The sequence below is a fragment of the Sminthopsis crassicaudata genome, chromosome 2, assembly GCF_048593235.1.
Source record: "Sminthopsis crassicaudata isolate SCR6 chromosome 2, ASM4859323v1, whole genome shotgun sequence".
NCBI classification, from domain to species: Eukaryota; Metazoa; Chordata; class Mammalia; order Dasyuromorphia; family Dasyuridae; genus Sminthopsis; species Sminthopsis crassicaudata.
The window spans coordinates 239735293-239879471 of NC_133618.1; positions in this window are offsets into that span (position 1 = coordinate 239735293).

Here is a 144179-nt window from a genome sequence, read left to right on the forward strand (position 1 = left end):
CATTAGGAAATAAATCTTTTGACATATCAAGAAACATTTTTTTTTTTACTCCTTGAACTATGTTTGCCTCTCTTTGCATTTCCAAATGTAATGGAAGCCAATCAATAAATATTTATTAAGTATTTAATATGTTTAAAGCACAGTGCTTATTGACTGACTATATGACCATTGAAATATATAATTTTCTTATACATAGACAAACTCATTCAAAGTGTAGATTGCTACAGATTTTGCCACCATTTTGCCTAATAGCAAGACTTGAAAGTTTCAAATGCCATGATCCTATAATCACATAAAACATTAATAATAGTGTTGTGGGTGGGAAATAGAACAAAGCAACCACATACAATTCCTAAAATATAATGGGAGATATAATAGATAAGGGATGTATTGTAGAATGGTGATTTGATAATATCAAACAATATGGGTTTTTCATTCTTTCCATGATTATGTTAATACCAATTCACTTTCTACGTTTGGCTTGCTCACTTCAAATGACTTTCACACTATAGAGGCCAGGATTCTAGAGATAAATTGCCACCATACAATTACATTCAAACTCTCTCAAATTATTAAAGATAATGTTATTGAAGGTATGTTGCCATAATCAACACTCAAGAAAGAGTCTTAGTAGTAGTAAAATTAATTTTCCAATAAGGAAAGGAGACAAAAAGGATAGAAGGATATTCCAGAATGAGAATAGTATAGATATTTGGGGAAATTAAGTTTGCAAAGACAGATGAGACATGATACTGAAATTTGAAGTGTCAGAAACAGATTGGCCCTTGCTAGTAGATGATGGGGAGAGGTACAGTGAGAAGGTGAGGATTTCACCTATATTTTGGACCTGGATTATTGGGAAGAAGATTATGCTAAATGGAACAAGAAAGTCATGAAAGGGGCAGAATTTTAGGGAAAACCAAATGATCCAATTTTGGGTATTAAATGGACAAATGAAAATGTCCTGGAAGTCAAGTGGAAATAGAGTTGAATATATAAATCTAAGAATCATTTGTATAGAGATGATAATTTAATTCCTGGGAGTTGATACTAGCACCAAATAAAACTATATAGAGGAATACATAAATGAGGACCTCGAATAGAGCCTTGGGAAGCATCCAGAGGCATATTAGAGTCATACCTAATCAGTTTGTGAGATCCCATTTAAAAATTTTCTTGTGGGAATTTATACCTCTAAAATCTGCAACTGTTATAAATCTACTTATCCTTGGATGATTGTCTAGATATAATAAATTGTTTAATAGGCTGATTAAATTTAAAAGGGTGTGTGCATAAACTTATTTCCCTCCCCTTCCTTTCTAAAAAAATATGGTTCTTAAATATTTATCAGTTAGATGGCGGCGTGGAGGCAGACAGTTGCTTGAGCTCCTCGTTTTCTCTCAGACTTACTTCATGACAAGCCTCAGAGTTAATGCTTGACCCAGAAAGAAATCCACAAATAATCACCAAGAGAAGACATCCTTGAAAGTCGCCAGAAAAGGTCTGTGTTTGCTCGGGGGAGGGTCAATCAGACTGGGTGCAGACTGAGAACAGGCAAGCCAGAGTGAGACAGGCAGCTTACATAGCTCAGACTGGAGGGGGAGGGGTACGGTCTCTGCCATTTCTGCAAAAAGACTTTTTCCCCAGTGTGGATACTCCATCTTGGCAGCAAGCCAGGAGCAGCAGAGAGGGTGTAAACACCAGAGATGAAGATTAAAACCCCAGAAAGCCAGCATCTCTAAGAACCCAACCACCCCCAACCCCCACCTGGACTGACTCAGCTCGTTCTCAGAGCCTCAGAGCACAGACTCAGTACAGTCATTGCTGTTCTGTTAGTGGCTCTCTGCTGCCCTACCCACAGTCTGTAGAGGAAGCCCATTAATACCATCCAGCCCCAGCCCCCGCAAAACAGACCAATTGTTTCTCCTGTCAATTTGTTTTCTTCCATTCCTACTCTGACAAAATGAACAAAAAATTCAAAAGGGCTCTAACCATTGACAGCTTTTGTATGGAGAGAGAGCAGACTTCAAACACTGAGGAGACTAAAAACAGACTTTCCCCAGATGAATCCTCTAAGAGGGATATGAGCTGCTACTCAATACAAAAGAATCTCATAGAGGAAATCAAAAAGGCTCCCACAAGAAAGCTGGAAGAGAAATGGGAAAAGGAAAGAGAAGCTTGGCGAGAGAGCCTGGAGAAGTTATCCCATGCATTTAAAGACAGAGTGGATAAAGAAATCAAATCATTGAGAAACAAGATTAGTGAGCTGGAAAAGGTAAACAACTCCAAGGAAAACAGGATTAGTGAGCTGGATAAAGAAATCAGCTCTCTAAAAAATAAAATGGATAAAATGGAAAAAAAAATCCATAGAAGATAAAAACTCAATTGGACAATTAAAAAGAGATATAAAAAAAGTGAGTGAAGAAAATACATCATTGAAAATTAGACTGGAACAAGTAGAAATGAATGACTCAAGGAGAAACCAAGAGGTAGTCAAGCAAAAGCAGAGAAATGAAACAATTGAAAGAAGGTCAAGTACCTTATTAGAAAGACAACAGACCTGGAAAACAGATCCAGGAGAGACAATTTGAGAATAATCGGACTCCCTGAAAAATGTGAGGAAAAAAAGAGCTTGGACACTATTTTTGAGGAAATTATCAAAGAGAACTGCCCAGACGTTCTGGAAACAGAGGGTAAAATAGCCATTGAAAAAATTCATCGATCACCTACTGAAAGGGATCCTAAAATCAAATGCCAAGAAATATAGTGGCCAAGTTCAAGAACCATCAGACAAAGGAAAAGATATTGGAAGCTGCTAGAAAAAAACAATTCAGATATGGAGGATCCACAATAAGGATAACCCAGGATCTAGCAGCATCCACATTAAAAGAACGAAGGGCCTGGAACATGATATTCCAAAAGGCCAAGGAGCTTGGTATGCAGCCAAGAATAACTTACCCAGCAAGAATGAGCATCGTTTTCCAGTGAAGAAGATGGACATTTAACTAAATAAATGAATTCCATCTATTTTTGATGAAAAAACCAGACCTAAATAAAAGGTTTGATCTTCAAATACAGAACTCAAGAGATTTCTAAAAAGGTAAAAAGAAATCTTGAGAACTATACTTCTGCCATAAAAATATGTAAAGAACATATGTATAATTTGTCCTGGAAACTAGAGGTGGAAAGGAAATTATATCATAAAAAAGTATAAAGTGGTGGTACTATATCTCATGAAGAGGCAAAGGTAACCTATTATAACTGAGAGAAAGAAAGGAGGGAGATGAACATAGTATGTATCAATAGACATATTCGATTTATGGTGAAACTCCTTCCACTTCATTGAAAAGTGAGAGAGAAGGAGTAAGCTAAGGGGAAGGGAATACAGAAATTGTGAGGAAAAGGGGTAAAATAAGGGGAGGAACTTTAAGGTGGGGGAGGGATACTGAAAAGGGAGGGCTGTGAAAAGCAAGTGGTGTTCACAAGTTTAATACTGAGTAAGGGGGTAAGAGGGAAGGAAAAAGGAAAAGCATAAGCAGGGGTTAATAGGATGGCAAGCAATATAGAATTAGTCCTTCTAACCATGAATGTGAATGGGGCAAAATGCCTCATAAAGCGGAAGAGGTTAGCAGACTGGATTAAAAGTCAGAATCCTACTATATGTCATTTACAGGAAACACACCTGAAACATGGTGAGACATTCAAAATAAAAGTAAAAGGGTGGAGCAGAATCTATTATGCTTCAGGCAAAACCAAAAAAGCAGGAGTAGCAATCCTCTTCTCAGATCAAGCATAAACAAAACTTGATCTAATTAAAAGAGATAAGGAAGGGCATTATATCCGGCTAAAGGGTAGCATCAATAATGAAGCAGTCTCAATATTAAACATATATGAACCAAGTGGTGCAGCATCTAAATTCTTAAAAGAGAAATTAAGAGAGCTGCAAGAAGAAATAGACAGCAAAAATATAATAGTGGGAGATCTCAACCTTGCAATCTCAGAATTAGATAAATCAAACCACAAAATAAATAAGGAAGAAGTCAAAGAGGTAAATAGAATGCTAGAAAAGTTTGATATGATAGACCTTTTGGTGAAAGCTAAATGGAGACAGAAAGGAGTATACTTTCTTCTCAGCAGTTCATGGAACCTATACAAAAAATGATCATATACTAGGGCATAAAAACCTCAAAATCAAATGCAGTAAGGCAGAAATAGTAAATGCATCCTTTTCAGACCACAATGCAATCAAAATTACATTTAGTAAAAAGCCAGGGGAAAATAGACCAAAAAATAATTGGAAACTAAATAATCTTATACTAAAGAATGATTGGATAAAACAGCAAATCACAAACATAATTAATAACTTCACCCAAGAAAATGACAATAATGAGACATCATACCAAAATGTGTGGGATACAGCCAAAGCAGTAATAAGGGGAAATTTTATATCTCTACAGGCCTATTTGCATAAAATAGAGAACGAGAGGGCCAACGAATTGGGCTTACAACTCAAATTGCTAGAAAAGGAACAAATTAAAAACCCCCAGACAAACACAAAACTTAAAATTCAAAAAATAAAAGGAGAGATTAGTAAAATTGAAAGTAAAAAAAAAAAAAACTATTGAATTAATTAACAAAACTAAGATTTGGTTCTATGAAAAAAACTACAAAATAGACAAACCCTTAGTAAACCTGATTAAAAAAAGGAAAGAGAAAAAGCAAATTGTTAGTCTTGAAAATGAAAAGGGTGGACTCACCACTAATGAAGAGGAAATTAGAACAATAGTTAGGAGCTACTTTGCTCAACTCTATGCCAATAAATTAGAAAACTTACATGAAATGGAAGAACACCTTCAAAATTATAGCTTGCCCAGATTAACAGAGGAAGAAGTATGTAGTCTAAATAGTCCCATCTCAGAAAAAGAAATAGAGCAAGCTATTAACCAACTTCCTAAGAAAAAGTCCCCAGGACCAGATGGATTTACATGTGAGTTCTACCAAACATTTAAAGAACAACTAACTCCAATGTTATGTAAACTATTTGAAAAAAATAAGGATTGAAGGAGTCATACCAAATTCCTTCTATGACACAGACTGATACCTAAACCAGATAGATTGAAAACTGAGAAAGAAAACTATAGACCAATTTCCTTAATAAATATTGATGCTAAAATCTTAAATAAGATATTAGCAAATAGACTTCAGAAAATCATCCCCAGGATAATACACTATGACCAAGTGGGATTTATACCAGGAATGCAGGGCTGGTTTAATATTAGGAAAACTATTAGTATAATTGACCATATTAATAATCAAATTAATAAAAACCATATGATCATCTCAATAGATGCAGAAAAAGCATTTGATAAAATCCAACATCCATTCCTACTAAAAAAGCTTGAAAGTATAGGAATAAATGGAATATTCCTTAAAATAATAAGAATCATATATTTAAAACCTTCAGTAAACATCATATGTAATGGCGATAAACTAGAACCTTTCCCTGTCAGATCAGGAGTGAAACAAGGTTGCCCATTAACTATCACCATTACTATTCACTATAGTACTAGAAACTCTATATTTGGCAATAAGAGCTGAGAAAGAGATTCAAGGAATTAGAGTAGGAAATGAGGAAATCAAATTATCACTTTTTGCAGATGACATGATGTTATACATAGAGAACCCCAAAGACTCTGCTAAAAAGCTGTTATAAATAATTCAGAATTTTAGTAAAGTTGCAGGATACAAAATGAATCCACATAAATCCTCAGCATTTTTATACATCACCAACAAAATGCAACAGCAAGAGATACAAAGAGAAATTCCATTCAAAATAACGGTCGATAGTATAAGATATTTGGGAATATATCTACCAAAGGAGAGTCAGGAATTATATAAGCAAAATTACAAAACACTTGCCACAAAAAATAAAGTCAAATTTAAATAAATGGAAAGACATTCAGTGCTCTTGGATAGGCCGAGCGAATATAATTAAAATGACAATACTCCCTAATCTATTGATTTAGTGCTATACCAATCAGACTCCTAAGAAACTATTTTTATGACCTAGAAAAAATAACAACAGAATTCATATGGAAGAACAAAAGGTCGAGAATTTCAAGGGAAGTAATGAAAAAAAAAAATTAAGTGAAGGTGGTCTAGCTGTACCTGATCTAGAATTGTATTACAAAGCAACAGTCACCAAAACCATTTGGTATTGGCTAAGAAATAGACTAGTTGATCAGTGGCATAGGTTAGGTTCACAGGGCAAGATAGTGAATAAAAATAGCAATCTAGTGTTTGACAAACCCAAAGATCCCAAATTTTGGGATAAGAATTTATTATTTGACAAAAACTGCTGGGAAAACTGGAAATTAGTATGGCAGAAACTAGGCATAGACCCACATTTAACACCACATACTAAGATAAGATCAAAATGGGTCCAAGATTTAGGCATAAAGAACAAAATCATAAATAAATTGGAGGAACATGGGATGGTTTACGTCTCGGACTTGTGGAGGAGGTAGGAGTTTGTGTCCAAGGGAGAACTAGAGACCATTATTGATCACAAAATAGAAAATTTTGATTACGCCAAATTAAAAAGTTTCTGCACAAACAAAACTAATGCAAACAAGATTAGAAGGGAAGTAACAAATTGGGAAAACATTTTTACAGTTAAAGGTTCTGATAAAGGCCTCATCTCCAAAATATACAGAGAATTGACTTTAATTTATAAGAAATCAAGCCATTCTCCAATTGATAAATGGTCAAAGGATATGAACAGACAATTTTCAGATGGTGAAATTAAAACTATTTCCACTCATATGAAAGAGTGTTCCAATTCACTATTGATCAGAGGAATGCAAATTAAGACAACTCTGAGATATCATTACACACCTGTCAGATTGACTAAGATGACAGGAACAAGTAATGATGAATGTTGGAGGGGCTGTGGGAAAACTGGGACACTGATGCATTGTTGGTGGAGTTGTGAAAGAATCCAAGCAGTCTGGAGAGCAATCTGGAATTATGCCGAAAAAGTTATCAAACTGTGCATACCCTTTGACCCAGCCATACTGGGCTTATATCCCAAGGAAATACTAAAGAAGGGAATGGGACCTGTTTGTGCCAAAATGTTTGTGGCAGCCCTTTTCATAGTGGCTAGAAGCTGGAAGATGAATGGATGTCCATCAATTGGACAATGGTTGGATAAATTATGGTATATGAATGTTATGGAATATTATTTTTCTGTAAGAAATGACCAACAGGAGAAATACAGAGAGGCTTGGATAGACTTACATCAACTGATGCTAAGTGAAATGAGCAGAATCAGGGGATCATTATACACTTCAACAGTGATACTGTCATAGGATGTATTCTGATTGAAGTGGATATCTTCAATACAGAGAAGAGCTAATCCAATTCCAATTGATTAATGATGGACAGAATCAGCTACACCCAGAAAAGGAACACTGGGAAATGAGTGTAAACTGAGAGAATTGCTTTTTTTGTTTGTTTGTTTGTTTTTGTTTTTGTTTTGTTTTGTTTCTCTTCCCAGATTATTTTTACCTTGCGAATACAATCCTTCCTTTTCAACAACAACAACAACAAAATTCGGCTCTGCACATATATATTGTACCTAGGTTATACTATAAGATATTAAATATGTCTGGGAATGCCTGCCATTTAGGGGAGGGGGTGGAGGGAAGGAGGGGAAAAATTCAGAACAGAAGGGAGTACAAGGGCTAATGGTGTAAAAAAAATAATACCTATGCATATGTACTGTCAAAGAAAATGTTATAATTATAAAAATTAATTTAAAAAGTTAAAAATAAAAAAAAAATCTGGAGAGAATTAGAAGAAAAATGGGGAAAAGAAAGAGAAGCTATGCTAGAGAATAACAATGTTCTGAAATGTGAATTAGAAAAGGTAATCAACTTCCTGAAATGTCAATTGGAAAAGGCAAAGAATTCACAGGAAGTGCAGGGAAACAGAACTAAGGAGTTGGAAATCATAAAGAAATCACAGGAAAGTAGGATCTGTGAATTGGAAAAGATAAAGAACTCCCAAAAAAGTAGGATTTGTGAAGTGGAAAAAGAAAATAACTCACTAAAAAACAAATTTAGTGAAATGAAAAAAAAAATTCCTTTGAACAAAACAACTCATTTAAACATTCAATTGGACACCTGCAAAAAGAAATTAAAACAACTAATGAAGAAAATTACTCATTAAAAATCAGAAGTGAAGAAATAGAAATGAATGATTCACTGAGACACCAAAAATCAGTCAAGCAAAGCCAAAACAAATGAAAATCTGCAGAAAAATGTCAGCTATCTACTTGTCAAAATGATAGACCTGGAAAATAGATCTAGGAGAGACAATCTGAGGATTATTGGACTTCCTGAAAATTATGATGAGAAAAAGAGCCTAGATATTATTTTACAGGAAATCATCAAAGAGAACTGCCCAGAAATAATAGAACCAGAAGGTAAGAAGTCATTGAACACCTTCTGAAAAAGACCCTAAAAAATAAACAAACAAACAAACAAAAAAAAGCAACTCCAGGGAACACTGTTGCCAAATTTCAGAAGTATCAGACTAAGGAAAAAAATATTACAAGCAGCCAGGAAAAAAACAATTCAAATACCAAGGTGCCACAATAAGGATCACTCAATATCTGGCTGCCTCTAAATTAAAGTATTGAAGGGCCTGGAATCTGATATTCCAAAAGGCAAAAGAACTTGGAATGCAGCCAAGAATAAACTACCCAGCTAAATTTAGCATTTTCTTCCATGGAAGAAGATGGACATTTAATGAAACAGATGAATTCCTATGTTTCTAAGTAAAAAACCAGATCTAAAGAAAAAATTTGATCTCCACTTGTAAGACTCAAGAGAAGCAGAAAAAGGTAAAAGGGACTCTTGAGAACTGTATTTCTGTTGTGGATATAATTAAAGACTACATGTATAATGTGATTTTAAGGATATAACAAAAAAAAAGGGAAGTAGAAATGGAAAGGGGGTAGTGTAAGGAAAAAGGGGAAAGGGGAGATAAAAAGAGGGAAACCACATCCCACAAAGAGGCAAAGAAAACCTATCATATCTGAGGGAAGTTAGAGAGGAAGAGAAACATTGTGTGAACTTACTCTCCTCAGAATTGGCTCAAAGAGAAAATAATTAACATATTAGTTTTATAGAAAATTCTTTCTCACCTCATTAAAAAGAGGGAAAGGAAAAGGGAAAAGGAAAAGAGCACTAAGGAAAGGGAATAAGAAAGAGAAAGGGATTTAAAGGGAGGAGAGAGGGATATTAAAGAGGGAGGGCTGTGTGACACAAGTGGGGCTCATAAGTTTAATACTGGGGAAAGGCTTTGGTGGGGGTAAGGGAAAAAAGCATAATCAGGGGATATTATGATGGCAGGAAATACAGAATTAGTAATTTTAACTGTAAATGTGAATGGGATGAACTCTCCCATTAAGTAGAGTTGGAGAACAGACTGGATCAAAAGTCAGAACCCTACAATATGTTGTTTATATGAAACACATTTAAAGCAGGGAGATACATACAGAGTAAAGGTAAAAGGCTGGAGCAGAATCTATTATGCTTCAAGTGAAGTAAAAAAAGCAGGGGTAGCCATCCTTATCTCAGATCAAGCAAAAGCAAAAATATTTTTTTTTAATTTTTTTTTATTATATATATATATATATATATATTTTATAATATTATCCCTTGTATTCATTTTTCCAAATTACCCCCCCTCCCTTATTCCCTCCCCCCGACGACAGGCAATACCATACATTTTACATGTGTTACAATATAGTCTAAGTATAATACATGTGTGTGAATATCATTTTCTTGTTGCACAATAAACATTAGAATCCGAAGGTACATGCAACCTGGGCAGACAGATATTAGTGCTAACAATTTACATTCCCCTCCCAGTGTTTCTTCTCTGGGTGTATCTACCTCTGTCCATCATTGATCAACTGGAAGTGAGTTGGATCTTCTTTATGTTGAAGATTTCCACTTCCATCAGAATACATCCTCATACAGTATCGTTGTTGAAGTATACAGTGATCTTCTGGTTCTGCTCATTTCACTCAGCATCAGTTGATTTAAGTCTCTCCAACCCTCTCTGTATTCCTCCTGCTGGTCATTTCTTACTGAGCAATAATATTCCATAACTTTCATATACCACAATTTACCCAACCATTCTCCAACTGATGGACATCCATTCATCTTCCAGTTTCTAGCTACAACAAAAAGAGCTGCCACAAACATTTTGGCACATATATGTCTCTTTCCGCTCTTTAGTATTTCTTTGGGATATAATCCCAGTAGTAGCGCTGCTGGGTCAAAGGGTAGGCACAGTTTGATAACTTTTTGGGCATAATTCCAGATTGCTCTCCAGAATGGCTGGATTCTTTCACAACTCCACCAGCAATGTATTAGTGTCCCAATTTCCCCACATCCCCTCCAACATTTGTCATTATTTGTTCCTGTCATCTTAGCCAATCTGACAGGTGTGTAGTGGTATCTCAGAGTGGTCTTAATTTGCATTTCTCTGATCAGTAGTGATTTGGAACACTCTTTCATGTGAGTGGATATAGTTTCAATTTCTTCCTCTGAGAATTGTCTGTTCATATCCTTTGACCATTTATCAATTGGAGAATGGTTTGGTTTCTTATAAATTATGGTCAGTTCTCTATATATTTTGGAAATGAGACCTTTGTCAGAACCTTTGTTTTTAAAAATATTTTCCCAATTTGTTACTTCCCTTCTAATCTTGTTTGCATTAGTATTATTTGTACAGAAACTTTTTAGTTTGATGTAATCAAAATCTTCTATTTTGTGATCAATAATGATCTCTAGTTCTCCTCTGGTCATAAATTCCTTCCTCCTCCACAAGTCTGAGAGGTAGATTATCCTCTGTTCCTCTAATCTATTTATTATCTCCCTCTTTATGCCTAAATCATGGACCCATTTTGATCTTATCTTGGTATATGGTGTTAAGTGTGGATCCATATCTAATTTCTGCCATACTAATTTCCAGTTTTCCCAACAGTTTTTTCCGAATAATGAATTTTTATCCCTAATGTTGGAATCTTTGGGTTTGTCAAAGATTAGATTGCTATAGATGTACCCTTTTTTGTCCTTTGTATCTAATCTGTTCCACTGATCTACCAGTCTATTTCTTAGCCAATACCAAATGGTTTTGGTGACTGCTGCTATATAATATAGCTTTAGATCAGGTACACTTAGACCACCTTCCTCTGAGTTTTTTTTCATTAGTTCCCTTGCAATTCTTGACCTTTTATTCTTCCATATGAATTTTGTTGTTATTTTTTCTAGGTCATTAAAATAGTTTCTTGGGAGTCTGATTGGTATAGCACTAAATAAATAGATTAGTTTGGGGAGTATTGTCATCTTTATTATATTCGCTCGGCCTATCCAAGAGCACTGAATGTCTTTCCAATTATTTAAATCTGATTTTATTTTTGTGGCAAGTGTTTTGTAATTTTTCTCATATAATTCCTGACTTTTCTTTGGTAGATGGATTCCCAAATATTTTATACTATCAACATTTGTTTGGAATGGAATTTCTCTTTGTATCTCTTGCTGTTGCATTTTGTTAGTGATATATAAAAATGCCGAGGATTTATGTGGATTTATTTTGTATCCTGCCACTTTGCTGAAATTTTGAATTATTTCTAGTAGCTTTTTAGCAGAGTCTTTGGGGTTCTCTAAGTATACCATCATGTCATCTGCAAAAAGTGATAGTTTAATTTCCTCATTTCCTACTCTAATTCCTTGAATCTCTTTCTCGGCTCTTATTGCCGAGGCTAGCGTTTCTAGTACTATATTGAATAGTAATGGTGATAGTGGGCAACCTTGTTTCACTCCTGATCTTACTGGGAAAGGTTGCAGTTTATTTCTATTGCATATTATGCTTACTGACGGTCTTAAATATATACTCCTGATTATTCTAAGGAATAATCCATTTATTCCTATACTCTCAAGAGTTTTTAGTAGGAATGGATGTTGGATTTTGTCAAATGCTGCAAAAGCAAAAATTGATCTAATCAAAAGAGATAAGGAAGGAACATATATCTTGCTAAAGGGTAGCATAGAGAATGAAGCCATATCAATACTAAACATATATGCACCAACTGATATAGCATCTAACTTTCTAAAGGACAAGTTAAGAGAGTTGCAAGAAGAAAAAGGCAGCAAAACTATAATAGTGGGAGATCTCAACCTTGCACTCTCAGAATTAGATAAATCAAACCACAAAACAAATAAGAAAGGAATTAAAGAGGTAAATCAAATATTAGGAAAATTAGGTATGATAGATCTTTGGAGAAAACTGAATGGTAACAGAAAGAAGTATACTTTCTTCTCAGCAGTTCATGGAGCCTATACAAAAATTGACCATATATTAGGACATAAAGATCTCAAAATGAAATGCAGGAAGACAGAAATAGTAAAGGCTTTCTTTTCAGATCACGATTCAATAAAAACTATATTCACCAAAAAGTTAGGGGTAAATAGATCAAAAAGTAATTGGAAACTAAATAATCTCATCTTAAAGAATGATTGGGTGAAATTATAGACACAATTATTAATTTCACTCAAGATAATGACAATGATGAGACATCATACCAAAATTTGTGGGATGCAGCTAAAGATGTAATAAGGGGAAATTTTATATCTTTGGAGGCTTACTTGAAGAAAATAGAGAAAGAGAAGATCAATGAATTGGGGTGCAACTTAAAAAGGTAGAAAAAGACCAAAGTAAACTCCCCCCAATCAAATACTAAACTTGAAATTCTAAAATTAAAAGGAGAAATTAATAATATTGAAAGTAAAATACTATTGAACTAATAAATGAAACTAAGAGTTGGTTTTATGAAAAAGCCAATAAAATAGATAAACATTCGGTAAATCTGATTAGAAAAAGGAGAGAGGAAAATCAAATTGTTAGTCTTAAAAAATGAAAAGGGTGAACTGTCCACCAATGAGGAGGAAATTAGAGAAATAATAAGGAGTTAATTTTCCCAACTTTATGCCAATAAATTTGATAACCTAAGTGAAATGTATGACTACCTCCAAAAGAATAGGCTTTCTATATTAACATAGGAGGAAGTAAATTGCTTAAATAGTCCCATTTCAGAAAAAATAGAGCAAGCTATTAATCAGCTCCCTAAGAAAAAATCTCCAGGGCCATATGGATTCACAGGTGAATTCTACCAAACATTCAAAGAACAATTAACTCCAATGTTACATAAACTATTTGAAAAAATGGAGAATGAAGGAGTCCTACCAAATTCATTTTATGATATAGACATGGTACTGATACCCAAACCAGGTAGATTGAAAATGGATAAAGAAATCTATAGACCAATCTCCTTAATGAATATTGATGCTAAAATATTAAATAAGATATTAGCAAAACGACTCCAAAAAATCATCCCCAGGATAATACATCATGATCAAGTAGGATTTATACCAGGAATGCAGGGCTGGTTCAATATTAGGAAAACTATCAGTATAATTGGCCATATTAATAATCAAATTAACAAAAATCATATGATCATCTTGATAGATGCAGAAAAAACATTTGACAAAATCCAACATCCATTCCTATTAAAACACTTGAGAGTATAGGAATAAATGGACTTTTCCTTAAGATAATCAGTAGCATCTATTTAAAACCATCAATAAGCATCATATGTAATGGAGAAAGATTGCCACCATTCTCATTAAGATCAGGGGTGAAAGAAGGTTGTCCACTATCACCATTACTATCCAATATAGTATTAGAAACGTTAGCTTTGGCAATAAGAGTGGAGAAAGAGATTAAAGGAATTAGAGTAGTTAGTGAGGAAACCAAATTATCACTCTTTGCAGATGATATGATGGTATATATAGAGAACCCCAAAGATTAAACTAAAAAGCTATTAGAAATAATCCACATCTTTAGCAAAGTTGCAGGATACAAAATAAATCCACATAAATCATCAGAATTCTTATATATCACCAACAAAATCCAACAGTTAGAGCTACAGAGAGAAATTCCATTTAAAGTAACTACTGATAGTATAAAATATTTAGGAATCTATCTGCCAAGGGAAAATCAGAATCTTTATGAGCAAAACTACAAAACATTTTCTACACAAATTAAATCCGATCTAACCAATTGGAAAAATATTAAATGCTCTTGGATAAGGTGAGCAAATATAATAAAGATGACAATAATACCTAAACTAATCTATTTATTTAGTGCTATACCAATCAGACTCCCAAAAAACTATTTTAATGACCTAGAAAAAATAACAACAAAGTTCATATGGAAAAACAAAAGATCAAGAATTTCAAGAGAATTAATGAAAAAAAAAAATCAAATGAAGGTGGCCTAGCTGTACCAGATCTAAAATTATATTATAAAGTAGCGGTTACCATAACCATTTGGTATTGGCTAAGAAATAGACTAGTTGATCAGTGGAATAGGTTAGGTCCAAAGGATATTAATAACTCTAACAACCTAGTGTTTGACAAACCCAAGGATCCCAGCTTTTGGGATAAGAACTCAATGTTTGACAAAAATTGTTGTGAAAATTGGAAATTAATATGGCAGAAATTAGGCACTGATCCACACTTAACACTGTACACCAAGGTCAGGTCAAAATGGGTTCATGACCTAGGAATAAAGAATGAGATTATAAATAAATTAGAGGAACATAGGATAGTTTACCTCTCAGATCTGTGGAAGAGGAATGAATTCATGACCTAGGAAGAACTAGAGATCATTACTGATCACAAAATAGAAACCTTTGATTATATCAAATTGAAAAGTTTTTGTACAAACAAAATCAAACAGATAACATTAGAAGCGAAACAATAAACTGGGAAAGCATTTTTTACAGTTTCAGATAAAGGCCTCATTTCCAAAATATATAGAGAATTGACTCTAATATATAAGAAATAAAGCCAATCTCCAATTGATAAATGGTCAACGGATATGAACAGACAATTCTCAGATAAAGAAATTGAAACTATTTCTAGTCATATGAAAAGATGCTCCAAATCATTAATAATCAGACAAATGCAAATTAAGACAACTCTGAGACACCACTACACACCTGTCAGATTGGCTAGAATTACAAGAAAAGATAATGCAAAATGTTGGAGGGGATGTGGGAAAGCAGGGACACTGATACATTGTTGGTGGAACTGTGAATACATCCAGCCATTCTGGAGAACAATTTGGAACTATGCTCAAAAAGTTATCAAACTGTGCATACCCTTTGATCCAGCAGCATTGCTACTGGGTTTGAATCCCAAAGACATCTTAAAGAAGGGAAAGGGACTTGTGTGCAAGAATATTTGTGGCATCCCTCTTTGTGGTGGCCAGAAACTGGAAACTATGTGGATTCCCATCAATTGGAGATTGGCTGAATAAATTGTGGTATATGAATATTATGGAATATTATTGTTCTGTAAGAAATGACCAACAGGATGATTTCAGAAAGGCCTGGAGAGACTTACATGAACTGATGCTGAGTGAAATGAGCAGGACCAGGAGATCATTATATACTTCAACAACAATCCTGTGTGATAATCAATTCTGATGGACGTGGCCCTCTCCAACAATGAGATGAACCAAATTAGTTCCAATAGAGCAGTAATGAACTGAACCAGCTATACCCAGTGAAAGAACTCTGGGAGATGACTATGAACCACTATAGAATTTCCAATCCCTCTAATTTTGTCTGCCTACATTTTCGATTTCCTTCACAGGCTAAATATACACTATTTCAAAGTCCTAATCTTTTTGTTCAGCAAAACAACTGTTTGGTCATGTATACATATATTGTATTTAATTTATACTCTAATATATTTAACATGTATTGGTCAACCTGACATCTGGGGGGGGGGAATGAGGGGAAAAATTGGAACAAATGGTTTGGCAATTGTCAGTGTTGTAAAATTACCCATGCAAATATCTGGTAAATAAAAACTATTATTAAAAAAAAAAAAAAAAAAAGATGAAGTCTTTTCATTCGTCATTTTCATTGATAATGATTTATTTCAGACCACATATAGAATTAGGCTGTGCCTCTCCCTATTGCATTTATCCTGTTATTTTTTTTAATTGTACTTATCTATATTTTAACATTTTCCTCCTTCCCTGACTGCATTATCTGTAAAAGCAGCAATTATATCAAATTAGTATACTTCCTCAAAGTGGTTAGCACAAATCTCTCCACTCAGTAGGTGCTTAATAAAATTAGTTTGACTAAATGTTGAAGAGAATTCAATGTGCTGGAGAGCAACTACGTGGTTTAGTAGATAGATTGTTAGATCTAGCATTAGGAAGACTCATCTTGTGTTCAGATATGGTTTCAGACACTTCCTAGTTGTGTGAATCTGGACAAAATGTTTAACCCAGTTTGCGTCAGTTTCCTCATCTGTAAAATGATCTGGATATACATATATGTATATATATGTGCCACACACACACATAGACACACACACAGCTATCATTGTATGCCAATCTCTGATGTTTTTGGAACCTTAGCATGATCCTGTGATGGGTAACATTTTTCTCAGTTATGCAGATAAAGATATAGATAGAATGTTCATCAGATTTTCAGATAACATCAGGTTTGGAGAGATAGCACTGGATGATGCAGAGTACAAAAAGAACTCAACAGATGAATAGGGTGCAGCAGGGTACCATGGGAAAACACACTGGCTCTGGAGACAGCATGGACTCAAAACCTGCCTCTGATTTTTGGGAAGTTTCCATGGTTGCTAGTGTCTGTTTACTCATCAACAAAAGGTGTAAATTCAATTGATAATATCTGAGTACCTTTCAGATATAAATGTAGATAAATAATGGAAATGTACAAAATAATTGTACATGTTTAACATTTATTGCATTACTTGCTGTCTGGGGAGGGGATGGGAGGAAGAAAGAGAGAAAAAAATTGGAACACAAGGTTTTGCAAGGGTGAATGTTGAAACTTATGCATATGTTTTGAAAATAAAAAAAAAGATATAAATGCTACTGGGTCCAATCCATTCAAAATGCATTTAATAAGAATACAAAGTCTTACATTTGGATTTAATTTTTAATCAATTAATTTAAATATTTTTTTCGGTTATAATTTTGAGTTTCAAATTCTTTCCCACTCTCCCATCCCTCCCTCATTCATCAAGATAAATAATATGATATCAATTATACATGTGAAATCATGCAAAATATATTTTTATATTAGCCATATATCCAAAAAAGCAAGAAAAATAAAAAGAGTGAAAAATATACTTTATTTTAAAGAGTTCATCCAGAGAGAGAGAACATTTTCACATCATGAGTCCTTTGGAACTACCTTGGATCATTGTATTGATCAAAATAGCCAAGCCTTTCACTGATGATCATTTACAATATTGTTGTCACTATAGAAAATGATTTCCCAATTGTTCTCACTTCACTTTGCATCAATTCATATAAGTATTGCCATTTTATGAAGCGATACCCATTATCTTTTTTAATATCACAATCACAATTATATGACATTCTCCAGTCTATGACCATTCCTTCAATTTACAATTCTTTGCCACCACAAAAATAGCTGCTACAAATATTTTTTGAACATATAGGTCATTTTCCTGCTATTTTGATCTCTTTGGGGCACAGCCCTCATAATACAGACCGTTTTATAGTCCTTTAGCAATAGTTTCAAATTGTTCAACAAAATGTTTTGGACTGAGTCGGTACTCCCACTAATAATTCATTAATGTATTTATTTTCTTTTATTCCTTTTATCATTTGTCATTACAGATAGGTGAGACGTGATATCTAAAAGTAGTTTCAATTTATCTTTTTCTATAGTGATTTGGTTTTGATTTTTTTTTCTTCAGAAAATTTTTTCATATACTTTCACTATTTATAAATTGTTATTTTTAAAATTCTTTTTAGTCATGAGTGACTCTTTGTGACAACACTTGGTATTTTCTTGATAGAGAAACTGGAGTGATTTGCCATTTTCTATTCCAGTTCATTTCACTAATGAGGAAGCTGAGGCAAATAGGATTAAATGACTTGACCAGAGTCACACAGCTAATAAGTGTGTAAGGCCAAATTTGCACTTAGGAAAATGTGTCTTCTTGGGTCCAGATCCTGCAATCTATCCACTGCTCTATTGAGCTGCTTATCAATTGAAAAATGGCTCTTATCTTTTATAAATTTTACTGTATTAGCTGTATATTTGAGAAATGAGACCTTTATCAGCTAAACTAGTTATAACATTTTTATGTTACTTCACTGTCTATGATATCTTTTAGCAAAATATAGTTTCTTAATTATTTTTTCAATTAGATCTATTTTTGCTTTTGCTTTGTCTGAAATGATGATTGATATTCCTGCCCACTTCACTTTAGCTGAAGTGTAATAGGCTCTGTTCCAGCCCTTCCTTTCAACTCTGTGTATGTCTTTTTGTCCCAAGTGTGCCTGCTATACATGAGACATTATTAGATTCTGATTTCCAGTCCATTCTACTATATGTTTCCATTCTATGTGTCAGCTCATTCCCATTCACTTGCACAGCTTTGATCACTAACTGTTCATTTCCCCTTTATTCAATTTTCTTCTGTTTAGCCTTCTCTCTTCTCTTTTGTGCTGTCCCTCCTTAAAAGTTTTTTTTCCTTGCTTCTGAAGAGTTGTCCTTAGTCTGCTTCTACCTTTGTCTTCACTTGAATATTTCTTATGTACTTCCTCTCCTATCTCTCTATTGTGTAAAATAGATTTCTATATCCACTTTAGTAAGTACATATATTCTTCTCTCTTTGAACCAATTCTGACGAGTGTAAGGTTCAAATATTATTGTAGCTCCTCTTCCTTTGCCCCTTACTATGAAAGTTTTCCCTTGTGAACTTCTATGGTAGAAAATGTATGCTATTTTATCTTTCTCATTACAGTTCTCTTTTTCATCCCTACATTCTTTTCTTGTAAATCATTCCAACACAATGACTTATGCTCTTTCTCTCTTTAACTACCCTAATAACAATAAAGTTCTTAGGAGTCACATGAATCATCTTCCCATAGGAAAGAATGTAAACAATTTAATTCCACTGAGTTCCTTACATTCCAGACATCAGGCCAATATTCCTTGATCATTTCTTGAAATTTTATATCTATGTTCATTTTTTCATCATGGTTTTCAGATTGTCCAATAATTCTTACATTCTCTCTCCTTGATCTCTTTTCTATGTCAGTTATTATTCTGAAGAATAATTAATTTTTCCTTCTATTTTTTTCATCATTTGATTTTTTTGTTTTGTTTTGTTTCTTAAGTCAATCATGAATCATTTGCTTCCATTTCCCCAGTTATAATTTTTAAGGAATTATTTCCCTTAGAGACATTTTTAATATATCTTTTCCCAATTTAGCCACTTAAAAAAAAAAAAGAAATTTGTTTCTTCAATGAATTTTTGTACTTTCTTTTCCATTTGGTCTATTTTGTTTTTGAAGGAGTTATTTTCTTCACTGAATTGTTGTGCTTCTTTTACCATTAGATCAATTATGTTTTTTAAAATTATAATTTCTTCATTATTTTTGTGCCTCTTTTACCAATTCATTAATTCCATTAATTCTTCTTCCTCTCTCTCTCTCTCTCTCTCTCTCTCTCTCTCTCTCTCTCTCTCTCTGGCAGTTTGGGTTAAGTAAATTGCCCAAGGTCACACAGCCAGGAAGTGTTAAGTGTCTGAGGTCAAATTTGAATTTATGTTCTCCTGACTTCAAAGCTGGTGCTCTATCCACTGCGCCACCTAGCTGCCCCACAGCAATTTTCTTTTCATAATTTTCTTGCATTACTTTAAATTCTTTTCCCAATTGTTCCTCCACTACTCATTTCTTTCTTTCACTTTTCCAGTAATTTTTGCTGTCAATAGGTCTAATTAGCATTTTTCTTTGAGCTTTTGTTTATAGCTGTTTTTTTTTTTCCTACCTTTATGTCTGACTTCCCTACCAATGTAATAGATTTTTATGACCAAATTCCTCTTTTCTTGTTTGCTCATTTTTCAAGCAATTTTTTTTTAACTTTAGGCTAAAGTATTGGACTCTGCTTACCTGGTAGTGGGAAGGCATTGTGCAAAAATTCTGGATTTTTCTTGTGGCTATTTTCAGAAATATTTCTTTAGGGCTGCAAGTTTTCAGTGCTTCCAAGATGGTATGATACTGGGAGTGATGTGATCATTGTTCTTTGATCTGGTCTCTACCAAGGAAAGCTCTTGCTGTCTTTTAGCCACAAATCTACAAACACAGCTACAAATCTACATCCAAACATGCTAGCACTTATCTTGGCCATGAAATTGTTACCAGGAACTTTTTTTTTCCATTCTGAAAATATTCTCCCTGCTCTGGAACTCCAATCCAGATTTGCCTATGGTTAAAGGAGCTTCCAAACAGCACCAGCTGCATCCAGTGCTAACAGAAGGTTCTCTGTAATCTCTTTTTGACCAGTTGTCTGATTCTTTTACTATTTCTGAGCTAAGAGCTCCCAAAACTGCTCCTGTTGCTGCTGCTGCTGTCCTAGCTATCTCCAAGCCCTAATGTTGGTGCTGCTATATTCCAGGCTTCCTAGCACCTATGTGTTAGACCTCTCTTGAGGACCACTTAATTTGTCTTAAGATGGAAAAATGTCCCCTTCTGTCTTTTGTTGGATTTCCCATTTAAAAGTTTGACTTGAGAAATTATTTAAAGTTATTTGGAGAGGAATGTTAGGAGATTTCAACTGGATCCCATACTCTGCTATCTTGGCTTTATACCCCATTTTTTTAAATTAAACTCATAAATGTAAAAAAGTAGAAAGAAAAAAATGGCTAGATAGTAGTTTAACTGAAAAAATAGGATATTTCAGTGTATTTCAGGGTCAATATGAATCAATAGAATGATATGCAAACAAAAAAAATTAAAGTTAATAACATTTTAGGTTACATATAGATTAGTCTGAAAGAGAGGAAAGTCTTACCATATTTTGCCTTCAGGAAGCCACATCAATCCATAAGTCAGAAAGTATTTATTAAAGCCTTAGTGCCATTTATTATGATATATTCTGGACATAAAGAGACAAACAAGGAAATATATAAAAAAATAAAAAGCCTATGCCCCTGATGTCCATACATTCTTTTGTAGATGACAACAAGCAAATTTAGGAAACTATACAGAATATGTAACAACAACAAAATACTAGATAGTTTTAGAAGAGGATGTTAAGAACTAGAGAGTTATTTCGAAAGATTAACCAAAAAAAATTGACATGAGCTGAATTTTGAAGGATAAAGTACTGGGCTAAGATTTAGAAAGACTTTAATTCAAATTTAGCCTCAGTCATATAGCATCTATGTGACCTCAGGATATCTAATATCTATTAATCTTAGTTCTCTCATTTATAAAATGGCGATAATAATAGTATATTATTTCCAAGAGTTTTTCTTAGGATTGGATGAAATAATAATTGTAACGCATTTAGCTAACACATAGTAAGCACTGTATAAATGCTAGTTATTATTATCACCATTTTCATTATCAATATTAAAGGAAACAAGGAATTCTAAGAAGCTGAAAAGAAAAGAAGATACATTTCCGATGTCTCAAGGGAACATCTGGGTTAGAGGAAGGGGAATTCTTCTTTAAAAGGTGGCACTTGAATTCAGTCTTAAGGGAAACTAGAGATTCTTTAAAACTATTATTTAGGAATGGGATATGAATTTTCTCCTGTTGGTGAAGGAACATTTCAACTTAGGTGTGCAAGGAATGGCTGGCTCTTTGAGTGAATCAAAGGTCAATTATTATATTACATTTTCAAGACCCCTTTCTTAAAACAATGTTTTTAGAACATTCCCCTAGATTGGAGAAGGGAGACTTGGGAGATAGAGTGTTTTGAATCAAAGTAAGAGCTCTGAAGTAGAATGCTTTACTTTTAACAAATATTCTGCTCTGAAATCTAAAGTTCTGCTAATAAAAGCTTTGTAAAAATTCATCTTAATTGGTCTTGTTGCCTTTAAGGAGATTTCATCTAGTTGTTGGCAGTTGTGGTACATAATAGAACTATTATTATTACCATCACATAGAAGGAGAGATAGCCTCAAAAAATTGTCTTTATTAAGAGTGGGGGTGGGATGGGGAGAGAAGGTTGGGGATAAAGAGGGAGAGAGGGAAAAAGAGTATTTGAATTCTTTAAAGTATACTCAGGGAACATGACTTCAATATTTGGCAAAATTATAACACATATTATTAAAAAGATCATTTGAGAAGATTTAAAAAGAGAAGTAGCAAACATTAGCATGGATTCTTTAATCCCAGGTTACACCAGTCAAACTTAATTTCCTTTTTTGATAGACTTCCAAAGTTAATGGTTCAGAGTAATTATAAATTAGTAACAAAATAAGTAATCATCACCATCATCATAGTAAGAGCTAGATGGGACACTGGATGGAGAGCCAAGCTTGTAGTCAGGAAAATATGAGTCCAAATCCAGACTTAGACAATTACTAGCTGTATGACTCTGGGCAAGTCACTTCATACTACTTCCCTCAGTTTTCTCATCTGTAAAATCAGCTGGAGAAGAAATTGGCAAATTATTCTGGTATTTGCAAAAACAAAACAAAACAAACACAAACAAAAAATGGATTCATGGAGAGTCAGACATGATGGAACAAAAACAACAACAAAAATAACAAATACCTTAGAGTGATAAAAATCAGCCTGAAGCTGGGAAAAAGAGCCTGAAATACTTATTAACTGTGGGACCCAGAGCAAATTACTTAACCTTTGTTTACCTAATTTTCCTCATTTGTAAAATGGAATAATAGTAACACTTACCTTTTAGGGTTGTGCTGAGGACCAAATAGGATATCTGTAAAGTGATTAGCAGAGTACCTAGCACATAGTAGGTGCTTTATAAATGCTTATTTCCTTTCCTTATTCTCTAACATTCCTTACATGAAAAAATGAAAATAGATTTGGATTCACGAAATATCAGTTTGAATGGAGGTTCTGAGTGTTTTAAGCTGTATGACCCTTTCTTTCCTTAAGTCTGCCTTGCTTCTGAATGCTGTCTCCCCCTCTTTGACTCTCTTTTTATCAAATTCACCTAAGTTTGTATATATATTCTTCCCTCTTTGAACCAATCCTGATGAGAAGTTCAAATAACTCCCAATGAGTAGAGTCCCTCTAACAATCATCTTGTATCTGCAATTTTTAGTCCTAGAGAGCTGATTAGAGAAAATCTCTTACTTTCTTGTCTCTTATTTTCCACCCTGTTTAAAAAAGGAATAAATTCAATTTTTAGTTACTGTATAATTCTGAGTCTCTAGGTAAATCATTTATCTCTCCCTCTCAAGGCTGTTATGAGATTAAAGAAATAATCTTTGCAATGCACTTTACAACCCTTACTTTTGTTCAGAAATTTCAGTTATGTCTAAATCTTTAATGACCTCATTTGGAGTTTTCTTGGCAGATATACTGGAGTAGTTTAGCATTTCCTTCTCCAGCTCATTCTACAAATGAGGAAACTGAGGCAACATCATTAAGTGGCTTGTCCAGGGTCACACAGTGTCTGAATTACTATATGAACTTAAATTTTCCTGACCACAGGCTCAGTTTTCTAGGCAGAAATGAGGAAACTGAGGCAACAGCATTAAGTGACTTGCCCAGGGTCACATAGTTACTATATGAACTTAATTTTTCCTGACCCCAAGTCCAGTCTTCTGTGTAATCATTAGTTGTTTCAGCATCATTTAGGTATTTGTTAAATTCAGCAAATACTCAATCTCAGTGTTGTACTAGGCACTGGGGATAAAAATTAAGTAAATAAATAAATAATAAATAGAAAATATTTATTAAATTTGTGCCTACAATGTTCCTAAAACTTATATTTTATTTTTATAATATAAAAATATCATAATAGAATGTTATATTCTCTTATAACTGAGAATATAAAGACAAAAAGAAAAAAAGAAAAAAATCCTCTCAAGGACTATATGATTATTTTTGCTAGATATTCTGTTAGGGAATATCAATACATACATGTATGTTATATACAGAATAAATAGAAAATAAACATAAGATAGTAAGGAAGAGGGGGCGGAGCCAAGATGGCGGAGAAGAAACACACTACTCAGTGAACGTCCTCACTCCCTCACAACCAATTAGATAAATTAAGTCTCAAAATTAGCTCAGGACTGATAGATACCACAAGGACTGGAAGCACGACTTACCAGCTGAAGAGAATCTGGAGTTTCAACAGGAAAGGTCAGTTCTCAGGGGAGGAATAAGAAAGACCAGCACAGACGGTGGGGTAGGGGCACACTGCGCCCATTGCGCTGGGAGGGGCTCTGGGATCAGAGAAGCCACTGAGGTAAAGGAATCTGGCACAGGCTGTTAGCTCTTCTCTGCTAATTATTTAGCAGTTCAGAAGAGAAAGCCAAAATATTTTAAAACTCAGATTAGATTCCCCCCCCCCCACCTTGGGGGTGACTCGGCAGATTCGGCACCAGGGGGTGTGGCCTCAGCTACCTCCTGAGAATAGTTAAGAGACTGACAAGTGGGTGGATACGGCCCAAGGCAACACACACGGCCTAGCTTAGCTGGAGGGAGTGGAACTCAGCTCCAGGAAGTCCCAGAGAAGCGGAACCTTTGAACTAGGGACCGCGGTTTCTGGCAGACACTTCCAGTTTGAGCGCAGGGGCTTCTCACGTCACCTGCTGCAGACGTCCACTCCCCACCCAGACACATAGGCTGAGCTTCTTGCTGTCTTCACTATTCTACGCCCTCAAAGCACAGCAGTGCTAATCACCTCTGGGGCACTTCCAGGGAGGGGGTGGGGAACTCTCTCCCAGAGCTCTCTCTTAGCGCGGGCGCAGGGGCCGCTGCATCCATCCGGTCTGGGAGGAAGCTGGTAAAGAAGTAAATAATTTCCTACCCCAGGGACAGACCCCAAAACATTTTTTAAGTATGAGCAAAAAAGCTAGAAAAACTATAGATTCCTTCTATACAGAGAAAGAGCGGGTACCCAACCCCGAGGAAGTTAACAGCAAAGATTCAGAAGATAACAACCTAAAGGGGAACGATTCCTGCCCCCCATCACATAACTCTCTCCTAGAAGAAGCTCTTAAGAAATTGAGGGAGATCGAAGAAAAATGGGGCAAGGAAAGGGAAGTTATGATAGAGAACAACAATGTCCTGAAATTGGAGTTGGAAAAAATAAAGAATTCACAGGAGATGCAGGGAAACAAAATTAGTGAATTAGAAAAGGTTAAAAAAACACAGGAAAGTAGGATTTCTGAATTGGAAAAGATAAAAAAGTCTCAAGAAAATAGAATTTCTGAATTGGAAAAAGAAAATAATTCTCAAAAAAAAAAAATTAGGGAAATGGAAAAAAATTCAATAGAGCAAAATAATTCATTTAAAAACGAAATTGGGCATTTACAAAAAGAACTAAAAACTGTGAAAGAAGAAAATAACTCCTTAAAAGTCAGGATGGAACAAATAGAAATGAATGATTCACAGAGAACCCAAGAATCAGTCAAACAAAACAAAAAAAATGAGAAGCTGGAGAACAACGTCAAATACTTACTGGGAAAATCTATAGACCTGGAAAATAGATCTAGGAGAGATAATCTGCGGATTATTGGTCTTCCAGAAAACTATGACCAAAAAAAGAGCCTAGATTCTATTTTACAGGAAATTATCAAAGAGAACTGTCCAGAGATAATAGAAACAGAAGGGAAAGTAGATGTGGAAAGAATTCATCGAACTCCTTCTGAAATAGACCCTAAAAAAAGAACACCACGGAATATTGTGGCTAAGCTGCAGAATTACCACACAAAGGAGAAAATCCTGCAAGCAGCTAGAAAAAAACAATTTAAATACCAAGGTGCCACAATAAGGGTCACCCAAGATCTGGCTGCCTCCACATTAAAAGATAGAAGGGCCTGGAACCTGATATTCCGTAAGGCAAAAGATCAAGGACTGCAACCAAGAATGAACTACCCAGCTAAGTTTAGCATCTTTTTCCACGGAAGAAGATGGTCATTCAATGAAACAGAGGAATTCTATATGTTTCTAAGAAAAAAACCAGACTTAAACAAAAAATTTGATCTACATCCACAAGACTGAAGAGAAACAGAAAAAGGTACACAGAACCCTTGAGAACTGTAACTCTGTTGTGGGTATATAAAAAATACTCAAGGATAACTTGATTTTACTGATATAAAAGAAAAAAAGGGGGGTGTAGTAAAGGGAAGGAGGTCGGTTCAGAAAAAGGGGAAGGAGTGATAAAAAGAGGGAAACTACATCCCAGGAAGAGACATAGAAAATACACCATATCTGAGGGAACTTAGTGAGGGGGAGAATCATTGTGTGAATCTTACTCTCATCAGAAGAGGCTCAAAGAGTAAATAATTAACATATTTGTTTTTCAGAGAATTTTCTCTCACCTCATTAAAAGGGGGGAGAGGAAAAGGGAAAAGGAAAAGGGGAATAAGTGAAGGGACTTGGAGGGAGGGGGGAGGGATCCTAAAAAAAAAAAAAAAAAAAGAGGGAGGGTAGCGCGTCACAAGGGGGGTCTGTAAATTAAATATCGGGGAGGGGGGTCAGGGGGGTCAAGGGAAAAAAGCATAATCTGGGGATAATACGATGGCAGGAAATACAGAATTAGTAATTTTAACTGTAAATGTAAATGGGATGAACGATCCCATCAAACGGAGACGGATAGTAGATTGGATCAAAAAGCAGAACCCTACAATATGTTGCCTACAGGAAACACACTTAAAGCAGGGAGATACATACAGAGTAAAGGTAAAAGGTTGGAACAGAGCCTATTATGCTTCAGGTAAAGCCAAAAAAGCAGGGGTAGCTATCCTTATCTCAGATCAAGCAAAAGCAGAAGTAGATCTCGTTAAAAAAGATAAGGAAGGAAACTATATCCTGCTGAAAGGTAGCATAAATAATGAAGCCATATCAATACTAAACATATATGCACCAAGTGGTATAGCATCTAACTTTCTAAAGGAAAAGTTAAGAGAACTGCAAGAAGAAATAGACAGTAAAACTATAATAGTGGGAGATCTCAACCTTGCACTCTCAGATTTAGACAAATCAAACCACAAAACAAACAAGAAAGAAATTAAAAAAGTAAATAGAACATTAGAAAAACTAGGTATGATAGACCTTTGGAGAAAACTGAATGGCAATAGGAAGGAATATACTTTCTTCTCAGCAGTTCATGGATCCTATACAAAAATTGACCATATACTAGGACATAAAGATCTCAAAATTAAATGTAGGAAGGCAGAAATAATAAATGCCTTCTTCTCAGATCACAATGCAATAAAAGCTACATTCAGTAAAAAGTTAGGGGTAAATAGACCAAAAAGTAATTGGAAACTGAATAATCTCATCTTAAAGAATGACTGGGTGAAAGAGCAAATTATAGAAACAATTAACAATTTCACCCAAGATAATGATAATGATGAGACATCATATCAAAATCTTTGGGATGCAGCTAAAGCGGTAATAAGGGGAAATTTTATATCTTTAGAGGCTTATTTGAAGAAAATTGAGAAAGAGAAGATTAACGAATTGGGCTTACAACTTAAAAGGCTAGAAAAAGACCAAATTATAAACCCCCAACTAAAAATTAAACTCGAAATACAAAAATTAAAAGGAGAAATCAATAAAATTGAAAGTAAAAAAACTATTGAATTAATAAATAAAACCAAGAGTTGGTTTTATGAAAAAGCCAATAAAATAGATAAACCTTTGGTAAATTTGATCAAAAAAAAGAAAGAGGAAAATCAAATTGATAGTCTTACAAATGAAAAGGGGGATCTTTCCACCAATGAAGAGGAAATTAGAGAAATAATAAGGAGTTACTTTGCCCAACTTTATGCCAATAAATTTGATAACTTAAGTGAAATGGATGACTTCCTCCAAAAATATAGACTCCCTAGATTAACAGAGGAGGAGATAAATTGCTTAAATAGTCCCATTTCAGAAAAAGAAATAGAACAAGCTATTAATCAACTCCCCAGGAAAAAATCCCCAGGGCCAGATGGATTCACATGTGAATTCTACCAAACATTTAAAGAACAATTAGCCCCAATGTTATATAAATTATTTGAAAAAATAGGGGATGAAGGAGTCCTACCAAATTCCTTTTATGACACAGACATGGTACTGATACCTAAACCTGGTAGATCGAAAACTGAGAAAGAAAATTATAGACCAATCTCCTTAATGAATATTGATGCTAAAATCTTAAATAAGATATTAGCAAAAAGACTTCAGAAAATCATCTCCAAGATAATACACTATGATCAAGTAGGATTTATTCCAGGAATGCAGGGCTGGTTTAATATTAGGAAAACTATTAATATAATTGACCATATTAATAATCAAATTAATAAGAACCATATGATCATCTCAATAGATGCAGAAAAAGCATTTGACAAAATCCAACATCCATTCCTACTAAAAACTCTTGAGAGTATAGGAATAAATGGATTATTCCTTAGAATAATCAGGAGTATATATTTAAGACCGTCAGTAAGCATAATATGCAATAGAAATAAACTGCAACCTTTCCCAGTAAGATCAGGAGTGAAACAAGGTTGCCCACTATCACCATTACTATTCAATATAGTACTAGAAACGCTAGCCTCGGCAATAAGAGCCGAGAAAGAGATTCAAGGAATTAGAGTAGGAAATGAGGAAATTAAACTATCACTTTTTGCAGATGACATGATGGTATACTTAGAGAACCCCAAAGACTCTGCTAAAAAGCTACTAGAAATAATTCAAAATTTCAGCAAAGTGGCAGGATACAAAATAAATCCACATAAATCCTCGGCATTTTTATATATCACTAACAAAATGCAACAGCAAGAGATACAAAGAGAAATTCCATTCCAAACAAATGTTGATAGTATAAAATATTTGGGAATCCATCTACCAAAGAAAAGTCAGGAATTATATGAGAAAAATTACAAAACACTTGCCACAAAAATAAAATCAGATTTAAATAATTGGAAAGACATTCAGTGCTCTTGGATAGGCCGAGCGAATATAATAAAGATGACAATACTCCCCAAACTAATCTATTTATTTAGTGCTATACCAATCAGACTCCCAAGAAACTATTTTAATGACCTAGAAAAAATAACAACAAAATTCATATGGAAGAATAAAAGGTCAAGAATTGCAAGGGAACTAATGAAAAAAAACTCAGAGGAAGGTGGTCTAAGTGTACCTGATCTAAAGCTATATTATATAGCAGCAGTCACCAAAACCATTTGGTATTGGCTAAGAAATAGACCGGTAGATCAGTGGAACAGATTAGATACAAAGGACAAAAAAGGGTACATCTATAGCAATCTAATCTTTGACAAACCCAAAGATTCCAACATTAGGGATAAAAATTCATTATTCGGAAAAAACTGTTGGGAAAACTGGAAATTAGTATGGCAGAAATTAGATATGGATCCACACTTAACACCATATACCAAGATAAGATCAAAATGGGTCCATGATTTAGGCATAAAGAGGGAGATAATAAATAGATTAGAGGAACAGAGGATAATCTACCTCTCAGACTTGTGGAGGAGGAAGGAATTTATGACCAGAGGAGAACTAGAGATCATTATTGATCACAAAATAGAAGATTTTGATTACATCAAACTAAAAAGTTTCTGTACAAATAATACTAATGCAAACAAGATTAGAAGGGAAGTAACAAATTGGGAAAATATTTTTAAAAACAAAGGTTCTGACAAAGGTCTCATTTCCAAAATATATAGAGAACTGACCATAATTTATAAGAAACCAAACCATTCTCCAATTGATAAATGGTCAAAGGATATGAACAGACAATTCTCAGAGGAAGAAATTGAAACTATATCCACTCACATGAAAGAGTGTTCCAAATCACTACTGATCAGAGAAATGCAAATTAAGACCACTCTGAGATACCACTACACACCTGTCAGATTGGCTAAGATGACAGGAACAAATAATGACAAATGTTGGAGGGGATGTGGGGAAATTGGGACACTAATACATTGCTGGTGGAGTTGTGAAAGAATCCAGCCATTCTGGAGAGCAATCTGGAATTATGCCCAAAAAGTTATCAAACTGTGCATACCCTTTGACCCAGCAGCGCTACTACTGGGATTATATCCCAAAGAAATACTAAAGAGCGGAAAGAGACATATATGTGCCAAAATGTTTGTGGCAGCTCTTTTTGTTGTAGCTAGAAACTGGAAGATGAATGGATGTCCATCAGTTGGAGAATGGTTGGGTAAATTGTGGTATATGAAAGTTATGGAATATTATTGCTCAGTAAGAAATGACCAGCAGGAGGAATATAGAGAGGGTTGGAGAGACTTAAATCAACTGATGCTGAGTGAAATGAGCAGAACCAGAAGATCACTGTATACTTCAACAACGATACTGTATGAGGATGTATTCTGATGGAAGTGGAAATCTTCAACATAAAGAAGATCCAACTCACTTCCAGTTGATCAATGATGGACAGAGGTAGATACACCCAGAGAAGAAACACTGGGAGGGGAATGTAAATTGTTAGCACTAATATCTGTCTGCCCAGGTTGCATGTACCTTCGGATTCTAATGTTTATTGTGCAACAAGAAAATGATATTCACACACATGTATTGTACTTAGACTATATTGTAACACATGTAAAATGTATGGTATTGCCTGTCGTCGGGGGGAGGGAATAAGGGAGGGGGGGTAATTTGGAAAAATGAATACAAGGGATAATATTATAAAATATATATATATATATATAATAAAAAAAATTAAAAAAAAAAAAAAAAAAAAGAAAAAAAAAAAAAGATAGTAAGGAAGAGTGAGCATGAATAATTAGTGAAAGGAAGGAGGATTTTTATTCAATGCCATAATCATTTATTAAGCCCATACTGTGTGCTACATCTAAGATAAGGTTACAAATAAGAAAAGGAAGACAATTCCAACCCTCAAGAGTTTACAACAGTAATGGGGAAAAAAATACAGCTATACCTCAGAGATAGTGGTTGAGTAAAATGAATATTGCAACAAAGTGAGTCATATAAATTTTTCTGTTTCCCAGTACATATAAAAGTTAAATTTACACTATACTGTAGTTTATGTCTAAAAAATAACAATTTATATAACTTGATTAAATAAAATATTTCATTCTTTAAAAAATGCTAACCATCCACTGAATTTAGTAAGTCATAATCTTTTTGATGGTAGAGATTTGATGGCTGCTGATTGATCAGAGAAGTTAGTGGTTGCTGAAGATTGGATTGGCTGTGGCAATTTCTAAAAATAAGACTGCAATGAAATTTGCTGTATCAGTTGACTCTTCCCTTTGTGAAATATTTTTCTGTAGCATTCCATGCTGTTATCTAGCATTTTATCCTCAGTAAAACTTCTTTCTAAATTTGAGTCAATCCTCTCATATCCTGCCACTGCTTTATCAACTAAGTTTATTAATATGCCTCAATATTGTTGTGTCTTAGGGAATAGGGAGGGCCAAACAGAAGGAGAAAGATGGGAGAACAACAAGTCATTGGAGTAATAATACAAGATTTATTGATTAAGTTAACCAGTTTACAATGGTGCTGTTTGTGGTGCCCCAAAACAAATATAATGGTAATATCAATAACCACTAATCACAGATCACCATAATAGATATAATAATGAAAAAGTTTGAAATATTGTTAAAATTATCAAAATGTGACAAAAGCTGTTGGAAAAATGGTTATGAAAACTTGCTCATTGCAGAGTTAGTTGCTGCAATTTTCAACTTTGGAGGAAAAATCATAATCTGAAATGTGCAATAAAGTGAAGTACAGAAAAGTGAGGTATGCCTCTATACAAAAGGAGGGGGGAATAGGGGTTACCCAGCATGGGGGTATTTTTTAAGTAGAGTTGAAACTGGGCATAACAGAAGATACAAAGGATGGTGACTTATAAATCCAAGTTCTGCCCTCTATAAAGGAAGAATTTCTGGGGACTTTAGTGCTCTACCTTCTATTCCTCTAATTGAAGTTCCACAACAATAACAATAGCAACAGAGATCAGAAAATGTTTTGAGGTCTCTGACCTCAAATATTAACATTCAAATGTGCAAAAAAAAAAAAAAAGAGAGATTAAACTATTATGACTTTTAGTTGTGTAGGATTATCTGATTATCTGAGTTTAAAAGAACTATAGAGATGATCTAGTGTTGTCCAGAGCCCTCATTTTCATGGCCTTCTTACTGACTTTGGGGTTATTGCTGAGTCCTTCCTCTCTACTAAAGCTTAATTTGTTGCCAGTGATCTCAGATGGAGTCATATAACCAAATATGAAAGTTGCAAAAAATTTGACAACAGTAAAAGGATTCTGAAATGCACACAAATTAATTCAGAATGAAACATGTTATAAATCTGAGGTATTCTGGCAGTGCTTGCCTATGTTGCATCATGTGATAGGCTTGGTTCTGAACATAGTTCTGAATATACATGTACACTTTGCCTTGTACATGTGTGAATGCTGCTAGAAACACCTCAACTCAGATTTGAGACAGGATAACAAAAAATTCTCAAGCAAAATGATTCTGTGAGTGGAAAAGTTTAAGAAGCCCTGTTCTGTATCACCTTTTGCATTTCATCAATTAACAGATTTTATGCATTCTACCTCTAGGTAGATATTCTTTCCTTCCTTTACTTTTTTATGGTCACAATTCAGGTCTTTATTAAGCTAATAATAGTCAGTCAGGTATTTAAGTCAGGTATTTAAGCAATGCCAGGTCCTATGCTAAAAAATAGGGATACAAAAGATGACATTTGTTTTCATAGAGTTCATAGTCTAATGGAAAAGACAATATGCAAACAGTTGTGTTCATATATAATACACACTAATCACCTGGATCATTATGATTAGCTCTGTATAGGTCTCCTTGCCCTATTCTTCCTCCCAATTCATCCTCTATGTTGCTGATATCTTAATCCTTGTGTTCATATCCATTCATGTCACTTCTCTACTTGAAAATCTCAGTGCCTCCCAATTTCCTCCTAAGCAAATGTCAGTTTGTTTGTCTGATATTAAAAATCCTCTACAAGTTAGTTCTATCATACTTCTTGAACATTATGGAATGTACTATTTTTAAGTTTTGTAAACTAAATGGACAATGCTTACCTTTGAAAACATGTTGTCCGGTCATGGAAAAAAAAAACAAAAACATGCAAATAACTGGACACATATAAAATATATACAAAGTAAATGGAAGGTCATATCAGAATGAAGGTTCCAGCAGTTTGTATGATCAGGAAAGATTTTTTGTTTAATGTGAGATGTGAGTTAAGTCTTGAAAGAAGCCAGGAAACCTATGACTCAAAGAGATGAGAAAGGAGAAACTTTCAGGTGTGATAGTCAGTTCCCCATAAAATATATATATGTAGTTGGGAGATAAAGAATTGTGAATAAATAAGAGTAAGAAAATCAGTGTAATTAAGCAGTGAAAGTAAATTGAAGATTTTGTGGAGAAAGTTAGATTATAAGACTGGAAAATTGAGAGAGGGACAATTTTGAAGGGCTTTGAATGCCAAACAAAGGATTTTCTATTTAATGTTGGAAGTAGTAGAGTGTAAATGGCTACAACTGAGCAGATGCAAGGTAACCTAGCACTTGAGGCTAATTACCAATTGGACAATTCTCTATTAACATGTTTGGAGGATGAACCTATTTAACTATGCTGTGCTGGCTTGATCAATGGGTGTGGACAAAGAAGGGGAAGTGAGATCAGTGGGTGGAGTAGGAGGAGGAGATTCATTCTTTGGAGGTAGAGAGAGAGGAAGAAAGTGGAGAGATTCCTATATCTAATCCCCTGACAGTGACCCCAAAAGAACAAGAATAAAGACTTTTGCTTGTCTTGACTCCAGCTGATTCTGAGATATCCAGGGTCACAACAGTAGAGGAGTTCAATAATTTTTTGAGTTGGGATGGTGGATGGAGCAGAGTAATATGATCAAACCTTTGCTTGAGTAACAGCTGAGTGAAAGATACCTTGGAGGGAGCTGGGTAAAGGATCAAATGGTTGCTTAGTAAAAGACTTATGCTTTCCTTTCCTCCTTAAAATAATAAATATTTTCTGTAAAAATTATGTATTTATCAGAACTCATTCTTTTTAGTCTATTAGGGGTATTCTGTATAGATTTCTCCAGGATTTTTTGAGTGAAAACTATGAACTAAGATAGTGACAAAATCCCCTAAAGTATACTCATGCCCTTCATGTCAAGTGAATGTCTGACATAAATATTACACATATTTCTTAGTATAGTAGAAAGAACACTGGCTCTGGAGATAGAAGACTTGGGCTGAAATCCTACCTCAGATGCATATTATCTATCTGATTTGGGGCTTTTGATTCTTGATCTATAAAATGAGCAGTCTGATTACTTGTCTCTGAGGTTTCTTCCAACTCTGCATTTATGGTTAATACTATCCTTTATTGGCAGATTGAAAGTCAGAAGACATGGGTTACAGTTTGGGCATTGTCAAAGAATAGATAAATGTCTCTGCTTCTTCTGATCCCAAACTCTCCCAGCCCTTACCTTATATTGACCTTATCTAAGAACCAAGTGTGAATAGATTGTACAGGGATTTTTGGAATCACATTTGAGAATCTAATCTCTAATTTGCACTTCCCCATCAGGCCTGGTCAAGATCAAAACAAGGCATTGTGGTGCTCTGAAAATGAACTCAGATAGATTTTTCCCTGCTGATAGCCTTTCTCTTCCCAGTGTCTCCCATAATGATCACCTGAGGGCAGTAAGGAATAACATTTGTAGAATTTTAAGGAAAATATTTCCAATATGTTCTTGCTTTTGTTCTACTCATTATCATAGTTAAATCCCCTTATATTCTATCAGATATTTCTAAAACCATTTTCTTTAGCTTTAGAGGACGATCAGAGCAGGACAGTATTAGGGACTGTTAAGAAATATGATTATAAATCAGTGAAATAAATGTGGTAAAGAGAAAAGAGAATTGGAGAGAGAATCTAAAGATATTGAGCTATATTTAAAAACAAAAACATCACTTTAAGGTGGAAGGAGATAATAATTCCTCTGTTCTCTGTCCTGATAGCCAGAAAATAATTAGATATTATATTCAGTTCTGATGGTCCTAGTTTAATAGGGACAGTGATGAACTGAAAAGGCTTCATAGGAGACACAGTTAGGAGAGTGAAAGGTTTAAACCATGTCACATAAAATCTAATGAATGTACCTGAGTATTTTAGCATGGAAAGGGAGAGACTGGAGGAGGGGTGTAGAGAGTGGGAGAGGGGAAATGATAACTATCTGTTTTTTCATCTTCAACTAGTGGCTTTTATTTTTTTCCTTTAATTTATTTTTTTAATATTTTTCCTCAGGTACATTCAAAACACTTTTTTTACAGTTGTTTTTAAAATTTTTGAGTTCTAGATTCTCTCCCTTACCCTTAACAACAATTAAAAAAAAATTGAAATTATGCAGAACATTTCCATTAAAAGTCAAGTTGTGAAATAAAATATAGATCTTCTATCTGAATGAAAATAAAAATCCTCAAGAAAAATTAAGTTAAAAAGAAAGAGAGAGAGAGAAATAGACAATGCTTCAATCTGTATTCATCCCAAATCAGTTCCTTCCCTGGATATAGATAGGATTTTTCATCAGACTAGTTGTGGATGATTGTACTACTGAGAAGAATAAAGTCATTTACAGTTAGTCATCCCAGATCATTGCTATTACTTTGTATAGGTTATATTAATAAAAACTATCTTCAATGAATATTTTTATGAAGAGACCTTTCAGGTATGAGTTGAATTACGTGACCATCAAAATTCCTTCTAACTCTAATGGCTCTATGTGTGTGTATGCATGTTAGGATTACTAGGTGAGAACTCAGGTTGTCTGGACAGTGACAAGGTGAGAATTCAGGTTGTCTGGACAATTACAAGGTGAGAACTCAGGTTGACTTGATAGAAGGAGCAAGCTCATTGGCTGAAGTGGTTCTTCCCAGAAGCCCTTGCATTATCCCACGCCCATTCTCTGGGAGGATAAAGAGGACAGCACTCCAGGAAGAGAAGAAGACTCTGCATTACATCTTGCTTGACGCAGCTCTCTGCAGGAAGGGAAGTCGGCTCTCTGCAGGAAGGGAAGTCACTTCTCTGGACAAGAGTTAACAGCAACTACCTGGAGACAACGGTTCATTACAGGAAGAAGAATCTGTCTGAAAGATTTGAGTAGACACAGCAGATCTCTTCCCAGAGAGCAATCCAGCAGCTTCTGGAGACGACAGCTCGCTACATATACATCTATGTACAAGGTATATACATAAATATATACACATAGGAATATATATATACACACAACATATAGAGATAGTTAGCTAGGTGGCACAATAAATAAAATTCTGTCTTAGAAGTTTGTATAGCCTGAGTTCAAATCCAGTCAGAGACATTTATTATTTGACTCTGGATTAGTCCCTTAACTCTACAGCTCGGTTTTCTCATCTGTAAAATAGGGATTAATAATAACACCCACTTCTAGGTTTATCATTAGTATAAAATGAGCTAATATTTATAAAGTATTTTGTAAAATCTAATGCATTTTGTAAATAGTTGTTAGTATGTGTGCTTTACATATATAGACATACATTTATTCACAGATGTGTATTTATATATGTTTTATTAATATGTGGTAAATATATTCAGATGATTTACAGTTACTTTTGCTGGCTTAAAATCAGGAGCATTAATTCCTGACTACACTTATACTTTACAGTACATGAAGTCAAATTTGATTAATCAAAATATGCAAACAATATCCTCCAAGGAAAAACCAGCACCCTGATGTTTTAGAGGTTCAAGAGACTTCTTCCTTAATTAATTCAACAAGGATTAGTCCTGCCAGCCAGAGGGAGACTGGGATATTTAATCATCTGGTAATTCTCCAAAATCTCTATTAATCAATCAAGACTACCCTAGAGCTAACATGGCTTCAAGCATAAGAAGGTAGGAATCAGTCCTAGTTATACTCTAGTAATGCTGATGTCTGAAGTCTCAGGTGGATTCAGCTATGGGTATTCCTAAATGGTTTACCACACAATTTAATTGGTAGTTTACATCAAAATGACTGATAAAGTTGTTTATAATTCCCCTCCCCTACTGACATTCTGTATTATCAGAGTCCACATTTGTTGATCAGTTGTTTAAAAAGATCAGTCTCTCTCTCTCTCTCTCTCTCTCTCTCTCTCTCTCTCTCTCTCTCTCTCATACATGCACACACACACATATATATAATTTACTACATCAAACCAAATATGTTCCTTATGTTATGTGTGTATATATATATATATATATATATATATATATATATATATATATATATATATAAACTTGACTCAAGTTGTGATGACTCAAAACAGTTCATCACAAAATGGAGGCTTAAAACAAAATAAAATCACTTTTATTTTTCAATTTTAAATGTAATACGACATATTATCACTAAATTATTGATTATGTTAAATTAACAATTATATTCCTACTATATTATAGAAGTATTAAAACACTCTCACTATATAATATCTTATACCACATTAATATGGTACACCCTCCCACATATATTCACATATGTAAATACATAAATTCATGATGTGATTTGGTATTTCTCTGATTCTGTGTTGGATCTCTGTTTCCTACACAAACCTATTATTTTGTTATTCTACATTTAAATTTAGCATAGTTAAAGGCTTTACCAAATGTGTAGTTATTCATAGTATTATAAAACCCAACAGAATTCTCAAACAATGAAAACAACTTCTGATATTAACTCTAAGGAAAGTAGGCAACAGGACTTTTTAGGAGAATGGGGAAGATGAGGCTGTAACTCATCCAAAAAATAAGTAAGGCATTAGGATGCCTAGCATTAAAAGCAATAGTATTTTATGTTTATCTAGTGTTTTATAGTTAACATATAAGTATGCCACTTATTCCTTGAGGAAAGTGTCCATGTCATTTTTTTTTTTTCATCTCTGTATTCCTATTGTTTGTCCAGCATGGACAGAGAGAGACCTATCTTGATGTCTGATTATTTCAGGGAATTTCTAAAATGTCTGGATCATAGATATATTGGTTATTGGAGTAATTCTGATATGGAGATCAGTACTTAGTACTTAATAAGCACTTTAGATTCAAATGAAATACAATTAAAGTTTATTATCTCATTTGATCCTCACAATAATCCTTAGGAGTAGAAATGAAAGCATTAATGTTTACATTTTACTCGTAAAATAAAGTCCAGAAAGTTTAAATAACTTGTGCAAAGTTATACAATGAGAAAACACTAGAGATGGAACTTGAATCCAAGGTCTTTGACTTCAAATACAAAGACAGCTCCCTCTTTTATGAATATTCCTATAAATTTCATTGTTACTCAGAATCCAAACATTTTAGCTTCTAAAAAGATATTCAGTCTTTGGAGAGCTTTAAAAGGTTATGTCTACAATATTGGTTTAAAATAAAAACACAGTAACAACTACAAAAAAGAAGAAACGAAAAACCTGAACATATAAAGACATATCCAACATGTCTAATTCCTTCTCCATTCAAAGGCTAGACAACAGTAGATTTGAAAGCTAGAATCCTCAGAGTAGTTTTTAAAATAAGCAGGATGAAGGGAATGGAAGAAGTATTTGTCTGCAATATGATTACTCAGAGTCTGAAGGATGACTGTAAAAAGGAATGTAATTTGAAATGCAATTAAAGGGATCCATGAATGAAATGAGAAGAGAAATGGAAATGATGCCTTCTGTAGAACACTAGGTGTGCATAACAATGTCATGGGTAAATGGCCATCTGATAAAGAGGTTTTAATTAAACTAAATAATTTATTATCCATTATACTTCAATGAATTAAAATGGGATATCATCTAAGTTGCTTTATTTCTGTGAAACAGGATTGCATACCATAAATTCAGTGCATCATGCATCCTCAAGAGGGAAAACGTCCAGGTTAATAAAATGTAGGCAAGATAATAATTAATTGTGATAATATTTTAACCCTCAGAATATCCAACCAAATTTTATCCCCTCTACATAGTAAAATATTTTTTCAGTTGTGGCAGGCTCAAATAAAGAAGAGTTTTGCATAGAAACAATGATTTTAATTAAATCTAAACCACTGATCTAATGAAGTTACACAGAATATATATGTATATGTATATACATACACACACACACATATATATATATATGTATATACATACATATATATAGATATAATTAATGTATGTGAATATTTATATATATACACATAAACACATATACACATACATATTCATATATGTGTATATGCACTGCAAACATATATGTATATAAAATATATAGCTATCTTCTGTCCCAGTTGTAATAATCTGGGATTACACATATATACACACACACACACACACACACACTGTTGCCTCTTTCAATGTGTACAAATCACCTAGCCTCTCACTCTCAGAATACTTTAGAAAATTAGAAAAAAATTTTCAATACATATATATATGTATATATATATATATATATATATATATATATATTATATATATATATATATATACACACATACATACACACATGTTTGAATACCTATGGAACTGTGTGATGCTTTTACAAAATAGCATAAAGTATATACATATTATCCCTTCATATATGATGATATATTGTATATATACATAATTAACTGGGCACAAGATGAGCATATATATGCAAGGATGTTTATTGCACTCACAAATTCATGTGGATTCTTATAAGTATACTTCTACTTAAATTTATTTAGAATAGGCATGTCTAATGCACACTTGATAGAGACATGCTACAAATTCTTTCCTAAATGAGAATTCTGCATTCAATACTAACCAGTTTATTATCCTTAGCAAGTCACTTGAACTGTCAAAGCATCAGTTTCATCATATACAAAACTATGGATAATATTACTTTCAGTACCTATTACAAAAGATTGTCATAAATAAAGCAGTTCATGCGCCATAAAACACTTAATAAATGTGAGTTATTATTATACCTTATTAACTAGGTCCATAAAAATACAATATTCAGTAAAACAATATTAAAGAGATAGTTCTTTTTCCCTAAGAACAATATTATTCATAATATAAATGACTTATCAACCAATCTATGTCCTAATGGGGTTTTGAGACTTAATTTTCATATGTTAATAATATTTCAAGATTTGACAGAGTGATCTTTTAGAGCATGCCTATAGATTTATGAAATAGAAAGGAGGAAATTGATTACTTGCTTTTTCTCCATTAAAATCCTCCCCCAAAGCCTGTTCTTCTTGTGGAGATACCCTCAGGAATTAAAGTTATATCAGTAGAGTGAAAGGTTTAGCAGATCTTACTAAGTTGGAAAATCTTTGTAAAGAGGAATAACAACAGATTATCAGCTGAACCCCAGCACAGAGTTAGAAAGTGAAGTTTTTAGATATAACAAGTCATGGTGCAAAGAAGAATACTCTCTCCCTTCTGTTTTGTTTTTTTTTTTTTTTTTTTTTTTGTGACATCATTCTCTCTTGTTTCTTCTATCTGTCCTACATTCCTTCCTAATCTCATTCACTAGCTATTGTTTATCCATATTATGTTCAATAACTGTAGGGTTCCTTAAAACTGCCTTTGTCCCTCTTTTATTTCTGTATTGCTTCATTTGATAATTTCATCTGGTCCCATAAGTTCAACGATCATCTCTAAGCTGATAATATCCAAATCTATATATCTAGCTCTCTTCTAAATTCTAATTTTACATTCCCCACTATCTTTTAGACTTTTCAAATCTAATATCTTAGAGGCAGGGATATGCTGGACCCAGTTCTGATTATTAAATTTCAGTGATTAAATGCTGTAAATTAGGACTTGTTAGAAATTGATTAGTTTTTGTTACAAGACTGGTATTATGATTGATAGTAATAAGGAAGTTTGACAAAAGTATGGATTTGAGAGAAAAAATAATAATTTCTGTTTTGGACACATTAAATTTTAAATACCTACAGCTATGCTCTAACCATTCTGGACAACAATTTGGAATTCCATTCAAAAGGCTATAAAGCTCTGCATAACTTTTTGACCCAAAATACAACTTACTAGATCTGTATCCCAAAGAGATCAAAGTAAAAGGCATATGACCTGTTTGTACAAAAAAAATTTACAGCAACTTTTTGGAATTGGAAATTGAGGAAATATCTATAAATTTGGGGAATGGCTAAATAAATTGAATTATTTTGAAGGAATACTATTGTGGTATAAGAAATGATGAGCATAATGGTTTCAGAAAAACTTGGAAAGTCCTATATGAAGTGACAAAAAGCTAACCGACTAGAACCAGAACAATGAACTTACACCAATGTTGTTAAGATGATCAACTGTGAAAGACAAGGATTTAAGACTTTTTCAAAGGACTCAAAATAAAAAATCTTATCAACCTCCAGAACTGATGAACTCTGAGTGCAGATTATTTTACTTTCTTTATTTTTTCTTGTTTTGCATGTTTTCTTTTTCAACATGTCAAATATAGATATGGTTTGCATGATTTTACATGTATAGTCAGTATAAAATTTCTTGCATTCTCAAGGGACAAGGAGGAAAATAGAGAATTTGGAACTCAATTAAAAAAAATTAATATTAAAATTTAAAAAAATTGTAGTTGGAAAATATTTAACAAAATAAATAAATATATACTCATACACATACTTGCAGTAACACAAATACATGAGATGTAATATAGCTTCTAGGGGAGATAACAATGATCCCCTGTCCTTAGAGGGCTTCTATTACAACAATTAGTCAGTGATTCTAAATTCTCAGACTTTGGAGTTTAGCCCTGCCCAATCTAAGAATACTATTTTTCTAACAATTTGTCTGATTCTCAAGTCTGGGCTCAGAAAATCCCCACAGAACAAATTCCTAAGACAATGGTGAATAGACCATTGCTCAGTTTATTGCTGACTGTCAGACAGATAATCTATTGGTCAATGGTAACCAAATTCCAGAGACCAATCCTTGGTTCTCTAGGCCATGGAATTAGCATATCAATGATACAAAACTAGTTAAAGGCATCTTCTCACTCTTAGTGCTTTGCTCATCCCTTCTGGAACTTAGCTCACTGTTGTCAGTGCTATAAATATTTTGCCTCTTAACTGGATTTGCAAATTCTTTCCTCATACCTTGGACACTGACCTGGGACCTTCAAATGTTGTTGGAGTGATTTATTCCTCAACATATGCACATAGATATATACATATACAAATTTTACACATGCACACAAACTGTACATAATAAAGGCCTGTAATTTCATGTTTGTTTTCCATTCTACCATTTATATTACCTTGTTTATTTTATTAATATTGTTAAGCTTAGAATATTTTTTGTTAGAAACAAAAAGAGAGAAATCTGTGCCCCCAAAGAAATGAGCCCAAAAGCAAATCATGAGACAAAAAAAAAAAAAAAAAAAAAAAAAAACAAAAAAAAAAACCAGATATTGGTATATATTGTTAGTTTCTGTGGCCTCAGTTAAACAGTGTCTAGCTAGCTACTGTGTGTTCAAGATTTCTATTTCCAATACTTTGCATAGTATGTGTGGCAGAAAAAGCAATTAATAAAAGATTGTTAACTGAATGGTTAATTTATGTCATTGGAGAGAGCATTTAAAAGGTTTTTTGTTTGTTTGTTTGTTTGTTTGTTTTTAATTTCAGGCTTTAACAGAGAATCTACTACAGAGTTCCTTGATTGAATCAGTGATTGGATGAATAGATGACAAATAAATGAAACTAGAAATGAAAGTCAACCCTTTTTGCATTTCATTTCTAGTTTGATATTTTTTGAAATATTAGATTTATTTTCACTGTGATGAGTAGAAACGTTCTTGAAAGTTAAAGTCTCTGCCAATAAAGAACTAATTCTAGAATAACTCATCAAGTTTGAAGAGACTTGGATACTTTACTTTAGGATTGAGGTTAAATGAATTACTCCATATGGAATAAGGAAACATAAAATAGATTGTTAGAATGTAAATGCTTTAAGAATTGAGATCCCTTATAAATTAAACCAACTCTTTTTTTATTATTAATTTTTATAATTATAACATTTTCTTTGACAGTACATATGCATAGATAATTTTTTTTTAACAACATTATCCCTTGTACGCCCTTCTGTTCCTAGTTTTTCCCCTCCTTCCCTCCACCCCCTCCCCTAAATGGCAGGCATTCCCATACATATTAAATATCTTATAGTATATCCTAGGTACAATATATATGTGCAGAACCGAATTTTATTGTTGTTGTTATTGCAAGGGAAGGATTGTATTTGCAAGGTAAAAATAATCTGGGAAGAGAAACAAAACAAAAAAAAACCAACCAACCAACCAACCAAACAAACAAACAAAAAAAAAACAAAAAACAAAAAAAAAAACAAAAAAAAAAAAACAATGCTCACAGTTTACACTCACTTCCCAGTGTTCCTTTTCTGGATGTAGCTGATTCTGTCCATCATTGATCAAGTGGAATTGGATTAGCTCTTCTCTGTGTTGAAGATATCCACTTCAATCAGAATACATCCTATGACAGTATCACTGTTGAAGTGTATAATGATCCCCTGGTTCTGCTCATTTCACTTAGCATCAGTTGATGTAAGTCTATCCAAGCCTCTCTGTATTTCTCCTGTTGGTCATTTCTTACAGAACAATAATATTCCATAACATTCATATACCATAATTTATCCAATCATTGTCCAATTGATGGACATCCATTCATCTTCCAGGTTCTAGCCACTATGAAAAGGACTGCCACAAACATTTTGGCACATACAGGTCCCATTCCCTTCTTTACTATTTCCTTGGGATATAAGCCCAGTAGTAGCATGGCTGGGTCAAAGGGTATGCACAGTTTGATAACTTTTTGGGCATAATTCTGGATTGCTCTCCAGAATGCTTGGATTCTTTCACAACTCCACCAACAATGCATCAGTGTCCCAGTTTTCCCACAACCCTTCCAATATTCATCATTATTTGTTCCTGTCATCTTAGCCAATCTGACAGGTGTGTAATGATATCTCAGAGCTGTCTTAATTTGAATTTCTCTTATCAATAGTGATTTGGAACACTTTCATATGAGTGGAAACAGTTTTAATTTCATCATCTGAAAATTGTCTGTTCATATCCTTTGACCATTTATCAATTGGAGAATGGCTTGATTTCTTATAAATTAAAGTCAATTCTCTGTATATTTTGGAGATGAAACCTTTATCAGAACCTTTAACTGTAAAAATGTTTTCCCAATTTGTTACTTCCCTTCTAATCTTGTTTGCATTAGTTTTGTTTGTGTAGAAACTTTTTAATTTGGCATAATCAAAATTTTCTATTTTGTGATCAATAATGATCTCCAGTTCTCCCTTGGACACAAACTCCTTCCTCCTCCACAAGTCTGAGAGGTAAACCAATCCATGTTCCTCCAATTTATTTATGATTTCGTTCTTTATGCCTAAATCTTGGACCCATTTTGATCTTATCTTAGTATGTAGTATTAAATGTGGGTCCATGCCTAGTTTCTGCCATACTAATTTCCAGTTTTCCCAGCAGTTTTTTTGTCAAATAATGAATTCTTATCCCAAAATTTGGGATCTTTGGGTTTGTCAAACACTAGATTGCTATTTTTATTCACTGTAACGAGCTATCGTCTCCAGAAGCTGCTGGATCGCTCTCTGGGAAGAGATCTGCTGTGTCTACTCAAATCTCTCAGACAGATTCTTCTTCCTGTAACGAACCGTTGTCTCCAGGCAGTTGCTGTTAACTCTTGTCCAAAGAAGTGACTTCCCTTCCTGCAGAGAGCCCCATCAGGCCTGATGTAATGCAGAGAGTCTTCTTCTTTCTCTGAGAGTCCTCTCTTTTATTCTCCCAGAGAATGGGCGTGGGATAATGCAAGGGCTTCTGGGAAGAACCACCCCAGCCAATGAGCTTGCCCCCTCTATCAAGTCAACCTGAGTTCTCACCTTGTAATTGTCCAGAAAACCTGAATTCTCACCTTGTCACTGTCCAGACAACCCGAGTTCTCACTTAGTAATCCTAACATCTCCCCCTTTCTTTTGATTTAGAACATAGGACAGTCATGACCTTGAAACATAAATCCATCAATATGGGAAGTATTACAGATAATTACATAAATGACCTTGAAACATAAATCCATCAATATGGGAAGTATTACAGATAATTACATAAATTACATAAGCACATAGTAACATAGTAACGTAACACATGCTAGAAGTATATAACATAATCAAATAATCATAAATTGAAAATTTATAAATGTCCATAAGTCCATTGTCCATTATTCTCATCTTGTGTGAGGAAGTCCAATGATTCCTGCTGGTTTTTAAAGTTCTTTAACAGTCTTCTTATTATCCATGCTCTTTCAGTGTCAGATGTTTCTTAGATCTCCTTTATTTTGAGGTTTTTCTCTTTTTCTGTCTCTCTCTGATGGACAAGGCGAATATGACTCGTTGGCACCCATCTGATTCCTTCTCCTGCTGAAGAAATACAAACAAACCCTCTCTCCCAGGCAGTTAACCTATCTAATTTCCTTCTATTTACCACTTTCTAAATCTCTTCTCATCATCTGACAATTACATTGGAGTTGTTTGCACTGGGCACAGCCCTGTTGGTTTAAAAGGCCTGTATTCTCCCCAAGTGTAATCCATTTTTGCAATCTGATTGCCTTTTGACTCACTTATCAGGTAATCCCTTTCTGCCATGTGATTGCTTTTCTGCTGGTTGATTAAATCAGAGTCCTGGCCTTCTAAAGGCTCTTTGGGTGTAACATCAGCTGCCATCATGCCCCAAGTCTTTTTTGCCTGGGGCCCTGGACCTGGGCCCCTCATCCCATTTCCCTGAATTATTCTACACTCTGATGCCCAATGGAGTCCTCTGTTGCATTTTGGACATGGGGTTTTAGGTCTTCTCTCACCCTGTCTTCTCACTGTATCTCCATACCTACACTGAGCTCTTAGATGTCCAATTTTTCCACATTGAAAACATCGCCGAGTTTCTCTAGAAGGCCCTTGCCAGGAGGGACCCTGTCTTTCCACATTCATCATTGTCCGGGTATAAAAAGCATTTGTTCCCACTGTAGCACAGCGTCTTATGATCTCCTCTAAAGGAGCATCTTTGTCTAATCCCCATATAATTCTTTTGCAAATCTCGTTGGCATTTTCCTTAGCCAGATGTCTGGTCATTATTTCTGTAGCTGAATTTTCTCCAATAGTTCTTTTGACAGCAGTTTGCAAACGTCCCACAAAATCTGCAAAAGGTTCATTGGGACCTTGCTGTATTTTAGTGAAAGCCTCTCCACGATCTTTCTGTCCAGGAAGGACACCTCAAGCTTTTATTGCAGCCTTAGCAATTTGCTCATATATTGTCATGGTATAATTAATCTGTTCCGAATTCTCTCCATACTGACCTTCACCAGCTAAGTGCTCAAAAGTGAATTGTGTGTTAACTCCTATTTCCAAATTGCATCTGACTTGAATTTTACATAATTCATGAAATTCCGCAAGCCATAATAAATTTTCTCCAGGTTCCAGACATGTCCTTGCTATGGATTTCCAATCATTCGGGGTTAGGACTTCATAAGACAAACCATCTAGTAACATTTTGACATAAGCTGATGTAGCCCCATAAAGGGTACAACCTTTTTTCAAATCCTTAATTGTATTCAAATCTAAAGGTGCATATCTTCTCCTTTTTTTACCTACAGAGTCAGTATTTTCAATCACAGGATATGCATGTATAAAATCACTTATATCCTGTCCTTCTCTCTTAGCTTTAACCAATGCTTTTTCTAATCTTGTCATAGGCTTAGGCTTCTTCACAGGCAATTCTGTTTGTGTTTCTGCCTCTTCTTCTCCTCCTTCTTGCTCCACCCCTGAAGGGTTAATTGAGGGAGGAGATGGGAGGTGCTCCTGTTGCTGTTGCTCAGAATTGTACTTAACTTCATTGTTATCTGATTCATCCTTTTCACCTAGTTTAGTTGACACCTCCCCATTTTGCTCCTTCATCTCTTCCTTTAGAATAACATTTTTTAAAGCCATTTGGATTAAATTGTAGGTATGAATTGTATCTTTGGAAACTGAGTTTGGTCTGGAACCAAAGGGTAAAATGTCACAAAGACAATTGTAGTGTTCACCTAATTGCTCTCCTACTAATTTCCACTCATCTGGATCCAATTCTTCTTCCAGAGAAAAAGAAGGACATATGACCTTCACAGTTCTTAAAAGTTCAGTAATCTCCTCTAAAATTATAATCAAGCCTTGGCTTTTCATAACCTTGATGATGCTCTCTAAACATTTTCCTTGAACAGAAGGTGTTTGCCCCATTTCACTATAAGAGATTGCTGGTTTAGCCCTTAACAAGTTAAGTTCCTTATTTATCTATTAGCACACTCACTTAATCTTTAACAAAGTTTCCTCGTTACTCACGGTTCTGGGTCAGAGAGACTGAGATCTAGATCAGAAGCTTTTCCACTGGAATCAGGACTGTGTCTGTCCCTGTTTGGGCGCCAAATTGCGAAGGTCTGGTCTAGCTCTTCTTGTCAGGATAAGCAAAAGTCCTTGCCCCACGTTGGGCGCCAAATGTAACGAGCTATCGTCTCCAGAAGCTGCTGGATCGCTCTCTGGGAAGAGATCTGCTGTGTCTACTCAAATCTCTCAGACAGATTCTTCTTCTGGGAAGAACCACCCCAGCCAATGAGCTTGCCCCCTCTATCAAGTCAACCTGAGTTCTCACCTTGTAATTGTCCAGAAAACCTGAATTCTCACCTTGTCACTGTCCAGACAACCCGAGTTCTCACTTAGTAATCCTAACAATTCACTATCTTGCCCTGTGAACCTAACCCATGCCACTGATCAACTAGTCTATTTCTTAGCCAATACCAAATGGTTTTGGTGACTGTTGCTTTATAATACAGTTCTAGATCAGGTACAGCTAGACCACCTTCACTTAATTTTTTTTCATCAATTCCCATGAAATTCTCAACTTTTGTTGTTCCATATGAATTCTGTTGTTATTTTTTCTAGGTCATTAAAATAGTTTCTTGGGAGTCTGATTGGTATAGCACTAAATAAATAGATTAGTTTAGGGAGTATTGTCATCTTAATTATATTCGCTCGGTCTATACAAGAGCACTGAATGTCTTTCCAATTATTTAAATCTGACTTTATTTTTGTGGCAAGTGTTTCATAATTTTGCTCATATAATTCCTGACTCTCTTTGGTAGATATATTCCCAAATATTTAATACTATCGACCGTTATTTTGAATGGAATTTCTCTTTGTGTCACTTGCTGTTGGGTTGTGTTGGTAATGTATAAAAATGCTGAGGATTTATGTGGATTTATTTGTATCCTGCAATTTTGCTAAAATTCTGAATTATTTCTAATAGCTTTTTAGCAGAGTCTTTAGGGTTCTTTAAGTATACCATCATGTCATCTGCAAAGACTGATAATTTGATTTCCTCATTTCCTACTCTAATTCCTTGAATCTCTTTCTTGGCTCTTATTGCCGAGGTTAGAGTTTCTAGTACTATATTGAATAGTAATGATGATAGTGGGCAACCTTGTTTCACTCCTGATCTTATAGGGAATGGTTCTAGTTTATTGCCATTACATATGATGTTTACTGAAGGTTTTAAATATATGCTCCTTATTATTTTAAGGAATAGTCCATTTATTCCTATACTCTCAAGCGTTTTTAGTAGGAATGGATGTTGGATTTCATCAAATGCTTTTTCTGCATCTATTGAGATGATCATATGGTTTTTATTAATTTGATTATTAATATGGTCAATTATACTAATAGCTTTCCTAATATTAAACCAGCCCTGCATTCCTGGTATAAATCCCACTTGGTCATAGTGGGATATGATTTTCTGAAGTCTTTTTGCTAATATCTTGTTTAAGATTTTAGCATCAATATTCATTAAGGAAATTGGTCTATAGTTTTCTTTCTCAGTTTTTGATCTACCTGGTTTAGGTATCAGTACCATGTCTGTGTCATAAAAGGAATTTGGTAGGACTCCTTCAATCCCTACTTTTTCAAATAGTTTATATAGCATTGGAGTTAGTTGTTCTTTAAATGTTTGATAGAATTCACATGTAAATCCATCTGGTCCTGGGGATTTTTTCTTAGGAAGTTGGTTAATAGCTTGTTCTATTTCTTTTTCTGAGATGGGACTATTTAGGCTACTTACTTCTTCCTCTGTTAATCTGGGCAAGGGATATTTTGAAGGTATTCTTCCATTTCATTTAAGTCATGGAATTGATTGGCATAAAGTTGAGCAAAGTAGCTCCTAACTGTTGTTCTAATTTCCTCTTCATTAGTGATGAGTTCTCCCTTTTCATTTTCAAGACTAACAATTTGCTTTTTCTTTTTCATTTTTTTTAATCAGGTTTACTAAGAGTTTTTCTATTTTGTTGGTTTTTTCATAGAACCAACTCTTAGTTTTATTAATTAATTCAACAGTTTTTTACTTTCAATTTTATTAATATCACCTTTTATTTTTTTAAATTTTAAGTTTTGTGTTTGTCTGGGGGTTTTTAATTTGTTCCTTTTCTAGCAATTTGAGTTGTAAGCCCAATTTGGTGGCCCTGTCTTTCTCTATTTTATGCAAGTAGGCTTGTAGAGATATAAACTTCCCCTTATTACTGCTTTAACTGTATCCCACACATTTTGGTATGATGTCTCATTATTGTCATTTTCTTGGGTGAAGTTATGAATTATGTCTATGATTTGCTGTTTTACCCAATCATTCTTTACTATAAGATTATTTAGTTTCCAATTAATTTTTGGTCTATTTTTCCCTGTCTTTTTATTAAATGTGATTTTGATTGCATTGTAGTCTGAAAAGGATGCATTTACTAATTTTGCTTTACTGCATTTGGTTTTGAGGTTTTTATGCCTTAGTATATGATCAATTTTTTAATAGGATCCATGAACTGCTGAAAAGAAAGTATACTCCTTTCTGTCTCCATTTAGCTTTCTCCTAAGATCTATAATATCAAACTTTTCTAGTATTCTATTTACCTCTTTGACTTCTTTCTTATTAATTTTGTGGTTTGATTTATCTAATTCTAAGAGTGCAAGGTTGAGATCTCCCACTATTAGAGAATTTAGATGGTGTTTTTATATATCACCAACAAAATGCAACAGCAAGAGATACAAAGAGAAATTCCAGTCCAAACAAATGTTGAGAGTATAAAGTATTTGGGAATCCATCTACCAAAGAATAGTCAGGAATTATATGAGAAAAATTACAAAACACTTGCCACAAAAATAAAGTCAGATTTAAATAATTGGAAAGACATTCAGTGCTCTTGGATAGGCCGAGCGAATATAATAAAGATCACAATACTCCCCAAACTAATCTATTTATTTCGTGCTATACCAATCAGACTCCCAAGAAACTATTTCAATGACCTAGAAAAAATAACAACTAAATTCATATGGAAGAATAAAAGGTCGAGAATTGCAAGGGAACTAATGAAAAAAAACTCAGAGGAAGGTTGTCTAAGTGTACCTGATCTAAAGCTATATTATATAGCAGCAGTCACCAAAACCATTTGGTACTGGCTAAGAAATAGAACTGTAGATCAGTGGAACAGATTAGATACAAAGGACAAAAAAGGGTACATCTATAGCAATCTAATCTTTGACAAACCCAAAGATACCAACATTAGGGAAAAAAATTCATTATTTGAAAAAAACTGTTGGGAAAACTGGAAATTAGTATGGCAGAAATTAGATATGGATCCACACTTAACACCATATACCAAGATAAGATCAAAATGGGTCCATGATTTAGGCATAAAGAATGAGATAATAAATAGATTAGAGGAACAGAGAATTGTCTACCTCTCAGACCTGTGGAGGAGGAAGGAATTTATGACCAGAGGAGAACTAGAGATCATTACTGATCACAAAATAGAAGATTTTGATTACATCAAACTAAAAAGTTTCTGTACAAACAATACTAATGCAAACAAGATTAGAAGGGAAGTAACAAATTGGGAAAACATTTTTAAAAGTAAAGGTTCTGACAAAGGTCTCATTTCCAAAATATATAGAGAACTGACCCTGATTTATAGGAAAGCAAACCATTCTCCAATTGATAAATGGTCAAGGGATATGAACAGACAATTCTCAGATGATGAAATTGAAACTATTTCCACTCATATGAAAGAGTGTTCCAAATCACTACTGATTAGAGAAATGCAAATTAAGACAACTCTGAGATACCACTACACACCTGTCAGATGGGGTAAGATGACAGGAACAAATAATGATGAATGTTGGAGGGGATGTGGGAAAACTGGGACACTGATACATTGTTGGTGGAGTTGTGAAAGCATCCAGCCATTCTGGAGAGCAATTTGGAACTATGCCCAAAAAGTTATCAAACTGTGCATACCCTTTGACCCAGCATTGCTGTTATTGGGATTATATCCCAAAAAAATACTAAAGAGCAGATGGGGACCTGTATGTGCTAAAATGTTTGTGGCAGCTCTTTTTGTTGTAGCTAGAAACTGGAAGTTGAATGGATGTCCATCAATTGGAGAATGGGTAGGTAAATTATGGTATATGAAGGTTATGGATTATTATTGCTCTGTAAGAAATGACCAGCAGGAGGAATACAGAGAGGCTTGGAGAGACTTACATCAACTGATGCTGAGTGAAAAGAACAGAACCAGAAGATGGCTGTACACTTCAATGCTGTATGAAGAGGTATTCTGATGGAAGTGGATATCTTCAACATAGAGAAGATCCAACTCACTTCCAGTTGATCAAAGATGGACAGAAATAACTACACCCAGAGAAGGAACAGTGGGAAGTGAATGTAAATTGTTAGCCCTACTGTCTATCTACCCAGGTTACTTATACCTTCAGAAGCTAATACTTAATGTGCAACAAGAAAATGGTATTTACACACATATATTGTATCTAGGTTATATTGTAACACATGTAAAATATATGGGATTACCTGTCATTGGGGGGAGGGAGTGGAGGGAGGGAGGGGATAATTTGGAAAAATGAATAAAAAAAAAAATTAAGATGCTGCACCACTTGGTGCATATATGTTTAATATTGAGACTGCTTCATTATTGATGCTACCCTTTAGCAGGATATAATGCCCTTCCTTATCTCTTTTAATTAGATCAAGTTTTGTTTTTGCTTGATCTGAGATGAGTATGGCCACCCCTGCTTTTTTGGCTTTGCCTGAAGCATAGTAGATTCTGCTCCACCCTTTTACTTTTAGTTGGAATGTATCAGCCTGTTTCAGGTGTGTTTCCTGTAAATGACATATAGTAGGATTCTTACTTTTAATCCAATCTGCTAACTGCTTCCTCTTTATGAGGCAGTTTTCCCAATTCACATTTATGGTTAGAAGGACTAATTCTATATTACTTGCCATCCTATTAACCCCTGCTTATGCTTTTCCTTTTTCCTTCCCTCTTACCCCCTTACCCAGTATTAAACTTGTGAACACCACCTGCTTTTCAGAGCCCTCCCTTTTTAGTATCCCTCCCCCACCTTAAAGTTCCTCTCCTTATTTTACTCCTTTTCCTCACAATTTCTGTATTCCCTTCCCCTTAGCTTACTCCTTCTCTCTCACTTTTCAATGAAGTGGAAGGAGTTTCACCATAAATCGAATATATCTATTGATACACACTATGTTCATCTCCCTCCTTTCTTTCTCTCAGATATAACAGGTTACCTTTGCCTCTTCATGAGATGTAGTACCACCACTTTACACTTTTTGATGATATTATTTCCTTTCCACCTCTAGTTTCTAGGACAAATTATACATATGTTCTTTACATATTTTTATGGCAGAAGTATAGTTCTCAAGATTTCTTTTTACCTTTTTAGAAATCTCTTGAGTTCTGTATTTGAAGATCAAATCTTTTGTGTAAATCTGTTTTTTTTCATCAAGAATAGGTGGAATTCATTTATTTCGTTAAATGTCCATCTTCTTCCCTGGAAAGTGATGCTCATCTTTGCTGGGTAAGTTATTCTTGGCTGCATACTAATTTCCTTAGCCTTTCAGAATATCATGTTCCAGGCCCTTCGTTCTTTTCATGTAAGTTATCCTTATTGTGGATACTCTATACCTGAAGTGCTTTTTTCTAGCAGCTTCCGATATTTTTTTCCTTTGTCTGATGGTTCTTGAACTTGGCCATTATATTTCTTGGTATTTTGATTTTAGGGTCCCTTTCAGTAGATGATCAATGAATTTTTTCAATGTCTATTTTGCCCTCTGTTTCCAAAACGTCTGGGCAGTTCTCTTTGATAATTTCCTGGAAAGTAGTGTCCAAGTTCTTTTTTTCCTCACATTTTTCAGGGAGTCTGATTATTCTCAAATTGTCTCTCCTGGATCTGTTTTCCATGTCTGTTATCTTTCTAATAAGGTACTTGACCTTCTTTTCAATTGTTTCATTTCTCTGGTTTTGCTTGACTACCTCTTGGTTTCTCTTTGAGTCATTCATTTCTACTTGTTCGAGTCTAATTTTCAATGATGTATTTTCTTCACTCACTCTTTTAATATCTTTTGTAATTGTCCAATTGTGTTTTTATCTTCTATTGAATTTTTTTCCATTTTATCCATTTTATTTTTTAGAGAGTTGATTTCTTTATCCATGCAGAAACAGCAGAGATTGTACCCCTCCCCCTCCAGTCTGAGCTGTGTGAGCTGCCTGTCTCGCTCTGGCTTGCCTGTCCTCAGTCTGCACCCAGTCTGATTGACCCTCCCCCGAGCAAACACAGACCTTCTCTGGCGAATTTCAAGGATGTTGTCTTTTGGTGATTATTTGTGGGTTTCTTTTTCGGTCAAGCATTAACTCTGAGGCTTGTCATGAAGTAAGTCCTGAGAGAAAACACAGAGCTCAAGCAGCTGTCTGCCTCCACGCCGCCATCTTGGCCAGAGGTCTAAACCAACTCTTGAGAATAGGAATGGTTTTAATTATTTTTATTGGTAGCTCCCAACACAGAGCTTGGCATATAGTAGGTGCTTAATAACTGATTGAACAATAATAAATGTTATTTATTGAATAATAGCTGAGGACTTGTCTTTGTGGATGTAGGACTTTCCAGTCTCAGTTCTTGGTTTTAGTTTTAGTTTAATTTTCCTCTTCACTCTCTGATGAGTTTCATCAGGATTCCTAGATTACTAACCTTTTGAATGAAAGTTTCTAGTTACAATCAGGAATCCCTAAAGCTATTTCATTTAATGTGCTGACTTAAGAGGTAAAAATACGTGGTAACTAATTAAAAAAAAATAATAATAACAGCATATGTTTTTCTACTTTAACTCTAATTTCTCTTTTTTGCTTGGATGAGCATATACATATCTGAGAACAGAATCTTCAAAGTCTTGATTTTTATTTCTTCATTCTTTCTGGATGCTTCATGTTTCTTGTATTCATTTTTTTTTCAAATGCATACATATCATTATAATGAAACCAATTTAAAATGTATACAACAACACATTTTCTTAAAAATATTTGTGAATAAGGGTCTTTTAGAAATTAGTTCCTGCAAAACAAATTTATTTCAGAAAGCTTATGAAAGTTGCAGGTTGCTACTCCTCCCTAGAGTAAGTTGTTGGTGAGTCTGTTAATTAATTAAGCATTGTATGCCAATTAACTGGAACAAGTCTCACTCCACTGGATAACTGATGAAGGGGCTCTTTTTCCAGTCTTCATGAAAGAAATTGCTTTGTTGCTGGGTCTTTTTCACCTGGGATACATGAATCCCTAAAATGTTAGGGCATCAGTGAACTTGGATGGAAAAAGAAAACATTTATTTTCATGAAGCATTTTGTTTCTTTTGTAACCTTATGTTTTTATTTTTTGCACTTACAAATATTATTCTGAGAATTGTTATTAAGTTTCACTAAACTGACAAAGGAGTTTATGATTTATGATTAAAAAAAAAGTTAACAACCTCTGTTTTATGGAGAGAAACTTGGAGTTTGAGATTCTCAAAATGGAGACTTAAAATAAACAGTCCTACTCATTTTTTCAACTTCTTAAAGAAGAGATTAAGAACAAAAGGAACAAACACAATGCATAAAACTTATGCACTGTGGGGTTATGTGGTGTAAGTATTATACAATGAGAGTAAATAAGTGAAAAATATCCCCTAATTATTTAATAATACTACCATTTATATGTTGTTTTAAGGTTTGCAAAACATTCTACATATGGTATTTTATTTGATCTTTTTTTTATTTTAATAGTTTTTATTTACCAGATATATGTATGGGTAATTTTACAACACTGATAATTGCTAAATCTTTTGTTCTAATTTTTCCCCTCCCTTCCACCCAGGTTGGCAGGTTGACCAATACATGTTAAATATGTTAAAGTAAAAATCAAATCAAATATATGTATACATGTCTATTCAGTTCTTTTTTGCTGCACAAGAAGAATTGGACTTTGAAATAGTGTACAATTAGCCTGTGAAGGAAATCCAAAATGCAGGTGGACAAAAATAGAGGGATTGGGAATTCAATGTAGTGATTCATAGTCATCTCCCAGAGTTCTTTCACTGGGTATAGCTGGTTCAGTTCATTACTTCTCTATTTGAACTGATTTGGTTCATCTCATTGTTGAAAATGGCCACATCCATCAGAATTGATCGTATAGTATTGTTGTTGAAGTATACAATGATCTTCTGGTCCTGCTCATTTCACTCAGCATCAGTTCATGTAAGTCTCTCCAGGCCTTTCTGAAATCATCCTGTTAGTCATTTCTTACAGAACAATAATATTCCATAATATTTATATACCACAATTTATTCAGCCATTCTCCAATTGATGGGCATCCACGTAGTTTCCAGTTTCTGGCCACCACAAAGAAGGCTACCACAAACATTATTGCACACACAGGTCCCTTTCCCTTCTTTAAGATCTCTTTGGGATATTAAATCCAGTAGTAACACTGCTGGGCCAAAGAGTATGTACAGTTTTGACAACTTTTTTGAGCATAGTTCCAAATTGCTCTCCAGAATGGCTGGATATTTTCGCAGTTCCACCAGCAATGTATTAGTGTCCCTGTTTTCCCATATTCCCTCCAACATTCTGCATTATCTTTCCCTGTCATTCTAGCCAATCTGACAGGTGTGTAGTGGTATCTCAGAATTGTCTTAATTTGCATTTCTCTGATTAATAATGACTTGGAACATCTTTTCATATTGCTAGAAATAGTTTCAATTTCTTCATTTGAGAAGTGTCTGTTCATATCCTTTGACCATTTATCAATTGGAGATTGGCTTGATTTCTCATAGAGTCAATTCTCCTTATTTGATCTTTATATAATTGTGTGAAGTAGGTATTTTTATTCCTATTTTACAAAGGAGGAAACTGAGGAAGGCAGTTAAATGTCTTGCTCAGGTTCATGTAGCTACTATTTGAGACAAGATTTAAGGTCACATCTTCCTAACTTTAAATCCAACACTTTTTCTGCACTGTATCATTTTGCTGTTTATCCTTTGTTGTTGAAGGGGACTATGACATATCATCAGGGACATGATGCCATGATATACAAGTGAATTAGATTTAAGAGAGGGAGGGCTGTGCAAAGTCACCTGCCTCACTTTCTCCCTCTGGAGATATCTGAGTTCAGTGACTAGACATAGATCAGGATGACTGTAGATGATGCTGGATACAGTGGGAGACCTCGGTCTTTCGAAGCTAAGGTCTTTAACAGGTTTCAGTTTGACTGAAGCTGCACTCATTCAGTGATTAAAACTAGGTAGCAATTTAAACAAAGATTGGCCTGTTTTACCAAGTCAAAAAATATCCAAATAAATTGATCAGTCTGGGAGAAGACCCTCAGTGTTTCTGGACAAAACAGAAATGAATGCTGTTTATATTCACTCTGCTTCAATACCCAAACAATGACCAACTAGGGCTTGGCCTGGGACCTATTGCTGGTCAATTAATGAGAGTCAGAGTGGTTAGGATTGGCAAGAACTGAACAAAGCTTTATGGACATAAATATAAAATTAAGACAGTTCCTGATTTCTAGGAACCTAGATTCTAATTGAGGAGGCAACACCTATGGGGGATAATGTTCAGAAAAAGGAAGTATGATCTGAGAAGATTTGAAGACATTGAATTGAATAACAGAACAGTTCATTAAAAAAAATCTTTTCTAGAAGCCAATGGAAATTGTGATTTGATTATAGTTCTGGGGAATTAAGTCCAGGAGTTAGCAAAGAGATTTCAAAGTGAGTAGAATTTTATAAAATAGAAAGCTAAGGCTCAGATAAAAAAAAATTCAAGATCATGAAGACTCTAATAATGGCTCTTGACTACAAATGTATCATTTTCTCCCTGCTCCACTCCATACATAACCAAGTTAAGCACATCAAAATACATGGGGAATTATAGAAGGAAATATTCTCTTCGGTGTTATATATAAATTAAGTTTAGAAGAAATAAATAAGGGAAAGTTAATAAAGTTATCTTTAAATTTTGTTTATTTATAATCTTTTTTTAAAAGAATAATCTTTGATTATTGAAGTATAATATTTATTTATTTATTGTCTAGATTTCATTGTTTTTAAAATGAATTATATTTTGGGAAGAATCACCTGTGATAAATTTGTGGGAGTGAACACACAAAAGTTATACAAGATGGGCAAGCTTGGATAGATTAAATTTCCATCATGGAGAAAATTCCATTGTTAATGTGATCAGAATTTGAGTATATGTTCTTCCCCCAAAAAATCTATTCTTATGCAAAAGTACCATAGCATAATAGAAAGAACACTGGGCAGAAGAACCTGGTTTTGAATCCTTCCTCTATCATTGACCAGTTCTATAACATGAACATGGCCAAAGAAAACCTAGAGCTGATATTAAAAAAATACTTTAGACATCTTAAACACTTTAGAAATGGAAATCATTACTATTCTAATCATTATTGCCTATTTTGAAGAATTTGCTTGATCTTGCAGAGATGTTTCATGCAATATTCCCTGCATTGGCTGAATAAAGAATAGGGTCTAGAGGATGAGAATACCTAGATTAATGAGCTGCTTTCTTAGCTGAAATAACTTTTTTCTTTTGTGTCTACATTTTTCAGCTTCCATTTGCTCATGAGATAACTTTCTGATCTCCTTACAAGGCCTATTGTGCAGTGCGACTCATTAAATTAGTGTTCCAGAACAACCTAATATTATATGTGTTTGGTATAGGTAAGTCACTTTTTTCTATTTTTTTCAATTATCAAATATATTTCTTTACCAAATGAAAAAGACAGATAAAATTAATACAAGAAACATGTATAATCAAGAAAAGTAAGTTTCTGTGTTAGCAATATCCAATATAAGTGTTTGTCTCTGTGTATGTGTATGCCTACATAAATACCCACATATCCCTCTTTATGAGTTTTGAATCCTTCCCTCTCTATCAGGAAGTGGGTGACATGTCTCCCCATCAGTACTCTGGAATTAAAATTCCTTAGTGTTCCAAAGTTTATTTGTTTGTTTTTTTTTAAATATTTTACACATGGCTACCATTATATAACTTGTTCTTGTTCTGCTCATTTAATTCTGTATCACTCCATTTATGTCTTCCTCATTTTCTCTGAAACCACCCCCACTATATTTCTTATATCACAATAGTATCCCATCACATTTATATATTTTAACTTGGCCAGCTATTTTCTAATTGTTAGATATCCTCTCAATTTTTTGGCAAAAAAAAAGCTATCAATATTTTTTAAAACCTTATTTGTAAATTTTTAATAATATTTTTTTTATTTTTTGAAATATGTACAAAGATAAAACATTCATCCTTGCAAAACTTTATATTCATATGTTTCTTTATCCTTCCTCCTTCTCCCTTTTCCTAGACAAAAAAAGTAATCCAAGATTGGTCAAACATGCAATTCTTTTAAACAAATTTCTACGTGTATCATGGTATACAAGAAAAATCAGATAAGAAATGAGAGAGAGCAAAACAAGCAAGTAAACAACAACAAACAAAAGGGTGAAAATACTATGGCAAAACATTATTTAGATGTAAGCTTTTCTGTGTTTTTTGCCTTTTTTTAAACATTAATTTTTAAAACTTTGAGTTCCAGATTCTCTTCCTTCTTCTCTACTCTCTCTCATTGAAAATACAACCAATTCAATATGCATGTGGAGGCATGCAAAACATGGACAAAAAATCCTCAAGAAAAAGAAAGGAACTATTATGCTTCAATCTGCAATCAGATACCATCAGTTCATTCTCTGGATATGGATAGCATTTTTCATCATAATTCCTTTAGTTGTTTTGTATCATTGTATTGCTGTGAATAGCTATGTCATTCACAGCTAATCATCTTATAATATAGCTGTTCCTTTGTACACAGGATGTTTCACTTTGCACTAATTCATGGACATCTTTCCAGATTTTTCTGAGAGCATCCTACTCATAATTTCTTATAGCACAATAATGTTCTATCACAATCACATATCAAATTTTATTCAGCCATTCTCTAATTGGTAGGCATTCCCTCAATTTCCAAATACTGTAAATTGTTTTGTACTAAACAATAATAATTCAAACAAGATTAGAAGGTAAGTAACAAATTGGGAAAATATTTTTATAGTTAAAGGTTCTGACAAAGGTCTCATTTTCAAAATATATAGAAAATTGATCCTAATTTGTAAGAAATCAAACCATTCTCCAATTGATAAATGGTCAAAGGATATGAACAGACAATTCTCAGATAATGAAATTGAAACTATTTCCACTCATATGAAAGAGGGTTCCAAATCACTACTGGTCAGACAAATGCAAATTAAGACAACTCTGAGATATCATTACACACCTGTCAGATGGGGTAAGATGACAGGAACAAATAATGATGAATGTTGGAGGGGATGTGGGAAAACTGGGACACTAATACATTGTTGGTGGAGTTGTGAAAGAATCCGGCCATTTTGGAGAGCAATGTGGAACTATGCCCAAAAAGTTATCAAACTGTGCATACCCTTTGATCCAGCAGTGCTACTACTGGGCTTATATCCCAAAGAAATACTAAAGAGGGGAAAGGGACCTGTGTGTGCCAAAATGTTTGTAGCAGCTCTTTTCGTAGTGGCTAGAAACTGAATGTCCATCAACTGGAGAATGCTTGGGTAAATTATGGTCTATGAAGGCTATGGAATATTATTGCTCTGTAAGAAATGACCAGCAGGATGAATTCAGAAAGGCTTGGAGAGACTTGCATGAACTGATGCTGAGTGAAATGAGCAGAACCAGAAGATCACTATACACTTCAACAACAATACTGCATGAAGATGTATTCTGATGGAAGTGGATATCTTCAACATAAAGAAGATCCATCTCAATTCCAGCTGATCAATGATAGACAGAAACAACTATACCCAGAGAAGGAACACTGGGAATTGAATGTAAAATATTAGCACTGCTGTCTATCTACCCAGGTTACTTATACCTTTGGAATCCAATACTTACCGTTCAACAAGAAAATTGGATTTACACACATATATTATATCTAGGTTATACTGTAACACATGTAAAATGTATGAGATTGCCTGTCATCTAGGGGAAGGAGTAGAGGGAGGAGGAGAAAATCTGGAAAAATGAATACAAGGGATAATGTTATAAAAATTATTCATGCACATATATTGTCAAAATGTATAATTATTAAATTAATAAAAATAGTTTTATACATGTAGGCCCTTTTCCTTTTTGTTTATTATCTCTTTTGGCAAACAGTCATAATAGTAGTTAAATGGTTTTATAGCCCTTTGAGCATAGTTCCAAATTGCTCTACAGAATGCTTGAATCAGTTCACAACTCCACCAACAACATACTAATATCTCATTTTTTCCATATCCCCTCCAACATCAGTGATTTTCCTTTTCTGTCCCATTAGCCAATCTAATGTGGTAGTACTTCTAAGTTGTTTCAATGTGTATTTCTTTAAGCATTTTTTCATATGGCTATAGATAGTTAAGATCACTTCATCTGAAAATTTTTCATATCTTTTGAGCATTTGTCAATTGGAGATTATTTCTTTTCTAATTTTCCCTCTGCTGTTTATATATTTATATAAATATATGAACAAATACCTATTCCTTCATCTTTCCCCAGAATTTTAATTGAGGGCATTCATGGCTATGTTTTCTTTTGAGGTTTTGCTAATAGATGTTTTGTTGTTATCCTTTTCTTTTCATGTTATCTTGTGTCTTCATTTGTGTGTCTGTCACTCTAATAGCTTTTTATGCTGAGATTGTTATTTTGTTTTGCTCATTCTTCAAATGTGTCCTTGCTGACTTTGAGTGTTAGGGCTGTGCACTTCTGAAAGAATGTCTGGGCTGGACCTGTTGCTACTTTCTTTAGGTCCTGTGTTATTTCAGATCGCAGTGATTGCTAAAGCTGTGGAGCTGTAAGGTGACCGTTTTTTTTTTTTAATTCATTTTTCCAAATTATCCCCTCCCTCCCTCCACTCCCTCCCCCCAATGACAGGTAATCCCATATATTTTACATGTGTTACAATATAACCTAGATACAATATATGTGTGTAAATACCATTTTCTTGTTGCACATTAAGTATTAGCTTCTGAAGGTATAAGTAACCTGGGTAGATAGACAGTAGGGCTAACAATTTACATTCACTTCCCACTGTTCCTTCTCTGGGTGTAGTTATTTCTGTCCATCATTGATCAACTGGAAGTGAGTTGGATCTTCTTTATGTTGAAGATTTCCACTTCCATCAGAATACATCCTCATACAGTATTGTTGTTGAAGTGTATAGTGATCTTCTGGTTCTGCTCATTTCACTCAGCAACAGTTGATGTAAGTCTCTCCAAGCCTCTCTGTATTCCTCCTGCTGGTCATTTCTTACAGAGCAATAATATTCCATAACCTTCATATACCACAATTTACCCAACCATTCTCCAATTGATGGACATCCATTCAACTTCCAGTTTCTAGCTACAACAAAAAGAGCTGCCACAAACATTTTAGCACATACAGGTCCCCATCCGCTCTTTAGTATTTCTTTGGGATATAATCCCAATAACAGCAATGCTGGGTCAAAGGGTATGCACAGTTTGATAATTTTTTGGGCATAGTTCCAGATTGCTCTCCAGAATGGCTGGATTCTTTCACAACTCCACCAACAATGTATCAGTGTCCCAGTTTTCCCACATCCCCTCCAACATTCATCATTATTTGTTCCTGTCATCTTAGCCAATCTGACAGGTGTGTAGTGGTATCTCAGAGTTGTCTTAATTTGCATTTCTCTAATCAGTAGTGATTTGGAACACTCTTTCATATGAGTGGAAATAGTTTCAATTTCATCATCTGAGAATTGTCTGTTCATATCCCTTGACCATTTATCAATTGGAGAATGGTTTGCTTTCCTATAAATCAGGGTCAGTTCTCTATATAATTTGGAAATGAGACCTTTGTCAGAACCTTTACTTTTAAAAATATTTTCCCAATTTGTTACTTCCCTTCTAATCTTGTTTGCATTAGTATTGTTTGTACAGAAACTTTTTAGCTTGATGTAATCAAAATCTTCTATTTTGTGATCAGTAATGATCTCTAGTTCTCCTCTGGTCATAAATTCCTTCCTCCTCCACAGGTCTGAGAGGTAGACTATTCTCTGTTCCTCTAATCTATTTATTATCTCATTCTTTATGCCTAAATCATGGACCCATTTTGATCTTATCTTGGTATATGGTGTTAAGTGTGGATCCATATCTAATTTCTGCCATACTAATTTCCAGTTTTCCCAACAGTTTTTTTCAAATAATGAATTTTTTTCCCTAATGTTGGTATCTTTGGGTTTGTCAAAGATTAGATTGCTATAGATGTATCCCTTTTTGTCCTTTGTATCTAATCTGTTCCACTGTTCTACCGTTCTATTTCTTAGCCAGTACCAAATGGTTTTGGTGACTGCTGCTATATAATATAGCTTTAGATCAGGTACACTTAGACCACCTTCCTCTGACTTTTAGGTGTTAGTATTCTTAAAATGGTCTGAACCTAATTACTACCCTTGTTCTGTTCTGCATGCTTCTGATATAGGTGTAAGCCTGAGCAACAGGTCTGTGCATTTGCCCATTTGAAGTTCCAATAGACTACTACTGGTTTCAATTACTATTAACTAACGAGAAACTTCAGCTGGATCAGAATGACAAAATCACATGCTCCCTTTTAGTCTGGGATTTCTGCCATCATTTTTTCTGCTATATGTGTCAGAAATGCTAGAGACAGAATAACAGTCCTTTGCTCCAGGAGTCAGAACCATGGAGCTGCTATCTGCTACTAAACTTCTCTTGGCATACATTTTAGGACCCACAATTATTCCTCACCATGTAATGTCATCATTTGGCACATATTTCCTTAATCTTCATAGATCTATGACCTAAAGCTAGTTAGTGAATGACAAACCTATCTCTTTTTATTTGGAGTATGCATGTTTAAGCTTTTCCAAGTAACAGAGTAGAGACCTGGAGTCAGGAAGACTCTTTTTCCTCAGTTCAAATGCATCCTTAGATACTTAATAGCTGTGTGACCACCCAAGCAAATCACTTAAACCCGTTTGCCTGGAAAAAAAAAAAAAAAGTAATTAATCAATAGAATGAGTTGTAGAAGGAAATGCAAATCCTTCCAATGTCATTGCCAAGAAAACCCCAAATAGAGTCATGAAGAGCCATTCACAACTGAAAAACAACTGAACAACAGTATTGGACTTGCTCTTGCCCTGGTACAAAACCTCTCCCTGTCCTTCAGGGTTACAGGTGGCACTCTCCTGGATCAACCCCATCCCAGTTTATGTATGCTTCTCTGTCTCCTCATACTAATTTGGACTTGAAAAAATAGCTCAGTGATTTTTTCTTGATTTTTTTTAAACCAGGATTTGGTTCAATAAACTTTCTACATATTTTTTTTTGGTTGGAGAACTTATTGTATTTCTACCTTTTACTCTGTTATCTTGTTTCTGCCTTCTAATTGTTCGTATTTTGCCAAGAATCTTATGCCTTTAGAATTGAATGAAATTGGATATGAACTGTAATGCATCTAAAATCTGAGATTTCAATGTGGGAACTCACCCTAATCACATTCATCCTAAATCCATCTATTATTTATAATTTTAAAGAATAAATTGAAAGTCAAAGATTAGGTGATAGAGGTACGATACAAACATCATTTTTTCCAACACAAGTCTATTAAGCTCTGTATGCCATGGTGCCTCTTGGACTTCAAATCTTACATAAAGAATATTAATTGTAACAATAACACCTCATGTTTATGTAAAGCCATATTGTTATACTTGAAGGTTACATGCTTAAATAAAAAGATCAAACTAAGTAGGAAACATGAGTCCTTTCTTATTCAATATATTTCCTTTATAACTACAGTATGAATCATACATTTTATCTTCTTGTTCTGTGATCTTTCTAATCTATTTTAGGAACATTTTCACAAGAATAAAATATATCAATTCCCTATTTCTTTGCTCTATAATTTACAGTTTTGAAAAGGAAAAAAATCATTTTAGTTGTTTTCTTTTTTAAAAAGTATTATTTTGCTAGCAATGTTCTCAACATTCTTGATAGATAAATCATGAACATATAAGGTACAAAAACTAAGAAAGTATAGAGGAAAATCTCAGGGCAAAACTCAGCTCAACTATTTAACTGTTTCCTATTCTACAATGAGAGAAAATGAAAATTTACATGTGACTCAGCATAAAATAATAGAGAAACATGGAACTCAGAAGCAATATATGTTAGCTTTCCTCCTTTACTTCTGAATCTCAGATTTCACCACCATTATTTAGCTGCCTTTTTTACAATGAAATTTTCCTCAATACCTGTGACTTTCACAGCATATAACAACTCTATGACATATTGGCTTTTTTCTTCCATTGGTATGTTCTTTCTAGGACCTCCATTTGTGGACAGACTTAAGCAAGATGTGCTTCATTTCCCTCTTGGTTATTTTTTACTGATTATATGAACTGTAACATCACATACCTCAATAGTACCTTCCGGGGACTTCTGGCCAAGATGGCGGCGTGGAGGCAGACAGCTGCTTGAGCTCCACACTTTCTCTCAGGACTTACTTCATGACAAGCCTCAGAGTTAATGCTTGACCAGAAAAGAAACCCACAAATAATCACCAACAGACGACATTCTTGAAATTAACCAGAAAAGGTCTGTGTTTGCTCGGGGGAGGGTTGAACAGACTGGGTGCAGACTGAGGGCAGGCAGCCAGAGCGAGACAGACAGCTCACAGAGCTCAGACCGGAGGGGGGAGAGGTACGATCTCCGCAATTTCTGCAAAAAGACTCTTACCCCAGTGTGGATATTTCATCTTGGAAGCAAGCCAGGAGCAGGGAGAGGGTGTAAACACCAGAGGTGAAGATTAAAACCCCGGAAAGCTAGCTTCTCTCAGAACCGGCCACCCCCAACCCCCACCTGGAGTGACTCAGCCCGTTCTCAGAGCCTCAGAGCACAGACACAGCACAACCATCATTGTCCTGTTAGTGCCTCGCTGCTGCCCTCCCCCGAGTTTGTAGAGGAAGCCCATTAATACCTTCCAGCCCCAACACCCCCAAAACAGACCAATTGTTTCTCTTGTCAATTTGTTTTCTTCCATTCTGCTCTTGACAAAATGAACAAAAAATTCAAAAGGGCTCTAACCATTGACAGCTTCTGTATGGACAGAGAGCTGACTTCAAATACTGAGGAGACTAAAAACAGACTGTCACCAGAGAAATTCCCTAAGGAGGATGTGATCTGCTCCTCAATACAAAAGAACCTCATAGAGGAAATCAAAAAGGCTCTCACAAGAGAGCTAGAAGAGAAATGGGAAAAGGAAAGGGAAGCTTGGCAAGAGAGCCTGGAGAAGTCATCCAGAGTGGATAAAGAGATCAAATCATTGAGAAACAAAATTAGTGAATTAGAAAAGGCAAACAACTCCAAGGAAAACAGGATTAGTGAGCTGGATAAAGAAATCAGCTCTCTAAAAAATAAAATGGATAAAATGGAAAAAAATTCAATAGAAGATAAAAACACAATTGGACAATTACAAAAGATATTAAAAGAATGAGTGAAGAAAATACATCATTGAAAATTAGACTCGAACAAGTAGAAATGAATGACTCAAGGAGAAACCAAGAGGTAGTCAAGCAAAACCAGAGAAATGAAACAATTGAAAAGAATGTCAAGTATCTTATTAGAAAGATAACAGACCTGGAAAACAGATCCGGGAGAGATAATTTGAGAATAATCAGACTCCCTGAAAAATGTGAGGAAAAAAAGAGCTTGGACACTACTTTCCAGGAAATTATCAAAGAGAACTGCCCAGACAATTTGGAAACAGACCGTAAAATAGACATTGAAAAAATTCATCGATCATCTACTGAAAGGGACCCTAAAATCAAAACACCAAGAAATATAGTGGCCAAGTTCAAGAACCATCAGACAAAGGAAAAGATATTGCAAGCTGCTAGAAAAAAAAAGCACTTCGGATATGGAGGATCCACAATAAGGATAACCCAGGATCTAACAGCATCCACATTAAAAGAACGAAGAGCCTAGAACATGATATTCTGAAAGGCTAAGGAACTTGCTATGCAGCCAAGAATAACTTACCCAGCAAAGATGAGCATCGCTTTCCAGGGAAGAAGATGGACATTTAACGAAATAAATGAATTCCATCTATTCTTGATTAAAAAATCAGATTTACACAAAAGATTTGATCTTCAAATACAGAACTCAAGAGTTTTCTAAAAAAGTAAAAAGAAATCTTGAGAACTATACTTCTGCCATAAAAATATGTAAAGAACATATGTATATTTTGTCCTAGAAACTAGAGGTGGAAAGGAAATTATATCATCAAAAAGTATAAAGTGGTGGTACTACATATCATGAAGAGACAAAAGTAACCTATTATATCTGAGAGAAAGAAAGGAGGGAGATGAACATAGTGTGTATCAATAGACATATTCGATTTATGGTAAAACTCCTTCCACTTCATTGAAAAGTGAGAGAGAAGAAGTAAGCTAAGGGGAAGGGAATACAGAAATTGTGAGGAAAAGGGGTAAAATAAGGAGAGGAACTTTAAGGTGGGGGAGGGATACTAAAAAGGGAGGGCTGTGAAAAGCAGGTGGTGTTCACAAGTTTAATACTGAGTAAGGGGGTAAGAGGGAAGGAAAAAGGAAAAGCATAAGCAGGGGTTAATAGGATGGCAAGCAATATAGAATTAGTCATTCTAATCATAAATGTGAATGGGGCAAACTGCCTCATAAAGAGGAAGCAGTTAGCAGACTGGATTAAAAGTAAGAATCCTACTATATGTCATTACAGGAAACACACCTGAAACAGGCTGATACATTCCAACTAAAAGTAAAAGGGTGGAGGAGAATCTACTATGCTTCAGGCAAAGGTAAAAAAAGCAGGGGTAGCCATCCTCATCTCAGATCAAGCAAAAACAAAATTTGATCTAATTAAAAGAGATAAGGAAGGGCATTATATCCTGCTAAAGGGTGGCATCAATAATGAAGCAGTATCAATATTAAACATATATGCATCAAGTGGTGCAGCATCTAAATTCTTAAAAGAGAAATTAAGAGAGCTGCAAGAAGAAAGAGACAGCAAAACTATAATAGTGGGAGATCTCAACCTTGCACTCTTAGAATTAGATAAATCAAACCACAAAATTAATAAGAAAGAAGTCAAAGAGGTAAATAGAATACTAGAAAAGTTTAATATGATAGATCTTTGGAGAAAGCTAAATGGAGACAGAAAGGAGTATACTTTCTTCTCAGCAGTTCATGTAACCTATACAAAAACTGATCATATACTACAACATAAAAACCTCAAAACCAAATGCAGTAAAGCAGAAATAGTAAATGCATCCTTTTCAGACCACAATGCAATCAAAATCACATTTAACAAAAAGCCAGGGGAAAATAGACCAAAAAAAAATTGGAAACTAATTAATCTTATACTAAAGAATGATTGGGTAAAACAGCAAATCATAGACATAATTCATAACTTCACCCAAGAAAATGACAATAATGAGACATCATACCAAAATGTGTGGGATACAGTTAAAGCAGTAATAAGGGGAAGTTTTATATCTTTACAGGCCTACTTGCATAAAATAGAGAAAGACAGGGCCACCAAATTGGGCTTACAACTCAAATTGCTAGAAAAGGAACAAATTAAAAGCCCCCAGAAAAACACAAAACTTGAAATTCAACAAATAAAAGGTGAGATTAATAAAATTGAAACTAAAAAACTATTGAATTAATTAATAAAACTCAGAGTTGGTTCTATGAAAAAACCAACAAAATAGAAAAACTCTTAGTAAACCTGATTTAAAAAAATGAAAGAGAAAAAGCAAATTGTTAGTCTTGAAAATGAAAAGGGAGAACTCACCACTAATGAAGAGGAAATTAGAACAATAGTTAGGAGCTACTTTGCTCAACTTTATGCCAATCAATTCGATAACTTAAATGAAATGGAAGAATACCTTCAAAAATATCGCTTGCCCAGATTAACAGAGGAAGAAGTAAGTAGCCTAAATAGTCCCATCTCAGAAAAAGAAATAGAACAAGCTATTAACCAACTTCCTAAGAAAAAATCCCCAGGACCAGATGGATTTACATGTGAATTCTATCAAACATTTAAAGAACAACTAACTCCAATGCTATATGAACTATTTGAAAAATTAGGGATTGAAGGAGTCCTACCAAATTCCTTTTATGACACAGACATGGTACTGATACCTAAACCAGGTAGATTGAAAACTGAGAAAGAAAACTATAGACCAATTTCCTTAATGAACATTGATGATAAAATCTTAATTAAGATATTAGCAAAAAGACTTCAGAAAATCATCCCCAGGATAATACACTATGACCAAGTGGGATTTATACCAGGAATGCAGGGCTGGTTTAATATTAGGAAAACTATTAGTATAATCAAATTAATTATCAAATTAATAAAAACCATATGATCATCTCAATAGATGCAGAAGAAGCATTTGATAAAATCCAACATCCATTCCTACTAAAAAGGCTTGAAAGTATAGGAATAAATGGACTATTCCTTAAAATAATAATGAGCATATATTTAAAACCTTCAGTAAACATCATATGTAATGGCGATAAACTAGAACCTTTCCCTGTAAGATCAGGAGTGAAACAAGATTGCCCACTATCACCATTACTATTCAATATAGTACTAGAAATTCTAGCCTTGGCAATAAGAGCCGAGAAAGAGATTCAAGGAATTAGAGTAAGAAATGAGGAAATCAAATTATCACCCTTTGCAGATGACATGATGGTATACTTAGAGAACCCCAAAGACTCTGCTAAAAAGCTATTAGAAATAATTCAGAGTTTTAGCAAAGTTGCAGGATACAAAATAAATCCACATAAATCCTCAGCATTTTTATACATTACCAACACAATCCAACAGCAAGAGATACAAAGAGAAATTCCATTCAAAATAACGGTCGATAGTATAAAATATTTGGGAATATATCTACCAAAGGAGAGTCAGAAATTATTTGAGCAAAATTACAAAACACTTGCCACAAAAATAAAGTCAGATTTAAATAATTGGAAAGACATTCAGTGCTCTTGGATAGGCCGAGCGAATATAATAAGATGATAATACTCCCCAAATTAATCTATTTATTTAGTCCTATACCAATCAGACTCCCAAGAAACTCTTTTTATGACCTAGAAAAATAACAACAGAATTCATATGAAAGAACAAATGGTCGAGAATTTCAAGGGAAGTAATGAAAAGAAAATTAAGTGAAGGTGGCCTAGCTGTACCTGATCTAGAGCTGTATTATAAAGCAATCATCACCAAAACCATTGGGTATTGGCTAAGAAATAGACTAGTTGATCAGTGGCATAGGTTATGTTCACAGGGCAAGATAGTGAATAAAAATAGCAATCTAGTGTTTGATAAACCCAAACATCCCAAATCTTGGGATAACAATTCATTATTTGACAAAAACTGCTGGGAAAACTGGAAATTAGTATGGCAGAAACTTGGCATGGATCCACATTTAATACCACATACTAAGATAAGATCAAGATGCGTCCAAGATTTAGGCATAAAGAACAAAATCAAAAATAAATTGGAGGAACATGGGATCGTTTACGTCTCAGACTTGTGGAGGAGGAAGGAATTTGTTTCCAAGGGAGAACTAGAGACCATTATTGATCACAAAATAGAAAAATTCGATTATGCCAAATTAAAAAGTTTCTGCACAAACAAAACTAATGCAAACAAGATTAGAAGGGAAGTAACAAATTGGGAAAACATTTTTACAGTTAAAGGTTCTGATAAAGGCCTCATCTCCAAAATATACAGAGAATTGACTTTAATTTATAAGAAATCAAGCCATTTGATAAATGGTCAAAGGATATGAACAGACAATTTTCAGATGATGAAATTAAAACTGTTTCCACTCATATAAAAGAGTGTTGCAAATCACTATTGATCAGAGAAATGCAAATTAAGACAACTCTGAGATATCATTACGCACACCTGTCAGATTGGCTAAGATGACAGGAACTAATAACGATGAATGTTGGAGGGGCTGTGGGAAAACTGGGACAATGATGCATTGTTGGTGGAGTTGTGAAAGAATTCAACCATTCTGGAGAGCAATCTGGAATTATGCCCAAAAAGTTATCAAACTGTGCATACCCTTTGACCCAGCCATACTACTACTGGGCTTATATCCCAAGGAAATACTAAAGAAGGGATAGGGACCTGTATGTGCCAAAATGTTTGTGGCAGCCATTTTTGCAGTGGCTAGAAACTGGAAAATGAATGGATGTCCATCAATTGGGCAATGGTTTTGTAAATTATGGTATATGATTGTTATGGAATATTATTGTTCTGTAAGAAATTACGAACTGGAGGAATACAGAGAGGCTTGGAGAGACTTATATCAACTGATGCTGAGTGAAATGAGTAGAACTAGGGGATCATTATACACTTCAACAATGATACTGTATGAGGATGTATTCTGATGGAAGTGGATATCTTCAACATAGAGAAGAGCTAATCCAATTCCAATTGACCAATGATGGACAGAATCAGCTACACCCAGAAAAGGGACACTGGGAAATGAGTGTAAATTGAGAGCATTTTTTTTTGTTTCATTTTGTTTCTCTTCCCAGGTTATTTTTACCTTGTGAATACAATCCTTCCTTTGCAACAACAGCAATAAAATTTGGTTCTGCACATATATATTGTACCTAAGATATACTATAAGATATTTAATATGTATGGGAATGCCTGTCATCTAGGGGAGGGGGTGGAGGGAAGGAGGGGAAAAACTAGGAACAATAACGAGAACAAGGGATAATGATGTAAAAAAAAAAAAAAAAAACTACCTATACATATGTACTGTCAAAGGAAATGTTATAATTAGAAAAATTAATAAAAAAAAAGAAAGAAAAAGGAAATACTCTTTGGAATTACTTCATAGGATCACTTAATCTACACCAGAAAGGGACTTCAAGGGATTTTGGTCAACATCTTCATTTTACAAATAAGGAAACTTAGGCCCAGAAAGTTTGTTTTTTTTTTTTTTTTTTTTTTTTTTTTTTTTTTAGTGGACATGCACAAAGTCACAGAAGCATTAAACATCTGTCATGATTTGAATCTAAAAAATAAATAAAAAATTTGAATCTAAAAAATAAATAAAAAATAGTACCTCCCCCTCCCACCAATGCTTTCTCTCCTCCCTCTTCCCCTCCTTTAGCTTCTGCTTTTTTAGTTCCCTTTTATATATCATCCTTCATCACTAAAAAGTAAACTCCTAAAGGGTAAGGACTGCTTCTTTTTCTTTGTATTTTTTATGCTCTGTGCTTAATACCATACCTGACACATAATTAGTGCTTAATAAATACTTGTTGTCTACCTCCCTGCTCATATTGACTTTTTGAAAAACTTCTTGAACAGAATCTGACAGAATGAAACCATTCTCTAGCTCAAGATAGACTGAAAAAGCTTCAACAAAGGTCAGTCTCACTGAAGGGAAAAGGAGGTTTAACCTTGGTCACATGGACTTGTAAAGCTGATGAGTGTATCTTAATCATCACAAATCTGCAACTAAAACACTCAGTCCTGGCTCAGTAGAGGAGCAAATTTCAGCTCAGAAGACAAACTCTGAGAAACAGGCAGTTTCCTGAAAAGAGTAGGCAAAGCTACCCCGACAAACACAAGGCACCCCTGTGCTCAAAGCCAAAGCTCAGAGAGGCATGGGATGCTTGTAACAACACTACCTTTACTCCAGGAGCAGAGATCCACCTTAAAAGTTTAAAAAAAAGAAATACCAAAAGAAAAGGAAAGTAAAAAAGAAAATGAACAAAAAACAGGAAAGAACCTTGACCACAGAAAGCAACAACGATGGCAGGGCAGACTAAAACAGCAACTCAGATGAGGAAAAAATGTCCACAAAGGAAATCCCAGAGTGATATGAACTGGTTTCAAGCCCAAAGATCCTTTTTGGAAGGGCTACATTCACAATAAGATCAGGGGTGAAACAAAGATGCCTGTTATTGTAATGTTCTTGCTAGCTTTCTGGAGGTCCTCCAGAAAGGCCTTGATCTTTAAGTGGATAGTCATCATGAGGATGGACAAGAATAGAGTCCAAAGTCTCTTACACAGTCTGTGTCTGTCATATTCTGACCTAGTCTCAGTCTGACCCAGTCTGCTCTAGCAGTCTGACAGTCTGACAATCTCAACGATTCTCCCTCTCCCTCTGAGTCTGGCTTTGTCCCCAGTTTAAATACTCTATTACAATTACATAATTACAATATACTGAATTTGTGTGAACTAGAGAACCATTACATCATCATACTAAGTACTAACTATATATGTGAACTAGAGAACAATCATCTTATTAATTCCACTGAATTAACACCTTGTTTCAAGTATACTTGCCCAGAGTTCCTGCACTCTGCACATTATCACCATTATTATTCAACATTGTACTAGAAATGTTAGCTTTAGTAATAAAAAATAAAAAAAAAGAAATTATAGGAATTAGAGTAGGTAATGAGAAAAATAAAACTATCATTCTTTGCAGATAATATGATGATATATTTAAAGAATTCTAGAAAATCATCCAAAAATCTATTAGAAACTATTCACAGCTTTAGCAAAGCTACAGGATATAAAATAAACTTACACAATTCATTTCTATATATTATTGACAAAGCCCCTCAGCAAGTGATATAAAGAGAAATTCCATTTAAAATAACTGTAGACAAAATAAAATACTTAGGGGTATACCTGCCAAGAACTATGGGAACATAAGTATAAAACACTTCTCAGACAAATAAAGTCAAACCTGAACAAGTATAAAAATTTCAATAGTTCATGGCTAAGCCAAGGTAATATAATAAAAAATGACAATTTTACCTAAATTAGTCTACGTGTTCAGTATTGATCTGGAATAAGAAAAGGTCAAGAATATCAAGGGAATTAGTGGAAAATGCAAAGAATGGAAGTTTAGCAATATAAAACACAATTATATTATAAAGTAGCAGTAATCAAAACCATTTGATACTAGCTAAGAAATAGAGTAAGTGGATCAGTGGAATAGATTAGATACACATAACACAATGACCAAGGACTATAGCAATCTAGTATTTGATAAATCCCCAAACTCCGGCTTCTAGAATAAGAACTCAATATTTGACAAAAATTGCTGGGAAAACTGTAAAATAAGATGTCAGAAACTCAGCATAAACTTACATCTCACTTCCCATACCAAAATAAGGTCAATATGAATACATGATTTGAGCATAAAGGATAATACCAAAGACAAATTAGAAGAAAAAAGGATGATTTAACTATCAGGCCTTTGGAGAAGGGAGGAATTTATGACCAAAGAATAGCTAGAGAATATTATGAAAGGCAAAATGGACAACTTAAATTACATAAATTAAAAAGGTTTTGCACAAACAAAACCAACCGAAACAAGATTAAAAGGGAAATACAATGCTAGGGGGGAAAAAAGAAAATCTTTACAACCAATGTTTCTGATAATGGTCTCATTTATAAAATATATAAAGAATCATGTCAAATTTATAATAATACAAGTCATTCTTCAATTGATAAATGGTCAAAAGATATGAATAGACAAGTTTCAGATGATGAAATTAAAGCCATTTATTGTTATAGGAAAAAATGTTCTAAATCACTATTGATTAGAGAAATGCAAATTAAAATAGCTTAGGGGTATACCTGCCAAGACAAACCCAAGAACTATATGAACACAAGTATAAAACATTTCTCAAACAAATAAACTCAGATCTAAATAACTAAAAATTTCAATAGTTCATGTCTAGGCCAAGCTAATATAATAAAAATAACAAATCACACCTCTCAGATTGGTTAAGATGACAGGAAAAGCTAATAATAAATGTTGGAGGAAATGTGAGAAAATTGGGACACTAATGCATTGTTGGTGCAGTTGTCATATGATCCAACCATTCTGGAAAGAAATATGGAACTATGCCCAAAGGGCTATAAAGCTGTGTCCCAGCAGTGCCATTACTAGGTCTGTATCCCAAGGAAATCAAAAAGGAAGGAAAAGGACCCACATATGCAAAAATGTTTATAGCATCTCTTTTTGTGATAGAAAAAAAAAATTGGAAAAAGAGTAGATGCCTTTTAGTTGGGGAATGCCTGAACAAGTTGTAGTATATAAAAATAATGGAATATAATTATTCTATAAAAAATGATGAACAAGCTGAGTTTAGAAAGGTCTGAAAAGATTTATATGAATTGATATTAAGTGAAACAAGCAGAACTAGGAATACATTGTATACCAAATAACAGCAAGAACGTGTGATGACCACCTATGAAAAGTTTGGTCCTTCTCAATGGTTTTGGAAAGTAAATGCCATCTGCATTCAGAAAAAGAAATAAGAAAACAGAATGTAAATTGATAAATGCTATGTTCACTTCTTTTTTCTATTTTTTAATCTCTCCCATGGTTTTTCCCTTTTGCTTTGATTTTTCTCTCCCAACATGATTCATAAAATAATGTGTATTAAAATAAATATACTTAAAATAGTTTTTTTAAAAAGAAACTGAATACCCAAATTTGAGAACTCCAAATTAATCCTGGGGATATGAATATCTGGTTCCCATCTCAAATAAATATTCAAAAAAATCTCTGTTGTTTACTATGCTTACCACAGAGTAATAACCCATTTTTAAAAATCAGTTGGACTGAAATGAGAATGTATATTAGGGGAGATACATAGGATACTGGCTGTAGTGCTCTCTCAGTCAAGATAATTTGAGTTCCAGAACCATCTCTCATAGCTATCATTAGAGACTAAACTCCTTGAAGGCAAGATTGCCTTTTGCCTATTTTTGTGTTCCCAGTACTTAGTAAAGTACATAAAATAAGTTCTTAATAAATGTTTATTTTTTTGACTTATTGATTGGCTATATGTTTCTGGGCAAGTCATTTAATCATCATCCTACACAGTTCTCTAAAACTAAGTTTCAGTGAAATTACTGAGTTCCCCACTACAATCATATATCATAAATCTAATACTAAGAAAGATGTCTTATCACCAGAAATTTGGTCAGCACTAAATAAAATTGCTTTGTCCATGCTAAATCATCAAGTTAATTTGCAAACATATAGAGAAATTGTAATCTGGAATACGACTTGCAACATTACTCACATGGAATTTTAACTCAGTAATGTATTTTTGAAAGTTTGAAGTATATCTATTTCTAGGCTATAATAATTAGAATTTAAGTTAATTTTTAAAAAGTGGATAGCTTTCTATCCTTAAATCCTTGTCCATTTTTCTTTTAATACTTAAAAGTAAAGATTTTCAGGGAAGCATCATAAAAGTCTTATAGCATTGCTGGGGTACAGAGCTATCACCCACTTTATATCATGTCTCATTGCAAACCACAAAGGTTCAAAATAACAAGGCCCTATGCAAAGGAACATGAAGCCTACCACAAAACCAGAAAGTAAGCCAGATTTATTAAGGAAACATACTTAAATATAAAAGCCAATGAGGAAAAATAGTCAAAATAGATTGGCTCAGGTCAGTTAAGATATGGGTGGGATTGGGCACACTCTTCTGGGATCCCAGAAATAATGGGGAACAGTACCCCTTTAAATTATGATAGGATTTTACAGGATTGTTATGTGGGTGTAATAAAATTAGGGATTGAGGTAAGGGAATGTGGAGCCAGTACCTGGGTACTGATGCTGATTCATATTAGTGAATGCTAAAGGGAGGATAGTGTTGTTAGTCAACATTCAAAATTGCCACTGGTAAAAAAAAAAAAAAAAAAAAAAAAAAAAAAAAAAAAAAAAATTAATTAAAAATAAAAGCTTTAGAGTCTTACTGCTGTTATTATTCTGACAGAGTTTTGCTCTTCCTAGGGGTTCTTTGATTAGCCATTTATGGACACTACTGGGATCATTAAGGTATGTCACTTCAGAAATTTTTTTTCATATTTGTTTTTGTTTTTGTTTTGCAATTATGCTTCAGGGAACATAATTTGACTTATGTTTTAACTATGTAATGGGATAAAATCAACTAATAAAATTCCATTGTATTTAAGATTTCAACCAAAGAGGTTGAAACTTAACCAACATCAGAAATTAGCAATACTTTCACATGTTGTTAAATTAGCAGAACCTGAATTTCAACATCCTTTCTTTGACTTCAGACTTCATTCCTATTGCTTGTCCAACATAGATAGTATGAGAAGGCCTGGATGAGTTGTGATCTGAAAGGTTAGAGAAAGGATCCATGGCAATAAGATGATAGATAAATCAAAGGGAGGATATAGGTGTAAATATAATTAGGAATCATGTTATAACTGCTCCATTCCTACCATTAGAATGGGAAAGATGAATTTCTTCCATAGAGATCAGGTCATTTTCTAATCAAAATTTTATTCTGTTCTCTTTTGTGAACTATAAATGCTTTGTACAGCCTCATGAGCCAAGTAGAATTCAAGTAGAGAATAATATTAAGCTAGAATTGTCAAGGAAGCTCTTTGTTGTAATTTGTTGTAATTATTGACAGGGTTATACATATTTTTTGCTAGATCCCAATGTACATACCACACACATATGTACAAATAAATGGGGCTATAATAATTACTTACACTCATTGCCTATTCATAGCCAAGGGTGGCAACAAAATTGCTTTTCAAAGGTGTGCCCATTTTTCCTTTGAGAAAGGACTAGATAATAGCTCCAGTATCTTTTGTTTCTACATTTGTATGAATAAATCCAACATCTTCTTTTTCTCTTTTAATACAAGAATACAAAATATATTTAAAAGATAAAGTAAAAGGAGATATTACAATAAGCTACTCAGAAAAATAAGCAAGGTTCAAATTCAATGGTACTTCTGTTTCAATGAATCTACTTTCCACCCTTCTTGGGGCAAACTGTCCATATGACAGAACATCAAAATACTTATAGGTATAAGACTTGGAAAAAACAACATAATATTTTCATTATAGCTTTTTATTTACAAAACAAATGTATGGGTATTTTTTCAACACTGACCTTTGCAAAACCTTCTGTTCCAAATTTTCCCCTCTTTCCCCAATCCCTTCCCCTAGATGGCAGGTAGTCCAATACACAACATAATATTTATAATGATATTTTATAGCAGATTTTTCTTATGGCATAAATTAAATTCCTTCTGAAGAAGTGATTTAGATTCTTTGGCAAGCTATATTAGCCATTTCGTGCCACCAGTGCTTCCATACATGGATATGTTATTTCATCAACATAGGAACCCTCTCCACAATGCAGACAGAAATGCATCTATTTATTCTGGGTGTTTTTATTCATATACTCTATATATTTTATTCATACCATCCCATAAATACTCTATGAGGGATTTATCCAATATTCAGAAATCACAGGAATATAACAGCATTAGAGCTAGAAGGTACAGCAAAACTATTTAAGTGACTTGTCCAAAAATCACATGGATGGAATCAATCATTTATTAAGTGCCTACAAATATAACAATGGTGCTGTGCTACACTGTGGCATTCACAATAAAAAGACAAAAGCAAAAATACTTCTTGCCCTCAAGGACCTTACATTATAAGTGATAGAAACAGCATGTACATGTATTAGTGTATTCAAAATACACTAATTTTCAAGGTAAGATACTAGCAACTGAGAACATTAGAAAAGGCTTCATGTAGAAGCTCTTTCTTCCTCCCTCCCTCCTTCCCTCCCTCCCTCCCTCCCTTCCTTCCTTCCTTCCTTTCTTCCTCCCTCCCTCCTTCCTTCCTTCTTTCCTTCCTTCCTTCCTTCCTTCCTTCCTTCCTTCCTTCCTTCCTTCCTTCCTTCCTTCCTTCCTTCCTTCCTTCCTTCCTTCCTTCCTTCCTTTCTTTCTTTCTTCCTTTCTTTCTTCCTTCTTTCCTTCCTTCCTTCCCTCTCTTCCATCTTTCCCTTCCTTCCCTTCTTTCCCTTCTTTCTTCCTGAGCCTCAAAGTAGATTATGAGTTCTGAAAAGTGAAGGTGGGGAAGCATTACATTCCAGGCATTAAAGACAATCAATACAAAGAGAGTCAGGAAAAGGAAAAACTAGTTTTACTTTTCTTCATGTGAAGAAGAAAAATGTATAATAAAATGTATAATAAAGTAAAAGTAAGTTGAGGGCAGGTGGTAAAAGATTTTCAATGCCACAGAGAGGAATTTATACTTGATTCTGCAGTTATTATAGAGCCTCTGGATTTTATTGGATATGGGAGTAACCTGGTCAGATTTGTGCTAAAGAAAAAATAGTTTGACAGTATAAAGGATAGATTAAATTCAAGACTTCAGACTCCAGAGCCAGATTGTTGAACAAAAAAAGACTTGGGAGATTGAGTTCAAATTCCTCATGATAAAGATGAGGAAGCTAGGAGTAAGAGAGGTTAAAAAGTCCTTCATACCCAGGTTTTTTTTTTTCTTATTCTACTAATACGTCTTAATCTTTTAATATTATTTCTCCTTCTATGCTTAGCTCACCTCCTTTTCCAGTTGAACAAATCCTTTATATTCCTTCTGACATGAGTCATTTTGGGTCAATAGCCCGCTTAAATCTACTATAGTTTGAGTCATAGTTTTATTTTCCTGTGATCAGGTTTCCATGATCCAGAGTCTACTAAGAATCATTTAGTAAGGGATATCCTGAAACATAAATCAAAATATGGCTGAATAGGATTTCCTTCAGTTATTTAAAAAACAATGTATAGGATTTATCTTCCTTCCCAAGGAATTCATGTCACAAAAGCCTAAGAACTCTTGGATTAGCTAAAACCAGGGATGCAAATATACTTGCAAAAAATAAAACAAAATAATATTTGCCCCCTTTTTTCTTTTCAGCTCACTATTTTCCATTATACAACTTCAACAATGGTTTTTCACATCAAATTATTATAAAATGACTTCATCAAATGGCGAAAATGATTAGTCAATAGTATTGCCTTTCTGGACAAGAAAATTTTGGAGCATGGCAAGGGCAGCTGGAAAATTTGTTTTCTTCTTTCCTCTTTCCTTCCTTTCCTCTTTTATGATTTCAGTATCAACATTTGTGAAAATTAGGTGGTTGATATCATCAGGTTGGACTATATTTTTGTTAATTTTTTTAGGAAGGCTATTAACAAGCTACTGAATATTCAGAGGAGAGTGATCAAAAGGAAGAAGATCTTATAGATCCTCTTATATGAAGGCTATTTGAATGAAAGAGATGTTGCTATTTAGGAGAAGAAAAAATTTGGAGCATGTGATCAGTTCTCCAGTATTTGTAGAAGTGATGTGTAAAACAATGTTGAGCTAGCTTGAGCTCAGAAAACAGTCCTAGGAGCAAGGAATTAAAATCAGGAAGAAAAAAAAAAAAGTTGATTGACAGAAGTATAATAGGTGTCATCAGGGTTTACAGATTTATGTGAGCTAACTACAAAGCCTCTAAGATTTTCAAATTCTTTCCTTTTGACTTGTATTTTCCTCCCACATTTTTATGTAGTGTATAAAATACTTGGCAATAGCAAGTTAGATAGTACAGTTTTAAGTGTTCTGGAGTGAGTGGTACCTAGGAAACTTCAGACATTGTTCTCTATCTGTGTCCCTCTGGGAAGATCATTTAATCTCAATTTTCTATAATAGCACATAACTCCCAACTTATTGTTTGAATAAAAAAGGTAATATTTGTAAAGAATTTTGCACATCTGAAAGAGCAAAAGTATTATGAAATTCTATTATTAATATTCATTTCCTCCTTCTTCCTTTCCTTCATTTCTTTCCATTCTCTTTTTTGTTCTTTCTTTTCCTCCTTCCTGCCTATCTGCCTTCCTTCCTTCTTCCACTCTTTTCTTCCTTTCTGTGTTAAAATATGGAAGACAATGAATTGGGTTAAGTGAGATTAAAAGAGCAGGAAATAAAAATTCTATCCTTCAATGTTTTTAAAGAATATGCACAGAAAGGGTATGAAAAGAAGTAAGCAGAATGCAACATGGTATGTAACTTTGATAGTCACGAATTCCATTTACTAAGAACTGCCCAGGCAAGATTTGGTAACTTTTTGGTTTCATTAATGTTCTGCTAGGGTATCAAACATGAGAGCAAAAAACCAGAGAGGCAAACCAACTGAACAAATTGGTTTAGGTATTTTAAAGTTTTCTTTTTTTTTAATTTGAAAAAAATAACTATCTAGTAAAGATTTTAAAACACATTTTGAATACTATAAAAGTAGCAGTGATAAAGTAAAGAGAGATTTACTTTTGGAGTCAGGCAGACCTGAGTTCTATCTGCTTCTGACACATATTGATTGCATAATGATAGACAAGTCTTATAACTTCTCAGTTCCTAAGGCAATTCTCTAAAAACATAGCATAAACAAGTTGTAGATTTGCCTCAATAGATAATTTATGTCCTAGAAATTACATATACCAGTGAAATTATAGGTCTAGCCAAAGCATGTCCCCCAAAAAGAATAAATTAGCAACTATCCTTTTTCCATCTTAATTGTTTTGACTGCAACACATAGCTAAATTTATAAATCCTATGCTGAAACATTCAGTGATTGATTCCCCATTTCCCAGAAAAATATTTCCTTGTAATTATTGATCTTCATTATTATTTAGGTTGTTTTATAATCTTTTTAATAAATTTACATTGTTTCAGTTATTGTATGTATATTTTATGTATATTTTTTCTGATTCTAATTACTTCAGTTTGCATCAGTTCATATAGCCTTGCTTCTCTGCATTCAGCATTCACCTTATTTAGTATCACTTACAGCATAATATTTCTTTACTTTAATGTAATTATGTTTGGCTATTCCCTTATCATTAGCATCTACATGGCTTCCATTTCTTTGCTATTACAAAACATAAGTTGCTATAATTAAATATATTTTGGGATATATGGGGACTTTTTTTTCATTACTAACTTCCTTAAGTTAAGATGGTGGTTATGGACCTTTAGGTCAAAGGTCACCTTTAAATTAATTTTATCTTATTTTCTATATTGATTAGTATCAATTTACATATCTACCAAAATGTATTAATGTACCCATCTTTCCATATTCCTCCACATTTTTTATTCCCATCTTATCCTTACCACTCAACTGTATATAAGAATAAAACTTTAGAGTTGTTTTGCTTTTCATTTTTCTTATGATTATTGATTTTTAGATGTTTTTCTTATGGTTATTAGTAGTTTGAAATTTTTTTGAAAAGTATTCTCCCATGTCTTTTGATTATGTTTATTAAAGATTGGCTTTTTTGACTTATATGTCTGTTAGTTGTATATATATGTCTTAGATAAGAGAACTTAATCATAAATATTGTTGTGTTTTTCTCTCCTTTTTTTGCCTGCTTTTCTTCCTACTTGCGATCATTTTGATCATGCAAAAGCTTTTTCAAGTTCACTAATCACAATTTTTTTATTTTTAAATTATATTTATATTAAATATATTTTATAAATATATTATATATAATATAAATAATAATAAATATAGTATATATTAAATATTTTTTAATTTTGTAATTTAATACTTTGATTAAAAATTCACCACTTATTCATGGCTGTCAAAAATATTGTGTTTTAATTTCATTCTAACTTTAAAAATATGAATTCTAGAATTTAGCTCACAAATTCATTTAAAATTTATTACAGTGTATGGTATAAGATATTGGTTTAAAAATCTCATTTCTGTCAATGTTTTTCAATTTTTGGTTTTTGAGTTCAACTATTTTTAATTCTTTTATCTTTTTCACTGACTTTCTCTTCAATTTTACTATCAATACCAAGTATTTTAGATGATATCTATTTTATAATGTGGTTTGAAGTCTGAAAATATATCCCTTTTCATTACTATTTTTTTAAATCAATTCACTTGCTGATATAAATATTCTAGTTCCTTGAGAACAGGGACTGTTTTTGACTTTCTTTGTAATCCCAGCATTCAGCTCAATGCTCACTACATAGTAATCATTTAATGAATGTTTGGTGAGTGATTAATCAATTGATTTAAATAAATCTTAATATGATTTGTTTAACTTTTTGTAAAGTATCATTTTGATAATTTGAAAATAATACTTTAAAAGTCAAAATATTTTTCACATCTTAACCCAACACACAGTGATAAGATAAATAGTCTCAATTAAAAAATAAAGCAAATTCAGATGAACTCCAAACATGGATAGAATTCCCAAAATGGGACTATGCCTTTGAGATTAATAGGAATCATTTGCTCAGATCCCAAATAAGTATCCACATTTAACAATTGTAACTGCCTCTTGGCTAAGAGTGGATAAGGCAAGTTATCCATTAAAAGGATCCCCTACTCTAGATACATACATTCTATGAGTATCAGAGGAATCCTAGGCTTTACAGTACTTGTATGTGTGCAGTAAACAAGCATTTGTTAAGCTCCTACCACCTGCCAGGCATTATAGTAAGCATTTACCAATATCATCTAAAGTGATCCTTACAACAACCATGAGAAATAGGTGATACTATTATTCCCATTTTATGGTTGAGGAAAGAGAAGCAGACAAAGACTAAATGTTTTTTAATGAGGTCACACATCCAAGAGAGTACCTCAAAACTTCTTGACTTCAATTGGGAAATTAATTTCACTCTATCACCTAGTTGCCTTATAGTGAGGGTTAGAATTATTTTCTCACTTTCTTTGACTCATTACAAATCCAGCCCTAAGCATTGGGCAAAATTACTTAAAATTTAATTTTTTTGATAACTCATTACAATTAATTATTTTTTTTTCATTTTTGAACAAATGGACATATTTTCCCCCAGACATTATTTATAAATGGATCTTATTTCAAATTCTATTTTGATTGGAAGAAGGCATAGTAAACAAATAACATTAATTACTAAAATTGCCTCCAAATTAAAAATCACAGCTTGTAATTTTCAGAAAAAATTCCCCCAATTCCTTCATTATTCTATAAACCTTCACACTTCAAAGACTTCTAGAGATGTTCAGTAGTTAAATTGCTCCATTTTAAGAGTCATCTTAAATCAGAATTGTTTGAATAGAGACTATACCTATACCTCCAGATCAAATTTCATCTCACCTACTTTACCTACTGGGTCAATAGAGCCTAGCCAGTGTAGAATCTTACTATGCATCATTCCCCTCCCTGACAAAATATTTGCCAGAAATATATTGGCCAGAGTTAATATACTCAGTTTGGGGAATCACCCTGTGGTAGTTTGGTCTGAATTAGAAGGTAAGTTCGTTAGGCTTTTGTTGCTAACTGACCCTAGATACTGATCACTTTTCATTATAAGCAGTTATCCACTAAGAAGCAAGTAAGTGCCTGGCCAGCATAAGCATCCTGCTATCTGCCTATCACTATGCATGAACCATACCACCCCCACTTTCTCAAGAAAAAAGGATCAAGTTGATTATTACTATTGCTACTAGAAAGGATTCAATCATATATTATCTGATGCATCCATTCTCAATCCCTCTGACTAAATAGACACTTCTCTGGCCACCACTACCTCATATGTATTATATCCACATAGTAGAATATAAAAACCTCGACAAGACTGTAATCTATTTTTTTCTAATTTATGCCCCTAACATCTATCACAGTTCTAAGTACACAATAGGTGCTTAACAAATGCTTAATAGGTTGATTGAATCCATTATTCTTTATCTCAATAATATGAGTATTCTTTCAACTACTGGAGAGGAAAGTTTCTTCATGCCTTTTCCTGTTATTCTTGTATGCATTTTTTGCCTCCATAAATCCAATATAATAATCATACTGAACACTCTGGAAGCTGTTTTGTGGGTAATTATATTTCATCCTTGCTACGTGGTTTGACCCAATTCCCTTTTTGACTATACACATCTTAAATCAAACAAAAAGAAAAAAAAATGAAGTCACAACTATCTAGATTGAAATGTTAGCACTAATTTATTTAACTGATAGCAAACACTTATGATGTAATTAATAATACTTATCAGGAAGAGAAGGGTATAGTAGAGAAGACAGGCACCAGCCAGTAGGAAAAGAATCTTACATGTATTCCTGATGGACTCCAATCATAGTACCAAAAAGCAAAGGGACTTTTCTGTCAGGCAAAGGATTAAAAGGATGTATAATTATTTCTTATGAAAGTACAAAAAAGTTGGTATTAAAGGCCTTTAAAGGAATAAAACTCAGCATGTTTCACTTTTATGTATGAAAGTGATTCAGATACAGGTCTCAAGCCAGAAAAAGACATGAGACACAAGGTCTGGACTTTTATAAGAAGAAGAGCCATTAGAATCTAGTTAAATATCTATTCTTTTTTCTTTCCATCTACTCCTCAAATGTGACCAAGATCAGCTCTGAAACCGTTCCTTATCTACAAAAGATTGGGAGATGTTACTTCAAGACAACCCATGGGCTTCAGTTACTGTGGATGAAGAATGAAAAGATCAAAGATAGAACTGTAAGAATCTGTGTTTTAATTCACAGATAATATACAAAAAATCATAGGGCCATTAAAATGTATATGTATATAGATAAATAAATATGCAGATGGATGGATGTTAATTGTGATCAAACCCACATGTATATGTATGTCAAATATATACATATATAAAATACACACACATTTCATAATTAAAAGGAAGGGGAAAGTAGGCCTATGTTTCTGTCCAACGGGTGGAAATGAGTGAAATCCTGATAGAATAAAACTCTGATTCTATTTTTAAAATAAAGATAAAAATTACCAATTTAGAAATGGGCAAAGAGTATAAAGTGTTAGAAACAGTGGTTTCCCTGGCGACCATTGGTCCAGTTCTCAAACTGTGGTAACTTGAGTAAGAATAATTGAAAATAAAGACCTATCATACACCAGGCCCACTATTGTATTTCAGTATAGAGAAGACTTGGGATGTAGAACTAAAAATCCCTTTTGGATAGCATGAAAGCCTCAATACAATTATAACTTGCTAAATTACAAGAAGATGGAGGAGTGATTTGCTAAATGCTACTAACAGCAGCAGGTCTTCTAATAGCCCCCTGTTGTTTGCATACAAAATTGATATTTTAAAAAGAAATAATTTGGATTTCCTCAAATGTTTGAATAACACTGGTTTCCCCTCTGCACACCCTCATCCCCAGTTGTCAATTATGGGATAAAGTGGGGGTAGAGGTTTTTGATCTCAATGCAATTTTAGAAGAAAATGCAAGCCTGAAGTCATTTAAATCTCCACATGTGACTGTCCATAGCCATTTTTTATAAGTAATCACCCATCTGTTTTAGATGGAAGTAGTGTTTACAACATCATTTGAAAGAAATGCACCTGTCTTGGAGCAGAATGAGGATAACATAGTTTTCAGAGTGCTTCCAAAGCCTGTAATATGCGATCCTTTTCTGAATTCATGATTTCCTACAATATTTGCTGGATCATGCTACACACACACACACACACACACACACACACACACACACACACGTATGTATGTAGTGAGGATGCAACCCTTAAATAAAATGGTTCCAGTGCCTGTAAACATGCTGTCCTTTTCTGAATCCATGATTTTCTACAATCTTTGCTGGATGAGAGAGAGAGAGAGAGAGAGAGAGAGAGAGAGAGAGAGAGAGAGAGAGAGAGAGAGAGAGAGAGATATGTATATATAGAAAAAGATACACACATATGTAGTAAGGATGCAGCTCTTAAATAAAAAAAATAATTTGCATTTCTCTAATCAATAATGATTTAGAGTATTTTTCAGAGGTAGGGTGGTGGGAGGTCTTGGAGGAAGGAAAAGTGTGATGTAGTATAGTAGCTCATCTGCTTTACTAAGGAGATGAAAGTAATAAAGCTGGGATTTGAATGTAGATAATTAGAATTCAAATCTCAGATATTTTATTTTTATTACTTTGATGAGTGGTAAAGAAGGGAGAAGAGAGAAAGAAAGAAAGAAAGAAAGGAAGGAAGGAAGGAAGGAAGGAAGGAAGGAAGGAAGGAAGGAAGGAAGAAAGAAGAAAGAAAGAAATAAAGAAAGAAAGAAAGAAAGAAGAAAGAAAGAAAGAAAGAAAGAAAGAAAGAAAGAAAGAGAGAGAGAGAGAGAGGGAAGGAAGGAAGTAAAGAAGGGATTGAGAGGGGGAGGAGAGAAGGGAAGAAGAACAGGAGAGAGGGGAGAGAGAGAGAAAGTAGAAGAAGGAAGGAAGGAAGGAAGGAAGGAAGGAAGGAAGGAAGGAAGGAAGGAAGGAAGGAAGGAAGGAAGGAAGGAAGGAAGGAAGGAAGGAAGGAAGGAAAAAATGGAGGGAGGAAGGAAGGAGGAAAGAATGGAGGGAGGAAGGAAGGAAGGAAGGAAGGAAGGAAGGAAGGAAGGAAGGAAGGAAGGAAGGAAGGAAGGAAGGGAGGGAGGAATAAAAAGGACAGAGAGAGAGGAAGAAAGAGAGAGACAGACAGATACAGAGACATAGCCAGGGAGACAGAAAGAGACTGATTTAAGTTCCTACTAAGAACTTTAGAATCGATGCACAATTGCATGAGAGACACTGCCCAGCATGGTGTGCCTTCTTCAGATAAAGTGCTATGCTCTGTGAACAAAGGAGAATAGAATTAGCCCAAAGGAAACATGAGAGAATTAGAGAAGATGCAAAATTAGAGAAGGTACCCCAAATATTTGCCTGAACTATTTGTGTCCAAACTGTGGCAGAGCATTCTGAGCTCTTATTGGTCTGATCAGCCATAGCTGGACACATTACAGCTCAACTCTCAACATATATAGTGATGTCATTTGAGTTTTCTTTCAGAATGAAGGGCAACAACCAACCAATTATGTACCAGGCACTATATTAAGTGCTTCACAAATGTTATCTCATTTGACTTACCTTGGGCAGGTCACAAATCCTATTTTTTTTCCTGAAAGCCTTAATATTATTCTTTCTAAAAGGAATTTATCTCACTGAGAAAACCTCATTTTCATCTAAAAAGTCTTTTACGCCTCTAAATCCTAATCCCATTTGTGCCACTACTTTGAACAAATCAAGTTTCTTGTTTAGACATTTTCTTCTCTAAATTGAGAGGAGTTGCTGTTAGCCCCTTTTTGTGTCATGGACCACTTTAGAAGACTGATGAAATCAAACAACTTTTAAGAATAATATTTTTGAATGCACAAAATAATATATAAAAGAATTCAAAATAAACCAAAGTTTAGTAGAAACAAAGGAAGAATTTAAAACCTTAGAACTAATCCAAGTCCATAAACCTCTTGAAATATGAACATGAAAGCCAAAGTCTTGGACTAGATGTTCTCTAAGGTCTTTCTTACCTCCAAATCCCATGAACTTAAGTTAGGGTTGAATGGACAAAGAATTATGTCATTTTTTTCTGCCTATACATGTTTTAGAGTGATTTATCTTGTATGATTGATGAGGATTTTTATATACACACAAGGAGATAGAGAAATGCCTGGTCTGGTGGTCAATAACAAGTGAAATTTAATGAGCAGCTGTAGTGGCTTAGTAATAACTTGCTTTTCTTCTTACCATACAACCCTAATGGGATCCATGCACTTACATACACAGACTATAATGCTCTTGCAGCAGCATATATAATCATGGAGCTAAAAAGAAGTGTAGCTTTATTATTATAGGGTGGCCTGTGAAAGATTTCTCCCTCCTTCCCTCCTTTCCTTCCTTCCTTCCTTCCTCCTCCTCCTCCTCCTCCTCCTCCTCCTCCTCCTCCTCCTCCTCCTCCTCCTCCTCCTCCTCCTCCTCCTCCTCCTCCTCCTCCTCCTCCTCCTCCTTCTTCTTCTTCTTCTTCTTCTTCTTCTTCTCTCTCTCTCTCTCTCTCTCTCTCTCTCTCTCTCTCTCTCTCTCTCTCTCTCTTTCTCTCTCTCCCTCTCTCCCCCTCTTCCCCTTCTTCCCTCTCTCCCTCCCTCCACATCCCCTCCAACATTTATCATTATCCTTTTCTGTTAGCCAGTCTAAGAGATTTGAGGTAGTACCTCAGAGTAGTTTTAATTTGCATTTCTCTAATCAATAATGAGTTAGAGCATTTTTTCATATTATTACAAATGACTTCAATTTAATCATCTTAAAATTGTCTCTGTCTCTGTGTGTCTCTGTCTTTCTGTCTATCTTTGTTTCTCTCTGTCTTTCCTCTCATAAAACCATCTTGACTAGGACTACAAATATAGAACTTCAATTTTCTTAAACTTCACTTAGCCCACTCCATTTCCATAACTTACCATCATCCATCCTACTCTTCTTTCCAGATCTACCTTTTACTAGGTATATCAGAAGATTTGCCATATATATATATACACACATATATATATATACCATATATATATATATACACACACACACACACACATACATATATATGTATGTATATGTATATACATATAATATATATATATACACACATATATATATAATATACACACATATATATAATATACACACATATATATATAATATATATAAGATAATAATACAGAAAGGAAGCTTTAGAAGGATTATAAATTGCCCCAAACATTTGATCCCTTTTCCTTTAATTACTTTCCTTCAATTTAGTTTGGGTCCTATAGGGAATTTGAAAGTGCACATTCTTGATCCATCAGTGGGGGAGGGAGAAGATTATACACATACACATTATGATTATATTAAGATTATACACATATGTGTGTATATACAAAAATATATGTATGTTTGTATGTACATGCATATACAGATATGGAGGCAGTTAAGTGGCTCGGTGGTTAAAATGCTGGGTCTGGAGTCAGGAAAATCTGAATTTGAATCTGGCCTCAGATGTTTTGTCAACTGAACACAAATCACTTAACCTCTATTTGTCTTAATCCACTGGAGAAGGAAATCACAAACTATTCTACCATCTTTGCCAAGAAAACCTCATGGACAGTATGGTCTATGGGATTACAAAGAGTCAGATACAGCTAAAAGATTGAACAACAACAAAAATATAAGCATATATCTATATTTATTTATGAAGAGAAATGTCTATATAGGTGAGATATACATAGAGTTCCCAGGTAGGCACTATGGTGAATGTCACAGGAATATGATCTAATCTTCCTCCCCCAATGATATATTATTTTAGAGATTAAAGTGGCCTCAGAAATCAAGCATCTCATTTTACAGATGAGAAAAATAAGACCCAAAGAAGGATAAGATCTTATCATCTGTTTAAGTTAACAATGGCTTACATACTTTCATCAGTTAAGCCTTAAATATCCATTTGTCTCAAATATATATATATATATATATATATATATATATATATATATATATATATACCACACACACATACACAGGTACATACAGAATTTGTCTTATAAATCACAATCAAAAGATTCCAAGAGTGTCTTTCTTTTTCAACTGATTTGCTGAACTATTGTTTCATAAGAAAAAGGGAAAAGAAGAATGTGCATATACTTATGTAGGGGGTGAGGGAGGGAGGTTTTGAGGCAAGGCGATAATCCATATGTAACTTTTAACTAGAGAACAACTTTCCCATCTGTTAGCAGAGACTTTCCCCACTTCAGAGTGGTAACCCCCAATCCCTCTTACCCATGGCAGATGGCATTTAACTAAAAAAGCCAAATTGCTTGATTGGTGGGAATGAAACATCAGTGCCCAGCAGAGAGCTCCCCACCACTGGTTTTGTCATTGCTTGTGAAAATTAGTATAGAATTAAGCTTGATGTAACATAAAGGAGATCTAAGGTGAAATAATAAAATGTTTTCAAACATTGAAATAAAAAAAAAAAAAAGATTTTTTTGTATTCCTAGAACCTACCAAAATTCTTTGCAAATTATGTGAACAAAATAATTGCTTATTGTGTTGTAGTTTATTTGAAGAACTAGTTCAGTCATGTTAGTGTAATATAGAAAGAAAACATTTGTTCAGATGGTGGCAGGAAAGCTGGGTTTGAATCTCAAATCTGATACTAGCAATTTAACTGAATTTTCTGATTCCCAATTTCTCTAATTCTCTAATGGGGATATTACCAATCTCAATTTCTGCCTCATAGTGTTCTTTTTTTAATGAATGAGTTTTGTGCATGTTAAAGAATTATAGAAATGTGATTTTTCATTGTATTTCTCCTCAAAGTTAATAATTCTCCAGGTCATGAAGAATTTTTTTTCTTTCCAGGACACAAATTGCTGCCTAATTATTCAAATATGTTTATATTTCATTCCAAAAATAATAATGACAACAAGAACAACAATAATAAAAATTCTCCTCTAAAGTTATTCTTCAATGCTTCCTCATGGAATGGAAAATGACTGAGTTATTGAGAACTACACCAGTGATTTTGTAAACTCTGGCCAGCTCTAGCCAGCTCTGGCCATCCAATCTGGAAATTCTTCCAATATGATCCTAGTGATGAATGGTCATTGGAATACCAATTTGGATGAGTTTAATAAAACTCATCATTAGATTTCCCACATCAGGTGCTGAAAATTTTGGCCACTAAAACTTTTGTAGTTATTTGCTACTAAATTCTAGAAGGTGGCTATCTACAGGGTAGAAGTAATAACCAAAGATGTAAAATAAACTATATTGAAAAAGTAAATAATCTCAACAACTCATATTTAGAATGATTTTTTTAATGATGGCCTTTTAGTAGGAGGTATAATATTATTTTATTAAGAAAACAAGTATAACAGACATATCTTTATAGCAAGGAGGAGCATGAGAGGTCATATAGTCCCACCCCCCTCCTAATTTTAATTATGAGAGACTATTGTGCAGAGTTGCATAGCTAATACGTATCAGAGATAAGATTTTAACACAGATCTTTCTTACTCTGAGTCTAACACTCTACTATACCACCAAAGGTTAAATAACTTTAAGGAGAAGAAGAAAAGAGCAAGGAGGAGGAGGAGGGAGGAGGGAAAGGAGGAGGAAAAAGAGTTGTTGAATAAAAAGAAAGAATAATAAAAGAAGAATAACAAGAGCAAGAATAGTAAGAAAAACAAGCCAAAGAATAAAAACAAGAATAAGAAGAACAAGAAGAACAAGTAATATTTTAGAATCCAAAAGCAGATTCAACAGTCATCAATGGAGAAAATAGATTGCTCTAGCAATTCTGGCAGATCTCTCACTTTTCCTATATATTAATTCTCTTCATTTAAGTGTTATTTATAACTATGGAGTGTCAAATAGAAATTATATCATCACAAGATGTTATCTTGTGATAATAAAATTTATTTGATTCTAATGTTAAGCATTGTATAGCTTTTTTCCTCCCTATATCTTTTCTGTTTTGTGTGTTTTGATGATTTTCCTATTAATTTCCTTCCTCCTTAGTATTTTTTAACCAAACCTGTCCTCTAGACTGTTGCTAATCTCGCCTATCATATCTTTCCATATGACCAAGAGATCAAATATTTTCTAAGTAATTGCTTTTAGGGGCTCTGGGGTCCTTGTTTTTGTACCAGCTAAAACTTCTGTAAGGAGTAATAATAATGATTCATTCTCTTAGAGATTTCTTTCAGTGTAATTATCTTTGTTCCTCTATACCTGTGCTTCATCCTATCTATGTTGGCACTCTAGCAATATAACCTGAAGAATGGGCAGTTTGTTTAAATGTGTTGGGTTGGAACTATTATAATTGCATAGTCTCTTATCATCTTTATCCTTTCTTCTAATTATATATTCATCTTGACATTTAGTCTAATCAGTTGATGACTTCACTACACATAGATAAAAGGTTCTGAATTATTTCATATTCATAAACAGTAAAAATAAAAAGGGAAATGTCAGTTTCTTGATTTTATTTATGTAGAATAAAAGCTAAATATTGGGAAATGAGTACAAGAAAAGATGACTAAGTATAGACTATTAGAATCAGTTCCAAGTTCAGAATGTGATAAGGGAAAAAATTTTAAAAGCAGAAACTATTGTGTTAAGAATATGAAAAAGGAACATAGGTGAACAAGTATAAATCTTCATTGCTTCTTCTGTATTGGGTGAATGGACAGTTGATTTTGCAGGGGTTCTCAAACTACGCCCTGTGGGCCAGATGCAGCCCACTGAGGACTTTTATGTGACCCACAGGGTTATGGCAAATGGGCTGAGGGTCAGAGACAGAGTGTGAGTTTTTGTTTTTACTAAAGTCCAGCCCTCAAATAGTCTGAGGAACAGTGAACTGGCCCCCTATTTAAAAAGTTTGAGGACTACTGATTTTAGGGTAAGCAATCACATGTTTATCCCCATGAAGCAATATCAGTATTTTTAGATATAACATGATGTAACAAGAATATATATTTGCTTTGTAACTGGAACTTTAAAAGTTTCCACCCTGGTTTAAGAAGGCTTTATTCTTCTTAAATCTATTATTCTTTCCTAGAAACTTGGCTTTGAACATAGCCTCTGATAATTGCTGGCTGTGAGACTGCACATTGATCATAGAATTATAGGATCATAGAATCAGCAATAACTGGAATGAATGAATGAAGCATTTATTAAGCACTCACTGTGTTCAAAGCACTGTACTAAGCACTGGGGATACAAGTAAAAAGTATAATCTTTTCTACTCTCATATTCTAATGAAGAAAACAATACATATGAAAAGTTTTCACAGTGAATCAGAAGGAAAGATTCCATAGTTTTTAGGGCAGAGCAGTAGTTAGCAATACCTTATCTTTAATGTCATTTCCACTGGAATCTTTTACATCAATTTCCTCATCTGTTAAAGATGATAAACTCTACAATGTCTAATTCCTGTCTGGATTGTGGTGAAGAACCAATAAAATGATGTATATGAAATATTTTGTAAAACATGAAATATTATATCAGTCTCAGTTGGAGTTGCTGGTTTATTCCCATTTTTCTTTCTCTTTTCAGAGCATTATTTCTGTAACTTTTTACTGTGGTGTAATGTATTAGATATATTTTGAAAACAACTCTAAATTGGCATATTCTATAATATATTTTTTTTCACTTGACGCTGTCATTTATTTGCCATGCATTGGTGTCTAGTTTGATTTGGATACTGTTTTAATGATAAGTATGTTCTGTATGGAAAGATATAAAGACAGTTGGTAATTTGCTAATTTTGAAATTGTGAAGGCAATAACTAACTAGACACATAATATCGATATTCATGATATGTTTTGCAATGATTGCAAATAATGACATTTGAGGTAGAACTCAATTAGTACTACCATTGCTTTTTACTATTTATTGATGATCCCATTTTGGTCTTATTTAAATACACTGTTTTGGACATTTTTATTTTAGTAGATACACTAAATGAGAACGCTGAATTGGTGCAGGAAATTATATCTTGATGATACATATGCTGATGAAGCAGCAACCTACCAACAAGGGGAGAATGTTAGCAGGTTGCATATTGGAGTGCTGATGAATGACTTGCTGAGGCCATAATGATGGTTCTGAACAGCATATCTGAATGTTCAATCAGTCCCAGATGGATATATAGGAACAATGGAAAAATTTGTAAAAACAACCTCTAAAAGGTTGTTTGAATGAATGAATTCTTTTAAAAAAATATCTCATTGTTTTTCCCCCTTTGAAAAGGTCTGCTACCACGTGATCACCAGAGTCATGACTATTACACCCATTGGACAGTGCAAGGACATGTAATATTTCATTAATTGTATTTCTGAACCCCAAAACTTTACAGAGGAATTGAACACAATTAAAAATAATTACCCAGCAGATAATCCAAAGTCAATTTATGATTCTCAGACTCAGACCTAACAGAACAAAATTGGTATTGCCACAATAATGTCTCAACTCCTCCCCTCTTTTCATAATAAGTTGCTATATTTTCTTATGATCCTTATAAAATTTCTTTTCTTCGATGATAATTTGTGCAACTATTTAACTTGTCCATATGGAGATGAATTGCTTGTAAAATTAGTCTGAACTAGAAAGAGAGATGCTAATGTCTCTCCGCTATAGTACTATGAACATCTACATTGGTTAAAATAGATGAAAAAAAATGGGGAGAAGTGTACACCTAATATTTTTCTCTTGTCCTAGAATCTTCTTGATTTTTTTTTATAAAACCTCAAAGAAGTAGCCATACCAAAGGAATACCATTCCAATTTCTCCGAACCTTATAATTATTCTTGTCTTTGGTTTATAGAGCCTAATTCTGTATATCAGGAACACTAGCATAATCATAAAAATACCTTGTCACCAAAGTAATGGGAATATAGCAATTAATATAAGCTAATTAAATGATGTGGAATTTTATAGAGGTCATTATCTAAACCTTCTGTCTCTATATAGATTTTTTTTGAAAAGGTTATCCCCCATCTTATTTTTATTTCCTACACAACATATTTCCAAATAGATGCTTACCTGCTTAGAAAGCTGTAATTCCAGCCTTTCAAGATATTTGTGTTCCCTTTTTGTCCCATCACTGAGGAATATATAAAATCTTCAGTGAAAGAAAAAGAAGTATGACATTTGAATAAAAATCCCTGTGCTTAGATAGCTCAGTTATGTTTAATATATTTATCAATGATTTGGGTAAGGGCATAATTGGCATGTTTATGCAATTTACAAATGGCACAGACTAGGGAGTGTTTGTTAAAATTATGGTGACAAATCCACATTCCCAAAAGCTCTTGGTAGAAACCTGAGCTGAATAAAAGAAAATTCAGTAGGGATAAATGTAGTTTTTTTAACTTAGGTTACTGAAAAAAAAAATACTAGGTGAGTAAGCCATAGTTCAATAGCAGTTTGGAAACAACATTTTCAACTTCTAGGATTTTTGGTAGATTTCTAATTCAGTAAGAGTGAGTTATATGACTCTTACCTCACTTCAAAGAACAAACTAATTTGGATAGAAATCAGGCCTTGAAACCAGAAAGACCTGGATTCCAGTTTTGCCTCTGAATATACTGGCTGCATCACATGGGGCAACTCAAATGATTATTCTGCCAGTGCTTTAGATAAATTGCTAATAATATATGTTTCAGAGGAGATATAAAAATGCACCTGTAGAAACATTTTTCTCTCTTGCAAATTTCATATATAAATGAAATTCCAGGCATAGTCTTTATCCTTAATATAATTCTTAAAAAAAAAAAAAATATATATATATATATACACACACACACATATATATATATACACACACACACATACACACACACACACACACACACACACACACACACACACACACACATATATATATATATATATATATATATATATATATATATATATATATATATGTCAGAAGTCCAGTTTTATGCAAACCTCTTGGTTTTTTATGTGGTAAAAAGTTTGTGATTTGTGATGACAAAGTTCACCATAAAAATAATATTTTAGAGAATAACTTACCTGTAAATATTTATTCAAGAAGCCCCTTTGAGGTTTTTATAAATGTTTGCTCATATAAATACTCCCTTTAATCTTGAAAATTTATAATTTTCTACTGTGTTTGACTCTATCTCCAAAGGAAAAATCTGCCATTTTGGGGGGATGGGTGGACTCCTACTCTCAAATACGTTCATAATGATAAGATCTTTCTATAACATTTTTATATGATAGTACGTATCAGTATCCTAAGAACCTTTATTCTGTATAAGATTAGGCATTTTGTCAAGATCTGACTTGCCTAACCTAATTACTAGTGTCAGCCAGAAGAAAGGAAGGAAGGAAGGAAGGAAGGAAGGAAGGAAGGAAGGAAGGAAGGAAGGAAGGAAGGAAGGAAGGAAGGAAGGAAGGAAGGAAGGAAGGAAGGAAGGAAAGAAGGAAGGAAGGAAGGAAGGAAGGAAGGAAGGAAGGAAGGAAGGAAGGAAGGAAGGAAGGAAGGAAGGAAGGAAGGAAGGAAGGAAGGAAGGAAGGAAGGAAAGAAGGAAGGAAGTTGCAGAATACAGAATCACTTTCTCACAGGAAAACAGAGTGACTAGCCTTGTGTCCCTTTTCTTGTTCCTCTTCAGTTAGAATCAAAATATCCTTTAGGAAAAAGTGATCAAGAGCCAAAGAAAATTTGTTGATACTACCCTATAATCCACATTAGGCAAATTGGGTAGATATATGTATCTTATATGGTTCACACTCATACATACATACACACATACACACATACACACTTATACTCCCACACACACTGTAGAATTTATACTATTCTCCATTTCCTAGATAAATAAACCATGACTGGCTGAGAATTTGTCCAAGGTGACATAACTAGAAAGGATGTGAGGTAGAGTTCAAACTGAGCAACTATCTCCAAATTTAACACTGTAGTAAACTATCAAGAAACTTTTTTAGAAAGGAGAGACCACAATAGATCCTCATGTCCTTTCCAGTAAATTTTTAGAAATGTCCAAAGTGGACTGAGAAGTGAGGCTTAGAATAAATGCCCTGAAAACAATTTAAGTAACAGAGTTTACCAGCTAGGTCCATGTTGCCTCTGGACATGTGGACATAAGCTGAGGATACCACTAAGGGGGCTTGGGAGATATTGTCTCTGAGTAACTGAATTAGCTCATATCAAAGTTCCCAAATTATTAGAATCAGGAATCTAGAGACTATATACCCTTAATATATCATTGAATACAAGTGGAAACAAACGCATTCAAGAGTATACATGTGAAATGCCATTCCTGTGTAAAGGCAAGTGTCATTTTGTTTTATTCCATTTTGCTGAGCTGATATAGAAACTGAAAGTCAACCCTGCTCACCTTGGCAGAGGTTGATGTGTGGTGAGGCTGACACTTGCCACTCCAGAACAGATGGTGATGGGGAGGGGATCTATACACTCATGACCTGAACCAATAAGTGGAAATAATGAGAAACTACAAGTGAAAAAAAATAATAGGGAAGGCAAGCAGAATAATACCAGCTGCTCAAGCTGGAGTCTGTTCATTAGAAACATGCACCTTGCTGCATGTCCTACCCACTTGCTGACCCTTAATCCTCGCCAGGATTAGGACAAGACAGATGCCTAAATTCTACAAACCCCAAATTTGACAGTATGAAAGGACATTGGCAATCATCTAATCAAACCCCAAACTGAAAAAAAATATGTTCACAATAATGTTTTTGACAAGTTCTCATCCAATTTTAGCTAGAATTCTTCCAATGGTAGGGAATCTACTACCTTCTAAGGCAACTTATTCCATTTTTAGATAGCAAGACTGGTTACAAGATTTTATTCTAGGAAACTGAAAGAAGTCAAATTCTAGTAGCAATCTTAATCATTTATTGCAAGAGCAAGATATGTGGGAGGAAATTTGGTGACCTTCACTTTCAGTTATAGGAATAGGAGAAATAAACTGAAGAACTACTAAGGATTAGCACAAATATTTACTTTTCCTATGTTTATTTCTTAGCTCAAATGTTTGAGAATGGATCCATATGGTATACTGAGAGACTGGTTAGGTATAGAGCCAGAAGTTTTGAAACCTATGCCCACAACACACTTAGAAGAATGATGTGATCTTGCACCTCCTCAAAAATAGTGAGCAAATGTGCCATGTAGCTCAAAGGAAACAAGGCAGTGGAACAATTCAGAAATGATCTGGAACTACATGTTTTGTGATTGATAGTAGACTGCTAGAGGGAATAGATAATCCATTATGCCACTAATGGTGTTGCTTGATTACCATATAAAGACTCCACTACTTACTGGGTTTTTGAAGACATCACCTATATAAGAGAATTGATGCCCATCAGCAAAGATGGGGACAAAAACAAGGGCAAGTACAAAACATGGATGACCTAAGCAGAAGGCAAGGACAGTCAAGGAGGAAGAAGAAAGGTTATTTGCACAAGTAATCCAGAGAAAAATCTTTGGAGCAAAGTTCTCTGATAAAAGTTTTCTATTAAAGATATAAAAGGAATGAATTCAAATGTATAATATTAAGATCCATTTCCCCAGTTGTCAGAGGACATGAATGAGTAGTTTTCAAAGGAAGATAAGGAACCCTTGTTATTTCAGGAGACTTTTAGCAGCCTTCTATATTTGTCATGTTTACTTTAGAAGGTCATTAGTAAGAAATCCTGATTATGAAGGAAAAGTCTTATTTCCTTACTATATGTGTATATGTATATTGTGTGAAAGCATATGTGTGTATAAATCTCTTGCTGTTTAAATGGAAATTCAGACTTTTTTCAGGTTGAGTCAGAGAGCAGGAAAGTACTGTCATGGGACTAACTATCTGCAACAATTAGAACTGGAAATTAAGGCATAAAGAGTCCAAGGATATCAACACCACCCTCTGAATATGGGTGATTCCTTCTATTTCTGACACTACTTTCAATAAAGTTATGCTAAAGATGTCATCAATGAACTTAGCCTATCAGCATTCCCTTAGGTTTGTCTACTATAATTTCTAGGCAGGGAAAATAAAACTGCCTTGTTGACTATGAGTGTGAGAAATGATGTAAGGATATAAGACATCCTCATGCTGAAGATGAATATATTTTCCTTCAACAGAAGTGGCTAAATTCACATTCTCAAAAGTGGAAAAAAATTATGTATCACTGACCACTTATACATGAACTCAATCAAGAGCCATGATATTGTCCTTCTTTCTGGTCTCTATATCCTTTAGACATATGGTCACTTCTGAGAAGTACTAGGTACCTTTTATAGTCACAGGCATTAATATAAACACCTTATAGTATAGTTTTAGCAAACCAGGAAGCATCATGCCAGACAAGACTTAAAAAAAAATCTGAGCCCCTTTCCCCTTGTTGTATTAAAGATTTTTGGACAACTTTTTCTTCTCCATAAAGTGAATGTAAGTTAATAAATGTTTACCAATGTAGCTGATTTGTTTTTCTATGTATTTTTTTTCTTTGTTAAGTTTCCAAAGACCAATGATCTGGGGAATGGAAGATAGTATAACCTTTTGAACTTAATGTATCAGAGGTAAGGGGATGGATTATTTTCTAAATTAATAATCTAAAATTCATTTTTTTCCACCTGGCCTCTGTAAAATGATGAGTTTCATTTCCCAAAATAAATTGTGGAGGTAAAAAAAAAAAAGCTATATAGGAAGAATTTTGGCAAGATGATCAAATGCATGTCTCCTGTTAAACCTAATTCTATTCATTACTATCCCAAAAAAGTAAGAAATGTGCCAAATTAAGGGACATAATTATAATTAAAATAGAATTAATATAAGAAATTGTTTCATGGGAATCCTTTCAAAGCAAATAACAAAGGGTCACATTATAAGCCTCCTACCCTGTTTCTCCCTGCCCCCCACCAGAGGTCTCACACTGCAGGCTCTGGTCACTAGTTTAGAAGTAACATCTGATAGTGATGACTGCCCAGAGAGTTTAGCCAGCCACCTCAATGTCTGTTGTTGCATTTGGTTCTCTTTTTGTGACTCCAGTGGCTCTTGCAGGATTTTCAGTGACAACATCTCAAACAGCTGCTGAGTAGGATAATTTGTAAATAACAGAAGGTAGAGGACTTATTTAAGCCAGGGATATTTAATAGACATCTGCAAAGGAAGCTCTATCTTGGTAATGATTGAACCAGAGCTCATGACCACTCAAAATATGAGAAAGTTGGGGATTGAGGCTCTAACAGAGATAGGAAAAAAAGCATTAAGAAGCCAAAGAAAAAACAAACAAATGACAAGGCCTAATAAGATAAAGAAATGGTATAAATTTCTAGAAGAAGCAACAAATACAATCAAAACCCCTCCCAAAAGTAAATTGAAATGATCACAAGGGATCTGAGAGTACCTGAAAGGGTGAAAAGAACTGAAGGAAGAGATAAAGAGTGAATAAAAAAGTTTAGAATAAAAAGTAAGAAATTTTACTTAGGCAGGAGACTCAAAAAGAAAGAAAGAAAGAAAGAAAGAAAGAAAGAAAGAAAGAAAGAAAGAAAGAAAGAAAGAAAGAAAGAAAGAAAGAAAGAAAGAAAGAAAGAAAGAATGAAAAGAGTACTATAGATATATAATATAGTAGAAGATATGAGTCAAATTAAAAAAAAAATTGTTACTGACCTGGCAAAACGAGAATAAAGACAGAATACAAACACCAGTTTCTAAGAGCTCAAATGAGTCATAAGCATAAATTTAAAATTGGAAGAAACTGCAGAGGCCATTTGCTCAAGGTCACATGGATAGCTAGCCTCATATGTGGTATTTAAATCCCAAGTCTTCTGATTATAGATCTCCTAAAATAAATGTGTGTTTCTAAATGCTACTCCAAAGAATGAAAACAACTTTACTGGAAAAAATTACTCATTATTTTGACAAATCCATGAAATACTTTGTCACTAACTTATAAATACATGGAAATAAAAAACAAATAATTTGGGATTACTTCAAAATATACAAGTCAAGTACCCTCTACCATTCAGGATTGAACTTGAAAGGATTATTCTTCTGCAATTCAAATAGGGAACATTAGATTTTGTAGAATGACCCAATTCATTCCTCATGAATTGGGGATCAATGGGATGTTAGAACAGATCAACTTATACTCTACAGGAGGCACCCTTCTGGGGCAGTGATTATCTTTCTTGAGTTTCTATGAGGACAATCAGTAGGCGTAGGTTTCTTGTTCTCAGGGCCAAGCAAAATTATATTACTACAGTACACAGAAATTATAAAAAGGATATCAATGGACTTTTTGTTCTTATTTTGATGTGAAGACCAAGATTATGACTGTACTTTCTGTTAAGGGCCATGATTAAGTGAAAGGGCAGGTCAATTCTCCAAGAATCTCTACAGCTATGAATCATAACATCTTAAGGAGTTGCAAAGCAGCCTTTGCTAATGCAGATATTTCTTGTGGATGGGGAATGAAATGAATTGGAGGCAGAAGGAAGAGGAGAGAGGTCAGAAAACACAACAGTCTATTGGTGGAGAGGTCAGACAATGCAACTGCCTCTCAGAGGAGAAGGCAGAGAACAGCAACTGCTTCTCAGTCTCCTTGTATCATCATCATTTCCTCACATGGAAGGATCCATTCTACAGGTCTGAATTGGATTCCTAGCAGCCATAGGCAGATAGCTCACATATCACAACAACTTTCAATTAAAAAAAAAAGATTAAATTGTTATCATTCCTACTTGGTATAATTTTAGAAATGCTGATAATCATAATAAGATATGAAAACATCTTAAAGAAAAAATATCAGTGTTCTTCACGATAAATTACTGAAACTCAAAAAAAAGGTATGCTTGAATCAGACAACCCAGCACTTAAGCCTAATTATTCAATGTGAGACCATTACTCTATTAGCATATGTTTGGATAAATGGCTTTTTTTTGCCATTGGTGCTTGCTGATGTTTGGTGTTAAGATAATCATAGGCAAGGACTGGAGGGCAGAAGGAGAGGGGCCAGAGAGTCACTTGGCAGCAGGACTAGGAGGAAAGAGGCTGGTGGCTCTGGACTCCAGGATCCAGGATTCTGCTTGCCTGCCTCATTTACTTCTTCCCTTAAGAAAAAGGACTTTAAGTCATCCTGATTCTGGCTGACCCTGAAGCCCTCCAGGGAGCTAGCCCATACTCTCCATTTTGGCACCCAATGTAGACCAAGGACTCTAATTTTGCTATGATCGGGAAATCGGGTGGGTATTGTAATAGACAAACAGGGAACTTACTTTGTTAAGAGCTAAACTAGGAACTTTCCTTTTCTAGCTGAAGTGGGGCAGATACTAGGAAAAAAGATTCTCACCCACCCTACCCTACCCTGTGGGAGCTCTATAGAAAATATAGTTAGGTTGATAAAGAGGCAAAGTTTGCTTGTAACTTGGGAGCAGACTGGTGGACTTTTAGATACATTAGAATGCATGTTCTCTTGGTTCTTCAAGGAAGAAGAAATAGAGACAAGTAATTGGAAAGTAGTAGGAGATCAACTATGTGAATATTACAATGATAAAGGTCCTGATTCAATTTCTAAGGAAACATTCTATATATGCAATGTAATGCAATTGGCCTTAAAGAATCCCACATGTTCTAGAAAAAAAGAAAAGTTTTAAAAATAGTCACATAAGGAAGTGTGAGGAGAAAGAGGAAGAGAAGAGAAAGGATAATGGAAAAATGACTAGAGGGCACGAGGAGTTAAGTGAACTTGAAGGGCATGATGATATTCACTCTCACAGCCTAGCTTCAACTCCACCTATACCCAATCAGGGTCTTGATCCTCCCCCTTCAACTTCACCTTCCTGGGTGGAGGGGGGAAGAGAAGGAGTGATACCAACAGCACCTTCCCCCCAGCAATCACCCCTCCTATGACTCGATTGCAAAAGGCACTAGTTAAAGTCAAAGAGGAAGGGCAGAATACAACTGATTTGAAAACAGAAATGTATCCTGTGATTGAACATCCTAACTCTTCAGGTTAAGAAAGGAAAAGATACACTCCTTTTAATTTAGAAATTATCAAAGATCTGAAAAAGGCTTTCACTGTTTTGGGGGCTACATCATCTTATGTTAAGATGTTATTATATAATTTGGCTTATGAAATTTTAACCCCTAGTGAATGTAAATCTATAGCAAGGACATGCTTAGAACCTGGATAAAACTTGTTGTGGCTTTCTGAATATAGTGAGCTCTGTAGGATACAAGTCCAACAAAATAGTCAAAGTGGAGTTAATACTTCAATCACTTGTGACCAACTAACAGGTGTAGGTTCTTATGCAGACATTTCAGTACAGATTAATTACCCCATAGCAGCATATGAGCAAATTGCTTCTGCTGCTATCAAAGCATGGATTTTATCCCACGTAAACAAGACAGAGGAGAAGCCTTCACGGAAATAGCACAAGTGCTAAATGAACTCTTTGCTGATTTTGTGGCATGTATGCAGACAGCTATCATACAAACTATTGGTGAAAATGCAGCAACAGAAATTATGATAAGGCAACTTGCTAAAGAAAATGCTAATGAGGTTTGCAGAAGAATTAAACTAGGATTACACAAGGATGCCCCTTTAGAGGAGATCATAAGATGCTGTACCACAGTGGGCACAAATACCTTTTGTAGCCAGGCTATGATGCAGACTTCCCAAGATACAAACATGGGAAGACAGGGTCCCTTTTGGCAAGGGACTTCCAGAGAGGCTCACCAATGCTTTCAATGTGGTAAAGTGGGGCATCTGAAAGCTCAATGTTGGCATAGAAAGAGAGTGAGAAAACAGGGTGGGAGAACAAGACCCCATGTCCAAAATGCAACAGAGGCTTACATTGGGCATCAGAATTTAGACTGATTCAGGGAAACAGGATGGAGGGGCGCAGTCCCAGGGCCCAAAACAAAAACCACTGGAGGCATGATGGCAAGTGATGCTACACTCAGAAACACTTTAGAAGATATGACCAATCAGCCAGGAAGACATCTGATGGGAGAAAAGGATTACAAGTGGAGAGAGTAGAGTTGCATGCAGCTGGGACAATTGAGATACCCCCTGGAGAGATGAAATCTGTTCCTCTCCAGCCTATGGATCCCTTGCCTCCAGGCACAGTAAACTTGACCATTTCACCTCCTGAGAATACTTACAAAACAGTGTTCATCTATATACTGATGTGGGAAACTGGGAAATGTGTAGATAATATCTCAGTCACTAATATAAGTAGACAATGTATGACATCAATCAGGAGAAGTAATAGCATCAGGTTTACTGATAAAGATGCCTATTGTCTTTATGGTGATGGTTGCCCAGATTCTGACTCCAAGCAACAGAATCCAGGAATATTCTAGACTGCCACAGTTACAGCTGAGCAGCCTATGCTTACTATCTATATAAATGGCATACCATTAGAAGGATTGGTAAACACAGATGCAGATTGTATAGTCATTAGAGGTAACAACTGGCCCAGTCACTGGCCAAAGATTAAGGAAGACACCTACACGTCTGGCATAGGAAGATCAATAGCAGCTAAAGTTAGTGCTGCCCCTTTGAGATGGACATTTAAAGGTGAAACATGAGTTTTTACTCCTTTTATAGTTAGAAAAATCCTCATCAAGCTGTGGGGAAGAATCAGTTTACAACAGTTAGTATCACAAATGAGTCCTTTTTTTTTTTTTTTTTTTTTTTTAGGCATGGCTGCTGTTGAAGGCCTGCCAATATTTTCACCTGTTCCTATTCAATCCTATTCAATGGAAAACTTATACAACAATGTGGATAGAAGAGTGATCCTTAGCCAAAGATAAAATTCAAGCTTTATTAGATATAGTACAAGAACAACTTGACCAAAGACACTTACAACCTTCTCTATGTCCTTGGATTTCTCCAGTATTTGTTGTAAGAAAGAAATCTGGAATATGTAGGATATTGACTGATTTAAGAAAAGTAAATGAACAGATGGAAACTATGGCAACTCTTCAGTCTGGTCTTCCATTTCCTACTCAATTGCCTAGAAAATGGCCTCTTTGGGTTATAGACATTAAGGATTGTTTCTATTGTATCCCTCTAGATAAGGAGGATATGAAAAGATTTGCTTCTTCATTGCCCAGCATTAACTTAGATGAGCCTTATAAAATATATGAATGGACAGTTTTGACACAGGGAATGAAAAATAGACCTACTATATGTCAAATGTATGTTGCTGCTGCTTTTACTCCAGTAAGAAAAGCATTTCCGGGGGCGGAGCCAAGATGGCGGAGAAGAAACACACGACTCAGTGAACGTCCTCACTCCCTCACAACCAATTAGATAAATTAAGTCTCAAAATTAGCTCAGGACTGATAGATATCACAAGGACTGGAAGCACGACTTACCAGCTGAAGAGAATCTGGAGTTTCAACAGGAAAGGTCAGTTCTCAGGGGAGGAATAAGAGAGACCAGCACAGACGGTGGGGTAGGGGCACACTGCGCCCATTGCGCTGGGAAGGGCTCTGGGATCAGAGAAGCCACTGAGGTAAAGGAATCTGGCACAGGCTGTTAGCTCTTCTCTGCTAATTATTTAGCAGTTCAGAAGAGAAAGCCAAAATATTTTAAAACTCAGATTAGATTTTCCCCGATCCTCGGGGTAACTCAGCAGAGACTCGGCACCAGGGGGTGTGGCCTCAGCTACCACCTGAGAATAGTTAAGAGATTGATAAGTGGGTGGATACGGCCCAAGGCAACACACACTGCCTAGTTTAGCTGGAGGGAGTGGAACTCAGCTCCAGGAAGTCCCAGAGAAGCGGAGCCTTTGAACTAGGGACCGCGGTTTCTGGCAGACACTTCCAGTTTGAGCACAGGGGCTTTTCATGTCACCTGCTGCAGACATCCACGCCCCACCCAGACACATAAGCTGGGCTTTGTGCTGTCTTTACTATTCTACGCCCTCGAAGCACAGTAGTGCTAATCACCTCTGAGGCACTTCCAGGGAGGGGGTGGGGAACTCTCTCCCAGAGCTCTATCTTAGCTCAGGCGCAGGAGCCGCTGCATCCATCCAGTCTGGGAGGAAGCTGGTAAAGAAGTAAATAAATAATTTCCTACCCCAGGGACAGACCCCAAAAGATTTTTTTAAGTATGAGCAAAAAAGCTAGAAAAACTATAGATTCCTTCTATACAGAGAAAGAGCTGGTATCCAACCCCGAGGAAGTTAACAGCAGAGAGACAGCAGATAACAACCTAAACGGGAACTATTCCTGCCCCCCCATCATGTAACTCTCTCCTAGAAGAAACTCTTAAAAAATTGAGGGAGATTGAAGAAAAATGGGGAAAGGAAAGGGAAGCTATGATAGAGAATAACAACATCCTGAAATTGGAGTTGGAAAAAATAAAGAATTCACAGGAGATGCAGGGAAACAAAATTTATGAATTAGAAAAGGTTAAAAAAAACAGGAAAGTAGGATTTCTGAATTGGAAAAGATAAAAAAGTCTCAAGAAAATAGAATTTCTGAATTGGAAAAAGAAAATAATTCTCAAAAAAAAAATTAGGGAAATGGAAAAAAACTCAATAGAGCAAAATAATTCATTTAAAAACGAAATTGGGCATTTACAAAAAGAACTAAAAACTGTGAAAGAAGAAAATAACTCCTTAAAAGTCAGGATGGAACAAATAGAAATGAATGATTCACAGAGAACCCAAGAATCAGTCAAACAAAACAAAAAAAATGAGAAGCTGGAGAACAACGTCAAATACTTACTGGGAAAATCTATAGACCTGGAAAATAGATCTAGGAGAGATAATCTGCGGATTATTGGACTTCCAGAAAACTATGACCAAAAAAAGAGCCTAGATTCTATTTTACAGGAAATTATCAAAGAGAACTTTCCAGAGATAATAGAAACAGAAGGGAAAGTAGATGTGGAAAGAATTCATCGAACTCCTTCTGAAATAGACCCTAAAAAAAGAACACCACGGAATATAGTGGCTAAGCTGCAGAATTACCACACAAAGGAGAAAATCCTGCAAGCAGCTAGAAAAAAACAATTTAAATACCAAGGTGCCACAATAAGGGTCACCCAAGATCTGGCTGCCTCCACATTAAAAGATAGAAGGGCCTGGAACCTGATATTCCGTAAGGCAAAAGATCAAGGACTGCAACCAAGAATGAACTACCCAGCTAAGTTTAGCATCTTTTTCCATGGAAGAAGATGGTCATTCAATGAAACAGAGGAATTCTATATGTTTCTAAGAAAAAAACCAGACTTAAACAAAAAATTTGATCTACATCTACAAGACTGAAGAGAAACAGAAAAAGGTACACAGAACCCTTGAGAACTGTAACTCTGTTGTGGGTATATAAAAAAATACTCGAGGATAATTTGATTTTACTGATATAAAAGAAAAAAAGGGGGGTGTAGTAAAGGGAAGGAGGTCGGTTCAGAAAAAGGGGAAGGAGAGATAAAAAGAGGGAAACTACATACCAGGAAGAGGCATAGAAAATACACCATATCTGAGGGAACTTAGTGAGGGGGAGAATCATTGTGTGAATCTTACTCTCATCAGGAGAGGCTCAAAGAGTAAATAATTAACATATTTGTTTTTCAGAGAATTTTCTCTCACCTCATTAAAAGGGGGGAGAGGAAAAGGGAAAAGGAAAAGGAGAATAAGTGAAGGGACTTGGAGGGAGGGGGGAGGGATCCTAAAAAAAAAAAAGAGGGAGGGTTGCGCGTCACAAGGGGGGTCTGTAAATTAAATATCGGGGAGGGGGATCAGGGGGGTCAAGGGAAAAAAGCATAATCTGGGGATAATACGATGGCAGGAAATACAGAATTAGTAATTTTAACTGTAAATGTAAATGGGATGAACGATCCCATCAAACGGAGACGGATAGCAGATTGGATCAAAAAGCAGAACCCTACAATATGTTGCCTACAGGAAACACACTTAAAGCAGGGAGATACATACAGAATAAAGGTAAAAGGTTGGAACAGAGCCTATTATGCTTCAGGAAAAGCAAAAAAAGCAGGGGTAGCTATCCTTATCTCAGATCAAGCAAAAGCAGAAGTAGATCTCGTTAAAAAAGATAAGGAAGGAAACTATATCCTGCTGAAAGGTAGCATAAATAATGAAGGCATATCAATACTAAACATATATGCACCAAGTGGTATAGCATCTAACTTTCTAAAGGAAAAGTTAAGAGAACTGCAAGAAGAAATAGACAGTAAAACTATAATAGTGGGAGATCTCAACCTTGCACTCTCAGATTTAGACAAATCAAACCACAAAACAAACAAGAAAGAAATTAAAAAAGTAAATAGAATATTAGAAAAACTAGGTATGATAGACCTTTGGAGAAAACTGAATGGCAATAGAAAGGAATATACTTTCTTCTCAGCAGTTCATGGATCCTATACAAAAATTGACCATATATTAGGACATAAAGATCTCAAAATTAAATGTAGGAAGGCAGAAATAATAAATGCCTTCTTCTCAGATCACAATGCAATAAAAGCTACATTCAGTAAAAAGTTAGGGGTAAATAGACCAAAAAGTAATTGGAAACTGAATAATCTCATCTTAAAGAATGACTGGGTGAAAGAGCAAATTATAGAAACAATTAACAATTTCACCCAAGATAATGACAATGATGAGACATCATATCAAAATCTTTGGGATGCAGCTAAAGCAGTAATAAGGGGAAATTTTATTTCTTTAGAGGCTTATTTGAAGAAAATTGAGAAAGAGAAGATTAACGAATTGGGCTTACAACTTAAAAGGCTAGAAAAAGACCAATTTATAAACCCCCAACCAAAAATTAAACTTGAAATACAAAAATTAAAAGGAGAAATCAATAAAATTGAAAGTAAAAAAAACTATTGAATTAATAAATAAAACCAAGAGTTGGTTTTATGAAAAAGCCAATAAAATAGATAAACCTTTGGTAAATTTGATCAAAAAAAAGAAAGAGGAAAATCAAATTGATAGTCTTACAAATGAAAAGGGGGATCTTTCCACCAATGAAGAGGAAATTAGAGAAATAATAAGGAGTTACTTTGCCCAACTTTATGCCAATAAATTTGATAACTTAAGTGAAATGGATGACTTCCTCCAAAAATATAGGCTCCCTAGATTAACAGAGGAGAGATAAATTGCTTAAATAGTCCCATTTCAGAAAAAGAAATAGAACAAGCTATTAAACAACTCCCCAGGAAAAAATCCCCAGGGCCAGATGGATTCACATGTGAATTCTACCAAACATTTAAAGAACAATTAGCCCCAATGTTATATAAATTATTTGAAAAAATAGGGGATGAAGGAGTCCTACCAAACTCCTTTTATGACACAGACATGGTACTGATACCTAAACCAGGTAGATCGAAAACTGAGAAAGAAAATTATAGACCAATCTCCTTAATGAATATTGATGCTAAAATCTTAAATAAGATATTAGCAAAAAGACTTCAGAAAATCATCTCCAAGATAATACACTATGATCAAGTATGATTTATTCCAGGAATGCAGGGCTGGTTTAATATTAGGAAAACTATTAATATAATTGACCATATTAATAATCAAATTAATAAGAACCATATGATCATCTCAATAGATGCAGAAAAAGCATTTGACAAAATCCAACATCCATTCCTACTAAAAACTCTTGAGAGTATAGGAATAAATGGACTATTCCTTAGAATAATCAGGAGCATATATTTAAGACCTTCAATAAGCATAATATGCAATAGAAATAAACTGCAACCTTTCCCAGTAAGATCAGGAGTGAAACAAGGTTGCCCACTATCACCATTACTATTCAATATAGTACTAGAAACGCTAGCCTCGGCAATAAGAGCCGAGAAAGAGATTCAAGGAATTAGAGTAGGAAAAGAGGAAATTAAACTATCACTTTTTGCAGATGACATGATGGTATACTTAGAGAACCCCAAAGACTCTGCTAAAAAGCTACTAGAAATAATTCAAAATTTCAGCAAAGTGGCAGGATACAAAATAAATCCACATAAATCCTCGGCATTTTTATATATCACTAACAAAATGCAACAGCAAGAGATACAAAGAGAAATTCCATTCCAAACAAATGTTGAGAGTATAAAATATTTGGGAATCCATCTACCAAAGAAAAGTCAGGAATTATATGAGAAAAATTACAAAACACTTGCCACAAAAATAAAATCAGATTTAAATAATTGGAAAGACATTCAGTGCTCTTGGATAGGCCGAGTGAATATAATAAAGATGACAATACTCCCCAAACTAATCTATTTATTTAGTGCTATACCAATCAGACTCCCAAGAAACTATTTCAATGACCTAGAAAAAATAACAACAAAATTCATATGGAAGAATAAAAGGTTGAGAATTGCAAGGGAACTAATGAAAAAAAACTCAGAGGAAGGTGGTCTAAGTGTACCTGATCTAAAGCTATATTATATAGCAGCAGTCACCAAAACCATTTGGTATTGGCTAAGAAATAGACCGGTAGATCAGTGGAACAGATTAGATACAAAGGACAAAAAAGGGTACATCTATAGCAATCTAATCTTTGACAAACCCAAAGATTCCAACATTAGGGATAAAAATTCATTATTCGGAAAAAACTGTTGGGAAAACTGGAAATTAGTATGGCAGAAATTAGATATGGATCCACACTTAACACCATATACCAAGTTAAGATCAAAATGGATCCATGATTTAGGCATAAAGAGGGAGATAATAAATAGATTAGAGGAACAGAGGATAATCTACCTCTCAGACTTGTGGAGGAGGAAGGAATTTATGACCAGAGGAGAACTAGAGATCATTATTGATCCCAAAATAGAAGATTTTGATTACATCAAACTAAAAAGTTTCTGTACAAATAATACTAATGCAAACAAGATTAGAAGGGAAGTAACAAATTGGGAAAATATTTTTAAAAATAAAGGTTCTGACAAAGGTCTCATTTCCAAAATATATAGAGAACTGACCATAATTTATAAGAAACCGAATCATTCTCCAATTGATAAATGGTCAAAGGATATGAACAGACAATTCTCAGAGGGAGAAATTGAAACTATATCCATTCACATGAAAGAGTGTTCCAAATCACTACTGATCAGAGAAATGCAAATTAAGACCACTCTGAGATACCACTACACACCTGTCAGATTGGCTAAGATGACAGGAACAAATAATGATAAATGTTGGAGGGGATGTGGGGAAATTGGGACACTAATACATTGCTGGTGGAGTTGCGAAAGAATCCAGCCATTCTGGAGAGCAATCTGGAATTATGCCCAAAAAGTTATCAAACTGTGCATTCCCTTTGACCCAGCAGCGCTACTACTGAGATTATATCCCAAAGAAATACTAAAGAGCGGAAAGAGTCATATATGTGCCAAAATGTTTGTGGCAGCTCTTTTTGTTGTAGCTAGAAACTGGAAGATGAATGGATTTCCATCAGTTGGAGAATGGTTGGGTAAATTATGGTATATGAAGGTTATGGAATATTAATTGCTCTGTAAGAAATGACCAGCAGGAGGAATACAGAGAGGCCTGGAGAGACTTAGATCAACTGATGCTGAGTGAAATGAGCAGAACCAGAAGATCATTGTACACTTCAACAACAATACTGTATGAGGATGTATTCTGATGGAAGTGGAAATCTTCAACATAAAGAAGATCCAACTCACTTCCAGTTGATCAATGATGGACAGAGGTAGCTACACCCAGAGAAGGAACACTGGGAAGTGAATGTAAATTGTTAGCACTAATATCTGTCTGCCCAGGTTGCATGTACCTTCGGATTCTAATGTTTATTGTGCAACAAGAAAATGATATTCACACACATGTATTGTACCTAGACTATATTGTAACACATGTAAAATGTATGGGATTTCCTGTCATCGGGGGGAGGGAATAGAGGGAGGGGGGGTAATTTGGAAAAATGAATACAAAAAAAAATAAAAAAAAAATAAAAAAAAAAAAGAAAAGAAAAGCATTTCCAAAAGTAATATTATTACATTATGTGGTTGATATATTGGGATGTGCACCTGAGGAGCAAATGTTAGAAGCATGTCTACAAAAGACCATAAAAACTCTAAGGAACAAAAAATTACATATTGCTCCAGAAAAAATTCAAAGACATGCTCCTTTTCAATATGTAGGATATGAAGTAAACCCTAAGATGCTTACAATACAAAAACTTTCCTTAAGAACAGAGAAGCTATATCCCAAAGGGATCTTAAAGAAGGGAAAGCGATCTGTATGTGCAAGAATGTTTGTGGCAGCCCTCTTTGTAGTGGCCAGAAACTGGAAACTAAGTGGATACCCATCAATTGGAAAATGGCTTAATAAATTGTGATATATGAATATTATGGAATATTGTTCTGTAAAAAAATAACCAACAAGATGATTTCAGAAAGGCCTGGAGAGACTTACATGAACTGATGCTGAGTGAAATGAGCAGGACCAGGAGATCGTTGTATACTTCAATAACAATACTATATGATGATCAATTCTGATGGATGTGGCATTTTCAACATTTTTTCAACATTGAGATGAACCAATCAGTTCCAATAGAGCAGTAATGAACTGAACCAGCTATACCCAGCAAAAGAACTCTAGGAGATGATTATAAACCACTACATAGAATTCCCAATCCCTCTAATTTTGTCCACCTGCATTTTGGATTTCCTTCACAGGCTAATTGTACACTATTTTAAAATCTGATTCTTTTTGTACAACAAAACAACTGAATAGACATGTATACATATATTGTATTTAATTTATACTTTAACATATTTAACATATATTCATCAACCTGTCATTGGGGGGGGAGGAGGGGAAAATTAGAACAAAAGGTTTGGCAATTGTCAATGTTGTAAAATTACCCATGCATACATATATCTGGTAAATAAAAACTATTAAAAAAATAAAAATGAGAAGTAAAATGCACCCCCCCCCAAAAAAAAAAAACAGAGAAGATAAACATCTTAAATGACTTTCAGAAATTGATAGGAGATATCCAATGGATGCATCCAGTGTTAGGCTTGACTATCAATCAATTGCAATATTTATATGGCACTTTAAGGGGAGACAGTGCTTTAAACTCACCATGCCAGCTTACAAAAGAAACTCAAAAGGCTTTGAGAGAAGTTGAACTGGCTTCATCCAATGTGGTTGAAAGAGTCACTCAAAAACTCTTGGAAATATCAGTTTTTGCTACAAAAGAGGCACCCTCAGCAGTCCTTCATCAAGGAGACAGTGTGATAGAGTGGATGAACCTCCCAGTACAACCAGAACAAAGCTTTACTCCTTACCCAATGCTTGTAGCTAGAATTTTATTAAAGGCCATTAAGCCAGCAGTACAATTATCTGGGATTATCTGGGATAAGACCTGACAAGATATACATCTTTTATCCTAATGCACAAGTTAATGTGTGCTGTGAAACCATCTCAGAGTGGCAAATTTTATTGGGAACAGCTCCAAAATTTACACATGGGTCTTCATTAAAGATAACCTGACTATTACATAATTGCCAATGGATTCTTGAAGAAAAGCTTTCTAAAGTTCCTCTGAAGCAACCAACTATCTTTATAGATGCATCCAAACATAACATTTGTGCCGTATACTCTCATGACTTGACTATAAAGAGAATAATAGGAACTCCTTTTTAGTCCACTCAGCAGAATGAATTGTATGCAATCATTCTAGCTCTTACTTATTATCCAGGAGATATAAATATAATATCGGATTCTTCCTATTCAATATGTGTGGTACAAAGAATTGCCACAGCCCAAATAAAATTTGTAGCTTCCAACATATATATATATATATATATATATATATATATATATATATATATATATATATATATATATATATATATATATATATATATATATATATATATATATATATATATATATATATATATATATATATATATATATATATATATATATATATATATATATATATATATATATATTAGCTCTTTAAGGAACTTCAAGAGCAAGTAAGAAAGCATCCAGGTAAGATTTATATCTTGCATGTCCACTCTCATAGTAGACTTCCAGGTCCTATTTTTGATGGTAATTCAAAGGCAAATAGCTTTTAACCATGTTGGCCAATACTCCTTTATTTTAGGAAGCGCAAGAATCTCATTCTAAATATCATCACACTGCTTAATCTTTATGTTTACAATTTGGAAAAACAAGAGAGGAAGCTAGGAGCATAGTAAAAGCCTATATAGCTTGCCTTTCCTTTCCACTCTACTATACTCCCTCAAAGGAAGAATTCTCGTGGTTTGAGACCCAAGGAAATTTGGCAAATGGATGTGACCCATTATAAATATTTATGTCTTCTTTTATCCATGTTGTAGTAGACACCTTTTCAGGATTCACTTTTGCAATACCAGCAGCAAAAGAGACACCCAAGTCGTCACTGAATTCCTTATTCAAGCATTTGCAATTATGGGTGTGATATAAGCAATAAAAATGAATAATGGACCTGAATATACTTAATTCTAAATATTTTGCACACTTTTGTGCACTCTATCAGATTTTACACAGCACTGATATGCCTTTCAATCCTAAAGGACAGGCTATAGTAGAGAGAAGAAACAGAGACATCAAGGCAATCCTCCAAAAACAAAAGAAAGGGGGAGCCACAGGTAACCTTAAAAAACTTCTAAATTTAGCTCTTTATATAATTAACTTCTTGATTTTTGACAAAGATGCATTGGCTCCAGCAGACAGGTTTTATAACCTACTGGAAGGGCAGTGTCCATTGCAAGTAGCTCCACTATCTTTAGATAATCACCAGGTGATGTGGTGAAATTCAGAAAGTGTTAAATGGAAGGGACCAGATAGGTTAACTGCTTGGGGGAGAGGGTTTGTTTGTATCTCTACAGATGGAGAAGGAATAAGATGGATGCCAATGATCTGTATTAGCCTTGTCCATAGGAGAGAGAAGGAACAGACCCTTGAAATGAAGAAGAAGACCCTAGAAACATTGGATGGGTCTATTGCTGACTGTGACCACCACTGAAAGAGTATGGCAGTTATAGCAATTGACTCATGGACATCAACAATTGCTAATAAAGCTCCTGCAGGACTTCAAAACCCTAAGGCATCATTGGAATCCCTGAGATATGATAAGATTGTTGTAGGACTTAAAAACCCTCAGGAATCATCAGATTCCCTGAGACATGATAAGACTTATGCAAGATTTCAAAATCTGCAGGAATCATTGGATTCCCTGACACATGATGAGACTTTTGCAGGACTTCAAAAACTTGCAGGGATAATTGGATTCTCTGACATGTGAGGTAATTGAACAATAGGTTGGTTTTGGACTATCTCTTAGTTGTGGAAGGAGGCTTTTGTATGACTGTTATTTATATACCCTCCTTCTAGGTCTTCTGAAAATATTTTATAATATTGTTTGTTATATAACTTGCATGTATAATTCATGGTTGATACTCCACATTGAACCTACACTGGCTATAGGGAGAATCATCACTGCTAGCCTGTGCTTTATTGCTATGTGTAATACCACCCATGCTAATGAATTTGTGTATACCTGTTTCTAGTAAGACCCTTCAGCCCAGAAACCCGCTAGCAATATCTGGCTTGACTCTCCACTTCCATTTAGTGCTTTCACCTCCTTCCTGAGAAGTTGGGAGGGGGGGTGTGATCACCTCTTTTTTTGGTGTTCTCATTTTCTTTCTTGAGAATCAGGAAGGGTGTAATCATCTCCTTTTTGAGGTTCTCACCACCCTTAGAATTCAGGGAGGGTGTGACCACCTGTGTTCTAAAACAAAAGAAAGAGGGAGATGTAGAGGGCTGAAACTCTGAATAGGTGTGCTTGAATCAGACAACCCAGCACTTAAGGGTAATTACCTATTTGATGTGAGATAATGACTCTATTAGTATGTTTTTAGATAAATGGGTTTTCTCACTATTGGTACTTGCTGAATTTTTGGTGTTAAGATAATCATAGGCAAGGATTGGAGGACAGAGGGAGAGAGGCTACAGTCACTTGGTTGCTGGACAAGGAAGAGAGAATTTGGTGACACTGGACTCCAAAACCTAGGATTTTTCTTGGCTGCCTCCTTCTCTTGTCCCCCTAAAGACCAAGGGCTCTAATTCATCCTGATTCTGGCTGACCCTGAAGCTATCCAGGGAGCTAGCCCATTCTCTACACTTCACAAAAAATAAATTGAAATATCTCAATTTGTAAATGATGATCACATTTTGAGACAACTACCAATAATGAATAACAAAATCAAGGTGAATTTTTTTTTACCAAAATACCACAATATAGTACTATAAAAAAATATAATAATCCGACCATCTATAAGCAACTCATGACAATTGAAATATAGATCTAAAATGAATTACATTTGTGTTAGAATTTTCCTCAGATGCTTATTATCAGTATGATCCTGGGATAGTCAACTATGTATTTAATCTTGATTTCTTCATCTGTAAAATGGAAATAAAAATAGTACCTATTTTAGAGGATTATTGTGATAATAAATGACATAACAGTGAAACACTTTGCAAACCTTAAAATGTCATGTAAATGCTACTTGTAATTGTTTTAATTATATCAACATCAAGAATATGAATAAATTGATATTAAAAATAATAACCTTGAAGAAATTAAAAATATTTATAAATAAAAATATTAATTCATTAAGGTGAGTAAAATATCTATACAAGACAACATAGGTTCAGTGAAAATCAAGGAAGGCCTAGAAAAAAATAGACATTGTTTATTTCTGATTGAGTTGAGCAAATAGAGACAAAATGATGATTCTTTCTAAAATTTGTTTACATAGTTAGGTACAATACTAGCTAAAATGCAAACATTATATTTCACATAATGAGATAATCATAATAAAATTCAGAACATCATAGATTTAGAGCTAGAAAGAAGAATATTAAGGAAGAAAAAAAGCTAGAAGGCAATATATTAAGCAAATTGTCCAGAATCATACAATACTAAAGGTCCAAATCATGATTTGATCTTGTGTCATGTTTCCAAATCCAGCTCTGTCTATATTATATCATCTAATAAGCCTCCAAGGTCTTTCATGTTATATGCAGTTTTAATGAGTCACAAAAAAACTAGATTAAAATCCTGCTTCTAACTTTGCTAATTGTATTACTTAGGAGACAATAAGCTCTCAATGTCTAAGGACAATCTCTGTGACTAAAGTACCTAATAAGCACAGTATACATTGGTATAGGAAGTTTCCTCACTAGAAATTCCTTTTATCAATAAAATCATGGCTCCAAACCAAATTGAAAATAAATAAAATCCGTGCAGAAAAAGAGATGGGTAAAATAAGAATTATATGTCAAATATACAAGAGCAATATTTTTTTAAACTGTCTAGCACTCAGGATAGAATGTAGAAATATAAAAAGAGAATAGAACAGAAATTCCAGAAAAAATCCAATGAATACAAAGTTTAGTATTAGAGAAACTAAATTTCTTCACCCTTGCCCAAAAATAATAACTAGAAAATGAAGTTACTATTTATTGAAAGCAAAACAGTATGGCATTGGGGGGGGGAACAAAAAACAAAAAACATGAAGACCTGGCTTTAAATTCCACCTCTGATACATACCAGTTGTTTGACATTGGGCCAATCACTTGTATTATAGGTTCTATGTGCTATAAAATACTTAGAGACTTAGAGAGTCTCAGCTCTCTAAGACTCTATATTGTAGTGAAGGTACTGACCTGTACTGGTAAATGGAGTTTACTTACTTTGATATGTCTTATATCAATAAAATTACAATCCTAACAAAATTTTTAAAAAATTATATTCATAAAAAAGGTCCAGTACTTAAACATATTTAGTCAAAACTGATGAAGAAGATCACAACCATGAGCAAATACTAAAAACTTTTGGGAGCAATGAAATTCAATACTTCTTTCTACTTCTCTACGACCTTACTGCTTCTAGTTTGGAGGCAAATCTTTCACACACATTATACCCTAATTGTACTATCCATTTAAATAAAAAAAAGAAATTATTCTTTTATCCTACTCATCATTTATTAAAACACAATAATATCCCATCATAAATCACAAACCACAATTTGTTGAGCTATTCCTTAGTCAATGGTTATCCCCTAACCCTAAATTACTTGTCCACAGAAAAGAGCTGCTATAAATATTTTTGCACATATAGGTCCTTTTTGTTTTTTTATTACTTTTGAAATACATATGTATTGCTGACATTGCTAAGTCAGAGACTATATACATAGTTTTATAGTCCTTTAGACATAGTTCCAAATTGCTCTATATGATGGTTGAATCAGTTCACAACTCCACCAAGAATGTATTAATGTTTCATTTTTTTCCATATCCCCTTCACTATTTGTCATTTTCTTTTTCTTTCCTATTAGCCAATTCAGTTGTCATGAGATAGTATCTCAGAAGTGTTTTGATTTTCACTTCTCTGGTCAATAGTGAGAGCATTTTTAATGTGACTACAATTTTGATTTCTTCATCTGAAAACATAAATGATTTTTCAGAAAAACATGAAATGATGCATTTATCACAGTGATGAAGAAAAACAACATTTTTATCAATTAAATAAATCAAAGAAAGAATAAAAGTCAAAATTGAGTAGTTTTGCTATATAAAGATTTTAATAGATTATATATAACACCAATGATCATCTTTAAAATTAAAAGTAACAAAATATTTTGCAGTCTAATATTTGAAGACAACATATATGAAACATATATGAACACACATAGACAATTTTAGAAAGAGAAAGAATTAATTTCTTTCTTGTTTAAAGCCCTACCACTTAGCACAGTATTTAATGCATATTAAGGACTTCATAAATTTTTATTGACCAATCAGCTAATCATATGAAAAGGTGCTCTAACTTCCTAACAAGCAAACATAAGGTAAAATCAAATGATCATAAGATAATACCATTTATCACCTCCTCCCATGGAAATACACATATCCATAGGTATTATATTTGTGTATACACATATATACACATATGTCTATATGCAAGGATAAGTTGGTGGATATGTATATATAAATATATATCTCTATATAATAGTCAATCAAAAATAATTTATTAACCATCAACTACTTGTCAGCCATTATGCTAATTGGTTCTGCCTCTTTTGTTGGAGTAAGATTTTTCTCCTTGGGTTGTATATTTTTGGGGGATAGCGACTTGATTTTATTTTTTTCCCTTTCTTAGATCTCATAGGACTATATGTTTAGTAGATTGATTGCTAGGCCTGGAGTAAGAAAAAACTGAGTTCCAGTCTGTTCTTTGACAATTCTTAGTTCTTAATATTTGTTTATATCAATTTCTTCAACTATAAAACGAGGGAAATAATAGCATTTAACTTACAGAGTTGTTATGAGGATCAAAAGAGATAAAATTTGTAAAGATACAGTGCTTGGCATGTAGTATTTGTCTGAAACACTGTATGTGTTTTGGAAATGCCTATTCTCTTTCCCTACTATACATTTGCAACTTCTCTACAATTTGCATTCTTTAGCAAGTTGTCTACAGCATTGAATAGGTAAACAGTTTGCAGAAGATCACACAACCATTATGTATCAGAGACAAGATTTGAACCCAGATTTTTCTGGTTTCTAGGACTATTTCTAACTACAGATATTTGATCTTATTTTTTCTTTTTCATCAAAAGTTATTTAGTTCAAAAAAATTAAAATCAAGTTAATAAACATGTGCATTTTCTGCAAGTCATCATTTCAAGTGATTGAGAATATAAAGAAAGGTAAAATCAAAACAAAGCCAAAAAAAAAAATTCTCAAGCCAAACAACAACAACAAATAGTCCCTTCTCACAAGGAACTCAGTCTAGTGAGTGGGAGAGACAACAGAAAAATGAATATGTGCAGACAAGATAATAGGATAAATTGGAGTTGGTATCAGAAGAAAGGCACTGAGGTTAAAGTGAATTAGGAATAATTTCTTGTAGGAAGTGCAAATTTTGTTGAGACCTGAAGTAAACTAGGAGGCAGAGATGAGAAAGAAGAGAATTTTAAGCATGGGATACAACTAGTGACAAAGTTCAGAATCAGGATACGAATTGTTGAGTGTAAGGAATAGCTTAAGAGGCCAATTTTACTGAGTCACAGAATATATGAGGTGGGGTGGTGGTGAGAGTAGCAAAATTTAAGAGATCTAAAAAATAGCAGGATATCAGGTTCATATATTTTCCTAATTAATAAACCTATCATAATATTTGTATTCTTCAGAAAGGATCCTAATTTCCAAGTTAAATATGCAACATTGATGGCACTTCAGATACCAACAAGTGTTAAAAAATGCTTTATGCACTTAATGTACATTTGGCAAAATTGTAATGGTAAGAATTTGTGAATATAGAGAACTTAAATATAAAATAAACATGAAATAAAATATGAACTATTAAGTTATATATTTTATTAATTTTAGTTAAATATATTTTTAAGTTATTTAGGTAGGTGAAATACTCCTTTAAACATTTCTCCCAACTTTAGAGAAAAAAAAAAAAAAAAGAGGTGTTGGAGCATTGGAGAGTTCACTTTATACCCAAAGAGTCTACATTAACTGCCTTAACTTTTCTCCTCACTCCCCTTTACAGAGCACAGCCATGAACTTTCATAGCCCAGTTCTAAAATTGTGGCTCTATTTTTCCATCAATTAATATCCATAACGGAGACTAAATATGCCATAAAAGAAAATAATTGTTTCTACTAGTACCACCAATTAGTAAATATCTGCAAATTATTTACCTATTCAGTACTGTAGACAACTTGCTAAAGAGTACAAATTGTAGAGAAGTTGCAAATGCCCAACAATAGAGCAAATCTTATTAAATTTATAAGAAACCCCAATTTCCCTTTAATTAAAATTTGTAATCTACCAAATCCATTTTTAATAAAATCCTTCCTATAAAACATTTATAATAATAGATCATTAAAATAAAAATAAAATACAAATTAAAGGAAACATTTAGAAAACATGAAGACTTTTGCTATCTAAATTCAGGATTTGGACAACCACTGGTCTCTGTGTGGAAGGAAATTATATACTCAGAAAAATAATTTTAATCCACAAATTCATCAACTAATTTGAAACATCATCCTGTGGTGATTATATGTGAGGCGATTTGGAAGCTTTATAAACTATAATTTTAAAACTCTGTAATCTAAGAAGTAATTATTCAAAATTAGGGATCAAATCCAAATAATTCATAAATTCCAAACCAACTATATGACGATCTTTTCCCCCCCTTTTCTCTATTTTACCCCCAACCTGCTAGAGGTCTTATAACTCTTTCCTTTCTTTCTTAGTCTGCCAGCTGCCTCTTTTTCACTCACATAACACCCACAACATAGTTAGAATCAGGGACTGATAAATGATCTCAAACTTCCCATGTTATCTTGACTTTGCAGCTGCTATAGAAAGCTGTTACAGAAAGTTGCTATGGAAAGACTCAGGATTTTCCCCCAAATAGCCAGTATAGTTAAACATATAAAAAAAAAAAAACAACACATCTGCACAGATTTTAAATGAACAAACTACTTTAAGAATATTCATATGTTTTTTAGAATGGTGGGAGATTCTTTAGTTATCCATGCTTTAGCTATACATGTATACATACATGCTCATAATCACACTCACATATAATGTATTGTAAATAAATAAGAATATATATGTATATATGCATTGTTATTATACACATAGATATGTGTATATATGTAAGTATATATACATACCAAATTTTATTAACTTTGTTGGATTCATGGCAGATCTTAGTACACTGCCTTCTTAGTACTGATGGAGGTGAGAGAAATATCATTTTGTGTTACTTTCCTTCCTTTTTTTAGAAGTTTTGATCAAAACTGCTCTTTCTTCCCTGGGATTATTTTGGCTTTTTCTGTCTGTTTCAACCTAACTGCACTTCTTTTGTTCACACAGTTAGCTTGGTAAGTCATAGCAGTTAGCTCACTAACTTTCATTTCTTTCTATATGCCAAATTTACAAGACTAGTCTTTATAGCCCTTCTTTGTTTACTACTTTCTGAGACATTATTCCTTATTCAACAAAAAGACTGAAGGAAGTCAGCAGAGCTTCTAAGTCAGCATCTATCTTCTCCCTTTACTCCTATCTTTGACCGTGGCTCTACATCTTAGCTTCTCTTTAGCTAAGACAAGAAAAGCACCTTCCTTGAGTCCAATCCATTTCCGTTCAAAAGTCCATTTTTCCTATGAGCCATAGTGCAGAAATCCAGACCCTCCTTTCATAAGTTATCTTCTTAAGTAGCTGTTCACTTCCTACATTTACATGTCTCCTCTAGATACTCCACATTCAATAATCAAAAATTATGCAAAAAAAAAAAAGTGTCCCTAAGGTCTCTAGTTTTTCCCTAGGACTTCATTGCCTTTAGAAATTCTTTGTACTTTTGTTTGTTTATTTTACCTTCTGGCAAATCATCATTATTAGGAAGTGGACATCCCATTTGATAGGTCTCAGGAGTCTCTCTGTCAAGCAGATCATGTCAGCAGATCATAGCAGATGTCTATTGTTAGCTAGTTGACAAATAGCTGTCTCAGTACTCTTAGAGGAGAGTCATCAACCACCACTACTTATTTTTGCTTCCTTTGAATCTTTTTCATCACAGTGCAGACCTCTTCACTTTTTTCTGTCATAAATAAATGGTTTCCTCTATAAAACTTAGCAAGAAACTGCTTATCATAATTTTTTCTACCTTTTTCCTCTATTATTGAGTATATTGCTTGACGACAACTCAGAGAATAAATATCTGTTTTTTTCTTAAGAGAATATAGACCTACTTTTCTGAAAAAGAATTTTTAACATGTTTCTTCAAAATATTTTGTGATCTTTCTTGTTCCATTCCATCTCTGTGTCTCAGCCTTTCACTTCCAATCTCCTGACATAGTTTATGATCCCTTTCTGTTACTTGTTTTGTTTCGTTTTTTTAATCCTGAGCTGCAAAGTGTTTGAATTGACAGCTTCACAGAAGCTTGTTTGCTTCCTCCTTGAACCAATTCTCCCTTTCCTTAAGAACTTTTAATTTGCACTAAAGATTTGAAGAATGAAGTGATACTCCCCTAGCCTTTGACCTATGTTTATAGCACAGAGACCAGTTTGTTTACATAAGTGTTACTTGTTACTTGCAGAAACACAAACATATAAATTTCCATGCAGTTCGCTTCAAAATTCTTTTTTCTATATGTACTACTGGAATCAAAAATTTTTTTATTCTTTTTTCTTTTCTTGTTGGTAGCCTTCTTGGCAAAAACTGCATGGATGATTACAGCAAGCTGTTTGTTTTTACATCTGCTCTGTTTGATAGGTTGGGGAAGAATTAATTTATTTTTGGTGCTTATTTGTGCCTATTTTTGCCACGGAAATAGTCCATTTGCTCAGTTGCCTTTAATTGGCAATTAGCACATTTCTGCCAAGTTTTAATATAAACAGAAGCTATTCCACAATCAAAAAACTAATTACCTAATTAAACTAGCTTGTTTGACTTCCTAGACATCAAAATGGCCATGAGAAAGTGACCTAGGGAGAGATGGGTCTAGAATATTCCAATTTGATGAGGCTATTTAATGTTGCTAAATACATTTTAAAATTACATTTTAGGAATGAATTTCCAAAATCTTACTATCTTCAAAGATTTAGCAGTAATAGAAATATAATGGAGCTTCTTTAAAGTCTGCTTCTTTTCTGGTGCTTAAATCTTGAGAACTCTGGCTCAAGGTTGTTCCTCCATTAACTCTCTGAAAAGATTTAGCAATACCTATCACAAAGATCTCACATATGCCATATTTTCCTAGAAATTCTTTTATTATTAAAATTGTTTTTTAAAAAAAACTACCTATTCTTCAGAAAAATGACTGGGTTTTATGAAAATTATGAAATATTAATAGACAATAAATAATGTTGAATATGAATAATTCTAAGAAAAATAGAAGGAAAACGAGAAAAATAGTAAAATAATTAGGATGAAAGATTTTTATAATTTATAAAATTACTTAAATTTTAAAATATCTAAATGAGACCTAAATTCTGAATGATTTGATTGACAAATACTGGTCTTATGGAACAAATACCAATTACATACACTGATTCTCTCAGTGTGGAGGAGGAGGATAATAACAAAAGGGATACAATACTACATACTCTTATCAGATGGGCCTTTGCATTAGTTGATTTTTTTTTAATAGGGAAGTATAATGTAATTATTTGACTCAATCCCTAAATTATTGTTGCATAAAAACAAACAAACAAAAAAAGACAAATTAAACTTTAAAAAAAATCCAAGCTTTTAAAGTGTAAAGGTGTTTTTATCCTTTCCCTTTTCCATTTTTAAAACTGTTTAATATTTGTTTATTTAAAATTAAATACATAATAAGAAAAAAAAACAAAAGAGAAAGAGAACTTAAGAGATTTCTTAAAAGGTGAAAAGAAATATTGAGAACTATATTTCTGCCATAAAGATATGTAAAGAACACATGTATAATTTGTCCTACAAACCAGAGGTGGAAAGGAAATTATATCATAAAAAAGTGTAAAGTGGTGGTACTACATCTCATGAAGAGGCAAAGCTAACCTATTAGATCTCAGAGAAAGAAAAGAGGGGGATGAACATAGTGTTTATCAATTGACATATTTGATTTATGGTGAAACTTTTTTGACTTCATTGAAAAGTGGGTGGGAAGGAGTAAGGTAAGGGGAAGGGAATACAGAAATTGTGAGGAAAAGGGGTAAAATAGGAGGAAGAACTTTAAGGTGGGGGAGGGATACTAAAAAGGGAGGACTGTGAAAAGCAAGTGGTGTTCACAAGTTTAATACTGGGTAGGGGGGTAAGAGGCAAGGAAAGTGGAAAAGCATAAGCAGGAGTTAACAGGATGGCAAGCAATATAGAATTAGTCATTCTAACCATAAATGTGAATGGGGTAAACTCCCTCATAAAGAGGAAGCAGTTAGCATATTGGATCATAAGTCAGAGTCCTACTATATGTTGTTTACAGGAAACACACCTGAAACAGGGTGATACATTCAAATTAAAAGTAAAAGGGTGGAGCAGATTCTACTATGCTTCAGGCAAAGCCAAAAAAAGCAGGGGTAGCCATCCTCATCTCAGATCAAGCAAAAACAAAAATTGATCTAATTAAATGAGAAAAGGAAGGGCATTATATCCTGCTAAAGGGTAGCATCAATAATGAAGCACTATCAATATTAAACGTATACGCACCAAGTGGTGCAGCATCTAAATTCTTAAAAGAGAAATTAAGAGAGCTGCAAGAAGAAAGAGACAGCAAAACTATAATAGTGGGAGATCTCAACCTTGCACTCTTAGAATTAGATAAATCAAACCACAAAATTAATAAGAAAGAAGTCAAAGAGGTAAATAGAATACTAGAAAAGTTTGATATTATAGATCTTAGGAGAAAGCTAAATGGAGACAGAAAGGAGTATACTTTCTTTTCAGCAGTTCATGGATCCTATTAAAAAATTGATCATATACTAGGGCATAAAAACCTCAAAACCAAATGCAGTAAAGAAAAATTAGTAAATGCATCCTTTTCAGACTACAATGCAATCAAAATCACATTTAATAAAAAGACAGGGAAAAATAGACCAAAAATTAATTGGAAACTAAATAATCTTATACTAAAGAATGATTGGGTAAAACATAAAATCATAGACATAATTCATAACTTCACCCAAGAAAATGACAATAATGAGACATCATACAAAAATGTGTGGGATAGAGTTAAAGCAGTAATAAGGGGAAGTTTTATATCTCTAGAGGCCTACTTGCATAAAATAGAGAAAGAGAAGATCAATGAATTGGGCTTACAACTAAAAATGCTAGAAAAAGAAACAAATTAAAACCCCCCAGACAAACACGAAACTTAAAATTCTAAAAATAAAAGGTGAGATTAATAAAATTGAAATTAAAAACAATTGAATTAATTAATAAAACTAAGAGTTGGTTCTATGAAAAAAACCAGCAAAATAAAAAAAGGAAAGAGGAAAAGCCAATTGATAGTCTTAAAAATAAAAAGGGAGAACTCACCACTAATGAAGAGGAAATTAGAACAATAGTTAGTAGCTACTGTGCCCAACTTTATGCCAATATAAATTTGATAACTTTAATAAAATGGAAGAATACCTTCAAAAATATAGCTTGTCCAGATTAACAGAGGAAGAAATAAATAGTCTAAATAGTCCCATTCAGAAAAAGAAATAGAACAAGCTATTAACCAACTCCCTAAGAAAAAATCCCCAGGACTAGATGGATTTACATGTGAATTCTACCAAACATTTAAAGAACAACTAACTCCAATGCTATATAAACTATTTGAAAAAATAGAGATTTAAGGAGTCCTACCAAATTCATTTTATTACACAGACATTGTACTAAACCACTTAGGCTGAAAACAGAGAAAGAAAATTATAGACCAATCTACTTAATGAATATTGATGCTAAAATCTTAAATAAAATATTAGCAAAAAGACTACAGAAAATCATCCCCAGGATAATACACTATGACCAAGAAGGATTTATACCAGGAATGTGGGGCTGGGTTCAGTATTAGGAAAACTATGAGCATAATTGACCATATCAATAACCAAATTAACAAAAATCACATGATCATCTCAATAGATGCAAAAAAGGCATTTGATAAAATCCAACATCCATTCCTACTAAAAACATTTGAGATTATAGGAATAAATGGGCTATTCCTTAAAATAATAAGGAGCATATATTTAAAACCATCAGTAAACATCATAAGTAATGGTGATAAACTGGAACCTTTCCCTGTAAGATCACGAGTGAAACAATATTGCCCACTATCACCATTACTATTCAATATAGTACTAGAAATTCTAACCTCGGCAATAAGAGCCGAAAAAGAGATTCAAGGAATTAGAGTAGGTAATGAGGAAATCAAACTATCAGTCTTTGCAGATGACATGATGGTATACTTAAAGAACCCCAAAGACTCTGCTAAAAAGCTATTAGAAATAATTCAGAACTTTAGCAAAGTTGCAGGATACAAAATAAATCCACATAAATCCTCAGCATTTTTACACATTACCAACACAATCCAACAGCAAGAGATAGAAAGAGAAATTTGATTCAAAATAACTGTCAATAGTATAAAATATTTAGGAATATATCTACCAAAGGAAAGTCAGAAATTATATGAGGAAAATTACAATACACTTGCCACAAAAATAAAGTCAGATTTAAGTAATTGGAAAGACATTCAGTGCTCTTGGATAGGCCGAGCGAATATAATAAAGATGACAATACTCCCCAAACTAATCTATTTATTTAGTGCTATACCAATCAGACTCCCAAGAAACTATTTTAATGACCTAGAAAAAATAACAACAAAATTCATATGGAAGAATAAGCGGTCGAGAATTGCAAGGGAACTAATGAAAAAAAAAAAAAAAACTCAGAGGAAGGTGGCCTAAGTGTACCTGATCTAAAGCTATATTAAATAGCAGTAGTCACCAAAACCATTTGGTACTGGCTAAGAAATAGAACGGTAGATCAGTGGAACAGATTAGATACAAAGGACAAAAAAGGGTACATCTATAACAATCTAATCTTTGACAAACCCAAAGATACCAACATTAGGGAAAAAAATTCATTATTTGAAAAAAACTGTTGGGAAAACTGGAAATTAGTATGGCAGAAATTAGATATGGATCCACACTTAATATCATATACCAAGATAAGATCAAAATGGGTCCATGATTTAGGCATAAAGAATGAGATAATAAATAGATTAGAGGAACAGAGAATAGTCTACCTCTCAGACCTGTGGAGGAGGAAGGAATTTATGACCAGAGGAGAACTAGAGATCATTATTGATCACAAAATAGAAGATTTTGATTACATCAAACTAAAAAGTTTCTGTACAAACAATACTAATGCAAACAAGATTAGAAGGGAAGTAACAAATTGGAAAAATATTTTTAAAAGTAAAGGTTCTGACAAAGGTCTCATTTCCAAAATATATAGAAAACTAACCCTAATTTATAAGAAACCAAACCATTCTCCAATTGATAAATGGTCAAAGGATATGAACAGACCATTCTAAGATGATGAAATTGAAACTATATCCACTCATATGAAAGAGTGTTCCAAATCACTACTGATCAGAGAAATGCAAATTAAGACAACTCTGAGATACCACTACACACCTGTCAGATTGGCTAAGATGACAGGAACAAATAATGATGAATGTTGGAGGGGATGTGGGAAAACTAAGACACTGATGCATTGTTGGTGGAGTTGTGAAAGAACCCAGCCATTCTGGAGAGCAATCTGGAATTATGCCCCAAAAGTTATCAAACTGTGCATACCCTTTGATCCAGCAGTGCTACTGCTGGGCTTATATCACAGGGAAATATTAAAGAAGGCAAAGGGACCTGTATGTGCCAAAATGTTTGTGGCAGCCCTTTTTGTAGTGGCTAGTAACTGGAAAATGATTGGATGCCCATTGATTGGAGAATGGTTGGGTAAATTATGGTATGTTAATGTTATGGAATATTATTGTTCTGTAAGAAATGAACAGCAGGAGGAATACAGAGAGGCTTGGAGAGAATTACATCAACTGATGCTGAGTGAAATGAATAGAACCAGAAGATCACTGTACACTTCAATGCTGTATGAAGAGGTATTCTGATGGAATTGGATATCTTCAACATAAAGAAGATCCAACTCACTTCCAGTTGATCAATGATGAACAGAAATAACTACACCCAGAGAAGGAACACTGGGAAGTGAATGTAAATTGTTAGCACTACTGTCTATCTACCCAGGTTACTTATACCTTCAGAAGCTAATACTTAATGTGCAACAAGAAAATGGTATTTACACACATATATTGTATCTAGGTTATATTGTAACACATGTAAAATGTATGGGATTACCTGTCATTGGGGAGAGGGAGGGGAGGGAGGGGGGTCTAATTTGGAAAAATGAATACAAGGGATAATATTATTTTAAAAAATTACTCATACATATAAACTGTGGGAAAAAATTCTAAATAAAAAAAAAGAAAATTATCTATGCATGTATTTTGAAAATAAAGAGCTTTAAAAATCAAAAAAGAAAAAAAAAGAAATGATGAACAGGATGAATACAGAGAGGCTTGCAGAGACTTACATCAACTGATGCTGAGTGAAATGAGCAGAACTAGGAGATCATTATACATGTCAACAATGACAGTGTATGAGGATATATTCTGATGGAAGTCGATATCTTCAACATAGAGAAGAGCTAATCCAATTCCAATTGATCAATGATGGACAGAATCATCTACACCCAGAGAAGGAACACTGGGAAATTAGTGTAAACTGTTAGCATTTTTTTTTTGTTTTTCTCCCCAGGTTATTTTTACCTTCCCTATCCAATTCTTACTTTGTAACAACAACAAAATTTGGTTCTGCACATATGTATTGTACCTAGGATATGCTATAACATATTTAATATGTATGGGAATTCCTGCAGTCTGGGGGAGGGGGTGGAAGGAAGGAGGGGAAAAATTCATAACAGAAAGAGTACAAGGGATAATGTTGTCAAAAGTTACCTATACATATGTACTGTCAAAAATGTAATAATTAAAAAATTAATAAAAATAAATAAAAATAAAATAATGGTACGCAATTTGATATCGATTATATAGATGCTTTCACATAAAACATGTTTATATTAGTCACAGTTGTGAAAGAAGAAACAAATTGAAAGGGAAAAGAAAACCATAAAAATAATGAAGTGGGAAAAATTTCAATCTGCATTCAGAGTTTATCAGTTTTTTGGTTTTTTGTTTTTGTTTTTTTAATCAGGATATAGACAGCATTTTGCTTTGTGAGTCATGTGTATTTGTATATGAGAATTATGTTGCTAAGAAAAACTGAATCATTTATAATTGGTCAACACACATTATTGTTGATACTGTGTACAATGTTTTCCTGGTTCTGCTTATTTCATTTGGCATCAATTTGTTCAAGTCTTTCCATGTTTTTTTTTTTTTTCTCTGAAGACTCCCTGCTTATCATTACTTATTATGCAATTATATTCCATTATATTCAAATGCCACATCTTGTTCAGCCATTCCCCAACTGATGGTCATTCTCCTAATTTCCAACAATTTACTACTCAAAAAAAGATTACTATAAATATATTTTTTGTATATGTAGATCCTTTCCCCTTTTTTATGATCTCTTTGGGATACAGATAAAGTAGGGGTATTGCTGAATCAAAGGGTATGCACAGTTTGTCTGTCCTTTGGGCTTAGTTCCAAATTGCTCTACAGAATGGTTGGTTCAGTTTCCAGTTCTAAAAACAGTGCATCATTGTCCCAATTTTCCCACAACCTAACATTTATCATTTTATTTTTTATCATATTAGCCAATATGATAGAAAGTGAGGTGGTACCTCAGAGTTGTTTTAATTTATATTTCTCTAATCAAAAGTGATTTAGAGCCCTTCTTTATATTAGTAGCTTTGATTTCTTCATCTGAAAACTATTGATATCCACTGTCCATTCATTCATTAACTGGGAATAGCTTGTGTTCTTATAAATTTAACTCAAGTCTCTATACGTTTGAGAAATGAGATCTTTATCAGAGACATTTTCTGTAAAAATTGTTTTCCAGCTTTTTGTTTTCCTTCTAATCTTTGTTATGTTGGTTTTGTTTGTATAAAGTCTTTTTAATTTAACATAATCAAAATTATTTAATATTTCATAATGATCTTTATCTCTTATTTGGTCATGAATTATACCCTTCACCATAGATTTGATAAATAAACCATTCCTTGCTTTCCTAATTTGCTTATGGTATTACCCTTTATGTTTAAATCATGTATCTCTTTTGACCATGTCTTGTGATTTTAAATGGAATTTCTCTTTCAGTCTCTTGTTGGCAAGCTTTGTTGGTCATATAAAGAAATGCTGGCAATTTATGTAGGTTTATCTTATATACATTAGCTTTGTTAATTATTTCAAATAGCTTTTTAGTTGATTTTGTAAAGTCTTCTCAACATACCATCATACCACCTGCAATGAGTGATAGTTTTGTTTCCTCATTGACATTTCTAATTCTTTCACAATTTCTTTTTCTTCTCCTATCACTATAGCTAACATTTCTAGTACCATATGGAATAATAGTGTTCATAATAGACATACCTATTTCATCCCTTATCTTATTGGGAAGGCTTATCTTTATTTCTGATAAGGTTTGTTGATGGTTTTTGGATAGACACTGCTTATAATTTTAGGGAATATTTGATTTATTCCAATGCTCTCTATTGTTTTTAATAGGAATGGGTGCTTTATTTTGTTAAAAGTGTTTTTTAGCATCTATTGAGATAATCACTTGATTTATGTTAGTTTTGATATTGATATGATCAATTATGTTGATGGTTTTCTTAATACTGAACAAATCCTACATTTTTCGATGTACTACTTTAGAATTAAATTATTTCATTTTAATTAATTTCAAACTATTGTCCATTCTTCTTTGTTGAATGCAATTTTTATTTCATAACAAACTGCTTTTCTCCATTTGACTAACATATAGTTTTGTATGTACTATGTATATACAGCTATGTATAGCTCAGAAAAAAATATGTTTCTTTATGTTCCTATTCAGTTTCCTCCAAAAGTTTACTGTGTCTAATTTTTCTAACTTTTTAATCCCCTCCTTTGTTATGGGACAGAACTCTGAACTTGAAATAAGGATTCTTATAAGATGTTAAGTCAATGGAATTGATGAGATAATGGTTATCTAGTTTAGCATGGTGATTAATAGTTGTTTAAATTCAGCATGATTGATTTAATCTTACAACAAATAATGGTTTCCTAGTAATATAATGATTGGTTTATACTCAGTGTAGAACATATAAGCTGGGAGCCTCAGCCAGATTCATTGAGAGCTAGGGAAGATAAGAAGACTAGAGGCTGAAAGCTCAAGCCCTTGGACTCAGATTCATTCATCCCATCTCACACCCTGTGGTGGAGGCCTATCCTCCTGCATTTTCTCCACTGAAACCAAGACTCCAGAAGGACTTTAAGATAGCTAACTGGGCCCTTTCTTTATTGCTTATTTTTGGTTGGGTTTATTGATTCTGAGAAAAGATGGTTGGGGCCCCCACTATTATTCACTATTTTTTATTTATTTTTTGCTATTTATTTCTCTCTGTAGCTCACTTAACTTTTTTAAAAATCTGGATGCTATACCAAGTGATTTATATATGTTTAGTATTGATATTGCTTCATTGTATCTTTTTTTATGGTACCTCTTAGCATGATATCATTTCTTTACATATCTCTTTTAATTCATTTAATTTTTACTTTTACTTTGTCTGAGATCAAAATTGCTACATTTGTTATTGTTTTTCCTTTTTTTTCTTCATCTGACACATAATATTTTTGACTCCAATCAAATCTATTTTTTTCTAGATCTATAAAATAATTTCTTGGGAGTTTGGTTGGTATGACACTAAATAAGCAGATTAATTTAGGTAGAGTTGTCATTTTTATGGTATTTGCTCAGCCTACTCATGAGCACTTGATATTTTTCCAGTTGATTAGATTTGACTTTATTTGTGTGTTTTGTAGTTGTGTTCACATAGTTCCTGACTTGCCCTTGTCAGATAGATTCCCAAATATTTTATACTATAGACAGTTATTTTGAATGGAATTTATTTTTGTATCTCTTGCTGCTGGACTTTGTTGATAATATGAAAAAAGTGCTGATGATTTATGTGAATTTATTTTATATTCTGCAACTTTGCTAAAGTTGTGAATTGTTTTAGTAGTTTTTTTAGTTGATTTTCTAGGGTTTTCTAAATATACTATCATATCATTTGTAAAGAGTGATAATTTGGTTTCCTCAAGACCTATTCTAATTCCTTTAAACTCTTTTTCTTCTCTTATTGCCAAAAGTAACATTTCTAATACAATATTGAATAGTAATGCTGATAGTGGGCAACCCTATTTCACTCCTGATCTTATTGGAAATGGTTTTAGTTTGCCCCCAATACATATGATGCTTGCTGATGGTTTTAAATAGATGCTACTGATCATTTTTAAGGAAAAGTCCATTTCTTCCTATACTTTTGTGTTTTTAATAGGAATGAGTGTTGGATCTTATCAATTTGATTTTACAATTTGATTTTTCTTATTTCCTTTTTCTAATCAAAGTAACTAAAGGTTCATTTATTTATTTATTTATTTATTTTCATAAAACCAACTCAATTTAATTTATTAATTCAGTTTTTTATTTTTAGTTTTACTAATCTCTTTTATTTCTATAATTTCAAGTTTGATATTTAATTAAGAGTTTTTAATTTGTTCTTTTTCTAGCTTTTTTTAGTTGTAAGCCCAATTCATTGATCTTCTCTTTTTCTATTTTATGCAAGTAAGCATATAGAGATATAAAATTTCCCTTCATAGCCACTTTGGCTGCATTCCACAAATTTTATTATGTTGTCTCATTATTGTCATTCTCTTGAATGAAGCTGTTGATTATGTCTGTAATGCTCGGACTAGCTCTCTAAAGGATCTCAGGATTAGCCTGAGTTCTTAGTCTTAGTGAGGGAGTGAAAGAGGCAGGAGGTAGAACAATACTTCACTATATTATCTTAAGTATATGCCAACTACATTGATACATTTAGTATGTTCTTAGAGAACCATTATTTCACATTGAGTAGGTACTTCTAGCTGTCCTAGATTTAAATACACCTTTTCAGAGTTCTTGCCCTCTACAATGCTTATGATTTGTTGTTTTACCCATTCATTCTTTAGCATTAGATTATTTAATTTCCAGCTAATTTTTGGCCTATTTTCTCCTGGCCTTATATTGCATGTGATTTTTATTGCATCATGACCTGAAAAAAAGGCATTTACTATTTCTGCCTTTTTGTCTTAATTTTGAGACTTTTATGCCCTAATACATGGTCAATTTTTGTATAAATTCCATGAACTGCTGAGAAAAAGTAAACCTCTTTCTCTCTCCATTCGATTTTCTTCAAAGATCTATCATACCTAATTTTTCTAACATTTTGTTTACCTCCTTAACTTCTTTCTTATTTATTTTTGTGGTTTCATTTATATAGTTCTGAGAGAGCAAGGTTGAGATCTCCCCCTATTATTGTTTTGCTGTCTATTTCTTCTTGAAGCTTTCTTAACTTCTCTAGGAATTTGGATGCTATACTACTTGGTGCACATATAGATATTACTTCATTTTCTATGTTACTCTTTTGTAAAATATAATTTCCTTCCTTATCTCTTTTAATTAAATGGGTCTTTGTTTTTACTTGATCTGAGATCAGGATTGATACCCCTGCTTTTTTTTTTTTTTTTTTTTTTTTACTTCAGCTGAAGCATAATAGATTCTGCTCCAGCCTTTTATTTTCACTCTATATGTATGACTATGCTTTAAATATATTTCTTGTTATTTCTTGTAAACAACATATTATAGGATTCTGGCTTTTAATCCAGTCTGCTGTCTGCTTCCATTTTATGGCAAAGTTCATCCCATTCACATTCACACTTAAAATAATGAATTTTGTATTTCCTGCCATCTTATTTACCTTTAAATTATGATTTTCTCTTTCCTTTCTCCCTTCCTTCCTCCCCAGTATTTTGCTTTTGATGACCACTTCCCTCAAACAGCCCTTCCTCTTTAGAGACCCTCCCACTTTTTTACACCTCTCCCCTAATATTTCTGTTTTCTCTTCCATTAGTCTTTCCCTTTCTTTTCCCCTTTTCACTCTCACTTCCCTATAAAGTGAGACAAGTGTCTCTATGAAACCAAATATGTCTGCTATTCTCTCTTTGAGCTAAATCTGGTGAAAGTAAGTTTCACACAATACTCATCCCCTTCCCTTCTTTCCCTCAATTATAGTAGTTCTTCTTTGCCTCTTTGTGAGATACAATTTCCCTTATTTTACCTCCTTTTTTTCCTGTTTTTCCAGTACAATCCCCTTTCCACCTTTAGTTTCTTTTTCATATTATTATAATAAAATCAAATTATACCCAAACTCTCTAACTATACCCATAACAGAAATATAATTCTCAAACATTTTTTTTTTCTTTTTACACTTTTATGTTTCTTTTGAAGTTCTGTGTTCTGTGAACTTCTTGAGTTCTATGTTTGGAGATAAAAATTTTTGTTCAATTCTGGTCTTTTCATTAGAAATAAGTAAAATTCACATATATCATTGAATGCCCATCATTTTCCCTGAAAGATAATGCTAATTTTAGTTGGATAGCTTATTTTTGGCTGCACTCCAGTTCCCTTTGCCTTTTGGAATATCAGATTCCAGGCCTTTCTATTCTTTAAGGTAGAAGCTTGGGTAATCCTAATTGTGAAATGGGGACTAGCTCATATTTCCCTTTGGGGCTTCATCTGAAGTTGCTTTGCCTTTATGAACTTCAGGATTTGAGGTCTGTTTTTCATAAAAGTTTTCTATAATGAATGTTCTTTTTTTTTTTTTTTCTGGTCATCAATTTTTTTAAGGATTGAGGTTTTCTCTTAATGGAAAGGAGTGACAGCTGCTTTAGTTTGCTCTGGGCACTTCTGCTGATTGACTTCCAGTGGTGGGTAATTGTGGCTAGGTTCCATGTTCTTCTGGGGCTCGGTGGTTTATAATTTGCTTTTTGTAGCAAATCTGCCAAACCACCTGCTTGCAACCAGGACAGAGTAGACTAAGAGGCTCACATAAGATTCCCAGGAGCATGGAAGCTGCAACTCTGACTCCCTGCCCCATCTATTTCCCCCTGTCTCCCTGTGCTGAGATCTGGGTTTAGCAGATTTATCTACCTGTCCATTTGAAATAGACCTATCTGAAGTTCTTCCAAGATATCTTCTCTGGGTAATGAGCCATACTCCAAATACTTGTGGGTTCTTTGATTACAAAATCAGTTTAGAGGTGTAATCTGCTGTTAGTGTGAGAGAAGGTCAGAGGAGGTCATAGAAAATCATGTCTGCTCTCTGCCAATTTGATTCCCAGCAATTTTCTTGTAAGCAAAATATTGTAGGATTATGATTTTTGAGCCACTCTGATATCAACTTTCATTTTATGGGAGACATCATCTCATTTATATTTATATTTATGATTAATATATATGTATTTTTATCCATCCTGTTTTTCTTCTTTCTTCTCATCCTTTCTTTCCTCACCAATATTTTGCTTCTCTCTACCACCTCCTTTGTGTCAGTCTCTCTCTTTACTTAATCTCCTCCTCTTCTACTTCTCTGTTGAATAAAATACATTTCAATAAAATACAGAAACACATAGCTTAATTGTGTATATTTGCATATTTGAGCCAATAGTGATGAGAATACTATTTATGTGATGCTTATCCCCCACCTTCTCATTTTCCCCTCCAGTGTAATAGGTTTCCTCATTTTCTTGGGAAATAATTTATCCCATTCTATCTTTCCCTATCTTCTGGACCTAGTGTACTCCTCTGTCTTACACCTGCTATTTTTTTATGTTCTTTTATCAATTCACCTTATAACTGTATCCTCTATGTATATTCTTTCCAGTTATACTATTAGTGTTACAATTTTTAAGAATTACAAATATTACCTTCCCATGTACATATGTAAAAAAAAAAGTTTAGCTCTATTGAATTCATTATATTTTCTTTCCTTATTTTTTTTACCTATTCATGTTTCTTTTAGATCTTGATATTGGAGCTTAAATTTTCAATTCAATTCTTTTCCTCATGAAAGTTAAAATATTTAGATTTTATTCATTGATTATATTTCTTCTTGTATGTTTAATTTTATCAAGTAAGTGATTTTTGGTTATAGTCATAGCTTCTTTGCCTTCCAAAATATCAGGTTCCATGACCTCGAATTTTTTTTTTTAATATTGTAGCCAAAGTTCTATGTAATCTTGATTGTGGCTCCCAATATTTCAACAGCTTCTTGTTGGCCACTCAAAGTACTTTTTCCTTGTCCTAATTGTTGGGTAATTTGGTTTCTGTAATTTGGAGTTTCTATTTTGAGATCATTTTCCTGAGCTGATCAGTGGATTATTTCAATGCCTAATTCTTCCAGGATACCAGGGTGTTTTCTTTGAAAATTTCTTAATATCTGCTTTTCAGATATTCTGTCTGATTCTAGATTTTGGGTAGTTCAATGATTCTGACAATGTTTTTCCTGGATCTACTTTTCATGTCAGTTTTTAAAAATTTTTCTATTTTATATTTTCTTCTGTTTTCTCATTCATTTGAATTTGTTTGATTGATGCTTATTGATTCACAGTCATTAATTTCTGCTTGTCCAATTCAACCTTTTAAGGATTTGTTATCGTCAACTATCTTGTGTACTTCCTTTTCCATTTGGTCAATTCTATTTTTTAAGCTATTGTTTTCTTTTTCCAAACTGTTGATACTTCCCTCCACCCCCATCATTCTCTTGAATCACTTTCATTTCTTCCAATTTTTCTTCTCTCTCTCTCTCATATGATTTTTGAAATCCTTTTTGAGTTCTTCCTTGATTTCTTTCTGGACTTGAGACCATTTCCATTTTTTTTTGAGGGGGGGTAAGTTTTCCTGTAGATGTTTTGATATTGTTAATCCTCTTTTGAGTTTCTTTCTTGATCTTCCCTCTCACCATAATAATTTTCTATAAGAGATTTTTGAGAACAGAAAATTCCAAGTTATCCAGATTTCTCCCACAAACAAAATAAAATTTTGCCTCTGAAGCAAAAATAGAGCAATTAAAAAAAATAAAAGTTGAGGCAGAATAGTAGTCCTCCAGGGACAAGTAGAGAATATCCAAAACAAGATTCCAGGATGGTATTTTGGCCCCTGTGAGGTGTAAACAACTTTAGGCTATCAGTAAACCCTAGAGATTAGTTGGACTAAGAAGTAATACATAGCGATTTTCTTCTTTTTCTCTTTTTTGATTTTGGTTTTCTATTTTGAAATAAATTTTTAAAAATTATATGAACAGATTCTTTTTGTTTCTCTTTTGATCTTCTTGTTGTTGTTGTTTTCTTTTAAATTATTTCTGCTCACAGGGTGGAAGGGATACTGTCTCAGGCTTCTTGTGCTAGGGATTGTAGGCTCTTGATGTTGTATTAATGTTGCCCTTAGGTCCACAGGGGACTTTCATATTTACTGCTGTGGTAGGGAGGTGGGGTGGAGGGTTTTGGGGGCTGCTAGAAGTGATAGGAGTCTGGGAACTTACCTGGAGCTGAACTGTGTAATAGTAGTATCTAGAATATGCTGAGGCTGTTGGTGTGTTTCTGTGTTTTCCTGGGTTACATTGAAACACATGATGATTCAGTCACTGGAGGCTGCCTGGTTTCAGGGGCTATACTATAATGCTTCTGATATGTTTGCTTAGGTACTGTAGTTCTGGAAATCTGGCCACTGGTGTTTACTGTTTACCCAGGTCTTTGCTGAAGCATGTGGCAGTCCTCAGAGCTGGAGTCTGCTCATTCTCCTGGTTATTCTGAGGCACATCAGGAGTCCTGGTGTCAGTGTTTGCCAACTCCACTCCAGTGGACTAAGGATCTCCATCTTGTTTGCTGAGGTGAGGCTTGCTGCTGGTTTCAGCCACTCTTCTTGTCCTAGATTGTGTTCACCTTTTACCCAAATAAGATAGATTTTTTCTTACAAATATGAAACTCAAAGACTGTTTTATCCCATCTTTTTGCTGGTTTTGCTGTCCCAGAATTTCTTTGAGAACATTATTTTGTAGTTATTCACAAGTAAATAAGGGAGAATTACAACAATTTACTTCTTACCTACCATCTTGGCAACCAGAACTTATGAAATGTTTTTAATGAACAAGTAAAGTTTTCTTGGAAACAGAAGGATAGATTTTTCTATGTGCTATATTTTGGGACACAATTTTCAATTAATAAAATATATCCATCTTCTACATCACTAATAAAATACAATAATATTAATTAGCATCAGAAAAGCATAGCAGCAAGATTAATCACAAAATCCCTCAAAACTTTCTTACTTTTATTCTTTCTTGAGTTTTACACAAATTTCTAGCTTTGTTCCAACAAGTTGGTGTTCTACCAATTTACAAGATAGTTGATTCAGTAACAACTTTCATGTCAAATGTCCATATGTTAAAATTAATTGATTAAATTTTTATGATATTATTTGGTACCTTTCATGCCTATTTTCCTGATTTTTTTTCCTCAAAAGAATGTAATCTTAATAATAAACAGATATAGAGCTTCTGTTATTCCTTATTCACAAACAAAATTTTCCATTCCCCTATCCTCTCTGTCTTTTTTGCCATACTTCCCTCTATTTCCTTTTGGTTTTCATATACCAAGAACTGAAGCATAAACAGATTTAACTTGACAATTTTGTGATAAAATTTCTCTTTATTTTAATTCTCTTCAACAGATACAACACATAGGCTATAATAATGTTCATCAAGTTCTTTTTGCAAATATTTATTATGAGCACCATAATGGGAAATTAATGAATATCCCATGCAATGATATTTCTTGTTGCTTTTAGAAAAATGATAAAAGCAACTGTCAGTATCTTCATCCCTTTTCTAATGAGAACCCATGAGCTATCTGTAAAATGGGGATAACAATTTCCCGTATCATAATTGCTGTGATAAAATAAAACATAAAATTCAAATCTGGAAAAACTGAACTGTGCAAGACAAATGCAAAATATTTTAAGATCTGATTATCCAACTATGATTCAGTGGTAACCTACTTTTAATTCTACATTTCTTGCTTTTTTCCTCTCTCCCTTCTTTGGGTTTTTAAATGCCAATAAGCTTCCAACTTAAGGCACTCAGAACTATCAGCAAGCCTGTGGTCTGGATGCTGAAATGTTCAATAATCACAGTGGGATCTTATTTCTTCCCACTTGGCTGCCTTAAAGTTAGAAGAGTAAACAATCAGAAACGTTTTGTGCACCTGTTTGCAACTGATGGGACAGAAACTTTGGCATTGGTGCAAGAAAATGGCAGAGTTTATGTAATATATAAAGTTTCCATTGGCATCACAATCATTTTTAATGATCTTCAGAAAATAATTAGTGTTGATAGAAATCCAAAACCCAGAACAAGTAAGCTCCTAATCCTTTTGTGATCTATCTTTTTGAGTCAGTAAAACGAGCACAGTTGTAGACTCAGGAGAGCTGAGTTCAAATTCCATATTTTCTACTTCCCAGCTGGATGGTCCTAGTCACTTGAAAATATTTATACTACCTCTCTTACAGTTTTTTTTTTGTTGTGTTTTTTTTTTTTTTTATCAATGCTAGAAATATAATGATGTTCAGAAAAATAATTAATGTTGGTAGAGATCCAAAACCCAAAACAAGGAAATTCCTTGTCATATTTCATTTATCTTTTTGAGTCAGCAAAATGAGCACAGTTGTAGACTCAGAAGAGTTGCGTTCGAATTCCAGATTTTCTTCTTCCCAGCTGGATGACCCTAGTCACCTGAGAATATTCATACTACCTCTCTTACAGCTTTCTTTTGGTTGTTCTTTCCTTGTGCTTTTTAACAATGCTAGAAATGTTAAAGTGCTCATTTTTAGTGACATAGTTATTTTAAAGTTCTCATATTTTCAGTAAAATTTAGGTAGAAATAGTTATTGGACAAGTCAATATTCTGGTTTTTTTTATATTCGGTGTTGTTGACCATTGCACAGTGAATACAAAAACTTTATTTGTATTTGAACTAAAATTTGCATATAAGCTTATTTTTTAAAGGTTTACTGAAAACATCATTGGTCCAGCTCTAATTACATATAGATAAGAAGCACAACAAATAACTCATCCAGTTCACACATGAGTTGCATTTATTCTATTAGATTTTTTTTTATAAGCTTTTTATTTAAAATAACTGGAAGATTTTATTTACATATTATGGTGTATTTATGAAAGTGTTGTTTTTCATTGTTTATGGATAAATGCTACATCTGGACAGTTATAGATAATAGTTCAGTATGTACTGAAACTCTTTTTTCAATGTAGTTTGTTGATTGAATTCTCTAGAATATTTTAGGTAAATAACAATAATAATGGATTTGTCATTTGGCCCTTTATGAAAGACAGTGATCTTCTGATGTATAACTGTACCAATTATAGAGGGGGAAAAATTATGAGGAAATGGAATGAATTCTGTTTTAGAGTCAGTCAGTAAGCATTTATTAAGGGTTAGGAACTATGTTAGTAACTATGGTAAAAATTAGAGATACAAATAAAGGTATAAATATTGTTCTTGACTTCAAGGAACTCACATGGGGAACATAATTTCTAAATTTATACATATAAAATATGTGTGTGTGAATCAGCTATGAAGCATATTGGACAGAGTTCTATTCTTGGAGTTAGGAAGACTCATCTTCTTGAATTAAATCTGGTCTCAGACACTTATTAGCTGTGTGACTTTGTACAAATCACTTAACCTTGTTTCTCTCAGTTTCTTCAACTGTAAAATGAGCTGGAGAAGGAAAGAGCAAACCACTTCTTTATTTCTTCCAAGAAAATCCCAAATAGGGTCACAGAGAATTGTATACAAATGAAAAACAAAAACAGCAACATATATGCATGCAAATATATATACATATATATACTCATTACTCTTACACATACCTATATATGCACATAGGTATGTGTGTGTATAAGTGTGTGTGTGTAGGGATAAGTGTATATATTTATATACATGCATACTTATATAACAGAGAGTAATATCAGAGGAAAGACACTACTAGGTTTGGGAACTACAGAGGGGAAAAAGCATATAGAAGGTAGGATTTGAGCTGAGTTGTGAAGTTAGGGAAGCCAAGATACAAAGGTGAATAGGTACCTCATGCCAGGAATAAGGGACAGTCAGTGGGAAGATACAGAGTTAGGAGATAGTATCATTTGGAAGAATAGAAAAAAGGATAACATTTCTATAAAAAGAGAATCTTGTCCATAAGGGTTTTCATTTAAAAGCCAAATGAGAGATATACATGCTAGTATAGGAAATGCCTGTAATGGTTGCATTTCATATACAAATTATTGCCATTGATTACTATAATGTTCTTGATATTGACCATCAATACCTGCAATTTATAAAGGAAAAGAGATAGTTCTGATTATTCTGATTATTTAGACTGTTTCAGATGGAAGGATTCTTAAAGCAACAACCATCCTGCTTCAAGGGCTTTTCTGGACCTCTTGAATCTGAAATTTGCAACAATTATTTTGAAAATATCCAAAAGGCATTTAGTTATGTACAGCTAGAGTTTAGGAAAGAGATTAGGGCTGAATAAAGATGTGGGGCTAATCTGCATAGAGATGATAATTGAGTCCACTAGAGTTTGTGAGTTCATTGAGAAAGGATGTAGAAAAAAAGAAGTCAAGAGGGATTATTACAAAGCCATGGGATATAACCAGAGTTAGAAGATAAGGTAGGGGAAAAACAAACAAACAAGAACCAAAAAAAAAAAAAAAAACTAAAAACAAACAAATAAATAAAAAGTCTAATGGCTTTTTTTCTTATGCTGATCTCTTTGACACTGTTGATCATTTTTTTCTTTCCCTTTTTATTCTCATCCTTCTAGATTTTGTGACACTATTCTATTCTAGTCCTCTTCTTATCTATTTGACCACTACACTACTCTTTATCTCCATTGCTACATCCTTGTGCAAATCATACTTGATAAAGGTCCTCTCAAACTCTGTCCTGGGTCCTACTCTTTTATATTATTTCATAATATGGCCTTATTAACTCCTGTGGCTTCAATTATTATTCTATACAGATCACTCTTAAATCTACTTATCTTACTCTAATCTCTTCTGACCTTGAGATTCACATTTGCAAATGCTTACAATACATATCTGGATATTACATAGATATTTTAAATTCAGCCTGACCAAAAGTTAACCCATTATTTTTTCCCCCAAATCCTTCACAATTCCAAACTTCCCCATTATTGTCTAGGGCACCATTACACTCTCAGTCACATAATCTAGTAATCTAGAAATCATTCTTGACTCCTCACTCTCTCAGTCCTGTATCCAATCTGTAGTCAAGTTCTATTAATTTGACCTTTTTCAAATTTTCTTTATACATCCCTTCTACAACCTCAAACATTGACTCTACCCCTATGCAGATTTATTCACCATAGCCTACTACAATATAACATTGAAATAAATTGTTGGTTCATCTCTCTGCCTTAAATTTCTCCACACTTCAGTCTATCTACAACTCAGCTATCAAATCATTTTCCTAAAGTTTAACAATAATGCCTTCCCCCTTTCAATAAACTCTAGGGAATTTCTATAATGTTCAGGAACAAATATAAAAGCTTTTGTTTGGTATTCAAAGAACTATGCTATCTGACCCATTTCTGCCTTTCAAATCTTACACCTTTTCCCCTACATGTATTCTGTAATCCAGTAACTGTGAACTCTTTGCTCTTCTTTACATAAGAGACTTCAGACTTCGCAAAATTTTCCTTGCTGTTCTCCATGTAGATAATACTCTGAGATTCCCTCCTTTCCTTCAAGGTCCAGATAAAATGTTATCTTCTACCAGAAGCCTTTCCCAATTCTTCTTTCATGCTAATTGTTAGGATTACAAGGTACTAACTCAGGTTGTCTAAACAATTCTCTAGCTCAGAATTCACACCTTTAGTTCAAACCTTTAAAAGGAGTTTATACCTTTAGACTTTTGAAAAATAGTTTACATATTTAAACCTTTAAAAGGACTGTAGGAGTTCTCACAAGCCCATTTTCTGGGAGGATAAAAGAAGGCAACATTGAGTCTGAAGAGCAGTCTAGACTGGGACATTGACTTGGGACAGCAGTCTGGATTGAGTCAAAGAAAAGACTTCCCATAGATTCACAAGTCCAACAATCCCACACTTTTGGAGGGGAAGGTTTCAGAAGCCTCCCAAGAAACCTGCTTACAGAGGAAAAGATTCACAGAGAAAATAATCCTCTTCCCGGAGAAGGATTACAATTGAGAGACCACAGGACATTATAGCTAATATCTTCTTTTATCGATTATTTCCAGTTTATCCTGTATATATCTTATTTCTGCATACTTGT